The sequence below is a fragment of the Ceratotherium simum genome, chromosome 9 (assembly GCF_057802395.1).
Source record: "Ceratotherium simum simum isolate JZ-2026a chromosome 9, ASM5780239v1, whole genome shotgun sequence".
NCBI classification, from domain to species: domain Eukaryota; kingdom Metazoa; phylum Chordata; class Mammalia; order Perissodactyla; family Rhinocerotidae; genus Ceratotherium; species Ceratotherium simum.
In genome coordinates, this window is record NC_141908.1 from 59,394,351 (window position 1) to 59,538,529 (window position 144,179).

At 37.0% G+C, this 144,179-nt stretch overlaps 1 protein-coding gene across 5 annotated transcripts; it reads left to right on the forward strand.

Annotated features, from left to right (window-relative positions):
• Positions 1-25,535: 25,535 nt before the first annotated feature.
• On the forward strand, positions 25,536-120,806 carry UBE2E3 (ubiquitin conjugating enzyme E2 E3). Of its 5 annotated transcripts, none has more exons than XM_087435457.1 (7): positions 25,536-25,679; positions 26,704-26,922; positions 28,723-28,773; positions 102,339-102,471; positions 105,109-105,159; positions 105,716-105,863; positions 107,569-108,201. In XM_087435457.1, exons 2-7 carry the CDS (start codon positions 26,729-26,731, stop codon positions 107,664-107,666), a joined length of 675 nt encoding a protein of 224 aa, XP_087291583.1. In that variant the 5' UTR covers positions 25,536-25,679; positions 26,704-26,728; the 3' UTR covers positions 107,667-108,201. The 5 variants fall into 5 exon arrangements, with proteins under 5 accessions (XP_087291583.1, XP_087291585.1, XP_087291584.1 ...); XM_087435459.1 differs by lacking the exons at positions 25,536-25,679; positions 107,569-108,201 and adding exons at positions 25,875-26,272; positions 120,787-120,806; XM_087435458.1 differs by lacking the exon at positions 25,536-25,679 and adding an exon at positions 25,876-26,083.
• The last annotated feature ends 23,373 nt before the right edge of the window (positions 120,807-144,179 follow it).

Sequence of the window (144,179 nt, forward strand, 5' to 3'; positions counted from 1 at the left end):
TCTAGTTGATCTCCAGGTAGCAGCAACCATGATGCTAACTTGACTCTGGGTCAGGTGCGCAAATCCTCACTCTCACTATTCACCTTCAGCATTCCTCTCTGACCATTACAGCACCCCTTTCCCAAGGGTCTCAGGGCTTTGGAGAACTAAAAATAGACCTCCATCAAAAAGGAATAGAAAATTTAGGCCTGGGATGTACATACATTAAGGTGTGTTCAATTTAGAAACCCATAATTTAAGAAAGGATACAACGAATAACGGATGTGTGCTTTTCCTTTTATAGGTCTAGTTCTACTATTAAATATGAATGAAGAAAATGGGAGTAATAACATAAAATTGCTTTTAAACAGAATTGGAAACTTCTGCTATGATTCAGACATGGTAAATTTATTTCTTTGCTGATTTTTCAGGCCATATGAAATTCAAAATCTTGGATTCATAACTAAATTAATATTTATTTGTTAAAACACATCAGAAATAGAAGGTTAATACTTCCTGGTAGTATTAGCTTAACTGCTAATTTATTTTAAGAAATCATACTGAACCACCTAGAGACATGTTAGTGTGTAAGTAGAATAGAGTTAACCCAGTAATTAAAAGAACATTATTTCCCCTTCAGTTAAGAAGAAAAGTCAAATGACGTTAATGGTAATAGTTAAATAGAGTATACAATATCTATAGCAAATGATTGTTTTCATTTGTTATATTTTGATGGTAAGGAAGCTGAATTACGTTTAGAACTAAGTTTAACTAGAACTATGTTTAAAACTAACCTGACTCTGATTCCAAAATTAGACACAAACCATAACAACTTTAATGACCATTAGAAGAATTATGCCCACAATATATTGTCTCAAAAGCCACCTCTACCTAACGTGAATTCATTTTACACATTGAGTTTAGGAAGACAAATACTGTCTCACTTCTATATGGAATCTAAAAAAACCAAACTTATGGAAACGGAGATCAGATTTCTGGTTGCCAGAGGTGGAGGCAGGGAAATTGGGTGAAGGGGGTCAAAAGGTACAAACTTCTACTTGTAAGATAAATAAGTTCTGGGGATATAATGTACAACGTGATGACTATAATTTACAATATAGTATTGTATATTTGAAAGTTGCTAAGAGAATAGATCTTAAAATCTCTCATCACACGGGAAAAAAATGTAACTATGTGGGGTGGTGGTTGTTTAATCTTATTGTGGTGATCATTTTGCAGTATATACATATATCAAATCATTAGGTTGTACACCTTAAACTAATACAATGTTATATATCAATTATATCTCAAGAAAACTGAAAAAAAATGAGTTTAACTATTATTTTAAGGGTTTTCATTTGTTGTTTTCTTCATCATCTAAATTTCTGTGCAATTTAACCTGTGACACGCTACTATTTTGTTCTGTTTAAAATTCATCTGAAATATAGAGAATACATTTTTGACTGGCACCCTGTAATATGGCCCCCAATGATCCTCACCTCCTCGTAGTCATACCCTGTGTATCACCTCCCCTTGAGTGGGCACTGGACTTAGTGACTCAATTTTAACAAACACAATATGGCAGAAGTAATGTTATACCTCTTTTGATATTAGGTTACAAAAAGACTGTGCGTTCTATTTTGGATACTCTTGCTCACTCTCTCATTCTGTCTTGAATCTTGCTCTCTCTTGAACCACCTTGGAGAAGCTAGTTGCCATAATGTAAGGCAGTCCTGTAAAAAGATTCATGTGAGTGATTTTATAAGCGGATCTTCTGATGCCTGCCAAGAGCCACACGAGTGAGCTCAGAAGTGGAACTCCTTCAGATGAGACTATTGCCCTGGCTAGCAGCTGGACTGTAACCTTAGGAGTGACCTTGAGCCAGAACCGTACAGCTAAGCCACTCCCAGATTCCTGATCCATAGAAACTGTGTGAGGTGATAAGTGTTTGTTCTTTCCAGCCACTGTGTTTTGGGGTAATTTGTTACACAGCAATAAATAAATAATACAATGTAACATTGTGTGCTATGTACACATCAGTTTTCTTTCTGTCTTGAAATTTGCCCATTCATATTTTGGGTATTGGGACTGGGGCTGCCAGCTGTATTAAATTTGATCTACAGAGAAACACATCATTATATAGTCTGAATTTTCAGTGGAGATTTCTACAATCAAGCTTAGTAGAATACAATGCCCCATTGTATTCTGTGTAATGTGCATAAATTTATTTCAAAGATCTTGGTGAAATTCCTGATAATGCAAAAAAATAAACAAGAAAAAAATTAAAACTTTAGTATTTACAAAGTATAATACCCTTGCCATTATGCTAGATGCATATGTATTAAAATGTCAAGAACATCCATATGTTTATAATATATATGGTTTGTTCACGCCTTCATTCATTCACTTTCTCATTAATTCAGTTAGCAAGCATCTATTGAGCCCCTATCATGACCAGGGATTATGCTAGGCAATGGGGATACCAAGTGGAATATTACCAACTCTGCCCTCCAGGAACTTAAGGTCTAATAGGACAGACAAACCAATAACAATGATAATAGACGGTGATAATGGACAGAAACAGCAGTTGGTCCTGGGTGCTGTTAGCACAGAGGGGGGGCATTAGGAGGATGAGAGAAGGCTTCCTTTAGGAAGTCATGACTGATTTTGAAGGATAAACAAAATTTAGTCAATTAAAGGAAAGTGTTTTAAGCAGAAGAAGGATGTATGTCAAAGCACAGAGTAGAAACAGAGTTTATAGCTTTAGAGGTACTTCAAGTTGTTTATTATTAGTAAGGAAAAGGATGTGTGGTGATGGTGAGACAGTGAGAACAGAAGCTAGAGGGGTTGGCAGAGGCAGATCTTAAATGCATTTGTGAACCAGTTTAAGAATTCAGATATACCAATTTGCTCCCAGCAGACTGGCTACCTTAGAATCACCTGGAATACTTATTAAAATTATAAATTCCCATGCCCCTACCAGAGACCCATTTAATCAGATTCTGAGGACTGGGAATTAGATATTTTAATAAGCTCTCCTAGTCAGTGTTTCTAAAATTAGCATGACATATGGACCATTTTAATAGGAAAAACAAATTGTGATTGACCACCAGTATTTCCAAATATAATATAAACAAAAAAATTGTGAAAGCAATGAAATTTAAATCTAATAATATCAATTGTTATTCAATTGTGGGATGATGTTGTTTGCTGAACTAAGTTGCTGCTTCTACAGTGGCTATGACTCTGCCTGTTGCTGTAGTGCTAGATCTTTAAGGTTTAGCATGTCAATATGATTGTGTGCCATGTGATGACTCAGTTCATTCCCCACTGTTTTCTATTTGAACTACTGTGAATTCTAATTTATACAGCCCACTTTGATGTCATTTGACCTCTGCTTAAGAATTTTTTGAGTATTGAGTCTGTGTACTCATTAGGATTAAGTTTGTTTATAAGAGATTGAAAACACAAATAACTAATTTAAACAGGATAGACATTTATTACCCTCTTGTATAAGTCTGGGAAGGTGATATAAGCTTGGAATAGTTTTCACAGTGTCAGAGAATCAGGCTTCTTGTGTACTATCCTGTTGCTCTGCTCTAAATGGCCCTAAATGAGCCCAAATATCTCATCAACTAAGAAGGCTACTCCAGCTCCAGGCATGAGGCTACATTCCACACAGCAGAATGGAGAAAAGGGAAGGAAAAAGCCATGCTTTCTCACATTAAGGACACTTCCCGGAGGTTGCACATAGCACCTTCAATTACACCTCGAGGCCACATCTACCTGCAAGGGATGCTGGGAAATATAGTCTTTATTTGAGGCAACCATGTGGTTCTACGACTGAGGAAAAGAGGACAACAGATTATTGACAGGTTATTGGGAGACAGCTTGCAATCTCTGTCACATTTTTTTTCTTTTATTATTCACCCACAACATAAAAAGTTACACTATTTTTCATGCACGTTATCATACACATAAAAATAGACAAGGACACTAAACAAGGCCGTCATTGAAATCATCCTGAATACAATTGCTTAAATTGTCTTAGACCATCATGAAAGTGAAAATACAAATGTAAAATATATTTTTATTTAGTCACGCAATCCACAAGAAAAGGGGGCCTCAGCGTGAGCAAAACCCCCACGGTTACGCTGAAGCACAACCAGATCTGAAAACCACTGCGAGACATTGTAGAGCCATTAAAGAATTATAAGCAAGTTTATGTTAAGAACAATATTAGTTCTTGAAATGGGAGGGGCTATGGAGAACCATGCCCAAATCTTGGGGGATTCATTTTTTAAAAGCCAATCTATGTCTTGTTTTTATGATATAAACAGCAGAAAGTAAATTTGATAAGATCCTTGTGGAACTGCACGGAAGGTACAGGGAGAAAACATTCTAGAAGGCATGGGTTTGACAAATACTGCTTTAGAAAGACCACTCTGGCAGGAGTGTGAAAGATTGTTTGAAGATGAAACCAGTAGTGAGGAGCCCAGTAAGGAGGCTATTGCAGTTATACAAGGAGAAAATAAAGGGCCCGAGCTGTCACTGGCGTGGAAATGAAGAGGAGCAAGTCTGGGTTGACTTTACATTTTCAGGCTGTGACCAGGTGAATGTGGGTGGGCTTGCTAGTTATCAAGTCACTGAATACAGGAGGAGATACAGGTATCATTTACTCTTTCATTCATTCACTTATCAAATGCATTTTTTTTTAAGTTTCAACTATAAATCACACACTGTTCTACATACCGAGAATATTGTACGAACAAAATAAACTTGACACTTGCCCGCTTGGAACAAACACTCTAGTGATAGAGAAAAACGCATGAGCAAATAAATATTAAATTACAAATTGTGGTAAAAGGAATAAAGGGAAAAACCAGAGCGCTAAGAGACAGAAGGGGGTTTATATATATATAGTGTTGTTGGGGGAAATGATTATTATTTTAGGCATTTATTTTTTAGATGATTATGGGGTATCATCCTCTTGGAAAAGCCCCAGTGCAGTTTTATACAGTGACTAGAACTTGGAGCAGGAGCTGGCTTTGGGGTTAAAGATGTGGGGTTCATCAGTGTGCCGGCATTAGTTAAAACCATGGATCTCACTTATGACACCACCAAGAGAAGTGTGTACGATCATCAAACTCTCAATTATTTCAAGAAGAGTGTTTTTTGAGGTAGATTTTCAAAGTATCTACACTGATTAATTTCATTCTGAGATTGTTACTTTTTTATATCAGTACAGGGGTTAAAAATAATTTCAAATAATTTTCATTAAATTATAATATCAGCAAACACAAAAATTGTTATTAATGGGGTGCAACGTGCCTCCAAGAAGTTCCCTTTGGTAAGTTTGTAAGACTGAAAGGCAGCTAAGCTTAACGCTTAAGAAGCACAGAATGTTGTGAGGGCTGCCTGGTCTCAAGTGTAGGCTTCAGCACTGACTATGTGATCATAGCTTAGTTGCTTAAAATCTTTCATCTCAGTTTGCTTATCTGTGAAATGGTGCTAAGCTTTGTATATCTATAGTGAGAAAAAAATGAGAAAATGCAGGCAAAGTCTGTGGCACACTGTAAGTGCTCAACTAAAAAGTGGTAGCAATTCCAAGTATTAATCTTGTTCTTAATACCGCAAGCATCAGTAGTTGTGGCAGTAGGAGTAGTTAGTAACAGTAGTAGGAAATGCTTGTGCTGTGAGAACTTTCTGAAAATCTGTGCGATATTTTGGGCTATAGAGTTATCAATATTCTCATATTTTCCGGTTAATGTTGGGGTTTCTCATATGACCACAAAAGAGAGATGTGTTTCTTTTCTGTGTGTGAGGTAGGGACATGGGAAAAAGAAAGACGAATGTCGAAACACTAAGAAGTAACGTCAGGCAGCCAAAGGCGTGCCTTCTGCTTGGGAACTCAAAATCTTAGGATTTTTCAAGATTCCCATTTGCTCCTGGGAACTCAGGTGCTTGGTATTGCTTAGAAATGTGATCATTTCCCATTTGGAATAAATGTGGAGATTATTACTCTTTATTGTGCTATTACATTATTTTAGATATGAAAATCTTATTAAATTTTCTTACTTATTGGGAATGATTGTGAGAGAGATGACGATGTGGCAGACAACTTTAATTTATCTTTACCCCTCTATTCTGTTTAGACATTTTTACTCTGAACATGTACTTTTATAATTTAAAAAATAGTTAATTAAAAATGTTTTAAGTTACACGAGAAAGCTGTGAAACAAACAAAAGGATATAGATCATACTATGACAACACATGACTCTTGTAAAATTCTAAAAATACTACCTGATAAAGAATATTGGTAGTTTTCTCCCCTCTCCACACTTTTTTAATAGGAGTAAAATGCTAAGGATCTCTTTCTCTAGAACTTCCTGCCAGCCATGAGTCCAGGAACTTCTTAATTTACTACAAGATATACTCCTTTAAGACTGGAGCCAAGCATGAGTTTTACTTCTGTTATGATGTAGATTGTGGTAAGTGATTTGTATAGCACTTTTCGTTCTTTAAAACGTTTTCACATCTATTACCTCTTTCTTTGGAATCACCGTGTAAAACAGGCAAAATAGGCTACCTGCACCTCTAAGACCATTTCCTGTGTAAGTGTCTTTTTATACATTTTATTAGTTATACAAGCATAAGCTTCAGAGTTAATAGTTCCATTTCCCAGCTGTGTAACATTGGGCATGATTATCAGTGAGGCTGCAGATTTTTCACTTATTAGTCAGTTGTGTTTCCTCCTTTGGGAATTGCCTGCTCAGCATTTTTGTCTATTTTTCTATTGAGTCATTTTCTTATTGATTGTACTGAGTTCTAGATGGTATGGATATTAATCATCTGTTAATTATAGGTGTTGCAAATATTTTCTAAATAGTTGTGGGTTATCTGTTCAATTTTTGTGGTGTCTTTTGATAAAAGACGTTTTTCATTTTAACTCTGAGTTTATAAATATTCAAAAATTTTCAGGCCGGCCCCGTGGCTTAGCGGTTAAGTGCGCGTGCTCCGCTGCTGGCGGCCCAGGTTTGGATCCCGGGTGCGCACCGAGGCACGGCTTCTCCGGCCATGCTGAGGCCGAGTCCCACATACAGCAACTAGAAGGATGTGCAGCTATGACATACAACTATCTACCGGGGCTTTGGGGGTAAAAAAATATATAAATAAAATCTTTAAAAAAAAAAAAAAATTTTAAAGTTTTGCTTTTCATACTTAGGTCTGTAATCCCCCCCAGAACTTAATTTTGTGCATAAGATGAGAAGAAATCCAATTTTTCCAATATGAAATACCAAAGTTGGGAACTGCTACTATGCAAATCAGGAGTCTGTTTGGCTGTTGTCCTTAGGGCCTAAGCCTGTTTATTGAATGGGATCTAGATCTATTTATTGAAATCTGTCTTCTTCCCACTGATGTGAACTGCTAGCTTGTTCTTGCTTTGCTCTATTTATGTCCAATTGGCCTATTTGTCTATCCCTATACTGACACCACATTGTCCTAATGTAGCTTTTAGTCTTCATATTTGCTAGAGCACATCTTTTCAACTTGTTCGTCTTCAAAATTGTCTTGGCTACTTCCAGCCCTCTGCTTTTTCATACATATTTTATTTGATTCATCTTTATTAAGGTATAATTGACAAATAGAAATTGTATACATTTAAAGCATACAACTATATATTTTTATATACTTACACATTATGAAATAATCACCACAATCAAGCTAATTAACATATCCATCATCTCACGTAATTACCATTTCCTTCCTCCCTCCCTCCCTTCCTTTCTTCCTTTCTTTCTTTTGTGATGAGAACGCTTAAGATTAAGATTTGCTCTTAGCAAATTTCAAGTATACAATACAGTATTTTGACATGGTCACCATGCTGTACATTAGATCTTCAAAACTTATTCATCTTTTATAACTGATACTTTATACCCTTTAACCAAGATCTCCCCATTTCCTTCTCCTCCTTCTTCCTAGTACCCACCATTCTAATCTCTCCTTCTATGAGTCTGACTATTTTAGATTCCACATATAAGTGATATGATACAATATTTGCCTTTCTGTGTCTGGCTTATTTCACTTAGCATAATGTCTTACAGGTTCATCCATGTTGTCACAAGTGGCGGAATTTTCTTATTTTTTTAAGGCTGGATAATATCCCATTTGTATTTGTGTATATATATATATATATATATATATATATATATAAGCACATTTTCTTTATCCATTTATCCATCAATGGACATTTAGGTTGTTTACATATCTTGGCTATTGTGAATAATGCTGCAATGAAAATGGGAGTGCAAATGTCTCTTTAAGATACAGATTTCATTTCCTTTGGATATATACCCAGAACTGGGATTGCTGGATCATATGGTAGTCCTATTTTTAATATTTTGAGGAAATTTTATACTGTTTTCCATAATGGCTGTATCAATTTACATTCCCAACAACAGTGTACAAAGCTTCTCTTTTGTCCACAACCTCACCAGCACTTTTGTCTTTTTGATAATAGCCATCCTAACAGGTGTGAGGTGATATCTCAAGTGGTTTTGATTTGCATTTCCCTGATGATTAGTGATGTTAAACACATTTTCATGTACCTGCTGGCCATTCATATGTCTTCTTTTGAGACACGTCTATTCAGATCCTTTGCCCAATTTTTAATTGGGTTACTTTCATACATATTTTATAATTCATATGTTGAAATCCTGACCCCCAATGTAATGGTGCTAGGAGACAGGGCCTTTGGGAAGTGATTAGGTCATGAGAGTGGAGCCCTCATGAATGAGATTAGTGCCACTATAAAAGAGACGCCAGAGAACTCCCTTGCCCTTCCACCGTGTGAGGACACAGCAGGAAGATGGCCATCTAAGAACCAGAAAGATGTCTCTCATCAGACACTCAGTCTGCTGGTGCCTTGGTCTTGGATGTCCCAAGCTCCAGAACCATAAGATAAATTTCTGTTGTTTATAAGCCACCTGGACTGTGGTATTTTCGTTATAACAGCCAGAATGGACTAAGACAACGTTCCTTTAGAATTGCTTTTTACTTTTAAAAAAGTAGTTGAATTATTCTTGGAAACAAAAACTCACACAGAATCCCAATAAGTAAAACAGATAAAAATGAGATTGCTCTGGATAAACCTAGGGGAAATAAGCCAGAGCTAGGTCTGTTCTGTCTACTCCATCTACCCTGGCAGCCCCTTTGAGGTACCTGCGAAATCCTGAATCTAAAACCACTAATTTAGAGTCTCTCTCCTTTTCCAGGCATATAAGATGTCTGTTTGTTTATTTATTAGGAACTGACACTTATGGAGACAAATCCTCCCTATACCCAAGTTCTTCTTTGGTGGTTAGTTGGGCATTGAGTGGGTTGGAGTCACTCAGATACTGTTTACTGAACCTCAGCAGCAATGGTTGGAACAGGACTGCTGGTGTCAGGCCCAGGATTGGGTTTGCCAGCTTGTTTGTTGTGTTATTTTTCCCGACAGTACAACTGATCCACCAGTTGTCTGATAGGGATTCAGTAGAAGATAAGAAGCAGCCCTCAGAGCTCTCTTAAATTACATTTTTATTTGCCTTAGCACCAGCCAATCTCAGGAATGCGCTGCTGAAAAGGCGGGTGCCTGAGCGTCTGTTGAGAGATGCTCAGTAGACTGTTCTGCACTAGCAGTCTGAGTGTCATTTTTGCACCAGGAGTTTCAGATAATGTTCCAAAATTAATGTGGAATATTCACAAGTAGTTTATACTTTTCTACCTAGGAGAGGGCTTTCTATAGAGGACATTGTATACAAGGAATAGGTTATTATATTAATCAAAACTGCTTAATTGTGTTATGATCCTCTTTGATAGTCATATAGGCATGGCTTTCTAGGATCTAGATATCCTAGAATATGTCACAACTTTAATGGGTAACAATAGAGTCTTACAAAGAAAATTTTCCTACTTAATTAAAATAAATACAACAGCTATGCAATATGTATATAAACTAAGCATATGTGTAGGCTGAATAGTGGTCCCCAAATGTATCGAAGTTCTCATCCCTGGAACTTGTGAATGTTACTTACATGGCAGAAGAGACTCTGGAGGTGTGATTAAATTAAGGATGTTGAGATGGGAGGATTATCCTGGATATCTGAGTGGGTGCTAAATGTAATCACAAATATCCTTATAAGAGGGAGGCAGAGAGAGATTTGACACAGAAGAGGGAAGGCCATGTGACCACCTCAGCAGAGAAAAAGATTTGGAGATGCACTACTGTTGGATTTGAAGAAGGACGAAGGAGGGAGCATGGCCCTGCCAACACCTTGAATTCAGCCCAGTGAAACTGACTTCAGACTTCTGACGTTCAGAACTGTAAGAGAATAAACGTTCATTGTTTTGAGACACCAAGTTTGTGGTAATTTGTTACAACAGTCATAGATAACTAATACAACATGTTCTGGGTATATGGCGAGAAAAGAGGGGGAGGCAATCAAAAAAAAATCACAGCAAACGTAATATAAGATGTCCTAACTCCAAACCTTGAGAATTCTGAACTAAGAATTTATAATCTAAGGATTTTTGTTGTTGTTGTTATGCCAATCTCCCCCTTCTTAGGGAACTCACACACCAAAAACAACAAAATGCAGCTAATACAGAGGTTTCCAAATGCTTGATCATAGAATAGCACTGGTATGGGATATTTTTATTGGTCCTTGGATGAAGTGAGGAAAATAAAGGCAATGTCATGAATTTTTTATAAATTAAATTTATTTAAATATTTGCACTTATATGTTTATATTATTATTTCTTTGTAAAACTATGTTATCATATGCTGTTGTTATGTTATAATTTTAAGCATTAGGATTAGAATAAGGCAGCAAAATTAAAAGCTAGCAATAGGCCCTAACATTTTTTTTTTTTTTTGGAACTTTTACTGGTGTATTAAATTCACAAGTCTAGTAACTATTTACCTAATGCAGACAATCAATCATAAAAATGTTTCTACCTCATCAACTGCATTAGTTACTTATTGCTGATATAACAAATTACCACAATCTTAGTGGCTTACAACAAAAGTGTATTATCTTTCTGTTCTGTAAGTTAGAAATCCGACCTGGGTCTCACTGGGCTAAACTCCAAGTATTGGGAGGGCTGCATTCCCTTCTGGAGGCTCCAGGGGTGAAAGCCTCTCCTTGCCTTTTCCTTTGCCTTGCTTCTAGAAGCCTCCTGCATTCCTTGGTTTGTAGCTCTTTCCTCCATCTCAAAGTCACCAACAGCTGATTGAGTCCTTCTCACACCTCATCATATTACTCCGACATCTTGCTTCATTACATCTCCTTCTCTGACTCCTTTCTTCTGCCTTGCTCTTTCACTTTTAATGATCTTTGTGATTAAATTGGATCCACCTGGATAATCAGGATCATCTCCCTATTGTAAGATTAGCTGATTATCTACCTTAAGTCATCTGCAACCTTGATTTCTCTTTGCCATATAACTTTACATATTCGTAGATTCCAGAGATTAGGATATGGACATCTATTTTTGGGGCGGCGCGTTATTCCTGCCTACCACAATAACAAATTTAACCTAAACAGCAACTAAGACAGAAGTATTAATGTAGTTTAATGTTGATTATTTCCTTAGGATGAATTATAACCATGGAAATTTGCACATTGGTTATATGCACAATTGTAAAGGTTTTTGAAGCATATTGTCAAATTGCTTTGCAAAAAACATAGCAAACTATTACACAAACTAGGATTTCAAATTAAAGATTAGATTCTGAGATGCATTATTATTTTATGTGCCATTAAGGAAGAAAAATCACTGCCAATTAAACTATGACACTATTTTTTATCGCTTAGAATTTTTATTTTATAGTTATTTAAAGAATTTTCCTTAACTTGGCCTCAGGTTTTATCATGTGTCACGACAATATGAAGAGCTATGGCCAAGTTCACGCAGTCACTGGCAATGCCAACTACATCAGAAGTGCTGCCCGGCTAGGAATGATTTAAGACATTATCGATGGGATGGTACATTTTGATTTCAGAGATGTTAAAATGTGCATGTTAGAATCAATGAAATGCAATGTATATAGCATCGGGAGACCCTTAGAATATGATGATTTAACGTTCTTGATTCCCACTCTTCAGTAGTAACCGAGATGGTGGTGATTTCAGTTTTGCTGAGACACATATTGCACGTTTCCCATCTGGTCACAGAACAGGGTACCTCAGTTAGTGAATGAGCGTGATGGGTTATGCACTCAACTTACATGGCCATGAATGCACCCGTGCAGCTATTCACACTCTCCTTGCTACGCTATGCCTAAATTTAAGAATACGCAAAGACATCCTGTAACCCTTATGTATGTCAAGTCTGTGGTGGGCAGTTATAAAAACAGTATATATTACCCAAGGGAAAAAGTACACTTTCAAAAAACCTGCTTGAATAATTAAAAAATAACTATCATTTATTCAGGGCTTACTATGTGCCAGGCACCATGCTAGGGCTTTGTCAACATTTCCCCATTTAATCTCCCACAACTCATAACCTTGCACAGAAGATATAAATATGCCCCTTTTATAGATGGAAAAAGAGAGTCCTGGACTAGGTAAATGATATGTTCCAGGAAGCATGGCCAGGAGGGGCAGAGCTAGGTTTTAAACTCTGGTTTATTTGAATCTAATCACTGTACTATACTGCCTTTATATTAATTATATTGCTTATATCTAAGCAAATAAATCACTGCTTCCAACTTACTGAAATTACGTTAAAGTTAGGGGGAATTTTTTTGCCTCTACTGTGATTCATCGTTCTTACTGGATAATGCTTATAAGATACCTCAGGAAAACATACTTTATGAAAATGAACAAACTTTAAGGAGTAACAGCACAAAACCTGAAGTTATCATTTTTTCCGTAAACTGAGAATGGCCAAAATCCATTTCTCAAGGAACTCCCTGCTACCTCCAACTACTATTTGAAAATTATTCATCCTGCATCATGACTATGCAATAATATGTATATTATATAGTTTTTGGATTAATAAAATATTTTTTGCTGAGTATCTATTCAAAGCCACTTCTAAGAACTCCACAAATTAAAAATAATTATTATGTATTGAAATATAGGGACAACTTAAATAACTGGTGTATTTCAATCTTAATATAGGTAAACACTTCTACAATCTGGAAATTTACCATCTCATATAATAGGCGGAACTGAAGTTATGATTTTTGAAGAAATCAGAAAAAAAATAGCCTAATAATCTCTTGCTGCATATCATTGGTCCACGGCAATTTGAACAATCACTGAGATTTACTCTCTAATTTAGTAAATAGACATTCTTTTCTTATAGTTTCTTCACCTCGCTGATTCTCAGCATCCCCACCACTAAGTAGTTCTCGACCTTGACCATATATTGGAATCACCTGAGGGACCTTTAAAAAACTACTAATGTCCGGGTCTTACCCCCTGATTATGATTTAATCAGGAGTGTGGCCTGTGCATCAGGATTTTTAACAGCTCCCCACTCATCACCAGATGATTCTAATGTGCAGCCCAAGTTGAGAACCATTAATATAAAGGGTTAGATAATAGAAAACACATCTGTGTGTTTGAGAAAGCAGGCTGATTCTAATGGCTTAGCAGTGATACTTTCGAATTAGCTACAGATTTCCATGTATATGTTATATCTCTTCCTAACACCATAGATAATGGAGACTTAGTTCTGTTGCTAAATACTCTAGGCATTTCCTGGACCAAGATATATAACCAGATCATTATCTCATTGTAACTCTGCTCCTAAAATTATCTTATTTGTTTCTGGTATTCTGTAACAAATTTGTGTTTGGATCATAGCACCAGAAAATTCAATGGTACTACTGTCTTGGGGGAGGGGAGTGGGAGTGTATAGTAATAAGATTTAAAATTTATAACTTACCATCTTGGGCAGTAACCCTGGCCAAGTTTTTCAAAAGACAATTTGACACACTAATAAAACTTCTGCCAAAATAATCTTTTGCAGAGCCAAAGTAACTTTAGGTATGATAAACTGGCCTCAATGCATGAATTTATGAAACAAACAATTATAACAGGCTATCTGTACTTCTGATACTGCTGTTTTCTCTAAAAACACACATAGAAGAAAGCGAGATTCTGTACAGCAGGTGGTAGAGATGCAGGTAGGCCCCAAATAATAATAATTTCTATTCATACAGAACTTAATAATTGTTTTAAACTGTCTTCACAATCAAGTTCTTTATTTGGTTTCTATGGTGATTTAAAGTCACCTCACTTCTTGGTAATGTTCTTCCTTAAATAAATGTTTTTACAGCTCAAGCAGTGTACTAATAAGGTAATTTAAAAGAAAATTCATGATTGGTTGATGAGAAGCTATCATGACACTGTCAAGAAGGATAAGGTAAGTCACTATGATGTTTGTATCAGGCATTATTGCTGTTTCTAATTAGCATATTTACCTCTGGTTCAGAGTCTACATCATTATACATCAATACTCCACTTTACATAGCTCCTTAGTGTTATGTCTCCTAAACAGACAATTGGCAACCACAATAGCAAACACTCCTAAGAGGAAAATATGACCTCTTAAGAGGAAAGTGTCATCTACTGGAACTTGATGTCAGCAAATGAATATTCATTCAAATAAACATCTGTTACTTCCACAAGCCACTGCAGTAAATCAGTTTTAAGAAGCTAGGCAGAGATGACTATCACATCACCTTCCCTCACCCCAAATCAATCTCTTTAAAATGGGATTCTTTTTGTTTGGATTTTACATCATGCATACCACACTAGAATACATTGTAACCACTTAGCTTAGGCAAAATAGAACCTATCTATATGTTCCTGATGTCGGTTTTTACTTATTCCATATTTACAACACCTAAGCTATGTAGTTTACCAAGCTATGTGGTTGTGAATGCTGCAATGTTGGTCCTTATTTTCAGTTTTTAACAAATGCTTATTGTTGTATTAAATTGACTACATGTGCACGCACACACACATATGTATGTATATATATTTGTACCGTTATACTAATTACACTAAGAATACTCAGGTTAAGTCATTGATCCACACACTATTTGTACCAGACTAGGCACAAATTGCCTGGTGCCGCTGAGAATTATCTGTAGACGATTCCTGTAAATGACTTGCTATTATATTTATATACTTACATAGTTAAATGCACAAATATAACTTATCAGTGTTTTAGTGTTCTTTTCAGAAACCCAGAACTTTCAGCATTCTATAAACTATCCCTTAGCCAATATTAGGCACAAATTAACTCTTCTTCCTCTTACAAGGTGAAGAGTCTAATCAATGTTAAAATGTTCTTAAATCTAAATTTGGAGATATTTTTAAAATTTAAAAGAAAGTGCTAAATTTCAACATGAAATGGTTTGCATTTAAGATCTGGCCATCTCTTCTAATGTTGAAGTGATAGAATACCAAGATTTATTTTCATAATCTCTTACTTTTTAGGAGTTAGTCCACTTTGGGAGACTTTTCTTCTATTAAGAGTCATTGACCTACATGTACCACACCCATAAGGAAAAATTTTGAAATAACTTCAGTTGTTTTCTTTCAATGGAAGAGCAGAGAGAGACTGGGATGATATATACATTTGATTTAATAAGTATAATAATTTAGAATTTAGGTCAACATTATAGCAGGCTAAAAGGGATAGTAGAGAAAAGGGACAAAGGAAGAGAATGCCATAAAGAGGAGAATGAACTAGAGAGAGATTGGCAGAAGAAAAACTGCCCAGAAGGACCACAAATCATTTCTGGTTTTGTGTGTTTCTTTCTCATTGGATAGCCTCTGTCAATCCTACCATCCAAAGATTGTCCAAAAGCAACCCTCTTGGGATGCCTGAAACCAAAGCACTTCCCCATTCTTCACTGGTTATCAACATCTCCAGCCTGTCCCAGAGGTCCCAATTCTTTCCCTTCTGATTACAGGGCCAATGATGGTACTAGTTCCTTCTCCTCCCTCCCATCCCCTCACTTGGAATGCCACTTATTTATTTAGAAGTGGCATAGCATAGCAGTCAAGAGCATGGGTTTCCCGGCCAGAGTCCATCATTTACTAGTCATCTGACCTTGGGCAAGTTGCTTTACCTCTCTGTGCCTCAGTTTCCTCATCTGTAACATTAATATATAATAACAATACCTGCCTCATTGGGACTATTGAGAATATTAAATGAATCAATGTATATAAAATACAGCATAAAAGACAATAAGTATTACAGAAGTGTTGTTATTTTTCATCAAATATTTACTGAGCTCCAACAAGGTGTTAGGCACTGGGGATACAGTTGTGATGGCAGGAAGTGGGTGAAGGAGCCCAATATCTGAAGAATCCTTGCTGGAAGGTTGAACTCTGAACTCTACTCTCCTAAAAAAATAAAATAAAATAACTTGCTACAATGCAAAAAATAATTCAACTGCTGCTTTTTTAACCATATAATTATCCTAAGATAGAACTTGTTTTCCATCTACTCAACCAGTGCCTATTTCTTCAGAGCCTGCTCCATGTGTGTGTTTTGAAGGACATGCCATTTACAATCAAAAATACAGTTTTCTCATTTGTTGAATAGGTTTTCAATGTTTGTTTGTTGAATAAGCATATAACTCCCTCTCTTACAGCTTCTGGCTTCTGCTCTAACGTATTTGAAGGCAGTAAAAGCACAATTCCAAGGGGCTGCTTATTACGTGAAGAGTGGGTGAATGAAATTCTGCCTTTTGTTTTTTAGGCAGGAAACTCCTGTTCTTGGACCTTGAAGCCCTCTCTCTTAAATCATCCTGCTATTATAAACCGTTTAGAGCAGAGATGGTATCATATCTTGTTTGGTACATATCTTCTAGCACTGTGCTTTGTCCTTTAAAAGGCATTTGTTACGTTTGTTAAAGGAGTAAAGTCTCAGATATGCACATAATTGTATTTCATAAGTTCAGTTTTGTGGGGTTTTTTGTGTGTATGGCAAAAATGGCCATAGGTAAGTTGTGGGCTTTTTTTAAAAGAAATTTTTCTAGGGACAAAAAAAAGTTTAGAATTCATCTGACCAGGAAGTGAAAATCTCACCTGATGTAAACAACCTTATTAAAAATGACATTGGTTGTTTTCTTGACAAAATTCCCAACAACTAGAATTACTGATATATTTTTTCCCATTTAATTGACAGAGGGTTTGAATGCATATATATTTATAGAGCCAAAATAACTGGGGGTAGGGTGGGGTGGGATAGGGGTGGAGTGGAGTAGCTGGGTATGGTAGCCTTTATATAAGAAAGACATTTAAATTTTTAAAAGCCAAATTGAATTGTAACAGTTAATCAACTTGTGTGGATACATATGGCCTTAAATCATTGCTGGCATAAGTCTCGCCATTAAGCAATGTTAGTGTTTAAAAAAGCACTACCAGCCATGTTAGTTAATTCAGTTTGTTCAACAGCACGTACTTATACAATAGCGTAAATCATATAGAGATTCCAGAATCAGAAAGAACCTCCAGACTCATTTTGCTGATGAGAAAACTGGCATCCAGAAGGTTGAAGCAATGTAATTAGAACTAGAATTCAAGATGCCAGGTTTCCGGGTTAATAACCACGATGTTCTGATTAAGAGCTAGAGAAATTTGGACCAAATATGTAACAGTTTTATTTTTGCATCAGTCCTTTTAAATATGTCTGCCAGTGAGTCTGAGATTGATTGAGGTTGACTGATTTTAATCTTAATTGCTACCATGTAGCTTTATAGAACACATAACTTGATTTCTTCTATGTAGACATTTTATAAAGCAGGTTAGAAACATTTTGCTGCCCTACTGTATATTTAGAAAAGAATATAAGCCAATATTCATTCTCTGACCATGGATCTATAAGAAGTTTGGTGAGAAAATGTGGTCATTGTTCTCCTTACATGTATTTCAGAGGTTAGGGTCACATACCAAACACCCTTAATTTATTTGAATGTATGAACCTATTGTCCTTTAATTTATCTAGATACTTTTGGACTCCTGTATGCTTGGCCTCTGCTACTTTTCATGAAAATCAGGTCCATAAATACATTAGGCAATGATGTAGATGATTAGGCAGTGTAAAAAGATTATGTTTTGTTGTTGTTGTTATTGTTGTTGTTGTTATTCTATAACATTCCCTTCAATTGACTTTGAATGTGAAGGTAATTTGGCCATCCATCCATCCATTCATTCATTCATTCAGGAATTATTTACTAAATATTATATGCCAGTGACAGTATTAGGCACAAAATACAGATATGGTCCCTGCCCTCATTCTAGTAGAGGGAGAAAAATATTAAAGAAATAATCACACAAATAAATATTTACTTACAAACTCTGATAAATATTATATAATATATAGAGGGTGTAATGAATGATTATAACAGGATTGCCAAATTTATATAAACATGTCAGAGAAGATCTTTCTTATGCTTACAAACAAGGGTGAGAAAAGACTGTTACACTTATAAGAACTTTCTGATGACATCCTTTTGACATCTCTATAGGAGCTGACGACTTGGGAACCGGACTATATGCCCTGGTGGATATAACAGTATAGTGGTGGTGTGGAGGGGGACAGAATTCCCAAGTTCTGTCTCTAGTTCTGTCAAGAGCTACCTTTAAGACTTCAGAGAAGTCATTTAGTGTCTCTGAGACTCAGTTTACTTGGTCAAAAAGTCTAGTACTTCAATATCCTTTTCTTGGATTAAACCCACTGGTACTAAGTGGTCATTACTTTATGAGTCCAAATTGGATAAGCTACTTACTCCCACCACACACTGAGTATATATTCTTATTGAAAATTATTTATCGCTTTTTTATCTCACATCCCTCTGTGATGTTTACTTTATCTGAGTTATTTTGGGATATTAAAATCCATGGAAGTTAAAGTCATATGCACTCTGACATTTTACTAAGCATACCTTTGAGGTCTTTTATAAATTATGACAAAACTCTACAATTTGGACCTGAAAAAAACTAAAGTATAACTCTCAACCTATTTAATTAATATCTCCATTTTAAAAATTATTGTTTTACTTCTTTCGTTATAAAGACATTCAACTAAAATGTAAACTTATCATGTCAAATTTATCTACTTTTTTTGCAGCTCCAAATTAAAGCTTATTGTTTCTAATTGAATCTCTTCCAGTTAGATAACCACTTGTGCAACACAGAAAAGGTGGCCAGACTCACAAGGAAAAAGGCCCTTAAACCAAAATGATTGTTTGCATAATTTTTCCAAATCTCTTTTATACATTTTCCAGACAATCATATTGTGCATACAATTTTGTTTTCTGAAGCAGAAAGCATACACTTAACCTGATTTTATGTATGAGATACTCTAAAGCATCTCAGAAAAACTTAAGTGACATAATGTTAAGTAAAAATATCAGTTAAAAAGATGATGCACAACATCTTTTGTTAGTCTTATTAACTAAGCAAGACATGAGCTGATCTCATAGAAAAGGATGTATCATGAGGAGGAATTGATGGTAAAAATGATAGTTGTAATACTCACCATTTTATATTCATGTATACTCCCTTGAGTGAATGGACCATAATTTACTAAAGCATAGCCTTTATGTTGGACAGTTTGAGTGGTTTCCATTTTTATATAGTATAAATTACACTGGGATAAACATTGTCAGGCATATGGCATTTTTTAATATTTTGGATTATTTCCCTAGGATAGATTCCCAGAAGTAGAATTACTAGGTTAAAGGGTATGAACATTTTTATGACTCTTGAAACACATTGCCAAATTGCTTTCCAAAAAATGGTTGTATCAATTTACAATGCCATCAGCAATATAGGAAAGTGCCCTTCTCATACTATCTTCACAGGTATTTGGCGTCACACAGTTTTTAGATTTGCTAATTTTGTGGACAAGAATGTGGTACTTCATTTTAATATACATTTCTTAGATTTTTTTTTAAGGCAACATACAGTTTAATAAGCTCAAATTTTTAACACGTCCTTTGTGCATGATGATTTGATGTTTTTAGAAGTCTGTACAGAATTGTGATATATCTTAATCCTTTTTCATAGTACAAACTTTTTTGTCTATTTTGTTGTTTCAACTTGATGCATGTATGTTTACGTGTGTTGGGAAGCATAATGAGGATTCAGCTTTTATACCTGGTTAAGTACATGTTTTCTTCTGTGATTTTTTTTTTCCTGTTGGTTTTTAGCATAGCATATCATAACTCCTCTCTATCTACGTTAAGTACTCAAATTATCCCAACTTTTCTAAGGAGTGACTTTTTAAAAACTTAATTTTTGAACTCATCTGTAATTTATGTTGATGTATGATATAAGGCGTGGTTCTAAGTGATCTTTTTCCATATTGGAACTAGTTACCTCAATATCATTAATTGAATAATCTTTCATTTTTTCTGTGTTTTAGGTGGTCTCATTTGTTGTATATTAAATCATCTAATTCTTAGGTACTTCTTCTGTTTCAGTGATCCATCTATCCTTGAGCCAGAGCTTACTGTTTTATTTAATGTAAAGTCCCCTCACATGGCTTTTTAAGGATTTTAAAAAGTAGTCTTGCCTACTTTTTCTTATTTCAACCTTAAAATTTTGACAAATTCTAAATCAGTCTGCTTGATTGCCCTCATTTCTTTTAATTTATAAAATAATTTAAAAAACTGTTAAAACAGTATTTATTTTCACCAAATGTACACCTCTGCATTTATGCACATCTTTTTTCTCATTATGAAAGGGGAATTACTCTATTAAAAAAAATTAGAAAAATACTAACTATAGAAAGAATGAAAAAGGTTATTCATAGTTACTGTAAAACATAAACATAGTTAACCTTTTAGAGTATGTTCCTTTTGGATACTTTTGTCTTGCTAGTTGTAAAGATATGGTGCATATTCATGATAGATATTTCTGGAGCACTTATTTTGTGTCAGAAACCTTGCTAGGCATTGAGTCAGGCTCTCACTTCACAAAATAGACAAATCCTGCCCTCATTAACACTTTATCATAATCTGTTTTTATATTTTTGCATACTCCTCATATGTATTATTTTAATAACTGCAAATTTCATTGTGTGGGTGAAATAGTTTGTAATCATTTTCCTATAGTTGGACATTTCCAATTTTTCAATGATATTTTTCTTATATTTAGAATGTTTCCTTAAGCTACATTTCTCCAAATGGAGAAATTTGGTTAAAGAGTATGAACACATTTAAGGCTCTTCACACAAACTTCCAAATTGCTTTTCAAAAGGCTAGTACCCACTTTCAAAGCCACTGGAAATGCACAAAGGGAAATTTTTTTACCAATTTGCCAGCTATGATTATAATCACTAAAAATTGTTTTTGTTCTTTTATTAGGTATCTCGTTTTAATTTTCCTTTTTTGATGACTAGCAAGGTTGAGTTTTTTTTGATGAGGTTAAATAAGTGTATTTATTTAAAATTCTTTCTGTTCATGCCTTTTGCCCTATTAATGTGTTTATGTTTTCACTTCATGTGTACGAGTTCTTCATGGAATAAAAACACGAGCCCTTTTTGGTATTTACCCTCCCTCAGAGTTATCTCAAAGGAGAAAAGCAGGAAATGATCTCTGAGTTTCGTGCCCTGAAGTCCTTGAAGTCCAGTGGAGACTTACGCACCTTTCCATTCCTAGGGCCCCGCCCAGCGTCTGGCACGTGCAGGTTTTCCACACATGACACAATGGCAGAACTCATAGATGCCAAGCAGGGCTTTGGACTCTGGGAGTCCAGAGACACTGAGGCTAACAACGGCAAACACAGCTTCTCAAACTAAGCCTAGGCCAAGACATGACTTCCTAGGAAACCAATCCCATTTTTATGGGTAGAAAGAGAAAATTTTATAGCCAAAAGACAAGAGAATACAAGTAACTGGGTACCTTCTGAAACTGCTTGAAAAAAGAAAGGGGGAAAATGAAGGGGTATTGAGAAAAGCTATCGACTATAAGGAAACAAATGAAAGCATTCCGAAATCAACAAAACTAATAAGTATTTACTCTACATCCGTTATGTGTGAGGTGTGTTGCCGGCCATGGTGGGTGATTAAAAAAAGATCTGTAGCCTCATAGCAGCTTGTACAATCACTCAATTCAAAAACTTCTTAGGCAACTCAAATGATATATTCTTGTAGAAGTCTTGGTTATACACACATATACTTAAGTACATATATATATATAACACTGAGACCCATTGAAAGGCTCAGGAAAAAGCATCTCCCAAACTAGGACGTTTAAAGGATTCTGGGGCCTGCCTTGTCTGCCCTTATAATGACAGGTTCCTTTTGGTCACAACTTTTGTGGGAAAAGGGGAGAGGAGGAATGTGGCAATATCTGTTGCAACTTGATTTAGTACCTTTCCTCTTCTGCCTCTCTCAGTGTTGTGAGTGAGAAGCTGGCAGGACCCCATACCAACAAGAGAAAAATAGGAGCCCACGAGGGAACAATCTTTTTGTGGTAGTTGGTGTCTGCTTTGTCTTTGCTGGTGTTTATTTTGAGGGGTGATATGGAAAAAATTTTTATTACATACTTTATGGAATACTTTGCATGAGGTCAATTTTGTATGCCCTTAGGAGTGCCTATACAACATGACTCCTAATTTCAAGGGCAGACATGGCAAAAATAAAGACAGACATAAAATAATTACAAAACAGGTTGTCCTGTGAGGAAGAACTTCATGTCAGCAACAGTTCGTAGCTTACAAGTTGCTTCTGGTCAAGATGGTGATGTCATGTTACCTCGGAGGAGGGCTGTGAGCTGGGAAAGAATCACCTGAATGACCCCTTTAGTCAAGCGAATAAAGGTAGCTTGCACCTAATATTGCGGGGGCAGCCACTACTCTCCCTAACCTTAGGGAGCCACACACTCTCTATTGTGACTATAACAACATGGTAAGTGCTATTTATTGAACATCTGTTATGTCCCAGGTACTTTGCCAAGAGCATTATCCGTATTATCATCTATTAATACCTCCAGGCCCAGTTCCTTGTTACTTCTTTTGACCTACACTCCATGACCCATAACTCCAAGCTGAATTAATAATTCCATTGCTAATTATTGATAATTAATAATGCTCTACTCATTCTGTTCACCCCTTTAATGAACCACTTCTCTTACTGTAACTTACATTTCTGGCTGTCCCACTGCCCATTGAGCTCAGTAAGAGCAGCACTTATATATTTCACTCCAATTTCCCAGCATTTGCTAGTTCCTAAGTATTCTGTTGAGTAATGTTGAGTGGAACTCCATGACTTCAAACTCATTGAAGAATCACAGAATTTCTGAGCAAGAGAGAACTTTAGAACCTTTACAATCTTTTTACATATGAGAAAAATTAAGTTGGAACAAGTAACTCGCCTGAGGTCACATAAATTTAGTAAATTGAGCTTAGAATCCAGTTCCCTTGCTTTTCAGCCCAATATTGTTGCCTCTATAGAAAAGGCTACCAAAACCCAACTAAATATCTTTATCTTGTAATCTCCCGGCCCCACGCAAATCCTATCAGCAATTGGCCTTTAGGCCTTCAGGCTATTTCTGTGATATTAAATTTTGTCAAAGAACCCACTTTTATATATAGCTTTCCTTTCACAGCTTCCTATTCCAAACAAAGCAAAGTCCAAACTCCAAACGGGGTGGCTTCTACTGTAGTATCACAGGGTAAAAGGTGGGGGGACCTTCTGTCTATATTTTCACTAACAAGCTCTTTCCACAAGCACCTCTGATTCAGCCAAATTAAAATGCTTGTCAACAACACACACCATGCTCTTTCTTCACCGTTTCTTGAGACACACTGTTCATTCTGACAGGAGTATCCTTCCTCCTTATCAACTGGTGAACTTCAATGATCTGTTTCCCTTCTAGACTGAGATCTGCTAGCACAGAACAGAGAGACCTGGCTTTAGTCACACAGTAACTGAATGAGTGAATTCTGTGTGTCCAGCACCTAGTACCATAGCCCTCAGAAAAGTTCACTTAATGACTGTGTCTTCGGAAAATTACAGAAATGTAACTTACTCTGCAGAGTTGTAAGCAACCCTTTACCAAAACTTTTCTACTTGGAGGAAAAATAAGTAAATATGTTGGCTCTCTGTCCTGTCTCCTTTTTCCCTTTAACTCTGGTTCAGAGTCTGTTATGACTCTGCCATTCTCTCTCCCTCTGTGCACTCCACTTTCTCCCAGCACCCCTGCCCCTGGACACTTGTGGGAGAGGAATCCACAAATTCCTTTGGGGCTCCATCCCGGGAGCAAGTTCTCTGTAGCTGGAAGTCTGAGCTGCAACCAGGAAGTTTCTGTACTTCTGGCTACTTTGTGCCTGAGGCAAAAACTGCAGAGTCCACCTGGAGACGGCAAGAGAGAATGAATAGAACAAAACTAACCTTCACTATCCCCATCTGAAGCTTTTCTGGGTGGACCTTCTGACCCTGTATCACTCAAGGCTTCTCTTTCCAGAACTGCCGTCTAGTATGCACGTCAGAATAGCCCCGCAGGAAAGTGTCAGGTCTGAACCCCTCTACCTCCCTTCCTTCACTTTAAAAGAATCTTGAGCGGGACATTTAAAAAATTGTTTTGGATTTTTAAGTTTTCAAGGCATGCGAAGGACCCCTCTGGCAGGCTGAGGTCCAAAGAAAAGCAGAGGCTGGTCCCCTATCTCGAGATCCTTATACCTTCCTTAATGCCCCAACCCCATCTTGCCCCTTTAGCTCACAGGAGGGGCAAGAGGCAGCCTCCCTCCGCCTGCGTGCCTGGCCTCGTCAACGACACCCAACGGTCTCCAGTCTTCCAGGGCAGCAGGGGACTCCCGACCACGCGCCCAGGGCCCTCGCCCAGGCGTGGGGGCCCCGGGGTTGCCGGCCCCCGCGCAGACAGAGGGGATGCGCCCAGTCCCGGGGATGACCCCCGCCCGGCCGCCCCGAAGGCACCCCGGCCCCAGCCTGCAGGGCGGGTAGCCCAATGGGCAGCCTTGCTCGGAGGCGGGCTCAGGCCGGAAGCCACCCCGCGGCACAGCGGCCCCGCGAGACGGCGCCCGCGCCCTCGTCCTCTCCGGCACCGGCTCCGCGGCCAAGGCCGGCCGGGGCCAGCCCGCCGGGTCCCCACCGCGCTCTTTGTCCCGGCCGCGCGCGGGCGGACGCGTGCGCCCCCCGGGTGAAGGGAGGCGCGGAGAGAGCGCGCGGGAGCGCGCGGGAACCGCTCGCGCCCGCCGGCCGCCGGCGGCGCGCGCCCCTCCGCCAGGCAAGCAGCGAGCACGCGCGCCGCCGCCGCGCCGGCCCCTCCCCCCGCGCTCGCCTCGGAACTTGCTGACTGCGCGGCCGGGAGGAGCCGAGCCGGGCGGCGGCGGCGGGAGGCCACAGCGCGCGGGGGTCTCCCGCGTCCCCTCCGCCTCGCCGGGAGCTCGCGCCCTTGCCCCGCCGAGCTCCCACCCCCCCCTTTTTTCCGAAGGCGCTGGGCGGCGCCACCCTCCGGCCGGAGCCCGGCACTGCACAACCCCCTCCGACTTTCAATGTTCCACACTCCCCGGCCAGAGCCTCCTCGGCTTCTTTTTTTCCCTCCCCCCCCTTTCCCCCCCCCAGCTGCCTCCATTTCCTTAAGGAAGGGGTTTTTTCTCTCTCCCTCCCCCACACCGTAGCGGCGCGCGAGCGGGCCGGGCGGGCGGCCGAGGTAAGGCGGCGGGGCCGGGGGGCCGCGTGGGGGGCGGCCGGGGCGGCGGCGGTGGGGGAGGGGGCGGGGGCGGGCAGCTTTGTTCGCGCCGGGCGCCCGCGCCGCCGGGGTCCGCGAGCCGCGGCGGGGCCGGCCGGGCGGCTCGCATCACTTGGCGCCCGGCGCGGCGAGCGCTGCCCGCGGCCCCCGCGCGGCCCTCCCCACAAAGGGCCGCGGAGCTGCGTGGCCGCCGCCGCCGGCCGCGGCTCGCCTCCGCGGGCGCGGAAATTTGTTGCACTTCTTGGGGCTTTGTTTGTTTGTTTGTTTTCCCTCTGCTTTTCTTTTTCGTTATTCTGGACAAAATGTCGGTCCGTGATGTAAAAATTGAGCGAGGACCCTTGATGGCATTGGGAGCTTTGCAGAAGGTGCAGTTTGGATTCGCCTTTTCCCAGGGTGGCAGCTCGGTCTTGGCCGGATGAATCTTCGCTGCTGGCGGTGGCAAGGGCTAGAGCAGCTCGTTAGTCGATTTTTAAATTCCTAAGTGTTGTATTTAAAGGCTTACATGCACAGAGGAGGGATCGCCGCCTTAAATAAGCATATGGGCGATTAACAGGGTATGTTTTCCTCTCGGAAAAGGAATTTGGTAGCTTTGACCAATGTCAGTGTGTAAATATTTAGACGTTATTAGTGACTTTTTAACATTTTTCAGCTAGATCTGTTATTTACAGTGTGTCATATGTTATTAATGCTCGTTGCCTAAGTTCCCTGGCAAATCTGTTTCATGCCTTCTGAGAAAGTAGACAATTGATAGATTGTCCAAGGGATGGAAAAAAATGTGAGTGGGTTTTCTAACTTGAGTTCGGTAAATTCCTGCAAGCTGGCGTTGTGAGACCCATCACCTCCCCTGTAACCTTGTTGTACGGTGAAATAAGTGGGAACACTTCTGAAACGTTTTCATTAAAATAAGATTTTAGGTAAATAAAATGCTCTTGGTTTATTTCTTAGGTTTAACGTTGCCTTTCTTTCCCCCTTTTCTCTCTCAAAGTTTTTCAAGAAATAACTTCACCAAGATGTCCAGTGATAGGCAGAGGTCCGATGATGAGAGCCCCAGCACCAGCAGTGGTAGTTCAGATGCGGACCAGCGAGACCCAGCCGCTCCAGAGCCTGAAGAACAAGAAGAAAGAAAACCTTCTGCCACCCAGCAGAAGAAAAACACCAAACTCTCTAGCAAAACCACTGCTAAGTTATCCACTAGTGCTAAAAGGTAACGTGTCAAACAAGGATTAAGCACGTTGTCAGGTTGTTTTCCAAGTGATTGGACTCTTTGGTTGGCTTTGCATCATTAGTAATGGTTCAAAAATATTTACTTCACGATCAATTTTATTTGTACTTGAGTGAGCTGTCATTCTTTAGGTGGTATACAAGCCACCTGCCTAGAATTATACTTTTAAGCAAACTTACTCTGTACTTTGGTAACTTTGGTAAAAGTGTCCTTGAGTAGAGACCAGACTACACATTCTGACAGATTGTTTAAGGAGTTGGCAAGGAAAATTTGGTGAATCCACGTTAGCTGGTACTTTGAGGATGTTTCCTTTTTATGAGTCATACTCTTCTGCATTGAAATTGACACTTCTCGAGATCAGCGGTGCCTCTCTTCTTGTAAGGATCATGTTGGCTAGAAAATTTGTAAATTCAAGGCCTTGGCTGTATTTGAAAGCAGATTTAAAGATTGTGCTCTAAATCGGCTTTCAGTTTTAGAAACAGGACTTTAGGTCATGCATCCTAGGTATTACTTTTTGTAGTTAAATTATGGTTACACCTGCGTTCTTGTGAGGGCAAATAAAACTGAGACGTAGCCATTTACAATTTTAGGTAGTACTTGGCCGTTGAAAACTTTTGTTGTCCTTGTGCCTCTTCACGCTAAAACTTGTGGATATGCTTGACACATTAATACTCAGCAGCAGGAGAAACATATTTTCTTGAGTATAAGTGAAAGATCATTTGTTTCCTGTTGATTTATATTTTCTGTGATGGTGAAAAAAAGATTCTGTCAATGGGATGCCATCAGTGGTAGTAATAGTGGAATATCCATGAATTCTAGTAATTATACATCAGGTGTATCTACAGCATTAGCCAATGTTGACATTTTGTTGATTTTTATTGATCACAACCAAAGGGAAAAAAAAACATAAAAACTGATTAAATATTGGTGTTCTGTAGTGATTCAGAAATACTCCTATTTTTTAAATAGATTTTTGCCTTTATTGTATCAGTAATCAAGTATTAATAACTTGAGAATATTTTATTAGATAACAGCAATCTTTGAAATAATTTAAAATCCTTCTTAGTTGTAATCTTGTTGAGGAACATACTAAACACATCTGAAGTTTTGAAAGCATTTTAAATTTGAATAAAATCATAGAACTGCTTTTTTTCCCCTTTAACTCAAGGCTATATATCTTATTGTCTCCTTTCCCATCAAATTTATTAATTTTAAGTGCTGTCCTTAAGATCAAGGAAAACAGATATGGTTAAATAAGAATGCCAGAGTTCTTTGAAAGTTTTTCACTGGTAAGGATATTTGTAAATTTTAAACTTTTTCTGGACAGATGAAATATTGTCAAAACTATTAACGTGCTTTTGCAGTAGCTTGTTAATTCTTACCTCTGTAAAAGTGACTTGAAGTCATTGTCAAATATTCTAGTGCTTTCCCTCCTCCCTTCTTGTCTCATTTGCATATAAGCTTGAAAAGAGAATTTCTTTGGTAAAAAGTGTTTTAAAATGGATTTTCTATCCTTTCCTGAATGCTAGTGGAGGACTAGTTTTCAGATCAGGTGTAAGTGTCTTGCTTATTTCCAATAGCAAGTGAGAAAAAAAGCTGCAAAGTTTCTGTGAAGGGGTTTGGGTTATGCCTCTGAGAACAAAGAGGAAGCAGCCATGTTAGCAGTACTGAAGGCAGAGCCAGCCTTGCATTTAACTGCATGGTGGTAGAGGGCAGTGTAATTCCCCGGTTATTCTCTAGACTATCTCAAATCCTTTTTGTCTGTTCTCATTTCACTAACAGAATTCAGAAGGAGCTAGCTGAAATAACGCTTGATCCTCCTCCTAACTGCAGGTAAGAAACAAATTTTGTTGTTTTAATTTCACATTGTGGAGAAATATCAAGAGGTTAAGGTATCATCTGTGGATGTGTGTTCTGCAGAAGAGGCTACATTTGCTTCTTTTTAGCTTTGCAACTGCAGTAAAAATTGTCTAAGGTGAATTAAATAAATTTAGGAGAAAAAATGCTTTTTAGCATATATCATACATTTTGGACTTAAGAATTAGACTGATTTTGTGCTTCTTATTGAGGTAGTATGAATGGTGCTGATTTTTGTTCTGTTGTAATATTTCTGTAGAGGTGTTTATTCAGAAGTATTTTCAGAAACTTCTAAAATTTTGCTAAGCTTTAAAGTTACTGCTTGTGTGCAATCTGAACTGACCTTCCAAATTTAGAAATTGCTGAATGTGTTGTTACAAAATTTAAATGCAGTAAACAGGAGTATAGTTTGATTTATTCAGTAATTTGCCTTAAGGACAAATTTTATGTGCTAAGCTAATGGTTTTAGTTGTTTTCTAGAGAATGCATTGTTGGAATTATTTACATTTTAATCAAATGTCCTAATTACTTGGAAAAAGTCTCAGTAATTTTGGTACTTGAAATCTGTATATGAAAAGCAGTAAAGGAATTGAAATTTGTTGGAAGAATTCATTTCAGTGGAGCTCATGTAGAATAATTTAAGATTGTTGGTTGGTGTAAGGTGCATTAAAAGTAACTGGTTGATAATTTTTTCCCTGAAATAATTTTTCTCAATTCATCTTACTTAATGCTCTGTCGACAGTGACTACATGGCTTCCAAAATTCATCAAACTTAAAAAGAGTCTTGTAGATAATTTGTGTAGAGATATGTGCTCAGGAACAAGAGTGGCTGCTACAAATAAGTCAGTGTTATGGTTTGATATGAAAATGTTTTCTTGTTTTAACCTGTGTTTTTGCTACAAGTTTTGTTCAGTTGTGATGATCAGACCTATCTCTGAAGTCTGCTTGAGATATAATAGGGTATAATCCAATTGCTTCTTATTGTGTGTGTTAACCGGAGCCTCAGATAAGGTGATCTGATACTAATTTATCCAGTCAAATAGCAGTTTTGCTCATTTGTAATCAGCCATTTCAATTCAAAAAGGAAACATGAATGTAAACTAATTTTAAGCAGATAGTGGTATGTCAGGTCTCAAAGTGTTACTTAAGAGCTGTTCTGTGCAGTCATGTAGCCACTAGCCACTTGTGGCTCCTGACCATTTCAGTTGTAATACAAAATGAGATGTGCTCTAGGTGTAACATACACGTCGGATTTCGAAAACTTAGTACAAGAAAAGAATGTAAAATATCTTATTGATTTAAAAAAAATTTTTATTACATGTTGAAGTGAGAATATTTTGGCTATATTGAGTTTTATAAAATATGTTTTAAGATTGATTTCACTTTTATTTTTTACCATTCAAATTGTGGTTATTAGAAAATTTAAAATTACATATGTGGCTTGTGTTATATCTCTGTTGAACGGCACTGCTTTGGAGAATAAGTAAATCAGAGTATTTCCTTCCAGGCTTCTAAACGGTGTGTCAAATCTGTAGCCATTTAGGGAGGTCAAGTTAAATTTGTTCTCTGGAAGAATTACTTAACTTGCAGAGTGTATTTTGATATTTCCCGTTATATAAGATGTAAAGATCTATCAATTGAAAACTCCTAAATGTTTTAAAATTTCGTAAGGTCAAACATTTTTAAAGGTTTCTGTTGATTTTCTGCAAATGGCACAAACTAGTGTATGTGCATAAATCTAGAGAGCCCAGTGGATATGTGCTGAATGCCTTAGAGCAACAGCTTATTGCCGCAGTTGCTGAAGAAATATGCTTTACACGTTTAACTTGGGAATGGTTCCACAAGGTCACTGAGGATTGTTTTAGAGGAAGTAAATAGGAGATAGAAAGTTTAACTTGTTTTAATTTCTCTCTTTATATACCAGGTTTCGTTTCAGTCCGTGAAATAATGCTTCATGTTTAGTGATTAGACTAGTGAAATGGTGAAGCCTTGGGCTTGCTTGTGAACAATAACATGGGATAATGCATCATCTGCACTCTCCCTTGTCACACCTTGTGATGACTGTCAACTACTGCAAATGACATCTTTCACTTCTCTAGTTCTTTTAATATATCTATGAGTTTCTTTGTGACCGTGTAAGTGATTAATGAAAAAACAGACAGTAAATCTGAGTCTTAGTAGGGGCCTGGGAGAAGTTGCTTCTTACTAGTTTGAGGACAGTCGTCTTATGTATGCCTGACATGTAAACTATCCAGGTACTTTTGTGTGTTTTATTATAAGTGTCTAGATGCTTTTGAGTGGAAGAAGATTCAGTCTTTGTCCTTGAGCAGGAGTTAGGAATATTGAGTAGGTTAGTGGAGGCATTTTAGGATTTTGACAGCCAAGTCCGAATTTGTGTTGTATTTTTACCTTCATGTCAAATATGTGACAGACTGTGGTGTTCTTGTAATTCACAGGTGCATCGGTGAGAATTTTAGCTTTATGATGATTGTATAGTTTAAACTTAATTTGTTATAATTAAAAATGGGGTTCTATATTAATAAATTCTAGAATATTTGAATTCATATTGCCTGAAATCTCAGAAACCTAATTCTTTTGACTTTCGTGTGTAGTTAATTAATCAGAATTCCATTATAGTTTTGAATATGATGTTTATGAGCTTGTCAAAGTGTGTGATAGATGTAATTCTTCCTCAGGGAAGAAATGTAAAGTATATCTGTGTACATTCAGGAAAGTTGAATGAAATACAAGAAAACTCAGCAAAACCAAAATTACTCAGACTAGATTAAGATTTCTCTTAAATCCCTTCCTGTGTTTAATTAATAAAATATTCTTTAGTTATCATATACCTATGTGTCATATGTATACACCCAGGGTGATCTTAGGATAGACCTAATTGTTAGAATTAAGTGTATGGCTTTAGACATATTTGAATATATTTTGATAGTATTGATATTTCTTTTCCTGAAAGTATAAACGTTTGATGAAATGTTGTTTCCAATGATTTCATGGCATTTCAGTTTTTAGATATTGGAATGCCTTAGGCCAAACCATCCTAAACATGGAGATGTAATATTTAGTGGCTTCAGTTTATACTCTTTGCATAACTGTATTCTAGATTAGGGTATCGTTGAGACACCAATGAGAATGAAGGGAAATTGTGTTATGGGTATTTCTTTACCTGTTTTTAGAGAAAATTGTTGAGTGATGTCCCATTAAGACACTTATGTTCCATCAGTTTCCCAAAGGGTGTCGTTGTCCTCTCACAGTTACCACTTGTACAGGCGGCAAAGATTTAGAAAGGTGCTGGATTTTTAACTCAACCTATAGTGTTTTCCATGTACAAGAAAGTACAAATACACTCTTAAAATATTCTTTAATACGTTCAGATTGAATCTAGCTTGAGGTAGATATTCAGGGCCATTTATAAATAGTTTTTGATGTGGGAAAGGCCTTATTGGAGGGAGGCGTTACAGTATCAAGTTTTAGTATTGCAAAACCTGAAAGCAGGTACTGTAGTACTTGGAAATTTTAACTTCCTTCTTTAAAAAACAATTAATAAAAGAATCAGTTAAGTTCTAAACCAGAAATTGGCAACCCCTTCTTTGCTCATGAGCCTAATTGTCTAACTGTGGATGAACTCTGCCTCCTTTTGAGGGTTACCACCACTTTCCACCATTTACTAGAGTAGACTAGAACTTTGCTGCTCAAAGGGTGAACTTCAGACCAGCAGCATCTGCATCGCAGGTGAGATTGTAGAAATGCAGAATCTGGTCTCCCTTACTGCAGAAGTACTGAATCAGAATCTGAATTCCAACAAGATTCCCAGGTGAATTGTGTGTATATTAAAGTTTTAAAAGCGAGGGAACTGGAGCTGGACAGACTGTCTGGGTTCAAATCCGTGCTCTGGCACTTACTAGCTAAGTTAGGTTAGATAAGTTGTGGGGTATTTCTGTCTTTCAGTTTCCTTAGCTGTAAAATGGAGATTAAAATGATACCCCCCGCCCTCTTTATAGGTTAATTGTGAGAATTAGATGGGTTAATATGTTTTAAAGTTTTGTAACAGTGTAAATTGGGTCAGTAAAGTGGCCACAGCATAATTACAGTAGGAGAGGCAGTTCAGCAGCATGCTCTCACTCTTGCTGGCATTTTCGCCAGTGCATCAGCATCCTACTATAGGAGTAATTTCATTTTAATCAATTCAGCACCTATTTATTGAGAACATATCAAGCAGTTGTTTTTTTGATGTTAGTAAAAGCAGTTCCTTGGAACTTGAGTAAAAAAGAAAATAAACCTAAGAACATTGGGCAAAGATGAACAAATATTATATCCCCTTTAAAGGAATATGCATAAGGTTAGTGATACTTAATTCAATAGAGAATGGTCTGACTATCCAGTAAATAATAGTGAAAAATTTTTAAATAAAGGTGATGGTTATGTTTTCTCTTTTAAATATCCCATTATAAGAATTTGCATTTTCCTGAGAATGAGAATATATCAATATTTGTAAAATTTAGAATCTGAATTGATATAGTTTACCTGTTACCAAAACATAATATTCTTTCGTTGTCTGTGGTCTAAGGAGAGATTTTGGAAGCTTTTTCTAGTTGGTGTATGAAGGCAGGTCATGATCAAAATAACATGTGATGTCTACATAGCTTTGTTGGTTGCTTATACAGTAGTGATTTTAAATCCTCCCACACACATACATAGATTGCTTTTTCTTACTTATACATTTGATTGTTGTTACTGTTTCTATTAAACAGTGTGTGCTGCCTGAAGGTACCCTATTTTATAAAACAAAATTGTATCTCATTAATCATCTAGTCCTTTTATTTTCAACTCTTCCAAAAAAATCCTGGAACTCCCTTTTTATAAAAATTAAATCTTAATTGGAAGCTCGATTTGTAAAACAGGTAAATACAGAACTACTCTGATTGAAGGTGCTTTTCATCCCACCCTGTTGTGGTCATCTACCAATCGATAGTTCTTATTATTTTTTTATTAATTTATTAAATTTGTTATCAGCGTTAGTACTCAAAAATCATGAGACTTTTTCTTGGGACTTGGTCGTTACTGATAATTTTAAATGTTTTATTTTTCAATAAGCTAATATTGCTTCACCACAGCTATAATACATAATACAGTATGTTAACGCTGTATACTATAATTATTTACTTGCTTGTCTACTTTCTGTAAGAGTTAGTGTTCCTTTGAAAGGAGATTTGTCTCATACATTTTTGTATCCCTTGCTTTACACAGTGCTTTGCATGTGAAGATTTGTTAAATTAATAAATAAATTGAAGTCTGTCAGATTGGCAGGAATAGAAATTCCAGACAGAACAGTGACTTTGGATTGGAGAAAATCTATTAAATATCCCATATATTCTTTACTTTTTTTCATAATTGTAATTTTTAATATGATTATTCAAAGGCATTTTGCTATTGGTTTTATTATAAAAGGAAATTTATTTCCCTCATACATGCCACTGTAGCTGAAGGACTCAGTACTCTTGTGGCTAAAAACTTTTTCCAAAAGAATGATGTGATTGAAAACAATATTCTTCCCCCCAAAGAGGTTACATTCTTATTAGGGATCTATGAAGTTCAATGCAGATAATGTAGTTAAAAAGTGCATGAAAACAGTGTGTGCATCTAAAAAAGTTATATTGGTTACTTTGCAGCCACATGCAAGACTCCCAAATTGTTTTGTTACTTTCTGTAGGTAACCAGTTGGTACCTTATTCGCTCCTTGAATGAGTTGCTGTAACAAGTGAATATGTTTAGTTATAAGGAAATCAACAGATCATTCTTGCTTAGAGTGCAAGGGCATTCAGAATGAGGATGGAGAACTTGATCTACCATTCTCATCTTCCCTACAAAATTGAGATTAAAAGCATATAATAAAACCACTTGTGGATCTAGAGAAATAGAAAATGATTTTTTCTCTTCCCATACTGCTTTTGACAGGGAAGTATATTTGCATTTTATTAGAATCTAGAAGAAACATCTTTAAATTTTTAATGTTTCCTTTGCTTCTCTATCAGTGGTTCTCAACTGGGGGCAATTTTTGCCTCTCTACTTGTGCCTCCCGCCAGGCCTAGGAGACAATTGGCAATGTCTGGAGACTTTTTTCTTTTCACAACCAGGGCAAGAAGGGGCTGCTACTGACATTTAGTGAGTAGAGTAGGGGTCAGGGATGCTGCTAAATACCCTATAATGCCTAGGACAATCCCCCACAACAAAGAATTATCTGGACTAAAATGTCAGTAGTGCTGAGGTTGAGAAATTCTGCGGCAGATATTCCAGTACCTTGCTTCTGGAGTTTTTGCATACTTTGCGTTTCACCATTTTCCTCTTATTGGTGACGCTTGCTTAATATATTCTCCTAGACCTTCCTCAGAGCTGATGTCCCCACCTCCCACTACTCTTATGCTGTAATTTATATTTATCTTATATTATCTTATATACATGTGTGTTACTTTTTATGTGAACCCACAGGAATGGCTATCTTGAATATCTGCTAAACTGTGATCTATTGAGGCCAGCAATGCCTACAGGAGTATTTTTATCTCTTTTGTGTCTTCTACTAGTTAATTATCCCCCCCCCCCCCCCCCCCCCGCGTGATCTAGCCTTAGGCTGGTTGTGTCTATGTTCTACTAGGAATATTGAAGTACCATCAAGGAGAAATACCATTGGAAAATCATCAGCATTCCATTTTACATTCATTGAATTACAAACAGGTTAGAAAGTCCTGCTCTTCATTTGGTTTTTATTTTCATCAAGACAATACAGAGATTATCTGCTTGTCTTATTGTTAGAAGTCTGCAATCCTTTGCTTCAAACCCTTGGGGCCAGATGAGTTTCAGAATGCAGAAATTTTCAGATTTTAGAAAGGGAGTATGATGTTTTCATTATATTTTATATAACACCCTCAGCGGGATCTAGGGCAGCACTCCATAATCAAACACATTTTGTATTTCTACACCAAAAATATATGAATATTCATACTAAGTGGGATAAATAAGGATTTGAAGTAGTTTCAGGTAAGTTCATGTTTAGTGTTGCTGCCAAATCATTTGCTCCAAACTTATTAAAAAAAGTCTGATTTTCCGAGCTTTTGGCATTCCAGAATTGTGGATAAACAATTGTGGCCCTATACTACTTCCGTTACAATGACTAATGACTACAGCTATTTTACTCTTGGTGAAAGGGTGTTTTAAAGGTCTTGCTTTGCTTTCCTTTCTTTTACCTGTTTCCTAATAGCTGTTTTCAGTTTCTCAGTCGTTATTTTTGGATCATTGCTTTTTTTGTTGTATAACTTGTATGCTTAACTAGAAAAAAATTTAGACTCTTGATTTTAGATTTCTTTCCTCTTAAGGTGAAACTATATCAGTTTCTTTTTAAGTTGTTTGTGTATATTGGATTACTCTTCCACTTTGCTATCAAATTTTATCTTTTAATCATTCTCTTTGTTCTAGATATACAAAATTACACAGAAAGGAAGATATCCTTTAATACAGAAACATGAGACTTGCCATTTTTTTGTATGCTTTTTGTCTTGCAGCATTTGAGTGCAATTAGGCTATAAAAGGATACATTAAATTTTGCTAAGCTGTGTGTTGCATTAACAAACGAACCTAGAAGGCTTATAAGGTATGAACGTGCAAAGGTTTATTTCTCTCGCTCATGTGCAGTCCACTGTAGGTCCAGGGACTCTCCTGAGTAGCACTTCCACGTGTTGATGCAGATCTGTGCTGCTTGCCTCTTGTAGCTTTGCCATTTGGAACATTTGTCCAGGCAAGAGAGCTGGAGGGTCATATGCCAGTTTTTAAATGCTGTGGTCTGGAAGTAAGATACGAATTAATCATGTGGCCTCAACTAACTGCAAGGTGGCTGGAAAATGTGAGGGAGCATATGGGTATTCGGTGAGAAATCAATTTCTCTGCCACACACTGTATATACTTCCATGAATAGGTGACTTTTACTCTCACTTCAAAAGAGGAAAGAGGAGATAAGTGAACCCCCAGCCTGACACTGTGCTGGATTCCATAGTATAGTACCAGTTAATACACTACCTTGTTCAATTCCTAAAACAACCCTATGAAGTAAGTATCATTCTTGTGAAGATTTCAAAACTGAATCTGAGAGTTGTTGAGAAAATTGCCAAATGTCACATACGTAGTGCGTATACATAACAGATCCAGGACACAAATCTAGGCTTACTTGTGATATGAAAGTAAGCACTTGTGCATTTGTACAGTACTGCTTGAGGAATCTGGTAAAAGGGTTCAGAGTTGGTTATGGATCTGTAGATATAAGAGCTTAGTGTAAGTATATCCTATTCGTTTGCTCATAGTCTCCTGAAGAAGCCAGAATACTGTTCCTGTAGGGTTTTAGAACCTGGCAAGTAAGGTCCAGATGATGAGTTGGAGAAAGAAGAGAATTTCCTTTGGTTTGGGGTTACTAGGCTCTTCTTACTTTTTTTTTTTTTTTAATCATTTAGAGGCATTTTCTTTTCAGGGAGCAGTCCTCAAGTTACCACTTTCTTGCCCTGTTCTCTCTCCTTGTAAGGAAGAAGGTCAGGGATTGAATATGATCATAATGGAAAAGGCAAATCTTTGTTCTTTGCCTTGTAGCTCTTTGTGTATGGCTTTCCTGTGGGCAGAGGAATAACGTGAAATCTACCTCTGCTTCTTTCTCTGGGGTATTGTGAAGCAGTCCATGTTTATGAATTGCTTTCAAGTTGGAAAAAATCTCTCTGCAGATAAGAATTTCTAGCTTTATGGAGAAAAGCCCCAATTATGTAGGATTTTAGGAGAGTTTTAATGCTGATTTCTCAGCAATATGTGCTCTTATTATTTTTTAATACTGGTACCGGATCTGACTTTTTACAGAAATTTGACTTTATATTAGAGCCCTCTTAACTTCATCTTTTTAAATATAGTTTCATAGTTTATTTAAGCATTTTTCCCTAAACATGTGAATTTATATAAAATTATTCCCAGATATTAGTATGAGGATTTTTTTTTTTTTTTCTTATGAGTCTCTTTGGAAGAGGAGCTGATCCACTTAGCAAAACAGACCTAATGCTGTCAGGGTGACCTGCTCGGTTTATAAAGTTCATTTAAAATTGATAAAACTAATGAGTTTTACGAAACAAATCTGTGCCTTGTATCTTGTCTAAATGCAATATTCTAAAGCTTTGAGACTTTTCTCTCTGTTGACACTTCATTGCTTTTATAAGGGTGTATAGATAAACAGCATAAGCTTGTTCTTGGCACCTATTTTGGATGTGATGCTCAGTAGGAGGTGATTAACCTTACGAGTAGTAGCAGTAGGGTCAAATTTCTAGGGTCCCAATCCACTCTATTTGGTCCTTGGTGTATGTAATAATTGTTTTAATTTTATGATTGTTCGCAACAAACAAAACTTTGAAAGGAATTGGAATATTGCTGTGTTCATTCATTGTCCAAGGTTTAGTCTGCCTATTTTGGAGGGATTTGGACCAGTTATGCCATTCCAAGGTTTTTTTTGCCGCTTCACTGTCCCAGAACAAATATACTTTGTCATTCTGTTTAACTGCTAGCTTGTCTGGGGAAAAATAAAGACGTCTCTAGTCTTAAATTGCTTTTGGGAGTATAGCTCCACATGTTTTGGTCTGAATGAAAGGCCTAGGGAAACATGAATTTTGTTACCTTTTTATTTTATTTTCCTTTACTTATAAATCATCATGATGATCTTCCATCTATGCGTCTCACTTTTCATAAACACCATTCATTCCCTTTCTGAGGGTAGTTATTTGTAGTTTGTTTTGCCATTTGCAGTCTTATAGGTCCTTCACAAATGGATCATTTTTTCACATTAAATTTTAGTAGGTCAAGCATCCATTTATTCAGGGTCCCCAAGAGAATCGCTCTCAGAAGATTGTGGCTACATGTTTTTTATGGCTTCCTATTGCTTTTTCTGTAGCCTTCCCAATTTAAACAGTAGCAACAACGAAATATAGAGGGCACCATAAGGCCTGGGCTTTATGGTTTTATTTTTGTTTCATACTTGTTTCTAAGGGTATTGTTAATATTTGTTAGATTTGTGATATATATGCTTGTAGTAAATTTACCTGCTATCACAGTGAGGAAAAATCTGGCATTTGAAAGGTTTGAACACAGACTTAGATGCATATGATCTCTGTGGAATTCCATGACAGTTTTAACTAGTGTACCTTTAGATTTTCTTTATTTAATTTACACCAGTGTCTTTTTAAAATTTTAAAAGACATTTCTGTTATATCCTCCCAGATGCTTAGTATCCCCATATCCATTAGAGGACTATTCCAGGTATTCATTTTGTTCTTTTTTAAACCCTGAAGTAAACATATTGCAAATGATCACTTTTCCCTCCTGCTGAGGTTTCTTAATTTTTTTTAATTAACTTTTTATTATGGAGAACTTGAAACATATATGAAAGTAAAGTATGATGAATCCCATGCAGCCTTCACCCAGTTTCAGTAGTCATCAACCCACTGACCAATCTCATTTCATCTATAGCCCTACCTATTTCACCATCTCATGTTAATTGAAGCAAATCTCAGACATCATTTCATCCGCATTTTTAAAGAATAGATTTCAGTGTGCATTTTCAAAAGATAAGGGACTCCTTTTTACTTAACCACCATGACGTAAATATATCTAAAAATTTTATTGAAGTTCCTTAATCACTCATTGTTCAAATTTACAAGTCTCACGGATGTCCTAGACCCTCTCCTCCCCCCTGCATCTTATTTGAATCACTGTCCAAATAAAGTAGGTACATTGGGTTTGGTTGATATGTCTTTTATATCTCTTCTAATCTGTAAATTCCCTCTCTTTTTTTTTTTTCATTGTTGAAATTTGTTTAATGATGAAACGGGACTGAGTCTCGGAGTCTGTATTTTACTTGACTGCATTCCTATGGCATGGTTTAATATCTTTCTTTGTGTTCAGTGTTTCCTGTAAATTTGGGAGTTAGGTAAAAAGGCTTGATCAAATTCAGGTTTGATTTTCTTTCTTGCTTGCTTGTTTTTTTTGTTGTTTTGTTTTTTTTACAAAACTACTTCATAGGTGGTAGTGTGCTTTTCTGTCAGGAGACACATAAGATCTGGTTGTCTTTTTGTGATGCTGGCAGCCACTGGAATACTTCTCAAAGAGAAACTTACCCACATCTTCTATTTGGTTACCCAATCAGGTAAGTTACATAGTGAAGGCAGAATAAGTGCTTAATTCTTTCCCTTGTTTACCAGTTTTATTTTTTCTTCTTTTTCAAAGTAATGAGTTGGTTTCCTAGTATCCTTTTCAGAATCATTGTGAACTTTTATTTGTTGTGTTTCAATCCATGGCAGTACTTCGCTATATTGCCATTATAATCCTTATAGACCTTCTTAGTTTTAAGTAAATGTCAATTTAAATTGCTTTGCCTTAGGAAACTTTCAATGTATAAAAATTGCATGGATATATTTCATGGTAAAATAATGCAGATGCGTGCATTCAGCTTAACCATTGCCCTAGGTATTATTTTGAAAACTGAATACTTATTGAAGCTATTGTTTTAAACATGACATTCTCCTAGCCACTTCTTCATTATTTGTCAAAGGATAATTAATGTCTCAGCATTAGAATAACTGAAATATCTTTCTTGGAACTATAGGCCTGTTTTTAAGTTCTGAATTAAAACAGATCAAGGTGGAATGCAAAAACCTTTATCAGAATCAAATTAATTTATCACAAGAATTAAATTTTAAAAATGAATCTCATTGTTATCTAAATATACAAGACAAGAAACCTTAGTTGTCTGCTTACTTGGTGTTTCTCATCAGGGCGCCACTCTGGCATTTGGGCTGGGTTGTGCTTTACCTTGGAAGACACTGGGCATCCTTGGACTCTGCTGACTAAATGCTAGTGGGGTCCCTCCCAGTATTGTGGCCACCAGAAACAACCACCTCCTCCCATTTCCTAATGTGTTGGGGAGAGGGAAGGTTATCACTTCCAGTTGCAAATTACTGGTCTAGATTCCACAAGATAATGATAGTAAATCATAATGCTTTAATAAAAAAACTGTTTTTACATAGTGTTGCTTCAAGTAACGCACAATAATTTGTAATAGATTTCTTACGTAAAACCTATCATAACCAAGTGTGTGTGATTTTACTACGTATGCTGTTATCTTCTATGCAAAAAATAGATGTTTACTTCCTCTAGCATTTTACTTTTAGACCCTCCCCAAACTCTGAAATCTCATACTAAATTTTAACTTTGTGCACGAGCTTATTAACATGTACATATACCCAGTCTCTTGCAAATGTGTATTGTTGTATAGTCCTTTGATCTTTTTATTATTAGTGAATTTTATTTTATTTATAGGAAAACCTGTATTCTTAACAGGATTTTTCTGCTAGCCTGTTGTCTCAAACTAAACTTTTCCTTTTCTTTTATCTCCATTCTCTTTCTAATTATTAACCTCTTCCTGTTTCTGAGAGTATTTTAAAAGCTCATTTAATTCTGTCATCTTTTTTCTCCTTATCCACTATCTGGCGTCTTTAGCTTATTGAGCCATTTGTAGCCACTTCTCTACTTTTCTGTCTGGTATTTCTTTCATCTTTTTGTAATCTGGCTTTTCTTCCATTTTATTTCTAAAATGTCATTTGGCAATCTAGCTGTCAGTGTTTTCTTCATATGACTTTTTCTTAACTTCTTTTTTGTTTTAAGCGCACACCTTCCTATGTCTGTTTACTTTCAACTTCTTTTCTGACTTTCCTGAAATGTCTCTTCTTTCTCCTAGTTACTCTTCTTTAGTTACTTACTATTTCCTCCTACATGTGATGTCTGTTCTTTTTTCCACCTTTGTGTCTTTTATTCCGTCTCACCTCCTCTGGTACTCACGCCGCATCGTGTCACAGCTGCTTTTTGATTGTGGAATTGTCTCAGAAATCTCAGTGGTTGTCCATCAAAATTTTCTGCATCTCCTAACTTATCTTTGTTTTTGTCTTCCGTTATGTATAAAAGCTCTCTGCTCTAGCAAAAGTGATCTGTTTCCCACTCCCTGGGCAGAACCTGGGTTTTCTAAGCTGTGCGTCTTTGTTTACCTTCTCTCATTGCCTAGAATGGCTTTTATCCTCCCAACAGTAGTGATCCTTTAAGACCCATTTCAAATCCTACATCTTCTTGTGAAGCTTTTCCTGCACATCTCTCTTTTGAAAGACTTACGTATTATTTATTTTCTGCTTCTTACCACCTCTTGTCTTGTGCCCTTTCTTCCCAACTGGACTGGGCGCCAGGACTAGATATGGATCTTATGTTTCTTTATATTTTCAGCTCTTAGTATAATGCTCTTGCTCTACATTGTAGAATAATTTTAACGGATTAGTTGAAAGTAGTTCTGAAACTAGCCAAATTCTCAGTGTGGAGTACCACAGGAACCCTTCTTGACCATACATCCTGGTTTATATCTATTGTCTTGGTGTAATTATTAATAGCATTTTCTTTCACTTTCAGAAATGCCCCACTTAGTATGATAAATTGTAGGGTTACTTTACTCTGTTGCTATACGTGGGCGGTGTTCTGGTTGGGCTTAATGAATCAAGAGATTCTTGTAATCAATAATTATTCAAAGCAGAGATTCTGATTTAGTGGTACAACAGTGGCCTGTGAATGTGCATTTAAAGAACCGTGTCTTAAGATTCAGGTACTAATGGCCCTCTAATCATTTTTTGAGAAATAGTACTTCGAGGCTCAAGGTCTTAGATGGCATGGGGAGAGTGGGGAAGAGGCAGGAGAGATAATGCAATACAATTTATTCTCTGTAAAGCTAGAGAACAGTTAAAATCATGTTTCTTACTTGAGTTTAATGGCTGGCTATTTCTTAACTTAAGCACCCCTGTACTTTGATTGCCTGTGTCATAATGCAAAAGTATTGGTAGAAGTGTGTGTGGGAGGAGTCTGCTAAACATTAAGGCTGTGTGTGTGTGCGCGTGTGTGTATGTATGTATGTGTAGCTAATGACTTAATGAAGGCATGAAATTTTAGTGCAAACAGCTGAAAATAGAAATCAGAACTTAATAAGATGCAACTTTGGAGGAAGATGACGTGAGCTAAAAGCACCAGAGACTTCCCTAAATCTCACTAATATGTATTTTTATTTAAAAAACAAGAAATAAAAAAAACTTCAACAGCGGTCTCTTCAGATAATCAACAGAGGATGATTCATTTGAAGACATGAATTAGATTATTTGTAAAATAACTTTAAAAAATTTATATTTTTGTTAAATACCTTTCTCTACAGATTTATGGATAAGATGTTTTAAACTTCTAAGTGATAGAAATTTCCCATGTTATTCTTTTATTGTAGAGCATAGGAAGAGGTGGAAAACTACTTAAACATGTTTTGAGGCAAATATGATCTATATTCCCAAGCACGATACCAGTACTACCAAAATGACAACTATTGAATCTCTTCGATGAACAGGAATATTAAAATAGTAAAAACAAGTAGAATTCATTTATTAGAAGAGAATAAAACCATTCAAACAAAGCAGGTTTTTTACAATACTGTGAAGAATGACAGTTCCTAGTCTCTGACATACTACAACAACAGGCTAAAGAAGAAAAATTATTGAGCATTTCAAGAAATACACAATACAAACTAAAAGCATTGGGTATATTTTATCCATTCATCAGTTATGGACATTTGGGTTGTTTCCACCTTTTGGCTGTCACGAGTAGTGCTGCTGTGAACGTTTGTGTACACGCATTTGTTTGAATACCTGTTTTCAGTTCTTTGGGGTATATCCCTAGCAGTGGAACTGCTAATGTTACCTGATAATACTCAGTTTAACTTTTGGAGAAACTGCCAAACTGCTTTTCACAAAGGCTGTACCATTTTACTTTCTTATCAACAATGTATGAGGGTTCCACTTGCTCCACATCCTTGCCACACCTATTTTCTGTTTGATTATAGCCATCCTAGTGGTTGTGAAGTGGCATCTTATTGTGGTTTGGATTTGCGTTTCCTTAATCACTTGTAATGTTAAGCATCATTTGGTATATTTTAACTGACTCCCAATTTAAACATTGAAGTAGAAGAGAATTCTTCCTTAAAATAATAACATATGCTTCCTTTTAACAAAAAGCCAGTATTCTTTTTATTGAAAATAATTATGAACAGTTTTTTTAAACTTTGGGGGGACAAAAGCCAGGGGTGCCCTCATTATAGTTATGTAATAACTGTGACTATGATATGCAGTTTGAAAAAGAAAAGGTATAAATATTGGGAAGGCAAAGACAGTTTGAAACCCTCCCCTGCCCCCCAAAACACCAAAAATTGTCTTTTTTGTACATCCAGGAAATCCAACTGACTCAGATAAAGGGCTTTGGAGTTAGGCAAATAGAAATTCAAGTCCCAACTCCACAAAGTAACTGTGAGATTTCGAGCAAGTTAACTCCTCCTAGAAATGCGGATAATAGTGCTATTTCATGTTTTTTGGTATATTAGTTATTACATACTTGGTATGTGTTACACATAATGGTAAATAGCAGTTGTTAAATGGAAAAACAAACAGGCATGTTTATGAAAGAGCATTTTGAAAAATGAGGTATTAGAACCAATTATGATACAAAGACTTTAAGATAATAGTTCTAGTCCACAAATAGCAATGATGAGTGGAACAGAATAGAAAAATATTATACGGTATGGAAATTGATTTATTTCTCTAGTGAGACTAAGACTTTTGCATTCAGCAGCCATCTTTTACATTTTTCATTATTACCGTTTAGCCCAGTTTCTAGCACATAGAAGATACATATATTTTTTTAAAAGTTTTATTGAATAGAGGTTCAGATTGAGACTTGGTATATTAAACAAACACCTTTAAAAAAATAATCTGTTAAAATAACTTTCTAAAACATGGAGTTAAGATAACTTATTAAGTGAAATTGGGATAAATGAATAGTGATTTAAAAAATTGTTAATCACAACTTTTACAGTATAACCTCCAGATGGATGAAAATCTTAAATATATTGTTAAAAAGTCAAACTGTTGGAAAACTTTGGAAAATGGGCATATGTATTATGGCTTGATCCAGAACATCCACCTTGTACAACTCCGGGGGGTGCCATACGCACTGTACTTTGTTCAACACAGCAGAGCACGGAGTACAGTGTAAGTGCACCCCCTGGAGTTGTGCAGTGTGGTGGCCATGATTAGACCCTGAAGATTAACTTTAATTTTGAATCCATAAGCAAAATCCTAAAGGAGATGATTGAAATTCCAACACGTAAAGTAAGAACTTGCCTGCTGTGGAAAGGAATACAACTTGAAACGCACAGGAAAAATGTTTGCGTCTACATTACAAAGAATATGTTATTTATAAAGAGTTAGCTCCTTTCGGTAATAAAGGTTTCAAGATTCATGCTGATTGGATGGAGGGTGAGAATTTGCACAAACTCTTAAAGAGGCAAAAAGTAGAAACAACATTAGAGAGTTGCAGTCCTTGGACTGCTTCAAAAACTGTTGAAAGCTGTGAACTAGCTCTTCAGAAAAATACTTAAGTATAGCATTTCAGGTAGGTTAGGGAACCAGAAAGTTCCTTCTAAGCTCTAGAGTTTTATAAATCAATTATTATATTTAATGTAAATCAGTGTGAAGAAACAAGGTAAAATATGTCACTTATTTAGGAACGATAGGCGGGAGAGAAATAACTGTATAGCCTCCAGAAAGTTGAGAGCTTGCATGTTGAAAGTAGAATTTAAAGCTTCTTAAATAGCTGGGGAAAAGGAAAATAAAATTGTGTTTTGCCTTAAGTCCTGGGAGTCCTCCCCACTATGAGTGTATAGGGGAACAAGAAGTGGAAATATAACAAAAGAGATATTTGGAGAAGAGGTGAGTTGATAGAGCATTAGATAAATAGATTTGCTCAAGCACAATGGAAGGAATAGGCAGAAAAGTAGATGAAAAAATAGAGATTAGGCCTGAAGTGGCCTAATGAGACCTCTCCAAACTGAAGGTGAGGATCCTGACCTGGAGGGCAGGAGGAAATCCCTGCAGGGTATTTGAAAAGAGGAGTTAGGATTTAAGTTAGGATTTAGATGTAACAGATTAGCCTGTAACTTGAGTTGTGGTTAGAGGCTTGGGTAACTAATTGACAAATGGATGGTTCTGGGGGAAAATGATCTGGATGCAATTCACCTTTCAAATCTGTTAGTATACTATTTTCAAATAGGGATGAGGAGATTTTACAGTTTTATTTTTTTCATCTTGTAGTAAGATGAAAAAGCTATCCTCACTCTTAGATATTTGATGACTAAAAAAAGTGATATTTGTCCATGTGTTTTAATAATGGCATTTCTAAGGAAGTGGTACTTTTCTAGCTGTTGCACATGGAGATTGAAGGGCTTGAATATCACAAGCAACAGGCAGTGCCATGTCATAGAAGCCCAGTTGGCATTAGCTGGAAGTACATGTTCCTTCCACACTTAGCTGGCAAATGAAATTCTAGGAATTAGGTTGATACCTGTGATTGGCCTATTAACCACCTCTTGGAATGAATGGATTTGTTTTAATGAAAATGTATATCAGTTGTTGGCTGCATAATAAAAGCACTAATACATTAGTAACAACATAACGTTGTCTTCTGATCTATTTTCAAGTCTAATCCATATTAATATTAATATGTTTATTTTGTATTATTCACTCCTGTTAGCAAAGCATCCTAAAAAGTTGCATGAAATGTGTCGAAGGGTGACAGGAAATGTAGATTGTGTAAACTGGCGGATACGTTATGTCTTTTTTTGTCATTAAAGACAAATTTAGGACTGATTACAAATGAAGAATAGATTTAGATGCCGTGATTTAGAACAGTGCTGGCCCAAAAACATATAATGCAAGCCACATATGTAATTTTCAGTTTTCTAGTAGCCACATTAAAAATTAAAAAGAAATATGTGAAATTATTTAATATATTTGTATTTAATAAATTTGTATATCTAAAATTATTATTTCAACATGTAAACAATATAAAATTATTAATGAGCTATTTTATTTTATTTTTCTGGTATAATATCTTTGAAACCTGGTGTATGTTTTCCACTTACAACAGATTTCATCCTGACCAGCCGCTTTGTAAGTGCTTAATAGCCACAGGCAGCTAGTGGCTACTACCTTGGGCAGCCTGGATTTAGAATGTTTGCCCTGTATCCTTCCACCTATCATGGATTAATTTGTCTTTTACTCCCTCTTACCTCTTTTTATTGTGCATAGATTTCAAGAACTGGGGCACACCCCAGTTAGTAAAAGGAAGATTAACAGCCCTTCTTGGCTAGAGGTAATTAGATGTGAAAGGTCTGAAAGAAAGCTCAACAGCCGGTACAGAAATGCAGGCTGTTTTCCAGAGGATTTTGTTTTGAAACACCTCTCTCTCTGCCCATGATTCTTTGTTATTGATATGTTATGGTGTTATATGCATACTTGTTGGTTAAGAGGGAGTCTCTACTCTTTTTAATAGTGGAGAGTGTCTTAAACATCACTTTTGTGACAGAAAGTATATGCGGCTTAAGATTCCTAGATGGAGTTTATTTAGTAAGACGCTTATATAGGATTTAAATATATTTTCATTGGTTTTCTAAGCTGAAATGCCATTTGTTATGAGTTTAGTTTTTTGTAATAACACCTTTTAAGCAAACATGAGCTAATGTATTTGTAATTTTTATCTTGTTATAAATAATCTTGCCATAAGCAGTACTCACGTTTCAGACAACCTCTAATGATCAGATATGGTATTCTTACTCTGGACATTTATAAAAGTACTTTTTAAATAACTTTAATTTAGATTATTTATGTCTTACTTTCTAAGAACTTACTTCCAGGAGAAATAATATTGTCTCAATATGTAAAGTTGACTTAATTTCATTACAGTTGGATTTTATTTGATGTAAACTTTAAGAAAGAAATGGTTAGTTCACTGTTTTTTGGGTTTTGATTTTTATACTACCCTAAGGCCATAAGTCAGCTTGCTGTTTTTGAACACTGAATTTGGATATTAAAAAACTTCATAAAATGAAATTTGTTTGCACATAGTACATGATAGAACCAGACTATTTTCCAAGACTTCTAGCCTTGTACGTTTTCATCGCTATTTACTTTTTTCTTATGTGTTGAATTATGACATGTCACTTAATTGCAGCTGTGCATGCCCATTTGAAACAGCAGCTATTACTTATTGACTGTGGTAGGTATGTTGCTAGGTAATTTACATGTATTATCTTATTTCTCAATTCTCTCAGGGAGGTATTATCATCTTTTTAGAAATGAGAAGAATAAATCTGAGAGATTATGTAACTAGTCTGAAGACATGTTAATTAATGACAGAAGCAAGATTCAAACTCAAGTCTGTTTGATCCCAAGGTCATGCTGTTCATCAATCACACTTCCTTAGATTTTCTGATGGCATCAGGTGTGAATGTGTGTGTGTGTGAACGTGTGTGTGGAGTCGGGATGGAGAGATAAGGATAATCAGTTTAGCACAGTACTCTGTCACAAGGAATACTTGTAAATTTATGTTTCTGTTGTATGCACATGCTTAGGGCTTTTTTTTTTTAAAAGAGGCCAAGGCGTTCTAGTCTGCTGTGTTGTGAAAAAAGTAATATATATTATGTAGTAAGTGACAGCCAAGGCCAGTGTTGCTTCTTGGCCTTTTGCCAAATGTAGTTTTGAAGGCTAGTGTTTGTGTTTTAATTGTTAAGGTAGACTATACCTTACCTTAGAAAAGAAAATGCTTTGAAAGAATTTTAAATAAAACCCAAGAGTTTATATTTGCATATACTTGCATACTGGCAGCCTGTAAGCCAAACTTAGCAATGTGTGTTTGTGTGTGAGTTATTTTTAAAAATTGACTTTCAATGCCTGTATCAGGACTTATTTGGTTGCAGTGGTAGAAAACTCAAACCAAACTGGCTTAAGAAAAGCTGAATTTGTTGGCTTAACTGAATATAGCACAACTGAATAAGTTGTTTCACGTAACGAAAAAGTTCAGAGTAGAGTTGGCCTTAGGCATGCCATCGGCATCTGACTTACCTCTTCTCCCTCTGCCAGCTCTGCTTCTGCTTAGTTGACTCCTTTATTAGACAGGCTTTCCTGTTGTGCTCATAAGATATCTCTTAGTACCTCCTCCCTGCATTCTTCAGGTTCAGATGCAGTGTGAAATAGAGTGAGATCCCTGGCCCCAGTATTTTCATCAGAAGTGGAATCGAGTCTTATTAACTGTAACTGGGTTCATCATTGAATCAATTACATTGGGGTGAGTGTGGGAGGGGGGTAAAATGTTATGTACATATAATGGCTCATGCCTAGGCGATTGCACTGTCCCTGAGACTGAGATGGCATTAACTCCACTGGAGGTGTATAGGTTATGAGAAGGGCTGCAAATGTGAAATGGGCTATCACAAGTCAAGTGCCTGGAGCTGAGTAGCAAGATCAATATTCATCTCTTTTGACCAGTCCCCATGCTTCCCAGTATGCTGGCTTACTTAACTAATTTGTGTTACCTGCTTGGCATTTGGTTTTGATTTCTCTGATTCATAGTTTCTTGTTATCAGAACTATTGAAGAATTTGTTGTGGTTTTATAAATGTATATTTTTCTTTACTCCATTAAACATCTATTTTTATAGCGTTAATCTTTTGGATACCTGTGTCTTAAATAGTTTTATGAATATGGAATTACATTTGTTTGAGTTGTGGAACGACAAAGATGTTTACAAAGGGTTGGGTTATTAATTTTTTCGAATGACTTTACAAAAACAAATTTACTTGTTGGTTAAACCTTAGCTAGATGTCTTGAACTGCTTCTGGCAGTTTTTTAGAAGAGCCTATAGCCAAGATTTTGGTTGTATTTATAGTACAACTGAAAGTAGTTCTTTTTCTGGTTACAACTAAACCACGAGCTACTGATCTAAACACCAGTGGATGGGCTGAGGGTTAGGTGGCTGCCATAGCTGGAAGGTAGAGGGTCCAAGCCTTCTGTAGGAACAGAATCAGGAGGCATTTCCAGAGTCCCTTTCTTTGAGAGCAAGCCAGAACTAGAGGGGGTAGAAAGGCACAAGTTGGTGGCACTCTTTGAGATTTGTGTCACTGGGGTAAAATTAAGAGTAGAAGCTAGAATTGAGCACAACTAATTTGGGAAAAATTCCTCTGACAAGATTCTCTTGCAGTGGCATTAGATTCACAGGCTTGCGCTTTGCTCTCATAGGTGTGTCTTTGCTTGTTTTAAGGGCACGCCTCTCTGTCCAGTGTCTATATTTACTCTGTCCATATTGATTGTGATTTCGGATTTTGTCGACTTCCACTCTTTGTCTTTCCAGATTCCATGAAAGCTAATACTTTCGGGTCGAGGGTGGCCAGATAAAATACAGAATACCTAATTAAATCTGAATTTCAGATAAACAACAAATAACTTATTAGTATAAGTATATCGCAGATATACATGGGATATACTTAAACAGTCATACCCTGCGTAACGACGTTTTGGTCGACAGCGAACCACATATACTACGGTGGTCCCATAAGATTAGTACCATATAGCCTAGGTGTGTAGTAGGCTGTACCATCTAGATTTGTGTAAGTACGCTCTATGATGTTTGCACAAAGTCTCCTAACAATGCATTTCTCAGAACTTATCCCCGTCATTAAGTGATGTATGACTGTACTAAATATCCCTTGTTTACCTGAAATTTAACTGGATGTCTTATATTTTTCTTTAATTAAGCTTTTTATTTTGAGATAATTGTAGATTCATATGCAGTTGTAAGAAATAATTCAGAGAGATCATCCTGTATTTTTATTTGCTAAATCTGGCAACCGTCTCTAGAGGTCTTTTCATTGGGCAACGCAACCCCGAGACGTTTGTGTTTTGCAAATAATAAATATTATTTAGAAACCCTTTGTAGGCCCTCTAATACTTCAGAACAGATTGATTTTTGAAAGAATAATCTTGAAAGGAAGATACTACTCAAAAGACTACACCATTTTCAAAATTTCAGAATAAAATTACTTTAAAAGTCATGCAGAATTTAGAGTATTTAATTTTAATCTCCTTTCTATCAAGATTCTGCATTGGAAATGTTATGAAACAAACAGTGATTTAGCTTGAGGCATCTCTGAGCAGGTAGTATTTTGAACCAAGTAGTCTCAGGTCTCCTTCATTGCCTGGTCGTTCCAAGTTGTTCTGGCTCCCTTGACCCAGATTTGGCAAAGGGGTTATAATCCTATCCTTTCTAGGAGTTTGTGGTGATTTCATAACTGTGGAATTGTAATTTGGATAAATCACATCTTATATGCCCACCACTCCTTTTAAATAAGATGAGAAAAAGAAAAGAAGTGCCCTTCAGGTTTTCAGAGTTCTTTAGTGAAATTGGAACAGGTTGCTTCCTTATCCCTTTCCCTCATCTGGACAGTAGGTGGTGTGGCATGGGGAGAAACATGGCCAGCTTGTTTCCCACACAACTACTTAGTCCCAACTGTTACTCTCCATAGGTAAAGAAACCTCGTTAATACTTTTATTGTTTTATAAAGAGAATAGACTGAACTGGGGGTAAGGAGAGAAAGTGGAACAAGTAAAACTGGGAACTAAGTAAAAATTGATCATCTCTTTTTTTCTTTTCTGCTTGGCAATACCTCGGCAAATAGCTTTAGAACATTGTTCTCTAATGAGGAGGTGGAACTGGAGCTGGAATTAGTCCATTGGACCTTCCGTTGGGTGAGCTTTGGTCTTCAGCTTTCTCTCTGGAGGAGCACTGCGTCACCGTGTTCTTTCTGCCACCCTCACTGGAAGGCGAGACAGTGATGGAGGCCAGTAGAGCAGATGGTGCTGCTGCACGGTTCTGCCTATACCAGTGTGTCCACAAGAACTTTCTACGAAGGTGGAAATGTTTGATGTCTGCCACATGTGGGAACTGAGTGCTTCAGGTGTGGCTGGTATGAATGAGGAACTGAATTTGTAATTTAATTTTACTTATTTTAAGTTTTAATAGCCACATGTGGCTAGTGGTTCCTGTATTGAATGGAGTCTTGAACCTTTATCCAAGCTTCTACAGGAACGGAAAAGTCAATTTGTGCTTGTTCCCCAAGTATACACTGAAAATAAAACCAAACAAATACGATATTTTGTATTCCAAATAGTCTATAGTCTGGCTTTTTAAAGTAAGACTTGACAAGTGTCAAGATTTAATCAGTTTAAACTTTGGCCTTAGTGATAAAATTACCAGTTGTGACATCATGGGGTCTCTACAGTGTAGACAAATATGATTGCTATTCCAGTCAGGCAGTTATTTTGCATAAGGATTTTGTTTTTCTGCATGAGGTTTGGCTGGACACTTTGCGAATAATTCTGCTAATACTTATTCAACAATTATTATGTGTCAGGCATTATTCCAAATCTAGCAGCCTTATGAATGTTACTCTCACTTTGAGATGAGAAAACCGAGGCACAGAGAGATAAAGTAATTGCCTAGGATCACAGAGTTGGTAAAAGGTGGAACCAAGATTTGAACTCAGGTGTACTGGCTCCAGAGTTCATGCTCCTAACTGCTATACTGTGCTGGTTTTGTAAGTTGTTCAAGTGGCCATAGACATTTTGTTTGTATGCACAGAAGTTGTCTGCCAGGGGAAAATTCGTTCTTAGTTCCACCTGAGGTCTGGGGATACATACTGCAGCCCTAATTGTGTAAGGAAAGATTTCCTAGTTCCAGCCCATGGAGGGCAGTGCTGTGGGCAGCGCCAGGTTCTAAGTGAGCGAGAGCTTGGGCCTAGCTATGGCAGAGTTTCTAGTGTTGTGGAGGATAGTGGAGGGGGAAGGGAATTAATTCCTCAGTGGCTTTGGTTTGGGCAATGGGCACACTTAAAGAGGGTCAGAGAGCACTGGGCATGCTTAAGGCAAGTCAGCTTCTCACAAGCAAACATTAAACAGTTACTGAGAGGTGATGGTTTAATCTCTTGAGAGCTAAATTTGAAATAATTTGATAGATTATGATCGTGATTCTCCCTTGTAGTCTTTGACAAAGTTATTCAGTCTCACATTACTCTTTCCTTATCAGACTAGGCTATAATTTGTTTTATTTTCCAATGAGAATGTAATATTAGTTGAATGGAATAATATTGCATCTTTGTTGCATTAAATACTATAGCAATACTAAATATGGTTATTCTAAAATAGCATATTTTATACTATTTGTATAAAACAGTTAAAAGGTAAAGGAAGTAGTTATTTCTTTTAGCCAACTCTTTGACATTTTGTCACCTGCCTGCTCCTTTTGAAAGAATGTCCTGTCTAACCCTATTTTCCTAAGTAATTGTTAATTTAATGCTAGTGTGATGTTTTTCCTAGGCATGTAATATTTTTGATGTTGAGAGATTGGGCACATTACAAAATGAGTAACTGAAAAGTAAATGATCTTTTTCACTATTTATCTATAAAGCCACCTATGAATTATTAAGTTGTCATATTGCTTTTGTTTATTGTAGTGTATACACCTGCTTGAAGTCAATGCGCAAATATAATTTTCTTCCTTTCAGTATTTGTCTTCTACTCAAGTGTTGATTGTGAAAATTTCTTCTGTCTCCTGTACTCTAAAGTACATGCTAATACTAATTCCTCTAGGAAGTGTAAGAAGCACCATTTTAAGGATTTGTTGATATCCAGATTGCAAGGTGGTGTTAATAAAAGCACATTGGCACTTAGGTACTTTGTAAATGCATTTTTATCATAAAAGTAAAGTCTGTTATTATTTTTCTTGATAAGCTAACTTTTCAAGTTTCTTTAATACATTTCTTAGTCTTCATTAATTGTCCTCTAATGTGTTTGTAGTTTGATATTGTAAACACTATTTCTATTTTCTGTTCTGTTCTAGCCAGATTTGTGGTTGTAATAAGATTCCAGTCACGTTCAAATTTTTTACCTTTTCTGGATCATGGTAGTATTCTACCAACTAGAAACAGAGTAGGATGAAAGTCTACCAAAGTATTACTTCTGGTATAGTACTTGTATAATAATTAGAAGGTACATATTTGTCATTGACTGCTGGTTACTAAAATGTTATTGTACTATTATTTCTTGTCTTAACCCTTCAGTATTATAAAGGATATTTTTTGAGGTGGTTGCTTTTAGGTGATTTCTTTTTAAAATAAGAGCAGTGGTTGATATTCTTAGCTGTAGAGGAAGTCAAAGAGATATTCATGTATTTCTAGGTTTGCCTGTCAGCTCTGATCTTTTGTGTGCTCTCTGGTAAGTGTAAGGGAGATTATCTGCAAAAACTATGTAGGTTTTTAATACTTCTATCAGATTGGAAATTCTCCTCACTGTGGTGTAAAAATTCTAACAGGATTGGCACAGTTTTAGTTAGATTTTGGTCATTGTTTTGTGGCTGCCGAAAATGGATTCAGAAGTTGCTTGTGAACTTGGTTTCACAGTTGGATGTAAAAGGAAAACAGTAGCTAGTAGAATTTTCTCAATATCATATTATATTTTCCTTTTTCTGTGTTTGGATAAACATTATTTTCTAGTGGGACTTCCGAATAACTAAAACAGTCTTTGACTGGTAAAACTAATTTAGGAACAAAAATCCTTTTTGATAAAAAGAAGTATGATGTTATAGAGTGTTGAATATAGATACCTCCTGCTTGTAGTTTTTGTTAAATCCTCTTCCTTTTTTTGCATTTCACTCTTACATGGATGTGCTTATTGGCAATATTCAAATTTGTCTCAGACTTTTATGTGTGCTTTGAGTATCTTTGCAGAAATAACCTACTGATTTCTTTATTAGAGTACCTTAAGTCAAAACTTCCTACTGAAGACTTACTAGCCTCAGCCACACATCATAAAACAGGCAGGGCCTTTATGGACTTAACCTACTATAAGCCCCTCACTTTGTTAGTAAAATCAAGAAGCGATTTAGAGACTTGGCCACAAGGTCTTGACTCATTTTTGATCAGAGCCAGAACAACAGTCCAAGTCTCTAGGCTCCAATTCTATGTTCTTTCTAATGCTCCTCAAACAAAATTGTCTTTGAGAAAGATAAACCAGTGGCTGCAAAGGAACTGTGATGCAGAAGTCATTTGTAAGCATGTTAGTTGCCAGGTACGTTCCCCTGCTCTTCAGCTTTCATCTTAGTGCCACCATTGTGTGAGCTGTGACAGCTTAACCGCTCAGATCCTCTGGCGAGTGGTGTTAGAAAATTGGATCACACCGTTATTTATTGTTTTTATTTAGCTTTTGAAATGAGTGAACCATATGTCCTCCTTTAACTGCTTTTGGGAAGAACAAATGGTAAAGACTAACATTTTTTTCCAATTATTTAATTTCACATTATGGACAATGATTTTTATTTGTTTTTAAGTTCCCTGAGTGAAGTTTATTAGGCAAAGTGGGCTCCATAAAATACATCGTTTTCCTGTCACTTTAGTGTTTTCAGAATTAAACTATAATTTTATGTGGAAGGGTAGCTCTATTTTGCTCCACTACAAGGTAGAGGTGATCAGTTACTAGGTGGGAGGGGGAAAATTAATTGTCTTATTTTGAGAGAAAGCACTCATTGGTCACTATCTACAGATTTGTTTTGCCCCTTGCCAAGAATGACATTTTTGAATAGTATGTGTAGTTCTTTCTTGTGCAGCAATGCTGATTAGATTAGCAACGCTGATTAGATTGGTTTAAACAAATCTATTGCATATAATAGTGTATACTGTAAATTTTCAAATGTTACTCAGATATTTTATTTTGTCTTGTTTGGTTCATAGAGTCAAGATGTTTGTCATTTACAGTTGTCATTTGAATCAGTATTGTCTTATGATTTACATTATTTCTTAGGTAGTTTGCTGTATATTTTAGGTACTTTACTAGCTCTTAAAAAGCAAACGAACATGGTAAAGGGGAGTGTGTGTGTATATGTATGTATGTGTTTGTATACACACACGCACGTATACATATGCTCTCATGGATTCATATTTGTGTGTATAATTGATTTTAAGTCATTTATCCGACAACCGTATGTTGTCAGATAGGCACAGAGATGTTTTAACATTTAATGGTACAAAGTAACCTCTTTGTTATGTCTGAAGCCAGTTTTTAAGATCTGACTAGTAAGATGAGTGCAGTATATTCAGTGTATATTAATAGTTTGATGCACACAGACACACACACAGCCCTGTATCTGTCATTTTTTATATATATATTTATATGTAATTAACATCTATGTTTTGAATTAAGGTATTAAGTCATTTGATGGCATCACACATTAAAGTTTTATCATTACATATCTGGGAAGCGTAAAAAAACGAGGTATGCCTGTATCCATCTGCTGACGAAAATGTAATCAGAGGCTTGAAGGAACCTAACCCTGTGTTTCCCCCAGGAGCAATGGTTCGGTATTCACTAATTCAGTGTTTTTGGCAACATTATGAAACATAACTACTGCAAATAATGAGAATCAACTGAATTTCTTTTTCCAACCATCTAATGAATCTTCCTGAAATGGATGGAGCTAACAAAATTAATCTTATTTTCAAGACAGTATTACTGAGGTTAAATTTCTTAACTATCAGGTAACTATTAAACATTCATTAAAAAATAGATGGTTCATGATTCCTAGACTTACAGTGTATTTACCATAAACGTTAATCAGAGGAGAGGCATCGATACACATTCCCACTTCAGTTCTAACGTTATTATTACTGATATCTTATTCCATCTGTACTGCATTTTACAGTTTCCAAAATGATACACACGTTGTTATTTTATCTTCATAAAAGTTGTGATAAAAGGGCAGCTTTTATTCTTGTTAGTAAAACAACAGATCAAAAGAAAAAAATTGGTAGTTTCACATACAAGGAAGACTCAGGTCATGGATTCTTAGGGCTGTTACTCTTGAACCTGCAGGCGCACTTAGAAATCATTCAAGAAAACAAAATCCCAAAATATTTTTTAACCTACATATGGTTCTTGAGAAAGATGAAGTATAAACTAATAGATAGTCTACAAGAATATTAAGAAATCCATCTATTCAAACACCACTAAATTGCATTATTTGGTTTCATGACTGCGGATATTAATGGATATAGCACATCAAAAGAAAAATTGTAACTGGAGGGTTATAATTATTATAATTATTTGAATAATTTTTAATTATTTTGAATAATTTTTAAAACTTAGATAAGGACAGAAAAATTTAATTTAAATGAATACATAATTTCAAGAGGGAAAACACCACTCCATTGGGGTTAATATTTTGTTTGCCAGTAAAAACACCACAATCCTGAGTAATCTCATGTCTTTTAACTGCCAACTCTGTTATTATATATGCACAAAGACTGGTATATTGTCGTAGAATTATCTACTCCATATTTCTGTACCAGTTAAACCACTTTTCCTGAAATAATTACTGCTTTTTATGCACAGTAGTCTATAAAGTTGTTGACAAAATGTGCAACAACCCTTTCATTAGCTTCAAATGCATATATATTAAAATACTGAAACATTTCCTAATAAAATATTATGAAACAGGAGGGATAAAATTCCCTCTTTCTTTCCCATCTTCTATCATTCTCTAAATCTAAAGATTTAATAAAAACTTTAATCTACCTGGTCAGCTAAAACCATATCAATCTAGATTTTACACTCGCGTCAAGGAATTCCTGGATATGTTAAGGTGAGTTGAAAGTTTTCTACTTCCTGTGACTACTTATTTCTTATGCATTGCACATGAAACCCACTTTCAGCTGTTCACATTCTTTCTCTTAGCTTCATATGAAAACTAGTTTGAACATTTCGTCTGAATCTACACAAAAGCTTTTATTGGATCTTAGATACCAGAAACAAAGGAGAATTCAGTAACATTTGCTTGGCAGATGGAAAGGTGATAGAGGCAGTGTTGAAAGAATTATGAAATAAGGAGTAAGAGGACAATAATCTGGTTTTAGTACATTATTATTTACGATCATAATCTTCTTGTCAACTCCTTATGGGTTGAATTGTGCCCCTCCCAAAGATATGTTGAAGTTCTAATGAATAGTATCTCAAAATGTGACCCGAAGTAATTAGTTAAGATGAGGTCACACTGGAGAAGGTGAGCCCTTAATCCAGTATGGCTTCTATCTTTTTAAGAAGAGAAGAGACATAGAGACACTCAGGGAGAAGATGACAGTGTGACAATGGAGGCAGAGACTGGAATGATGCATCTACAAGCCAAGGAATGCCAAGGATTACCTTCAAACACTAGAAGCTAGAAGAGGCAAGGAAAGATTCTCCCCTACAGGTTTCAGAGGGAGCATGGCCCTGCCCACACCTTGCTTTTGAGAACTTTTAGCCTCCAGAATTGAGAGACAATAAATTTATGTTTAAAACCATCCAGTTTGTGGTACTTTGTTGCAGCAACCCCAGCCTTCCAAAAAAAACCTAACTGTAAATAGACAAAAATAAAGAATTAAAAACTCACTGGTACATTATGCCCTCCAATGAAAATAAATTTTGATATAGTTACAAATGAAGCTCCCAACTCTTAAGAGTTCTGTAGTTGCTATTATTCCTTCAAAATGAAAATAAAATCCATGCTGTGCTTTCTAAAGTAACAACCTGAAACAAGTTAAAAATGCCATTGCACCGTGTAGTTTGAAAGTTTGAAAGGGTATATTGTAGGAGGGAAAAGAGATGAATGTAAAGTTAATATGCTTCTGAGTGACATTTATGGGCAGCACATTTTGAGCGCTGGCTGAACATGCTCCAATGATTTAATGTCTGTCAACTAAGAATTCTCATAAATTTTAGAGCTGCAAGGGAACTTCAGAGTTTTAGTATTTCCAACTTTCTCATTTTACAATGAAAAATCTGAGACCAGAGAACCTAGATCTCTCCTGCTGCTAGCCCAGATAATTGCTTATCAGGAAAAGAATTCTCCCCTATAAAAGGTATGAGCTTTTCTAGATCCTCCAGATACTGGAAAAAAACTATTATGTGTGTTGTACTACTCCACTATGGCCATTTATTGAGATATTACCATTGTATCAAATCAAAGATGAAGAATCCTGGCAGAATGGAAAACCAGAATGAAAAAGCCCTAACTCCTGGAATTAAAATGACTTCCTTCTTCGAGCTCTTCAGAACCTGCTTATTAAAAGGTCTAGTAAAAGAACAAACATCAGAAATTAAAACAAAATGCAGAGGTGTCAGCAAATAAGAAAGGCAGACAGTTTTAACTACCTAGGCTCTGCTGGGTCCTTTGGCACAAAAGCTAATAATGAATGGATCATCTGCACTGAAGTGTGTGTTTATGTATATGCATATGCATACACAACACCCCTGTAGATATTTAGTACACTCACTGTGTCTTCCTGTAGGTCAAGTGTATATGTGTATAGTTGAAAATATTAACCACGTGTAAACGTGGTTGCTTGTGTGTGTGTGTGTTTGTGTATTTATGTATGCATATATATCACCAGAATGCATTCCTTTTGGAGGGACCAAATCTTTAAAAATAATGTTTTTTAGATTTTACTGGCTTAAAGTGCTACTGTAATATAAACTTTTTATTAGTCATTCAGGAATATTCATTTTAGAAGAGATGGCCAACAAAGTACCAAGAGCAAAGCAAATGAAAGTCTAACAGCGTGAATGAAGCCAAAGCCCGTGGCAGTCTCATTATGGAAAGCTAGGGAAAAATTAGAACAGCAGCAGCATAGTTAACTGGGGTGATCTTCTAGATAGAAAGAGAAAAGCAGAAAGTAAAGATACTGTTGAAAAGAAATGGAGAAAAAAAGTAAACCGAGCTCAGAAGGAGTTGGAAGGTGATGTTTGACACTATGAGGGATGGGATGGATTCCTGTTACCAAGGAAATCTGCAGCAGTTTCTCAGGTCAGTTGCTCTCTTTAGAAAGGTAGCCTAAGTGCCCCATTCCCTGGCTATCAGAGCCCCTTTTTAGTTGGGAGCTGAAAGACAAGGCAAGCTAAAGGAGTATTCTGGATCTAAGTATATTGAGATAAAAACTTTTAAAAAGCCTTTATTTAACACCATTTTTAAATAAGCAACATAGGACACAAGAGAGTAAGTACTTCACAAAATAGACCAAGGGAGAACCTAGAGCTGGAAGGGACAGATGAATCAAATCTGAAAGCAGCCACATTTACATGTGGTGTGCATATATTTACATGTGGTGTGCATACTACTGCACGTACAAGAGATGGTTTTAGATGGTGTACATACAAGCTGTCTTCCCTGGGAGAAAATTGCCCGGAACTGTAGCACTCATGGTCCAGTCTTAGGAGAAAAACTATTGGCTTCACACGAGAGAGAATCATACTTGGTTCCCCTCCTGTGCCCCCAGCTCAGCCTCTAGGGTCCCAACCTCAGATGTACCCACCTCTAAGCCTTCATTTCTGAGCTCCCCTCACTGGCGCTGCCCTTACTTGTCCCAGTGACCCCTCTTGGGCCTCAGCCTTCACCTGCACACTCCTTCCATTTCTATGAGTTCTGGCCACTGTCCTGCTTTAATCTGAGTTCCCAGACTTCCCAATTCCTCTGTCTCTCCTTCAGGCTCTACCCTTCTCCCCTCTCCCAGGGAGTGTTCCATCAGTTCCAGAGCCTCCTCTAATCCACGTTCCGTTCTCGTCCAACTCTGTGTCCCACGCCTAGCTCTCTCTTAAATCGGAACCAGGTGCTCCTCACTCTGTCCCCATCTTGTCTGTGACACAGTTCTCAGATGGGATCCAGAGTCTCGGTCCCAAACCCACTTCTCTGAACTGTTCTGGCATTTCCAGGCTCTGGCCTCTAACCTAGAGATTTCTTTCTTTCTGGGCCCTTGTTCCTATCTTTCGTATATCTCTTTTCTTTGTTTTTTCAAGGAGGAAGGGAGACTTTCTTGTCTTTTCAGTCTTTCATACCAGTTTGTTTAATTTTGTTTTTAATTATCAAGCGGTTTCCTTTTGAAATAAAGTAAAATATGTGAATATAGATTGAAAGAAAAATATTAAGTAAATAACAGTAGTAGTGACACATTGATAGGGCAACAGTTATTAAAATGCTATAAAAATGAATGAAGTTTAGGGCACGTTGATGCTGTATAAAAAGCATCAGTTTTGGGGTCAGCAGGCTTGAGTTGAGTCACTTACTGACCAGGTAATCTTGTCAAGTTACCTAGCCTCATCTGTAAAATGGGGCTAACATGGGCAGCCTCGTAGGGTGGTTGCAAGGATTAAATGAGAAAGTATTAAGAAAATGACACTCTGTCACATAGTTTGCTCAGTAAATGTAAGTTTTCTCATAGCTCTGACTCCAACTCTACCATTTTATTGAGAAAGACAAAAGTATAAGGAAGGTAAAGGTTATATGTCTTGCCCAGGTTTGTGTAGCTAAATTGGTGGCAGATTTAGGATTTAAACTCGGTTCCCCTAACACTGAACCCAATTACATTGTTCACTACCGTTTATTTCCAGGTCTGCCATGTGAACGCCAGAGGTGACATGCATGTGGATATTTTACCTTCCTAATAATTTCTATAACTTTATAAAACTAGTTTAATTGGACAAATTTTAATCTTCATTGACAGTTACTCTGGTTTCCTTCTCATGGTTCTAATGTGCTCCATGGTATTATAGAACATTCTCAACAGGGCGAGACGAGGACCCAGTTTCTAGTTTGGGCTTTTCCGGTGCAGTTAGCTGTGAATTACTAAGCTAGTAACTTAACCTCTGTCAGTCTCATCTCTAGTGTATGGGACAAGGACCAAGTGATCCTTTAGTGATTAATCCTGTTCCAGACCTCTTTGTTTTCTTTTAAGTACATCCCAATTTTTTGTTACCATTCAGTTTTGATGGAATTTGTAGCATCTTTTTTTTAAATGTCTGTTATTTCTTGGGGACTTCCTAAGCCACTTGGCTTGGTTTTAACCTGTGCATATCTGTTGAAATGATAAATTCAAAGTAAAAAATAGTCTTGTCTTTATCATTTAATGGAAATTGTTTATTTTTCCAAGAATTCTGACTTTATCTTTTAACACTGCCGCTAGTTTGTTTCCTCAAGATTATACTTTATCATTTATTTCACCACTTGTTTTTTTTTTTAAGTAAAATCCTTTACTTTTGTTCGTTTTTATTGCTAAAATTCATCAAGTACTATCTGTCTGTCCTTTGTCTCAATAAACACTGCCGTTACTGACAAATGTTCTAGATTTATTGAAATTAAGAACATTCGAGTCACCAATTTAGTGTGGGAATGAAGTAAAGCTAGGTAAATATCTGCATTTTTTAAATGGCCTAATGTGGCTCTATGTAAGAGGGGCTTAATATATTGGGCCATAAATGCCTTATTTCAGTATTTAAATATCCTTTTGCATGCCCTGACTTTTAAACTAAATTGACAACATATATAGAGTTCATCCTTATTTTTCTCTCTCTTGATCCTTAAATAAACATTTAAATGTGTCAAGTCCCTTCCATTTTAAAAAGGGAGAAACTTTTAATTAAAAAAGTTTCTTTACTTCATTTTCTGCTGCAGCTGCTGGCCTCGGTCCCTCTCCTCCCCTCCTTGACCAAACTTCTTAAAAGAGTTGCCTCACCAGGTATCTCCATTCTCTCCCTTCCCACACAACTCCCAACTTGTCTTCACCTCCACTCCTCTTCAAAAACAATTTGGTAAAGTCACCTCCAAGAGGCCAAATCCACTAAACATTATTCAATCCTCAACTTACTTGACTTTGATACACCCTTGAAACACTATCTTCCTAGGTTTCCTTGATATATATCCTTCTTGTTTTCTTCCTACCTCTCAGGCTGGGCCTTCTCAAACTTATTTTCTGACATAACCTCCTCTAATCAACCATTAAAAGATGACATTCCTCAGGGCTGTTTTTTTACTTTTTATCTTCTCAGTCTACACTCACCTATCTGAACTTTATCCATACCTATTGCTGTCTATATACCTAAAATTCTCAAATAATTATTTCCGGCTCAGACTGCTTCTTAGAATAGACTAGCAATATTCCATTTCTGTTGACTATCCCTCATATAACTCAAACCCAATTCATTCAGAAATGAACTTAGAATCTTCCCCCTAACTCAGCCCACCACAACCACAACAGTTGAAAACAAAAACAAAAATAAAACTTCCATCCCTACTTTGGTCTTTATTCAGGATTTCCTATCCCAGTGTATGGCACCGCATCAACTTGATTGCTGGTGTCAGACACATGGGAGTCATCCCTAACGTCCCATCTTCACCATCCATATCTTTTAAGTCACTGGATTCTGTCCATCTTCTGGCATATCTTACTTTCTTCTGGCATATCCATTTCTTTGCATCCCCACAGCCACCATCATCATCTTCCTGGACTACTAGAGCATGTTAACTGATCTGCCAGCATCGCCTCTTGCTCTCCCTTCTGCAGCAGATTATATTTTCCAAAAATGACCACATCAATATTTGTGGTCCAAATGCTTTTCCAGAACCTTCCCATTCCCCAGTAAGAGGCATGGTCTGTTTCTCCTCTCTTGAATTTGGGTGGGACTTTGGGACTACCCTGATGAACAGAATGCAGCAGAAGTGATGCTGTGTGACTTCCAAGGCGAGGTGAGAAAAGGCAGTGCAGCCTCCATCTAGTTCTCTCTTTCTCTCTCTCTCTCCGAGAATGTTTTCCCTTGAAACTCAGCCATGATATTTTAAGGAAGCCCAGGCCACATGGAGAAGCCGTGCTCTCCCCTATCCACCTCACCCCATCGCTTACTGGAGGCAGTTAACTCTATGTTATCAGGGCATTTAAGCAGACCATGGAGAGGCCTATGAGGCCAGGAACTAAGGCTTCCTGCCAGTAAACAGTGAGGAACTGAGACCTCCTGCCAACAGCTGTGTGAGTGAGCCATCTTGAAAATGGATTCTCTAATCAAATCAAGTGTGCAGATAACTACAGCCTGCTGATACTCTTGACTGTAACTTCATGGAAGGTCTTGAACCATGCAGCTAATCCTCTCCCAAATTCTTTACTCATAGAAAGTATGAGATGATAATATTTTCTATCTTAGCTACTAAATTGTGGGGTAATTTATTAACTAGCTATAGATAAGTAGCACAGCCCCTATGGTACACTGTTATAACACTTAGTATTTTTCCTTTGTTACACTTAACATATTTGCAATTTTAAAAAAATTAATGTATATGTCTTCTGACTAAAAAGGAAGGAGTATATGGGCAGAGACAAAATCTGAATTGTTTATTGTTAGATTTTTGACACCAAGTAATGTTTATCACATAGTAGGGACTGCAGAAATATTCAGTATGAGAAATGTCAGTATTTATCAGTACCTCTAAATTCATGAATACAAACATAACGTTGTTTATGTTTCCATTTAAAGACACCTTATTTAATATGTGGTGTTAATTGATGAAGATGGAACGCATGGCCAATAGCACCATGCCTGAAGCACCTTCCTTCATGCCTGAAGGAAGCTTGTCTAACACATGTATTTTCTCATGAGGCACATCAGAGCCTGTTTGCACTTGGGGAGACTAGATAACACTTCAGCACTATGCTTGGGGGCCATTTCAAACAGTAATTCACCAAGAAAAAGCACAAAGATGCCAAAAACATGGTACTAAATAGACCGCGAAAAGAGCACTTGTTAACAGCATGCGAGTTGAAACAAGAAGGCAGAGTTGCCTTGTTCTGCCTCAGCTAGGACTCGGATTGTTTGCCACTCTGCACATGCTTCACATGACTGCAAAAGCACCACTAGTATTGATTCGGGGTTTATACATATGTTTTGGGGAGTAGATGAATTCACAAATGGAAAAAATCCATGAATAAATGAGCATCAGGTATAGACTGAACAGTGAAAGAATGAGTTGGGTTAAGGTGTTAAATTGTTAAAGTTAGATTCAGATACTTTTTTCTTAATTTTTAAAATTTATGTTTACAGTAATAGTACATCCTCTGTCTTTGCTGATTTCTCAAACAATACAGCCACAAAATCTCCAATATCAATGATATATGTAACAAATAATTAAAAATTAATTTAACGCCTTGCCCTTTCATTTGGTGATAAGGTATCTGCTACTACAGGAATCATGAATTGCCGTGTGGTATCAGAAAGAAGAGAGGAGCTTGGCCAGTGCGGCTGGTGCGCGGCTTCCGTTACACTACCTGGCTCAGCAGTAGCCATGCTCTTTAACTAACTACTCTGACAGCCTCCGGGTATTTCTGGGCATAAAGATCAGGAACATCCAGTACAACAAAGGGGTTAAGAGCATGCACTCTATCTTGGTCTCATCACTTACTAGATGTGTGACTTTAGGTCTGTTAAATTCTTTGTGCCTCAATTTCTTTTAGACAGTGAGGATAATAATAGTATCTACCTCATGATTTTGGTGTGAGAATTAAATTAACTGATGCACAGAACGTACTTAAAATTGTGCCCACCACTTAAAGTTAGTGCTCAGTAAATGTTAGCTGTCATCATTATTACTACTATTACTATCATCCTTTTAAGTAGATCTTTTTTATTCCTCCCTACTCCTTACTGTCATGGGAGATAAAGCAATTGAAAAAAACCTGTGTTATATATTTCTCATATTCGTAACCTCTCCCAGCACTTGTGTTTATCATCAAGATTAGTTGTTCCGCGCCCCCACCCCCACCCGCCTTTTACTGTCATTGTAAGAGATCTTGAAGGGGAAGAGATAAATATGTATGTTCAGTCCTCCATTATGAGCCAGAAGTTGATATAGGGACTTCAGTAATGAATCACCAAAGGATTATTTTTAAAAAATATTCTTTAATATCTTCATTTATCTTCTTCGAAGATTAGTCTTTTGATGGACTTGTTCTCAGAAAATGTTTGACAGTATATATAAGATTGACTCTTAAAGTAAGTTATGGGTTATGCTAAGACTTGATTGGGAAAAAGTGAGGCTCCATCCTTCCATCCTATCATCCGTTCACCTCCTGTGAAAAATAATTCAGAAAAGTTTCAAAAAGGAAGGAACGTTTAATAAAATATTTTGGAAACTTCAATCATCATGGAATGAACAAGCAGTAATTAGATTAGAGGAAGCTCCAATAAAATAGAATTGTAGAACTCTAAATTGTACTTTGAATTTTTTCTCAATTTATTTTCAGACTTCACATTTTACACATATAGTGATATTATAAAGATGTAATTGTGACGTGCTACTATGTAGATATGAGTCAGTGATACAGTAATCTATTTTTCTCTCAACATTTTGTTATGAAAATGTTTAAACACACAGCAAAGCAAAAATTTTACAGTGACTACCTGTATGCCCACCACCTAGATTCTATTACTGAGTAATTTATTTTTAGGAAGGTAATTTGATGTAGCAGTCTTATAAGTGAAAAACTATACACTCTAAAAAACAAGTATGTGGTCCCCACAGTCTTTTAATAGAAGTGAAATAAGGGTGTCTATTTTCTGTACTTAGGTAATTTCCTTGAATTATACTAATTCAAATGTAATTTCAAAAGTAGGTTTTTGATGCATATTATGATACTCTTTCACATCAGCTCCATTAATAAAAACAAAACAATAGCAAAGTAATTCTCATGATGCCATTGACAGGACAAACAATTAAAAAAATTGTTAATAGAGATTTTTAGAATCCAGCATAACCATTTCTTATGGCTTTAGTCAGTCACACTTGGGTGGGTTCTGAGACCAAAGTTGGAAGTATTCTCAGAGACTTAAAAACATCAAATAATTTTTGAGGACAACAGTGTTTTGAGGTACAGTTTAAGATTTAGGGTGGGTCTGGGCATTTGTCCGGAGCCTGGACCACTTTGTCCGATATATTTGAATTCCTAAATGTATTCACTAGCCTAGACACTCTCCTAAATAGACCAGAAACCCTGCTGTTAATAACATATAAGACAGTGAAGTGAGTTTGCTTTCTGAAAATGTATTTATTTTTATCACCAGTATTGTATTTACAAATAAACATAATTTTCCTTGTGTCATAATGTTGATTTTGTCATTGAAAGTGTTACCTATTTTTTTTCCACGAAAGTTGATGTTAAAGTATGTTTAGCCCAGGGCTGGCCCAGTGGCGTAGCGGTTAAGTGTGCACACTCTGCTTCGGTGGCCTGGGCTTCACAGGTTCGGATCCCGGGCACGGACCAACACACCGCTTGTCAAGCCATGCTGTGGCAGCGTGCCATATAAAGTAGAGGAAGATGGGCATGGATGTTAGCCCAGGGCCAGTCTTCCTCAGCAAAAAGAGGAGGATTGGCAACAGATGTTAGAGCTTAGGGCTAATCTTCCTCACAAAAAAAAAAAAGTGTTCAGCTCTGTTAGGCAAGATATTTGATATTTTCCTTCAGTATTTATTATGAAAACAGGTATAATTGCCTGGAATATATGCAATTAAGGGTCTTCTTTTAGAACAGTTATCTCAGATGTACCTTTAATCATAGCTGTTCAATACCATATGTTTCTTTTTTTTCCCCTAGATTTAAGTGACTACCATGCTGTGTTATTGAACTTGTCTCAGAAGTGATGGAAATTTGGGATCATTATATTAAATTAATTCTGGATTTGAATCCTGTTATTGACCATTAATAATCTTCCAGAGTCACATCTGCATATATTAGCAGTAAAGACTCGTTTTAGTGACAATCTGTTAGACTTAATAAAAGAGAAAAAGAAAAATTTGAGTTTACACCTCATCTTCTGTAAGAACAAATGTAATGTCAATGCACAGCCCTTTCTTTCTTGTTTTTAAAACTCTCTAAGATAGTTCAACTTTATATGGAAACAGTTTTCAAAAGAGCAGGAAATGGATTTATTTGTATGTAAACTTGTACTCACATTATATCTAGAATGTGTAAAAATTTTTAATGTTCAAAAAATTTTAAAATTAGAATAATACCAAGGAGCAATTTTATTTCTCTTAGAGGGTCGACAGAGTAATTAATAAAATAATGATAGAACTAAAGAGATAGAACTTGCTCTAGGATCAATTGTGTTGGGATAATGAATACTTAAATAATTTTAGTTAAAGCAGCAGGAAAACCTGAAAAAGCAAACTCAAACCTTTCAGAAGATTTAGTCAGAAATTTTGAAAATAATGGTTTGAGGTTAATATTTTAGATGTTTTCATAGAAACAAAAACAAGTTTTTGAGTATAGCAGATTAGATTGCATATTCTATAGATTATTTTGGCATTTTCTTGTAATCTGAATTTTTTTTTTAATTTAGGAAGCTATTGAATAAACCTTAGGTAGCTCCTTCAGTTAAATTCCCTGAAAAGACAACTGCAGTCTCTCATAGGGCATTTTGATTTCTGCTGATTTCTGTAGCTTGATTCTTTGAAGGTAGGGAAGAGACACCTCTGTGTGTGTGTATTTTCTGTCAGCCAGTTATTAGATTTGAACCACTTTTTGATAATCCTAGGGAAATGCCCTCCAAAGTTTGAGAAAAAAGAAACAGGGGGAAAAGCTGCATATAATGGGGATTAGATGGGCTTAATTCATGTTCTTCAAGTTGCAGTAATGCCGTTAATCTAAACATTTGACTCTGGGCCTTTTGTATATGAGATCACTTCAAGTAGAATACATGACCTTGACTGGACTGCCTGTGTACATCGTTTGTGTCAGTCAATATGTTTATGTTTAATTAAACCTGTGGCAATGGCAATATTGGATCTATTGTGGGTATATTGTCAGTAAACTTATGTTAGTTTGATATTGATTGAAATTCATGTCCAACGTGAGTCTATTGACCATATGACCTTTTGTATAATTTCTATGGTTATTGTAGTGATAAGGCTGATAACCAGTTACCCAGGCAATTTATATTTTAAATGTTTTGATTTGGATTTTACTAATCAATAAGAAGTATCTCTCTCCATGAAGCTAATTACTTGTTAGTAAAAAGATTTGTGAATGAGAGTTGTGCAGAATATCCAAACTTTTAATTTTACCTATTCTTACTAATTCACAGTACACTTAGGAATGTTCTTAGTATTTTTATTAAAAATTTATTCAGAATTTTCTCAGGTAATCTGTAAAATGTATAGTCCTTTAAAATGTTATCTGCAACTTTTTGTTTGTTTATTTTTTCTGAGGAAGATTAGCCCTGAGCTAACATCCATTGCCAATCCTCCTCTTTTTTTGCTTGAGGAAGATTAGCCCTGAGCTAACATCTGTGCCAGTTTTCCTCTATTTTGTGTGTGGGATGCCACCACAGCATGGCTTGATCAGTGGTGTAGGTCTGGGCCCGTGACCCAAACCTGCGAACCCAGGCTGCCAAAGTGGAGTGCATGGAACTTTAACTACTACTTGGGCTCAGGGCCAGCGCCTGCAACTTTTTAAATTAAAGCTCATATATTTTATAACTTACATGAATTTCAAATTTATAAGAAATATATATGTATGTATATTTATGTGTGTGCATGTGTGTATAAATTAAATCTTAGAATAAAGATGGACTGTAACAAAAAGTGTGGGCAAGTTTTATAGTCACAGTATCCTGCTTTTTGCTTTTCTGGATAGGATGTTAGTAACTGCACCATGGCCAGCCAAACCTCTTATTTAAAATAAGAGGCATGGTTAACCATAATTTAAAATGTCAAATAAATTTGAAAGTAGAACTATTTGACCCATTAAGTGAAAAGATCTTACCAGGAATTCCTAGAGGTAAAGTCTTGTAATTCTGAGATTTAACCTTAAAAAAAAATATAAGAATTCATTTACAGGAAGACAAAAAATTTTTTATTTGGAAGTCTTAAAAAAACCCCAATATACAATTATGAGAGACAAGAGTACTGGAGCATATAATATCTGTTAAAGGTCTTTGAGAGTGACAGAAAAGCCTAAATTGTCTCCTAGTGTCATTTTTAAAAATAAATTATTGAAGGTGAATGTAGTTCAGCTAGGTTTTATTTGCTGTCTCCCACTCTAACATTGCTATAGCTCTACTTTTCTAGTCAATTTGAATCTACAGAAAAAGTATACTATTTTATTTTGTGTATAAGTATACTTTTATAATTAAGTATCCTTGCACCACATAACGCATAGAAAAGAGTAGGTGTAACATACTATGAGACATAATGATAAACGCTAATGACCCCTCACCTACCTTGAGAGCTAGAATACATCATTGAATCTGTCTGTATTGTGTATCACTGTCCAGTCCTGTATTTCCCCTCACCCAGATGAGACTTTTTTTGTGTGTGTGTGTGTAAGGAAGATTAGCCCTGAGCTAACATCCGTTGCCAATCCTCCTCTTTTTGCTGAGGAAGATGGGCCCTGGGCTAACATCCGTGCCCATCTTCCTCTACTTTATATGGGACGCCACCACAGCATGGCTTGACAAGCGATGTGTTGGTCCGTGCCTGGGATTGAACCTGCAAACCCCGGGCCTCTGAAGTGGAGCGCACAGACTTAACCGCTACGCCACTGAGCTGGCCCCCCAGATGAGATTTTTAGAAATTATTCCCTTACTACTTTGAGAATATAAGTTCTGTGTATATTCCTAAATAGTATAGCTTTTTCTTATTTTTGAGCATTATATACTTGGTATCATAATGTAATTATGATACCTACAGTCTTCTTTTTCTCTTTTTTGGTGGTTTTTTTTGGAAAAAAATTTTTAATGAGATATAATTGACCTGTGACATTATATTAGTTTCAGGTATATAACATAGTGATTTGATATATGTATATATTGTGAAATGATCACCACAGTAAGTCTAGTTAACATCCGTAACCACAGATAGTTCAAACTTTCTTTTTCTTCTGATGAGAGATTTTAAGATTTACTCTCTTAGCAACTTTCAAATATAAAATACTGTATTGTTAGCTGTAGTAACCATGCTGTATGTTACATCCCCAGGACTTATTTATCTTATAACTGGAAGTTTGTATGTATTGACCATCTTCACTCATTTAGCCCATTCCCTGTCTCTGTGCCTCTAGCAACCACCCATCTGTTCTCTGTATCCATGAGTTTGTTTTTTATTCTGTTTTTTTTTTTTTTTTAAGATTCCATATATAAGTGAGATCATATAGTATTTGTCTTTCTGTGTCTGACTTATTTCACTTAGCATCATGCCCTCAGGGTCCATCTATGTTGTCGTAACTGGCAAGATTTCATTCTTTTTTATGGCTGAATAATATTCCATTATATATATATACACATACATACATACATACATACATACACGCACATACACACGCACATACACACGCACACACACACACCACATTTTCCTTATCCATTCATTCATCAGTAGACGTTTAGTTTGCTTTCATGTCTTGGCTATAGTAAATAATGTTGCAGTGAATGTGGGGGTGCATATATATTTTTGAGTTAGTTTTCATTTCCTTCAGATAAATACCCAGAAGTGGAACTGCTGGATCATATGGTAGTTCTGTTTTTAATCTTTTGAAGCACCTCCATGCTGTTTTCCATAGTGACTCCAACAATTTACATTCCCACCAACAGTGCACAAAGGTTCCCTTTTCTCCATATCCTCGCCAACACTTATTTCTTGTCTTTTTGATAATAGCCATTCTAACAGATGTGAGATATCTCGTGTTTTTGATTTGCATTTCCCTGATGATTAGTGATGTTGAACACCTTTTCATGTACCTGTTGGCCGTGTGTGTGTCTTATTTGGAAAAATGTCTATTTAGATTATCTGCCCATTTTTTAATCAGATTTTTTTTTTGCTGTTGAGTTGTATGAGTTCATTATATATTTTGGATATTAACCTCTTTCAGATACACAATTCACAAATATTTTCTCCCATTTGATAAGTTTTCTTTTCATTTTGTTGTTTCCTTTGCTGTGCAGAAACTTTTTAGTTTGATGTAGTCCCACTTGTTTATTTTTGCTTTTGTTGCCTTTGCTTTTTGCGACCGATGTCAAGGAGCTTACTGCCTATGTTTTCTTGAAGGAGTTTTATGGTTTCAGGTCTTACATTCAAGTCTTTAATCCATTTTGAGTTGATTTTGGTATATGATAGTGGTCCAGTTTCATTCTTTTGCATGTGACTGTCCAGTTTTCCCAACACAGTTTATTGAAGAGACCTTGTATATTCTTGTCTCCTTTGTTGCAAACTAATTGAACATATGTGCGTAGGTTTATTTCTGGGCTCTCTATTCTGTTCCATTGATCTATCTGTCTGTTTTTTATGCCAGTTTCATACTGTTTTGATTACCATGGCTTTGTACTAAAGTTTAAAATCAGGAAGTGTGAGCTTTGTTCTTTCTCAAGATTGCTTTGGCTTTGTGGGGTCTTTAGTGGTTCCATACAAATTTTAGGATTGTTTGTTCTATCTCTGTGAAAAATATCGGTGGAATTTTGATAGGGATTGCATTGAATCTGTAGATTGCTTTGGGTCATGTGGACATTTTAACTGTGTTAATTCGTCTGATCTGTGAGCACGGAATATCTTTCCGTTTATTTGTGTCATCTTCAATTTATTTCATCAATGTCTTATAGTTTTCAGTGTACAAGTCTTGCGCCTCCTTAGTTAAATTTATTCCTAAGTATTTTCTAGGTATTTTAGTCTTTTTGGTGCACTTGTAAATGGAATTGTTTTCTTAATTTCTCTTTCTCATTGTTTGTTATTAGTGTATAGAAACTCACCTGATTTTTGTATATTGATTTTGTATCCTGCAAGTGAATTTATTCTAACAGCTTTTGCTAGAGTCTTTAGGGTAGTCTGTATATAATATCACGTCATCTGCAAATAGAGAGTTTTACTTCTTCCTTTCTGATTTGGATGCCTTTTATTTATTTATCTTGCCTAATTGCTCTGGCTAGGACTTCCAATACTATGTTGAATAAAAGTGGCAAGAGAGGGCATCATTGTCTTGTTCTTGATCTTAGATGAAAAGCTCTCAGCTTTTCTCCATTGATTATGTTGTTACCTGTGGGCTTGTCATATATGGGCCTTATTATGTTGAGGTACATTCCCTCTATACCCACTTTGTTGCGAATTTTTATCATAAATGGATGTTGAATTTTATCATTCTTTTTCTGCATCTCTTGAGATGGTCATATGATTTTTATCCTTCATTTTGTTTAGGTGGTGTATCACATTGATTGATTTGCGTGTATTGAACCATCCTTGCATCCTTGGAGTAAATCCCACCTGATCATGGTGTTATGATCCTTTTAATCTATTGCAGAATTCTGCTAATTTGTGTGTGTGTATGTGAGGAAGATGGTAATATCTGTTGCCAATCCTTCTCTTTTTTTGCTGAGGAAGATTTGCTCTGGGCTAACATCTGTGCCCATCTTCCTCTACTTTGTATGTGGGACGCCTGCCACAGAATGGCTTGATAAGCGATGCATAGGTCTGCGTCTGGGATCCAAACCTGCGAACCCCGGGCCGCCAAAGTGGAGTGTACAAACTCAACCACTATGCCACTGGGCTGGCCCTTGTTTGCTAATATTTTGTTGAGGATTTTTACATGTATGTTTATCAGAGACACTGGTCTGTAATTTTCTTTTGTTGTAGTGTCCTGGTCTGGTTTTAGTATCAGAATAACGCTGGCCTCGTAAAATGAGTTTGAAAGTGTTCCCTTCTCTTTTATTTTTTGGAAGAGTTTGAGAAGGATTGGCATTAATTCTTTAAATGTTTGGTACAATTCACCTATGAAGCCATCTGGTCCTAGACTTGTGTTGGGAGGTTTTTGATTACTGATTCAATCTCCTTACTAATAATTGGTCTGTTCATATTTTCTATTTCTTCATGATTCAGTCTAGATTGTATGTTTGTAGAAATTTATCCATATCTCCTAGTTTGTATAATTTGTTGGTGTATAATTGTTCATAGTAGTCTGTTACGATCCGTTTTCTTTTGTTTTTATTTTTGCTCAGGAAGATTAGCCCTGAGTGAACATCTGTTGCCAATCCTCCTCTTTTTTTGCTTGCGGAAGATTAGCCCTGAGCTGAGATCTGTGCCAATCTTCTTCTATTTTTTTGTATGTGGGCCACCATCATAGCATGGCTGGTGAGCGGAGTAGGTCTGTGGTTGAGATCCGAACCTGCAAACCTGGGCTGGCCAAAGCAGAGCATGTGGAGCTTTAACCACTTAGCCATGGGGCCAAGCCCTGTTGTGATCTTTTTTTGTATTTCTGTTATATCAGTTGTTATGTCTCTTCTTTTATTTCTGTTTTTACTTATTTGAGTCCGCTCCCTTTTTTTCCTTGTATGTCTAGCTAAAGGTTTGTTTGTTTTGTTTATCTTTTTTAAAAAACTAGCTATTAGTTTCCTTGATCTTCTTTGTTTTTTTAGCCTTTGTGTCAATTATTTCTGCTCTTAGCTTTATTTTCTTCCTCAACTAACTTTCGGCTTAGGTTGTTCTTCCTTTTCTAGTTACTTGACATGTAAAGTTTGGTTTTTTACTTAAGACCTGTCTTCTTTCTTTCTTTTTTTCTTTTGTGAGGAAGATTAGCCCTGAGCTAACATCTGATGCCAAACCTCCTCTTTTTGCTAAGGAAGATTGGCCACTCGGTGACATCTGTGCCCATCTTCCTTCACTTTATATGGGAGGCTGCCACAGCATGGCTTGATGAGCAGTGCGTCGGTGTGCGCCTGGGATCTGAACCTGCGAACCCTGGGCCGCCGAAGCAGAGCACGCATGCTTATGCCACCGGGCCGGCCCCCCATCTTAATGTAGCCATTTAATTGCTGTGAACGTCCCTCTTAGAACTGGTTTTGCTGCATCCCACAAGTTTTGGCATGTTGTATTTCCATTTTCAATTGTCTCAGGGTATTTTTTTATTTCTTTTTTGACTTATTCTTTGACCCACTGGTTGTGCAGTAACGTTATTTAATCTTCAAATATTTGTGAATTGTCTGGTTTTCTTCTTGTAATTGATTTCTTGTTTCATACCATTGTGGTTGGAAAAGATGCTTGATATGATTTCAGTTTTCTTAAATTTATTGAGACTTGTTTTGTGGCCTAACATATGATATATCCTGGAGATGTTCCATATGTGTATGAGAAGAATATGTATTCTTTTGCTTGGGATGGAATGTTCTGTATATGTCTGTTAAGTTCATCTGGTCTAATGTGTCGTTTAAGGCCACTGTTTCCTTGTTGACTTTCTGTCTGGATGATCTATCCATTGTAGTTTTATGGGAGTCCCCTTGTATGTTACAAGTTGTTTTTCTCTTGCTGCTTTTAAGATTCTCTCCTTGTCTTTTACTTTTGACAGTTCGATTATAATGTGTTTTGGTGTGGATCTCTTTGGGGTCATTTTATTTGGAAGTCTCTGGGCTTCCTGGATCTGGATGTCTGTTTTCTTCCCCACTTTAGGGGAGTTTTCGGCCATTATTTCTCCAGACAAGTTTTCTGCCCCTGTCTGTCTCTCTTCTCCTCTGGGACCTCTATAATGTGAATATTGTCCATTTGATGTTCTCCCATAAGTCCCTTAAGCTGTTTTTACTCTTTTTCATTCCTTTTTCCTTTTGCTGCTCTGATTGGATGAGTTCCACCACCTTGTCTTTGAGTTCACTGATTCTTTCTTCTGCTTTGTGTAGTCTGTTGTTGAGCCCCACTATTGTATTTTCAGTTCAGTTATTGTATTCTTCAGCTCTGTGCTTTCTGTTTGCTACTTTCTTATATTTTCCGTCTTTGTTGAAATTCTCGCTTTGTTTAATCATTGTTCTCCTGACCTTGGTGAGCATCTTTATGACAGCTATTTTGAACTCTTTATCAGGTAAATCACTTTTATCTGTTTCATTAAGCTCTTTTTCTAAGGTTTTATTTTGTTCTTTCGTTTGGAGCATATTCCTTTGTTTTTTCATGTTCCTTGATTCTCTGTGTTGGTTTCTATGCTTTAGATAAAGCAGCCACCTCTCCCAGACTTAAAGGAGTGGCCTAGTATAGGAGATGAACCTTACTGTTCAACCCTGCCATAGTGCTTAGTTGTGACTGTCCAAGCAATCTACTTTTTTCTTAGTAGCTCCCGGTAGTTGAGGATATGCCAATACGTGTGAGTGTCTGAAAGAGGAGGATCTCAGTCAGCACCTAGATTCAGGCTGATTGGAAGCTGAACTTGCAGGTAGTGTCTTTTAAAGTATGCATATCTGTCTCTTTCAGGGAAGACTGGGAGATGGGTGTTTCTGTCTCTTCTCTTAGCATTCATCTGTGGGGTGATAGCCAATTAAGAACTGTTTCTTCCTTTGCTACTATTTGTTGAACCTGCGAACACCAGCCCTGCAGGCCATCAGAGCCAGGCTGTTGGGGGGGGCGCCCAGATGTGTACACAAGCTCTTTTTCAGGAGGCACTGGCAACCTGGAATGAGGGTAGAGGGAGAGAACAAAGATGGCACCTGCTGACCTTCATGTTCTTTGGAGAGTATTTCAGTCGATCCCTAGATGTGTGTTAAATTAGATGCCTGCCCCTCAGGAGAAGCTTTCAAGGTAAGCACTTGGCTTCTTTCGAGGAAAGACTGGGTATTCCAATCAGCTGCTTCTGCACAGGGCCCTGTGGTATAGCCTCAGTGAGTCTGCATGAGCCCTTTAAGAACTGTTTCCGAGTTTGCTATGGCCTTGTGGGTCTCATGGACACATGCCCCATTGGCTTTCAAAGCTGGTGTTTTATGGGCCCATCTCTTGGGTGCAGATCTTAAATGCTGCGGTGGCAGAAGTGGAGTTCAAACCCGTTGCTCTTCAGGGAGAAGCTTGGAGTTGTGTTTTCTCCTGATTGTGTGTCACCGCACTTGTGGTGGGGTTTATGGCGAGATTGTGTTTTAGCGTCTCCTACCCAGTCGCTTGATGTATAGGAATTGCTCAGCTGGGTTTGGGGGGTTTTTTAGGGGGAATTGTTCCGTGGGTAGCTGTAGATTCAGTATGTTCATGGGAGGAGGTGAGTTCAGGTTCCTCCTATGTCATCATCTTGAAGTGAAGCTCCTTTTTTCCTTAAATCATGTTTCAAAATTTATTTGAGTCATGGCATGTAGCTATAGTTCATTAAATTTCACAGCTGTATACTATTTCATGATGGGAAAGAATATACCTTGATATATTCTACTGTAGCAGGGAATATTGTGTGTTCAATGTTTTATTTTGTCATGAGCGATTTTAATGTGAAGATTATTTAACGTGTTCTGGCATATGGGTAAATTTTTTATGTGTATGTCTAGGAATGGAATAAGTAGGGTCATAGGGATATGTGCCTGTTCATCCATGCACGATAATGCTAAATTGGTCATGCACCATTGTATGGTCCTGTGAGCAGAGTGCAGTAATTCCCTTTGTTCTATATGCTTATCAACATTGATAGTTTTCAGGCTTCTTGGTGTTTTTCCTAATTCGTGTGTGTAAAAATGGTATCTGTCCTGGTTTAATTTTGCATTCTCCTGACCAATAATAAGGTGCACATCTTTTTATGTTTATCTTCTAGTCCAACTTCCATTTCTGTGAAATGCCTTTTTGTTATATCAGTCTTTTGTATAATTAACACCTTTTTTATGTCATGCTTAAGAACTGTTTTTCTGCTCCAAGGTCTTGAAGATAATATCAATATTTCATTTTTATAGGTTTGCCCTTCATATTTATTTTAAGTCTTCTTGGAATTGATTCTTTGGACAGTGTAAGTTAGTGGTCCAATTGCATTTTTCCCCATATGGATAACTCTTTATTCTAGTACCATTTATTGGATAGTCCTTCCAATGACAGAGTGTCACCTCTGTCATTTCATGATTCTATATTTGCCTGGTTCTATGCTAGGCTCTTCTGTTTTATTGATCAAGTTGTCTATCCCTGCACAAATATTACATGATACGGTTTTAATTGCTATAATTCTAATGAGTCTCTTGATATCTGGTAGGGCAAGAATCCACAGCTCCTTCATCAGGAGCTGCTTGTCTCGTACATGTAATTTGAGAAGCAGCTTATCAAATTCCTTGAAAAAAAATTTTTGTGGTTTTGGAATTTTATTGAATTTGTTTATCAAATTAGGGAAAAGTGAAATATTTAAAGATGTTGAATCTTTCTGTCCATGAACAGTATATCACCCCATTAATTTACTTCTTTGATTACAGTTATGTTTTATAATTTGTTCTATGTAAGTATTGCATATCTTTTGTTAGATTTATTCCTAGGTATTTAACAGTTTTGATAGTATTGTAAATTGCATCATCTAAAAATTTGTTCCTGTTCTGCTGTATAGAAAGTAAGTTGATTTTTTTCCCATTGTCTTTGTATCTAGCAACCTTACCTAAACTCTTTATCAAATCTAATAATTGCTTATACATTTTTTGAGCTACGTAGATAATCATATTATCTCTGAATGACAGTTTTCTTTTTCTTTTTGAATCTTTTTTCCTTTTAGTTCTTTTTCTTAGTGTAATGTCCAGGTCCACCAGGTCATAAGTGGGCTTCCCGTCTTGTCCCAGATTTTAAACAGAGTGGTACAAGTTTTTGTCTTTAAAAATGTTATTTGGTGTGGGTGTTTGAAAGATTACTCTTTATCAGTTAATGAACTCCCTTTTTCGAATTTTTTAAGTTTTTTTGGTTGTTTTTGTTGGTGGTATTCTTATGTCAAGTCTTCGTTGGGTATTAAATTTTACCAAATACTTATGTTCTCTTGAAAGAAATAATCAGATAGTTTTCCTTCAATCTTTTAACATGAGAAATTGAATTTGTGTATTTTTCTAATGTCAAACTAACTTTGAATTCCCATTAGCTTTTTAGCTCTTTTTTTTTTTTTTTTTTGTGAGGAAGATCAGCCCTGTGCTAACATCTGCCAATCCTCTTTTTTTCTTTTTGCTGAGGAAGACTGGCCCTGGGCTAATGTCCGTGCCCATCTTCCTCCACTTTATATGGGATGCTGCCACAGCATGGCCCGACAAGCAGTGTGTTGGTGCACACCCGGGATCCAAACCGGTGAACCCTGGGCCGCCACAGCGGAGCGCGCGCACTTAACCGCTTGTGCCACCGGGCCGGCCCCAGCTCTTTTTTTTTAATTGTACTTTATTAGCCTGTTTTTAATATCAAAGTTATATTGGCCTCAGAGAAGAAATTTTTGGGTTCTCTAAGGAATTTTAAGATTGGAATGATCTTTTGCTTAAAATTTGATAGAACTCTGCTGTAAAACGGTGTTTGGACCTGGTAGTTTTTGTATGTGAGGTAGTTTGGGGGCAGTGAGGTGGGTAAACGTAGAGATTAACTACCAGTTCATTTCTTTATTGATTATAGCAATATTGTCATAGTTTGTTTCTTTTGGTAAGTTATGTTTTTCTAGGAATAGGACCATTTGTCTAAGATTTTTTCCAGTTTATCATTTGTGCCTTCTCTCAGTCTTGTCAGAAGTTTGTTTGTTTTATTAGTCTTGGCCAAAACAAAAACAAAACTTTTAATCTTTGTTGATTCTCTATATTGTATTTGTGTTCTGTTTCACTAGTTTATACTCTTACCTTTGTTAACTTCCTTTTTTATTTATTTTAGCTTCTACTGTTGTTCTTTTTGTAGTTTTTTAGGTTGAGTGTTGTAGCTCACTAATCTTCAGCTTTTCTTCTTTAATGTAAGCTTCTAAACTGTCAGTTTATCTCTAAGTACTGCTTTTGTGGTTCCTCTGATGCTGTGATTTTAATTTGTTGAAACTTGCTTTTTTGAGCCTAATACATTTTTAGGTTTTGTAAGTATTTCCAATATGTTTGAGAAAAATTTGTCTTCTCTAGTTGTCAGGTGTAAGGCTCTATATGTTTCCATTATATAAAGCTCAATAATTGTGTGGCTCAAATATTTTATATTTTCATTTTTTTCCTGTTTGACTTCTCAAAAAAAAATCAAGAAGTGTGGAAATGTGTGCATTTGCCTAATCTTTCTTGTAGCAGTGTATCTTGAGGCTATTTTATTAGGCAAAGCAGGTTTAAAATAATAAGTCTCAGAAACATTTATCTTTATTGCTTTGGTTTTTTTGTCTTTTAAAAGTACCGTATTACTCTGTATGTGTGTTAATTCAGTTGGACAATCTCTGAAAAGTGATCCATTTATATTTATTGTGATTGGGGCTTGTTTCCGCCGTTTAACATAGTACTTCCTGTTTTCCTATCTTTTTGTGTCTCTGTCTGACTACTTCCCTTTTTCTTGTACTTTTTCTTTCTCCCGGTTTAAATTTATTGAAGGCTTTTTACTTATTTATTAGTTTTTATTTTATTTTATTTTTTCTCTACATCCCTTTTTGGAATGATGTACACTATTTCTGTTTTCTTCTGGTTTCCTTGAAATTTTACCATGCCTACTTAAAGACGTCCTAAGTTAATATCTCAACACCCTCTCAAATAACACAAGGATATGGAACAGTTTAACTTTATTCAGTTTCTTTTCTGATTTAAATACTTCCAGACTAATGACTTTTTAAATGCCATTGTTTCTGTCTAACTCAAAGTTTGCCAGGCTCACAAATGCCATTTTGGAAATGCCATGTAAGCTGTTCTTATCATCTAAGAGTTATTTTATGCAATAGGAAACCCGCGTCAGAGAGGTACTCCGTTAGCAAAACCTGGAAACCAAAAACTACTGATGATCACTCTTCTGAGGTTTTTATTCTCTCAAGAAGCAGAAGCTTCTAGGGCTACTTTGATTCTATGCCCAGCCTTCCTTGGGAGATGTCTCTGACAAAATGAACTTTTATGTTGAAATAATATCTTATGAAAGCTAAAGTGAACGTCATTATTTCCAAGGAAAAGAAAGAACATGGCCTTACTTATTCATCTGGTAGCAGATGTATAAAGTAGCACATATTTAACGTTAATTTTTAATTGGTGACATTTATTTCTGTGGAAAGTCAGCTTCTGCTATCTGATAAAAAATATATATTATTCTTTCATTTATATATTTATATATACAATTCATATATATATTTATATATAAATACAACAGAAAAATCATTTGGCTAACTTATTCAGATGGCGCCTTTCTAAAGGAACCTCTGTGGTGTGGATAAGATAATGAAGTTTCAAAAAATGTTAGAGTGAATCATTCAGTGTTTTTGAATATGTTGTTTGCATCTTAGCATTTTCTCGTTTGTATGCATTTCTTTATTAACTCTCTAAATCTTTTTAACCTGGTATTTCTTATCTTTCTAAATAATAAAAATATACACTCTGAAAAAATAAAAGAGTGTATCACGATGATTTGGACATATAAAGAAAATGAAATGGAAAAAATATAATTTTTAATTGTGTTTTCTTATTCCCAACTATGATCAGAATGACTACGTTTAAGGGCAAGTGTTTTATGTAATTTTAGGATTATCAAACATTATCTGAAATTTCCTGGAGCTAGCATGTCACAATATTATTTTATGCCCCACTCAAATTGCACTATGTACATTGAATTGTATTTCATTTCTGTTTACATTGAAGTTTCAAAAGAGGTATTGAGAAGGACAAAATGTGGCTTTCAACAGGTGAAGTGGTTTAAGTAAAATAAAAAACCAGAATTTGAACTTAAACACAACTTTGTCATTGTCATGGAAATTTTTCTAAAGTTAACATATTTGAAGAATATATAATAACAGCTTCACGGAAGAATTGGTTTGAGACTTGTAATTTATGCAGGGTAGAGAAAGGGGTACAGTACTTTAGATAATTCCAGGTAGATAAATTCTGCCATTTTACATAAATGGCAAAATCCCTTGTGGAAAAGCTACATAATATATGTAATATACAAATCATTCATAAATTTGTATAAACTTCATAAATTATTGAAATCACTTAAGTATTTTAGGGTTAGTATTGATAATTTTTAATTTGTGTATATTATAGCAAAAGAACTGTTTTGTTTCAATATTTGTATTCATTCTCTTAATTTAAGGGACAACACTATTTTCAATAGTGAAAAGTGAAACCTACAAGTGAAAATTTCTAAGGTATCGTTGTCCTGTGATTTTTATAATGCAAGGATATTTATGGAGATATATATATGTGGAGATAGATACAGATATGTAAGGGTATATAAGGATAGATATATAGTGATATATAAAACATCCTTATATATAATAATATATATTTATATGTATACATGATATATATGTATAAAATATCCCTTTTTCTGAGGTATTCTTTTGGTTGTTGCAATAGGTCTTACAATTACTAATTTTTCTTTTTTATAATTTTTCTTTTTTTTTTAAAATGTGTTCCTAAAGAGTATGAATGAATTTTTAAATAATTATTATTGCTAATACAATTCTTACTGTATATGCTTCCAGGAGTCTTGCAATGGGGACAGAGGGGCAGGAGGAGAGTCACATACAGGCAATATAAGCTTAAAATGAATTATTTAGATCCTTTAGTAATTGGCTGTCTTAGGGTTCAAGATTTATTTTATGTGATATTGAACTCGATAGGTATATTAAAGTAAGCCTGCAGTGTGGTAGGTGAGAGCAATATAGTACATTCTTTTTTTTTTTTTTTTTTTTTGGTGAGGAAGATCAGCCCTGAGCTAACATCCATGCCTATCTTCCTCCACTTTATGTGGGACGCTGCCACAGCATGGCCTGACAAGTGGTGCGTCGCTGCACGCCTGGGATCCGAACCCGGGTCCCCAGCAGCGGAGCATGTGCACTTAACCGCTACGCCACGGGGCCGGCCCCTAGTACATTCTTTAAACAGCAAAGACAGTGTCCTCATTTTCTTGAGTTGTATCTTTGAAATAACAAATTTTTAATGGAAATGTACAAGATGGAGGGAGTAGATAATAGCTGGCACTATCTTGGACATTCTAATTTTTGAAAATGAAGAAGAAAGTTGGAGGACACACTACCTGATTCTAAGATGTACTGTATAAAGCTACAGTAATCAAAATAGTATGGTATTGGCATAAGAATAGACATATAGATCAGTGGAATAAAATAGAGAACCCAAAATAGAGCCACACATAAATTGTCAATTGATTTTGACAAATGTGCCAAGGTAATCAGTAGAGAAAGGATTTCAACATATGGTTCTAGAATAACTGAATATCCATATGCAAAATAATGAGACTCGACCTTTACCTCACTTCATTTGTAAATATTAACTCAAAAAGGGTCATAGATCTAAATGTAGAAGGTAAAGCAATAAAAGTTCAAGAATTAAACATTTGAGGAAGTTTTCATAACCTTGGATTAAGCAAAGATTTCTTAGGTCACAAAAAGCATGAAATAAAAGAAAAAGAGGGGTATGTTCTGAGAAATGCGTCATTAGGTGATTTCATTGTTGTGCAAACGTAGAGTGTACTAACAGAAACTTAGATGGTATAATCTACTACACACCTAGGCTATATAGTACTAATCTTATGGGACCACTGTCATATATGTGGTCCATTGTTGACCAAAGCGTCATTATGCAGTGCCTGACTGTACTTAGGAGAAATGAGAGCATGTTTTCACAAGGATGTTCTCTTTGTGAAATATTCAAAAGATTGAATATTTATAGCAGCTGTAGTCCTAATAGCCAAAAACTGAAAACAATCCAGTGTTTACCAACTGTGTGAATGAATAAACAAATGGTGATGTATCTGTATAATATAATGAATGAGTGATACACACCACAACATGGGTGAGTCCAAAGGGGCTATGCTAAATGAATGAACCCAGTCACAAAATTCTACATATGTGTGCTTCTACTGATATGACATTCTGGAAAAGGCACAACTGTTGTGACAGAAAGCAGATCAGTCCTTCCCAGGGGCAAGGGGTGGGGTGGGAGGATGAGACTAACTGCCGAGGAACATGAGGGAACTCTTTTGGGGTAGTGAAAATGTTCTGTATCACGATTGTGGAAATGTTACAGGACTGTATACATTTGTCAAAAATTTCCAAATTGTTCACTTCAGAACAGTGAATTTTAGTATAAATGAATTATACCTCAATGAAGCTAATTAAAATATTTAATTTTATATTAAAAAGAATATAGTAAATCATTACATTGAGTATATAATGAATATACTTTTAGGTTGAATGAAAAAACATTTGTCTTTAGATTGTACAAATGATACTTTTGGCTATGATAAAATTTCTAGTAACTGTGTCAATTGCAGAATCAAAAGTGCTGCATCTCAGGGGCCTGGCCCGGTGGCCTAGTGGTTAAGTTCGGCACGCTCCGCTTCTGTGGCCCTGGTTTGGTTCCCAGGCGCGGACCTACACCACTTGTCACTGGCCATACTGTGGCGATGACCCACATACAAAATAGAGGAACATTGGCACAGATGTTAGCTCAGGGCTGATCTTGCTCAGCCAAAAAAAAAAAAAGTGCTGCATCTCAGTAACTTAGAAGTGAGGAGAATGTACTCTAGAAAAGGATTCTAGTGAGGATAAAAACACTGATGTCAAGGAGTTGAATAAAATTTTAATGAAACATGAGAGTGGGGAAAGCTTTATTTGCAAGTCAACTTCTTATTTTATTGTGTGATTTTAAATATCTGTAGCTAAACTAGTAAATATTTTAAAGATTTTATTTATTTATTTTTCCCCCCAAAGCCCCAGTAGATAGTTGTGTGTCACAGCTGCACATCCTTCTAGTTGCTGTGTGTGGGACGCGGCCTCAGCATGGCCGGAGAAGCAGCGCGTCGGTGGGAGCCCGGGATCCGAACCCGGGTCGCCAGCAGTGGAGCGCGCTCACTCAACCACTAAGCCACGGGGCCGGCCCATAAACTAGTAAATATTTTAAATGGGCATTTGACTGTTTTCTTGACATTCCTAAAAATTCATATACTTAAATTAGGGGGAAAGCTTTTTTCTCTTTTTACTGGGATAATGGAGCATTGCCTTATATTCAGGCATGTATGGAACTTTCTGTTATACCCAGTTAAGCAGAGTTGGTACATCCTGCTTCATTCTTCCATGGGACATTGAACTATTTCTAGTTCTGCACACAGGACGCTGTATTGCATTTAACCATTTTCATATCTGTAAATTCACTTAAGTGGCATCTTATTTATCCCTTTTATTCCTACCACAGTCTACAGTGCCTGGCTTCTGATGTATGTAAAATAAAAAACTGGTGGATAGGACAAAACGTTTTTTTATAAAGAATCAGTCTTTTGCCATGATGCCTTTTATCATGCTTGACATTTATTCAGCAAGTGTTTATTGAGTAAGTGTTATGTGGAAAGCATTACACTAGCTGCTTTGGGACATATAGAAATGCTATAACATCTAAACTTTTAAGGTTAAAATAAAATGGAATCTCTATTTAGTGTAAGGTATAATATAAAGGATGAGAGTGGGTAATCACTAGAGCTTCCAGGTGGATCATAGGTTAAAAATACTGGAAAAACTGTTTAGTCTGATGACAAAGGAAATCACTTTTCAGCAGCTGCAATATTCAAAATAATCATAGTTTAAATGTCATTTAACAAAACAGTTCCTGGGATTTTTATAAAATCATTCTCTCTACTGTCATGTTGTTAGGTTGATCAAGTGAGTTGGACTGTGCAGTAAATTAAATACTCTTTATCTTAGAGGAGTGGAAGACTTGCACTTTCATAAGTAGGTTCTTGGAGGTTCCTTCTGATGCTTCAGCACATTTCGTTTTCTCTAAAGAAATACAATGAAGAGTAACGCTTCAAAAATTCACTGGCATTTTTTTTTCTTTTGTAAAGTTGATTTTAGTCTGTGTATAGTGGGTCAAATAGCACTTCAGACACAGGCCTTTAGCTCTCCTCATAGGGAACAGTAATAGAAACTTCGTATGAAATATCTTTTATATAGATGAACAGTATAGCTCAATACTGATCGTTAAAATGGGTGTCAGAGTTTTCTGTGAGTGCTGTGAAACATAAGGATTCTTAGTACTGCAGATTGTGATAAGGTTTTGTTGTATAGAATTATATTCATGGCTGATGCTTTCACTTGGTGAATTGAATGACAACCAAGCCTTGGACATGTGGCCATGTGGTCTAGAAGAGCATTGGAGTGTGAGGCTGAAGACCTCGTCTTCACCATCACAAAGTAGAGGGTCATCTGGGCAGACCTTAGTACTGTTGACTTAGTACTGTAGTGGTGCTTGTCCCTTATGCAATAGGAAGCAATTGTAAATGAGAAAATATTTGTGAAGTTGTCTGCTACATTTGTCAAAACTAAGAAATTAATATTGGTAAACTACTATTAACTAAACTCTAGACTTTATCAGTTTTTCCAGTAATATCCTTTTTTTTTGGTTCTAGGATCCATTCCAGGATACCATATTGCATTCAGTTGTCATATCTCTTTGGCCTAATATGTCAATTTTCAAGCATATTTTAAGTTTTCCAGATGTTTGAAAATGAATACCTGTCTTAGGAAACGGAGACTATGTACTGCACATCACTCAGTCTTGTTAACTCAAGGCTGTTATTGTGAAACATGTTACTATTCTGTGCCTTCAGGGTTTTCTACATGTTTCATGTTTTCTGCGTTGACCTCAAGCTGCTGTGCTCTTCTTCTGGTTGGCCCTCCATCAGCGTGACCTAACCAAAAAGCCAGACGGCAGTGTGTACCATATAAGCTCAAAAAGAGGGAGAGGTTGCCTTTATCATTAGGGAGGACCTTCTCTTTATTAGTGATTTCAGAAGAAGAATATTGAAAGGGGCAGGAGTGATCAGGGAGGTAGGAGAAGTGGCATGAGCAAAGACCTGAGGAGTTTTTCCAAGGATTTCCAAGCTTTTCCAATATAGTTAGTTTGCTACTTCCTTCTTGTGTTATAAGAAAGATTGATTAAAAGGGCTTGCTGAATGATTGGATATGGGTGAGGAAGGAGGCTTAAAACTCAAGTTTTATGTCTACACAAATAAATGATAGTGCCCTTTTAAAAAATAACATTTAGGGGCCGGCCCTGTGGCACAGCAGTTAAGTGCCCGCGCTCCGCTGCTGGCGGCCCGGGTTCAGATCCCAGGCGTACACCACACCGCTGGTCATGACAGGCCGTGGTGGCGTCCCATATAAAGTAGAGGAAGATGGGCATGGATGTTAGCCCAGGGCCAGTCTTCCTCAGCAAAAAGAGGAGGATTGGCATGGATGTTAGCTCAGGGACAATCTTCCTCTCAAAAAAAAATAAATAAAATAAATAAATAAAAAATAACATTTATTTTCTGATTATAAAAGTATAATTATAGAATATTTTGTAAGACAAATGCAAAAAAATACATAATAAAAATCAACTATAATTTCACAGTAGATATAACCACTGTTAATATTCCCATCCATCCTCTTTAAAATACAATGCATATACCTATTTTTTTACACATTCTGATTACTGTTGTATACAGTTTTATGACCTTTTTCACCTTATTCTATCATGAGCGTTTCCCCATGTCATTAAATAATCTTCAAAATCTTGATTTTTAGAGGCTGGCCTGGTGGCGTGGTGGTTAAGTTTGGAACTCACTCCACTTTAGCAGCCCGGGGTTCGTGTATTCAGATCCCGGGCGTGGAACTATGCACTGCTTATCAAGCCATGCTGTGGCATGCGTCCCACATATAAAGTGGAGGAAGATGGGCATGGATGTTAGCGCAGAGCCAATCTTTCTCAGTAAAAAGAGGAGGGTTGGCAACAGATGTTAGCTCAGGGCTAATCTTCCTCTCAAAAAGAGTAAAAAAATAAAATAAATGAATTTTAGTGGCTACAGCATAGTTCCCTGAAAACCATAAGGGATTTAACTATTACCATCTTGTTGGGTGTTTAGGTTGAGTCTCGTTGCTATTTTGCTTTGAGCCTGCTTGTACACAGGTCTTTATCCACGTCTCTGTTTATTCTCTTAGGACAGCTACTTGAAAGTGAGATTACCTGTTCAAATGGCTCTTGATGCATGTGGCTAAGGAACTTTTAGAGTTGTCCTCCTTTCTTCTCCCACCAGTAGTGTAGAAGCATGACTGTCCCTCCCACACTTTTGCCATCAAGTACTACAATTTTTGGTCTTTAGAAGGGCCAGATTTTGTTTTGAAGATTATTTTGACTGTTGAGTTTGAGGTGACAATTGGACAGACAAGTTCAGCAAGTAGTACAGTCATGCAGCGCATAATGACGTTTTGGTCAACAATGGACCAAATATACGACAATGGTCCCATAAGATTAGTACCATATAGCCTAGGTGTGTGGTAGGCTATACCATCTAGGTTTGTGTAAGTACACTCAGTGGTGAAATTGCCTAACAACGCGTTTCTCAGAATGTATCCTTGTCGTTAAGTGTTGCATGACTGTACTTGAAGAAGCATAGTGATAAATGCAAAATATGTAATGCTACAACTAAAGATTTAGAAACCCTCTATATGCAGTTTATATGAGACAGGATATCTCTAAGCCATAAAAATATAGGGTGGATAATGATATCTATGGCATTATATATAGCAAAAAGTAGGGTGCTAAAGACTGAACTTCAGGGCAAACCCAGATAATAAGGGATGGAAGTGGAAGAAAAGAATCTTGCGAGGTGATCGAGAATGCTGGAGGTGGTAGAGGATGCGGGTTTTACATTAATAGGAGCTTGTGTTTTCTGAAAGGCCTTATCCTAAGTTTTCAGTTTTAGCCTATTGTGTAGCAACTGCTTTTGTAATTTCAAATTTCTGACCTAATTTCCAATGTTATGCTGATAGAACTGTTTTATGTCACATAAATTAATGTAGTCTTCATCTTCTTAGTGAACCTTTTGTTGTTTTATATTCTTTTAGATGATATTACTGAAGTCCCTGAATGATAGTTCAGGTCTCAAACTGTTCACTTCTGTTTTAAAAGTATTTTATAGTACAATGTCATATAATATCTAGTGATGTTGCTGGTTAATGTTCTAGACTTGATAATTGTGTAGTATATATAACTATTAATATATTATGTTTTCCCATTATGGAGAGTTTTCTAAATGTTAGAATATAAAGTAAGAGAACTTACTAAATGTTTAGATAGGGTTTTAAAATAAGATTTTACCTGTCTCTAATAGCTCTACGTTGTGTTTATGCCTTTAAGTCTGCTCCTGCTTATATAGGCACAAAGACAGGGAGGAAGATGGTAAGAAAGCATAGAACGGGAGGAGCAAGGATCTTAGACTGTCCCAACAACGTTTTACTTTTTAAAGACAAATGTATGGGCAAAATTACGTGTGCATTACATGAGTAAGAATATTTTTGCGACGTTTTCTCAGTTGACCAGTTTATTTTTTAAGTAGCTATATTCTACTGGTTGTCATTGCAGCATGTTGAGGGGGTGGTAGGGAAGTTGTCCAGGGAGGCTGGTGTGCCCCTGGCTGAGCTCAGCAGAGCAGCATTACCTTACTAAATTCACTCTAATCCAAAAATGAGAGTGAGCTTTGGCAAAAGGTTATCATAGCCTGAGAATCTGAATCTCTTCTAGGGGGGATTGCCACCCATGGTTTCAGATGTAGTAATACCATCAGTGAATTTAGTAGTTCTTAAGGGGGTTGCTTATTAAAATCACCAGGGAGATTTTCTCTACACTGTTCCTTCCCTCTTCCCCTTATTACTTGAGTGAATCAGTGTTAACCGATGGGAGTAGAGCCCATGCCTTAGATGTGTTAGGACAAAAAAACAAAGGATCAGTTTAAGTACTGTTTTTCCTGTTCTCGTTTTGGGAGATATCCTGCTTGTACAAGTGACTTTGCATTTACCTAGTATTATTTTATGTTAATAATTTTGTGTTGTTTGCTCTATATTTGTATAGTCTCTATGAGGGCAGAGATTGTGTCCATTCTGTTCCTCACTCTATTTTCAATGTTTAAGAGTGCCCAGCATATAGTGAGTACTCAGTAAATGTTACAAGAATGAATTATTAACACTGAGTTTTGGGAATACTTCATTGTTTTATAACTGTGTGTACTACCTTTATTATGAAGTTTTATAATTACATTATCCATTGAGGAAAAAGATCTTCCATAAAGCAGAACATAAGCAGGAAATAGATCTATTGAATTTTGAAAGTCTTTTGCAGGTCAGGGATACTGTGTGGATATTATTAAGTTTTGAACAAAAATGCAGCATACAACACAAACAGTTCCTGGGAGAAGCTACATTTCCATACTTGACTGTCATATCAAACTTCAAAATAAAACATATACAAAAACTGGTGGACAAACAGGTACTTTTAAGAGTCTGTGCTTAGTTTAAGCTTCATGATAAACTAGACTAGAGCTTGGCGTGTTTATCAACTTGTTAGTTGTATTTCACACGATCAAAATCTGTCTTAAAGTAGAAGGTTGAAAATAAAAATGAGATGATCCTGTCAAATATGGTTGACCTGTGATACAGATTTACAATATATTGGCAAGATGGCTTAAATTTTGGTTGAGCCCTTAACTTTCCAGTGTGCAAAGTATGGTGGAAAGGAAGTTACCTAGGAGAAAGGGTAAGTAGTTCTAGCCAAGATATCTAAAAGCTCTTATTAAATCTGTGTTATTTCAGAGTTAGGGAATCTGTTGCCAGAGTTCTTCAGTTTTAGGATTGAGGATAACAAAGCATAGCATACATATTCACTCTGCCTATTTAAAATCCTTTATGGTTTGGATTTTCTCCTGTGGTCTTAGTGCTTCAGTCATGTAAAACTCACTGGTGTTTTTTTTCCCATATTTTTTTAAATTAAAAAAAAACAAAACCCTAAAGCAAAACAACCTTTTTGTACATAAGAAACGATTCAGAATAGAAAAGAGTGCAGCATTGAAAAGTAGGTTTCCTTTCTATTCTGGAGCACCAGATCCTTCTTAGAAGAAACCACTGTTAGCATTTTCTTGTGTATCTTTCCAGAAGGTCAGTTCATAGTGGCAGCGTACACATGCAGATAGATAGCTTTTGTAGTTTATACCTATGATAGAAGCATTCATATCTACTGCTCTGTACCTTCTTTTTTTTTCCCATTTAACATATGTCTTAGAGATCTTTCCAAATTACTTTTTTATTTTGCTCACTGTGAGCTGGTATGAGCCCCATGTCCTTACCAGATATGAAGTCTTCCTTAGTCTCTACCCTCCTTTTCAGACCCAGCTTCTTTCTGTATCTATTCATGTAATTCGTCTCTCCTCTGCTTTGCTCCCATTTACTTTTTGTGTCCCTCTATTATACACCTGTCACAGATGTGCCATCTATTATCATGACTTACATGTGGTTCTCTCTTCCCAGGTGTCATCTCCTTGTCTCTCCACACTCTTTTCATAATCTAACCCGTCTCACCTGCGGGACTTTAATTACCACCTGTGTACCAAGGTCTCACAAATTTATATCTACAGCCCAGGCCCCAACTCTGAGGGGGGGTGTGTGTGTGTATGTGTGTGTACATCTTTGACATATCTATTTCTTGTATATCTCAAAGACATCTTAATCCCAGTATGTCCAAAATCAGCTCGCTTAGTAAATGGCATCTATATTCATCTCAGTTTTATAGTCCAGAAAACTATGAGCTATTCTTGGTATCCCCGTCTCCCTCATCGCTCATATTCCAAAAACGTAAGTTTAGTTGATTTTTACCTCCTAAATATCTCTCAAATCCATCCTCTTCTTTTTATCTCTAATACCACCTTAGTCCAGAGTACCGTCATCTTCACTTGGATTACTGTATTAGTCCACCCACAGCCCCTCTGGTCCTCTTCCAGACCATTCTCCACACAGCCCTCTGAGGAAGCTTTTTAAAATGTAAATATTAGTATGATCCCCTCCCCTGCTTAAAATATTTTGATAGCTTCCTGTTGCTTTTGGGATAAAGATGCGTATCTTTAATATAGCCTGACAAGGTCTTGCATGGACATTTGTTACTCCTTCCCTCTGCAGTTAATCTGTTATTGCACTCCAGCCTGTTCTTTTTGCTTCTCTCAGGTTGACCTTATTTCCAGGCCCTGCCACTCACCTTGCTCCTTACTGCCTCAGGGCATTTGCGTATGCTGTTCAGTCTTCCCCAGCTCTTTGCTTTTACCTTCCCCTAGTTAACTCCCATTCGGTGTTTCAATATCTTAAGCTTTGCTTCCTCTGTGAATCTTCCCTGATCTTCCAAACTAGGTCACATCCCCCTGGCACTCAGCAAGATATACCTCTCGTTTGTAGTACATTTTCGGGTTTACATTTTTTGGGGGTGTTTATTTGATTAATATCTATATCCCCAGCTAGTCGATAATCTCCCTGAAGGCAGTGGCCATTGTATCGTTGGTTTCCAGCACAGGTGCCCAGCACAAAGTAGTAGTCACTCAAATCTTAATGAATGAGTGAATTTATTTCTATTTTCTCCATTGAATCTACTGTGGAAAGTATGCAAAGTACTTTGCATATTGTAAAAGCTCACATACATTTTTCAGTTTCAGTGTGAATTCATATGCTCAGCAAGGCGCAGTATAGATTAATAAGCAATACCATTCTTCACCAGACTTCACAAGGTATTAAATTTACCAGAAAGAGATCATTCTGGGGGAGGGGAATAGGAAACTAAGATAATTGTGAACTGCTAGCTGTTAGCTATATCTGTCTTCTTAGTTAGTAGAATTATTTCCCTGTATTGTTTTCTAAGCCATCACTCCTATGCCATTGTCTTATATCTCTCCGTAATAAATTGTGAACTCCTAATTACTCTCTACCTAGAGAAATATGACTTTTCCCAAAGCTCTCAGGAATACACCTGTTCACTTATGAAACAATTGTTTGAAATTTGAAAAGAAGTATAGAGATTTGGTTAAGATAGTATTCTCTGTAGATAGACTCACTGTGTCTACCTGTGTACTAGCCATGAGACTTTAGGGGAAGCTACTTAACTTGTGTGAGACTTGGTTTTCTCATCTGTGAAGCTGGGATAGGTATACAGTGTCTACTCATAGTATTACTGTGAGGATTAAATGAGATACACAGTATGTAATATAGTGACTTCTGGCAACATACAAGTGCTCAGTCAACGCAGATGGTTACTGTTGTTGCTGTAGCTGCTATTCTTGTTTTGACACATTTTCCCGATACAAAGGTTGCTTAGATTTCCAGTCTAGTTCACACATGTCCATTTAGCATTTGATGTACTTAATGTAATTAAATTTATTCTACATGCCAGGGGTGTTCAAAGCCCCAACCACCATTGATAACTTTTACCTTTTCTCCCCTTTCTGTGTTCCAGGGAAGGTAGAACTGTAGGCTTCATTTGAGAGTGAGCTGAAGGGATTAGGAGGAGAAAGGGTGATGGATGTTTGAATCAGTGATTTGGAGTGGAAAAATAGGTATTCTTGATGTCTCCGTTAGTAAGAGAAAAGTCAGGGATCTACCAATACACAGGACTTCATTTAAAGTTATGGGTGAAATGGCTTAAATTAACTTTTGTGAGCCAGCATTGAAACCACTATTTATATTACTGTGGTTAAAATGTGTTCTAAGTTCCAAGGTACCCGATTTTAAAACAAATTTTGGGAAGACATCTCTTTGTAAGTTGGAAACTGTTTTTATAAACCAACACTTAAAGAAACATTTACTACTTCTTGCTTAAATATAGAAACATTTATCTCTTCTGGTCTTTGTTATTGTTTTTTTTAATTAATAAATTTTATTTTTTAGAGCAGTTTTAGGTTCACAGCAAAATTGGGCACAAAGTACAGAGAGTTGCCATGTACCTGCTACATGCACAACCTCCCCACTACCAACATCCCACACCGCAGTGGGACATTTGTTACAATTGATAAACATATGTTTGACACATCATTATCACTCAAAGTCTGTAGTTGACATTGAGGTTCACTCTTGGTGTTGTACATTCTGTGGGTTTTGACAAATGTATAATGACATGTATCCACAGTTGTCGTATCATACAGAATAGTTACGCTGTCCTGAAGATCCTCTTGCCCTGCCTATTCATCTTTCCCTCCCCGCTAAACCCTAGCAACCATTGATCTTTTTACTGTCTCCATAGTTTTGCCTTTTCCAGAATGACATATAGTTGGAATCATACAATATGTAGCCTTTTCAGACTGGCTTCTTCCACTTAGTAATGTGTATTTAAGTTTCCTCTGTGTCTTTTCATGGCCTGATAGCTCATTTCTTTTGAGTGCTGCATAATGTTTCGTCATCTGGATGGACCACAGTTTATCCATTCACCTATTGAAGAACTTCTTGGTTGCTTCCAAGTTTTGGCAATTATGAATAAAGCTGCAGTAAACATCTGTGTGCAAGTTTTTATATGGACATAAGTTTTCAGTTCATTAAATACCAAGGTGCACAGTTGCTGGATTGTGTGGTAAGAGTATGTTTAGTTTGTAAGAAACTGTCAACTGTCTTTCAAGGTGGCTGTACTATTTTGCATTCCCACCAGCAGTGAATGAGAGTTCCTGTTGCTCTACATCCTCGTCAACATTTGTTGTTGTCAGTGTTTGGGATTTTGGCCATTCTAGTAGGCCAATAGGTTGTTGTTTTAATTTACAGTTCCCTAATGACATGTCTTAGTCCATTTGGACTGCTCTAACAGAATACCATAGACAGGGTAGCTTATAAACAACAAAAATTTATTTCTCACCGTTTTGGAGGCTGGAAAATCCAAGATTTGGTGTCTGGTGAGGACAGACAGATAGATGGCTATCTTCTTGATGTGTCTTTCTGTAGCAGAAGGGGCAAGGGAGCTTGGTTCTCTTCTATAAGAGCACTAATTACATTCATGAGGGATACATCCTTATCACTTAATCACCTTCCATAGGCCCCCCTTCTAATACCATCACATTGGGAGTTAGGATTTCAACATGAATTTTAGGGGACACAAACATTCAGTCCATAACAACATATGATATTGAACATTTTTTCGTATGTTTATTTGCCATCTATATATCTTCTTTGGTGAGGTAACTATTTAGGTCTTTTGCTCACTTTTTAATTGTTCATTTTCTTATTGTTAAATTTTGAGAGTTCTTTTGTATATCTTGGATAATAGTTCTTTATCTGTTGTGTCTTTTGCAAATATTTTCTCCCAGTCTGTGACTTGTCTTCTCATTCTCTTGACAGTGTCTTTTGCAGAGGAGAAGAATCTAATGTTAATGAAGTCCAGCTTATCAATTGTGCCTTTGGTGTTGCATCTAAAAACTTATCACATACCCAAGGTCATCTGCGTTTTCTCCTATGTTATATTCTAGGAGTTTTATAGTTTTCCATTTTATATTAGGTCTGTGATCCATTTTGAGTTAATGTTCATGAAGGATGTAAGGTCTGTGTCTAAATTTCATTTTTTTGCATGTAGGATGTCTAGTTGTTCCAGCACCATTTTTTGAAAAGACTATCTTTGCTCCATTTTATTGTGTTTGCTTCTTTGTCAAAGGTCACTTGACTTTATCTGTGTGGGTCTATTTCTGAGCTCTCTGTTCTGTTCCATTTATCAATTGTTTATTCTTTTGTCAATACCACACTGTCTTGATTACTGTGGCTTTATAATAAGTCTTGAAGTTGCTTAGTGTCAGTCCTCTGACTTTGTTCTCCTTCAATGTTGAGTTGGCTATTCTGGGTCTTTTGCCTCTCCATATAGACTTTATAATCAATTTGTTGATATTCACAAGATAACTTGCTGGGATTTTGATTGGGATTGCATGTCATCTATAGATCAGGTTGAGAAGAATTGACATCTTGACAATATTGAGTCTTCTTACTTCTGAACGTAGAATCTCTCTCCATTTATTTAGCTCTTCTTTGATTTTGTTTGTTTTTTTTGTTGTTGTTGGGTAAGATTCGCCCTGAGCTAACATCTGTTGCCAATCTTTCTCTTTGTACATAGTTGTATATTCTAGTTGTAAGTCCTTCTAGTTTTTCTATGTGAGCGAACACCACAGCATGGCTACTGACAGACGAGTGGTGTGGTCTCACGACCAGGAGCTGAACCTGGGCCACTGAACTGCAGAGCGCCGAACCTTAACCACTAGGCCATTAGGGCTGGATCTATTTGTATTTTTTTTTTCTTTTTTATTTACTTACTTATCATTTATTTTTATTTTTTTGGTGAGGAACATTCACTCTGAGCTAACATCTGTTGCTAATCTTCCTCTTCTTTTGCTTGAGGAAGATCAGCCTTGAGCTAACATCTGTGCCAGTCTTCCTCTATTTTGCATGTGGGTTTCTGCCACAGCATGGCTTGACAAGCGGTGTAGGTCCGTGCCCAGGATCTGAATGTGCAAACCCAGGCCGCCAAAGTGGAGCATGCCAGACCCAACCAATATGCCATGGGGTTGGCCCCTCTATTTGTATTTTTAATAGAGTTTATATTACTATATAGTGCTTTAAAATTTAGTCAAGGTGGATAAGGCTTATTGAAGTTATACCAGTATGGCATCTTAGTTTAAGCTCTTTCATTTTTGTAGCCATAAAATTAAACTCATGCTTAAATTAGGATTTTGTATTAGTAAGATTTTTTTCATATCAAATGCATAATACACACATAGGAATATTCATTTTAACAATTTAATAATTTAAAATGGGATGCTCACCGTTATACCACAGTTTTCACGGTTATGTGAGGTCTTGATGTAAGTCATTGTTATATTCTTTTCTCCTTGAATTTAGTTCAGCTCATTTTAAAATAAGATAAGATTTTTTGCCATAGGGATAAAAAGCATATAGAATTTAGTATAAATCTTTGCATTTGGCTTAGTATGGGATTAAAAAGTTGTTGTATGTTGTAAAAGCATTGTGTTAAAAAAAGTATGTTTGTGAAATGAATGTGTTATTAAGCATTTGAAAGTTCTTATAGGGAATACTCCAGTCCTGGAAATGGATGGTCTTTATGACCCTTGCAGTAACAATAATTGCTGAATTAATGTTAAAGTGATGAGAAATGGATTTTGCTATAAGATACCAGTCCTCATGCTGCTAATGTTTAGAATAATGTCACTTGTTAATAATAAGAGCAGCTAGTAACAGAAGATCCCCAGTTGCAAGTTTGTCCCTCTAAACGTGCTACCTGCTTTTTACTTTTATTGCTGTTTTGTGTAGAAGATATAATAGCTTATGGGAAACATGGTATTTAAAAGGAGGAAATGAGTGTTTGCAGGGGGAAAACAGCAGAATGAAGATACTTCTCATTTTCTTAATGATATTTAAACAAAAAATTGAGTCCTCAATTATGTTTGATCTTCTTTTTGACTTTAGCACATATTGAGGTTTCGGTAAACAAAGCCCCTGTTAATTTTGTCTGGGCTTTTTCATAATTTGACTTAGAACTGGAATTAATTTTACTTTTTCTGTATCAGTGAAGTAAATTACTATATCAATGAACCTTTCCTTATGAAGGTAATATAAGAAAATGTTCCCTTTCTGCTTTCCTCTTTTCTTTCCTTTCTTTTTTCCCTTTCTCTTTGCCTGTCACCTGGCATTTAACCCTCTCTATGAGATCTCCTTTTCTTCTCCCCTTGGGCAGATCCCACAACTCTTCAGTCACTTTAAGTTATTAAAAGACATCTAACTTTCAGGGCATAAAAAGCCCAGTCCAGGGGCTGGCCCCACTGGTGCAGTGGTTAAATTCTGTGCGTTCCACCTTGGCTTCACGGCTTCGAGTCCCAGGCGCAGTCCTACACCACTTGTCTGGCACGCTGTGGCAGTGACCCACATATAAAGTAGAGGAAGACTGGCACAGATGTTAGCTCAGAGCTAATCTTCCTCTTAGCAAAAAAACAGATTAAAAAAAAGCCCAGTCCACTCTAAGTTAAAGAGCCCAGTCCACATCTTGTAACTGTATGGAGCTTACGTTCTAGTGGGAGACAGACAATAAGTAAGATAAATAGATAAAATACATACTACGTTAGGGAGTGATAAATACCATGGGGAAAAAATCGAAAGGAGGACATGAAATGTGTGGAGATCATATGTGAGATTTAGATAGAATGGCTAGGAAAGGCCTCACTGAGAAGATGACTTTTGGGTCAAGACCCGCAGAAGGGGATGGAGCAAACCATGGGGGTGTCTTCTGGAAGAGCATTCCAGGCAGACACACAACTGGTGCAGAAGCCCTGAGGTTGGAAGTAGACACGTGTTGGAGAAACAGCTTGCTACAACCAATTGAACAAGGAAGAGAGGAACAGATAAGAAGGATAGTGGTGGTGATGGTGGCATCAAATTATACAATGCTTTGTAAGTCATAAGACTTTGACTTAACAAAGAATGAGAAGGTAAGGCTTTGGAGGATTTTGAGCAGAGTTACATGGTGTGATTTGCTTTTTAACTATCGCTCTGCCTGGTTGTCATATTGAGAATAGACTACGGGGGGCGGGGGGTCAAAAGTGGAAGCAGGGAGGCTATTGTAATTATCCAGGCAAAGGGTGCTGGTCTTTTGAATCAAGGTTGGGCTGACAGGGGTAGGGAGAAGTAGTAGAATTTCAGGTACGTTTTAAAGATAAAACCAATAGAATTTGATGATATAGTGGATGTAGGGTAGAAAAAGTGTTGTTAAGGATGAGGTCTAGGCTTTTGCCTTGAGGAACTAGAAGAATGGAGTTGGCATTAGCCGACATAGGGAAGATTATACGAGGAATTGGAATATCAGGAACAACTCACTTTAGGATAGGTTAAATTTGAGGAATTTTCAAAATTATTAGATTCAAAATATTAGATTTCAAAATAAAGACTGTTTAGTAAGCACTTAGATGTGTAGCTCTGGAATTCAGGATAGAAATCTAGGCTGGAGATACAGACAGATTTGGGAGTTGAGAGCTTATTGGCGCTATTGGAAGCCATAAAACTGCATGAGATCACCAAAACAGTGGATGTAGGTAGAAAAGAGAGGAGGTCTAAAGACTGAGTTCTGGAGGACTGTCAGTTTTTATAGGTTGGAAGATAAGGAATAGGAACAGTGGTTGAGAAGGAGGGGCCAGGAAAGTTAGGAGGAAAACAAGTAAGTATGTTATTTTAGCAATGAAACAAAGCTAGTATATCGAGGAGGACGAAGAAGTGATCAACTATGCCAAATGTTGCTGGACCAGTCAAAATAAGATGAGGATTGAGAAATGAGCATTGGGTCTAGTGATGAGGTCATTGGTGACCTTGGGTAAAAGCTATTTCAATGGAGTGATGGGGAGTAAAAGCCTGTAAGAGGTAATTGAGATGGGAGCTGGAAGGGGTAGAGGAATAGAGGTTTGTTTTTAAATAAAGATTGGAAAAGTGGCATTGTGGTATTCCTGTGGGCATGATTCACCAGAGAGGGAGAAGTAGATGATCCAGGAAGGAGGGTAGAATTGCTAGAGTGTTGCCCTGGTGGAAAAGAGAGAGAGAATGAGAACCAGTGAAAAGGTGTGTATAGCACCTGTCTTGAGATTGTCGGCATTTATCACCCATTTTCTACTCAGCTGGGAAGCCTCAGTGGCAGGTCAGCTGCTAACCTGTAAAATGCTTTGTTTGAATTAGGGTAGAATCAATCCTGCATCCAACACCCCGACACACACACCCTTTCCCTACCTTCTCCCCACCTTGACTAGCAGAGGGCACCTTTGTGAAAAGGAAAATGGGCCCCTTATTCCAGACAAGGCAGCCAGTACAAGGGCTAGATTTTAGCCCTCTCTCACTCACTTCACCCTCACTTAGGCTAGGTGTCCTTGGAACAGAAAGGAGTCACACTACTAGAAGCTGCAGCCCTACTCAGTCTACTCCAAGACAACAGGGAAGGTCACATTTAATATCCTGCTGTAATAAACATATTCTTTGTCCTGTGGCAAAATAGCATGATAAGTGAGAAGAATGCAAATTCAAGAACCAAGAGTTTGGTGTGGGAATCTCAGCTCTTTACCACCTGGCAGAGGGAATTTAAGATGAATCACTTACTTTCTGTGTCTTGGTTTCTTAAAGTGTGAAGGGAGAGTTTGGGCCTCAACTAGATCCTTTCCAGTCTGAAATTCTGTGATTCATTAAAATATAATAATCCCCAACTTACCTCCTATTCAGCCATGTGAAGCATAACATGGTTTTGCTGAGAATAAAAAAATATTGCTGAGGAAATTTGGTTTCTTTGGAGAACAGCTCCCCTTGGGTTCTTCACAAACAAGTATTTGCAAAATTTGGAGATTAGATTAGATGTAGCAGCACTGGAATTATAAGAGGAAATATAGCAAAATCATTAAGGACAATACAGACTAGTTCACAGACTTTGTCCAAATTCTGTCTGAGTCATTTTATAGTTGTGGGACATGCAGAAAGTTATTTAACTCTGAACCTTCATTTCCTCATCTAAAAATAGGAATATAATAATAGTACCTACTTCATAGATTTGTAAGGAGAATTAAATGTTATGCACTATGATGCTGTGAACAATGCCTGGCTTATAATAAGGATGTAGTAAACCTTAGCTAACATTATTATTATTGTTACTACTACTACTAGTGTGACATATATAGTTTAGAAACATTTTACTATAAAAGTCTCTGATGCTATAATTTAATTTTATAATAATTACCTTGAGTCACCAAAGGAAAAATAAACTTTGAAAAGGAAATGCCATTGAATCAGGTTAAACTTTTTTTTTCTTCAAAATTGATACCCAATTTTATATATTTTTAGTTACAGTGAAAATTCACTTAGGGAATATTCCTGATTCTCAAATGATGACAGAACAATCAGCCATTATTGTAATTAGCTCCAGTTGCTGTGTATACTTAAAACTTATAAAATAATATTTATTTTAAAAAATATATTTTCCAAAAATAGGCCAAAATATATAAATTTTATTGTTCATATATATCTTCCTTAAAGATAGATTTTTGACGGATCCTATAAACATTTTGATTATACCATCAAGTTTTTTACACTCTTTATGTATAAACTATTTTTCAGAGCACACATTTAATTATTCTGTATATGAAGGTCATTTACCTGTTTACCGTTCACAGTTTGTTTTACAGAATTAATAAGATATAGTTAAATCATTTTAACTATATCTGTCTTACTGTAATTAATATGGTTGACTTGTGCTGATTTGCACTTTTTTAAATCAAATATGCAGATCATTTCTAAACTGATGGTCACTTTAAAAGAAGAAAAGCTTTATATGTACATTAGTTCCAAAAGTGAAGATAATTTATGATGTAAAGGTTAGAGAAAAATGGAAGTCTATAAGGTAAGTTTGAAGAGAGTTTAAGGAGTATTGGGTGTGCCTTTCAATAGATAATGGTGAGTTTAGATTTTATTTGAATTGTCTCATTTGTGTTATAAATGAAATGATAGTGGTGAGCACAATGCAGTGTACCTGGGACTTAGTAGCACCTAGCACTCAGACCTTGGTTTCTAATGACATTCCCACTAAAAGGAGCCAGGGATCCTTGAAAAAATGGCTGATTCCAAGGCTGGGATCTGGAACATCTATGCCGGAAAGTAAGAAGTGCACAAAAAAATGATGGTGGCCTGTCACAAGGATATAGGGGCCATTTTGAAGGGGCTCCCACTGGCCAAATCTGCGGTTCTTTGAGCATCAAAATAATTAAAGGCAGTAATGAATTACAAATCATTAGGAAAAAAATAGGGATCCATGAGCCCTCACCAGTAATACACATATTCACACCAACGGGGAAAGAGAAGGCTCAAGAGGGCCAGCAGGTAAGTATGGAGGAAATACTGGAGCTGGAAAATCATGATTTTATCACCATCATAGTAAAGTTTAGTTCAACCAAGAATCACAAATGGATGTTCAATCTGGGGGAGAAATCTTGAGGCAGAGTAGGATAGTTGCATTGTCTTATAGTGTTTGTCCAAAGGTTGCTTATTGGTTGCAGAGAAAAGATATTAAGTAAGCAGTAGGAAAGTTGGACAGCACTGGATCTGGGTAATGAAAATTAACATCACCAGTTAGGAACAGGTGAATACTATCTGCCTCCAGATGTGATACCCTGAGAAGAACACAGCATCACTTAGGTACTATTCTGGCCAAGAATGCACTGCCTGCATCTAATCATGAGGAAACATCAGACCAGTTCAAGATGATGAGCATTCTATTAAAAAAAGAAGAACTATTTTCTTCAAAAATGTTAGTTATAAAAGTCAAAGAAAGGCTGAAAGGCTTCATATTAAAGGAGACTGAAGACATGGGACATAAATGATCCCAAGACTGGATCCTGTATCTGGAGGAAAATTAAGTTTTTTTTTTTAAATATTATTGGGTCAGTTGACAACATTATTTTGCAGATTGTAGGTTAAAGTATTGTATTGATATTACATTTACTGAAATTGTAGCTGTATTGTGATTGTATTGGAGATTATTTTAGGAAATGTACACTGAAGTATTTATGGGGAAAGATTCATGATGTATCCAACTTATTCTCAAATGGCTCAGAAAAAAGCACTTTGTGTGAGGGTGTGTTTATATATACAGAGAGGGAGAGGGAGAGGTGGTCAAGCAAATGGGGCAAAATGTTAACAGAAGGAGAGTCTGGGAAAAGTTATACAAGTGTTCTTTGTTCTTGCAATTTTTCTATAAGTTTGAAATATTTTCAAATAAGTCTGTACACGCATGCACACATTGGGGCTTCTGTTATACTTATCTCTTAGTGCTCTAGGTTCCTAATTTACTTTTAATACTTAATTAGTTTAAGATGTTAACATTCATTGCTTCCAGATATACACATTGATTTTTAATTTCTTTTAAATAGTGCTGGGCCTAAAGGAGATAACATTTATGAATGGAGATCAACTATACTTGGTCCACCAGGTTCTGTATATGAAGGTGGTGTGTTTTTTCTGGATATCACATTTTCATCCGATTATCCATTTAAGCCACCAAAGGTAAGAACCCAGAAGTGCGTTCTTTAATATTTATCCTTCTCCTCCAAAATCAGTTTATTCTAGAGGTTGTGTGCATTGATGTAATCATTTTTATTTCATTGTTTTTCATGGATTGATACAGAAACTCTTGTGTAACCAAGAATTTTAAAACTGTGAAAGTAATTAATTTCTGCCTTTTACAGATAACTTTATCATCAGCAGAAAGAGGGTTTAGTTGTAAATAAAAGTATGCCATTTTGCACATCAATAAAGCAGATAAATTTTAGATTTATGCTATGAGGGAAAATATCCTGTCACTATTCCTTAAGAAACATACTGGGATAAAAAGTAAACCTGTTTGACAGCTTCCAGAAATAAGAGTTAAATAATTTGAATTTTGTGCTAAATACGTTATCTTTATAGATGAGCAAAAGCTAGAAAGCCATACATAGCAAAGAAGGGGGAAACTAATACTACTTAATAAACTTACTTTGTGTACTCTGTAGGTGTGATGTGATAATGGGAATGAGGGTAGCTTGGGTGACTTAGGCCTCTTTGTTGTCTCTGGATATGAAATTAGATGGATAACAGAGGGAAGGGTTGAGTTCTGCCTTGTATTGACTGGCAAATATTTTTCAAGTCTTAAACATAATAATTACTTGAATAGCTTCCTCCTCTGAATTCTCCTTATAAATTGGTCAAGCCAACAGGTAAAAACCACCAATATTAAGCCTGAGCGTAATTATGCTCTAGCTACAAACTTCCGACATGTCAGGGAAAAGTGTATTATAAAGCCCTTAAATGATGAAATGTTTTTCTTTTCAACATAGTTGCTTATGTTCCCTATACTCTCTAAAATATATGTATCTATTTAATGCCTGTGCTCACATCCATGCGCGCGTCTGTTAAAATAAAGGGTTTATTTAAAAAAAAAAAAAAAAGACTCCACTATTATCTAATAAGGCCACAACAGTTCCACCTAGTGGTATTTACCTCAAATTGCAGATACTAAGGTTCCCTAACACCTAGAGGTATTTGCTCTCACCTACAGCTATCAGTTTTTTGAGTCCTTTACTCTGGGTCCCATCAGAATTGAAGATCTTTAAATGATTGTCTTATTTAACGCTCCCAGCTATGTAGAGTATGTCTTGCTAGATCACTCAAACAAAGGGACAGAACCCTCATGTTAATACCACAAATTGTATTCACATTCACAAGGACACACGTTAAATACCAGTATATCACTAACTGCTCAATTTGCATTCAGTGATTAAGTTTTCCATATTATAGAAAACAAAACCTTAGCAAAATAATTCATGATTGTATTTATAAATAGTGATACTTATTTCTCCGTGCTTTGTTTTTCATATTGGAAATTGTAAATTTAATTGGATTCAATTTCAGTTCAATTCAAATTGAAATCATAAGCAAAATGAGCAGAAAAAAGTTGGCAGGATTTTTTACAAAATTATTTTTGTACGTGAGGGAAAATTTGTTGAAGAAAAAGACATATTTTTAGAGTCTTTTAATGGGAAATAGAAATTGACTAACATAAAGGTTTCAAACTAGTTCTGTATATGATTTACCATAATCGTTTTGGTTAATGTTTATTAATTTAGTATGTTAATATTTTGCTGAAGTCTCAACATTTTAATTTTCTAACCCTTTAGTGTTGATTCGTTCTTCTTGCCTAAGATATACAGTATTATGAAGCATTATTCAGATCTATAGTTGGACAAATAAAAAAGAAGTAAGACTTCTGCTATTATCTTGGTGTTCAGTACAATTATTTCTCTACAGTACTGCTTATTTTTGATAAAATGTTGAACTTATTGAAGAATAATAAAAATTTAATTCTCTTCTATTCATTGATTGTTAATAGCTGAAAAGATTCAAAATATTAATTGTATTGTGTTTGTAGACCATACATATCTATTGAGTAGTCAGCTGTCAATGATCTGAATATATTATTCTTATATTCTAGAGAACTGTCTAATAGAAATATAGTGTAAGCTACATGTGTAATTTTAAATTTTCTAATAGCTACATTAAAAAGGGTAGAAAGAAACAGTGAAATTAATTTTAATAATATATTTTATTTAACCCAATATATCCAAAATATTGTCATTTCAACTTGTAATCAATTTAAAAGTATTATTAATGTGATATTTTACATTCTCTTTTTGATACTGAGTCTTTGAGCCTACTTTTAGCCCGTCTCAATTCGACTAGACATGTTTTAAGAGCTCTGCATAACAAGTATGTACTGTGTTAGAGCTGCTCTAGAGGTGGATAGTCTCCTTCTGCCTCGCTGACCAGTAGTTTCTTTCTTGTTTTTAATTATGCATCCTTATCATAAATACCCTTTTGAGGGCTTGTAATATTTTCTTCCCAGGCTTCACTTGGGAGATCACTGTACACCGCTAGTTCTAAGAGATCAGGAACTTCTTTGTTTTCTCTGCAACTCCAGATTAAGATTGACCTCCCAGTTAGTGTTTGTGATTGTTCTGAAACTACCCAATTAGTGTTTGTGATTGTTCTGAAACTTGCCAATGTTTGTTCCTATGATTTATCCTCTTTTTTCACACATCTCAGGGATATATTAGTTTGCTTTATGCAGTAGCTTAAGACCTTGCTTGTTTTACTTTACTGTCTTAGTCTTACAAGACAGTGACCAGTTGTGGAAATGAAAGGCTGAGAAATAGAAAGGTTAGTGATTTCACCAACCTTCCTCTAAATTCTTCCCCAATATTTTCTGATACATGGCAAAAAGTCAGCTGAGTTGATACTGATTTTTTCTACTAAGAAACTAGTGTAAGTTTTGTCTTACGTTAAAAAAAATTCTTCACCAGTTTTGCTTACCTTTGGCACCAAAACATTTCTGTTCTCCCTCACTTTCTATCTTTAAACAGGGGGATGTGTGTGCACATGCATGCACATGTATATGGGGTATGTGTGTGTACACTCGCACACACATACATACATTGAATAATCTATCATTTAGATTAAACTAATCAAATCAACTACTCACTTCGGTTTAAAATCAATATAGTTCCTACTATACTGGATAAAAACAAAATTTCTCTCAACTGAATAAAACCATTTAATTTTGTTACTACTTAAACCTAGTAGTCGATTAGCTCTTCAGTTACATTATTTGCTATTTAGTATCATCTGTGATGTATATCCCTTCATGTTTGCTGGTGAGAGGTAGTTGGTAATGAAACATTCATTTTCTTTACGTATTTAATGTGACTGCCCTTAGGTTACTTTCCGCACCAGGATCTATCACTGCAACATCAACAGTCAGGGAGTCATCTGTCTGGACATCCTTAAAGACAACTGGAGTCCTGCTTTGACTATTTCAAAGGTTTTGCTGTCGATTTGTTCTCTTTTGACAGACTGCAATCCTGGTAAGCAAATCTTCAAGCAAATCTTCATTAACACATACAGTGAGCTGCAAAAACTAATGCATTTTCTTGGTTAGCTTAAATGTGGATTTGAGAAGTAAGTGCTATAGGTAGAAAGATCAGCATAAAAAACATTGGCTAGGAAATTATCAATGCCACTTTAATTAGAATAGAACAAAAAAGTTTCACAATAAGTTCTTTTAGTTTGTTAATGGCATGCTACCCTATAATTATTTTCTCCCTGCCATTGATGGATTTTCTAAATTATGAGACTGTGCAAGCCACTTTTGACTAGAGTAAAGCAATGTACCTGACTCTGACACCAGTGCCTCCTTTTCTTGCTCCTTCCCTGTTACCGTGTACTTTAAATTAATCTCTTAGTAATGAAGGGCTTCTTGTTCTCCCTTCCTTTGTGGATTATGGTTAGTTGTTTTAGATGTAGTAGATGTAGTATTAGTGGATATTAAAGTGATAGCTGATGAGAGCGTTGGACTAGATTATGATTATATAAACTTAGAAATAAAGTCATTAGTGCCTAATTCATAACATTTTTAAGAAATCCATAATTCCACGCATTATCTTTAACATGGGTAGCTGACTTGAAAAAGTGATGTTTAGGCCTGGGATTTTGCGTATGTTATCTTACTAAGTGGTCTTTTTTTAAAGAAGTTGACTTACTTTTTCTAAATATTTGATTAATCACCAAAGGCTATTACTATTACCTTAGGCTCAGCAGTTATATATATGCCAAAGATAGATAGCTAGATAGATAGCTAGATAGCTAAATAGATAGATAGATATAGCAATATATAGAAGAAGATTCACTGTGGCATCATTTATTAAAGCAAAAGATTAGAGACAACCTGAGTGTCCATTAATAGAGGATGTAGCTATTAAAAAAAATGAGGCAGCTCTATAGGAATTCATAGGGAAAGCTTTGTGAGATATGTTAAGTAAAGAAGTAAGGCACTGAAAAAGAATACGTATGCATAACAATAAGATTCTAAGTGCTTGTAAATGTGTATAATATCTCTGGGTAGCAGTCCTGTGAACAGGTAACAATGGTTTGCCAGGGAAACTTCTGAGTAATTGGAGTCAGGAAGGAAGAGAGCTTTACTTTCTACTGGTGTCGTTCGGTACACTTCAAATATTGTGCCATGTGCACGTATTTTACCTTTTTGAAAAAAAAATTCAAAATAAAAGTTTATATCTCAGATTCAATTTCTAGTTTAGAATTCTATTTAAAACAAAATGGCAAGTGAGTTTTCAAATGGAAATAAGGATAATGATTTGAGTCATATTACTGCACAGGATGAAGGAAACATTTCATTCTAAATAGCATTGCATTGTAAGGTCTGAGTTTTTATTTAAAAATTACATTTTTTAATATCCATAAGAAAGCAGAAATATAATCACTCAGCACACTTTCATTGTTGAATAAAATGCCGAGAGTAAAAACAGTTTTTATATATTGAAGGCATGCATCTTTTATAAAAATCAAATTTTTTAACTTAACATTCATTTTTAAAGTACCTTTCCTAATTTTAATATTAAACTACACAGATTATGTTACTTGAAACATTTTTCTTTTGAAAATTTAGTCATTCAAGATGCTGCTGAAAAATCGGCATTCCAATCTAATAACATATTAAAACTATACCTTTAAGACACCATGTAATACCTGTTGATGTTCTTTTCACTTTTCCAGCGGATCCTCTGGTTGGAAGCATAGCCACTCAGTATTTGACCAACAGAGCAGAACATGACAGGATAGCCAGACAGTGGACCAAGAGATACGCAACATAATTCACATAATTTGTATGCAGTGTGAAGGAGCTGAAGGCATCTTCTCACTGTGCTGCAAATCTTTATAGCCTTTACAATACGGACTTCTGTGTATATGTTATACTGATTCTACTCTCTGCTTTTATCCTTTGGAGACTGGGAGACTCCCCAAAAAGGTAAATGCTATCAAGAGTAGAAGTTTGTAGCTGTAGATTAGTTATGTTTAAAACGCCTACTTGCAAGTCTTGCTTCTTTGGGATATCAAAATGTATTTTGTGATGTACTAAGGATACTGGTCCTGAAGTCTACCAAATATTATAGTGCATTTTAGCCTAATTCATTATCTGTATGAAGTTATAAAAGTAGCCGTAGATGACTAGGAATTATGTCATTTGTATTAAACCCAGATCTATTTCTGAGTATGTGGTTCATGCTGTTGTGAAAAATGTTTTACCTTTTACCTTTGTCAGTTTGTAATGAGAGGATTTCCTTTTACCCTTTGTAGCTCAGAGAGCACCTGATGTATCATCTCAAACACAATAAACATGCTCCTGAAGGCATAGTTTCCTGTCGTAATATTTCAAGTCAGTCTTGTTAGAAGGTGTGTCTGAGATGATTGTTGATGAAATAAAAATGCGGATATGAAGATTGACTACTAAGGACTAGTACAAATAAATGAATTATTAAATGGAAAACATTTGAAATCTCATTAAGTGTGTAGAGTTTTTTTCCTTTAAGTCCTAATGAGAGAATATAATGAGCTTAAACATGCAAAACTGAATTTTAAACCATTGGTCTCAAAAACACGTAAAGCTCTACTTTGATAATATATTTGAGCTAAAAATAGTATGAAGTCCTAGCTCACGGAAGAATCTGGGGTTGTCTTATGGAATGTTTCGTTTCCAAATTGGTGATTTCTATCCACCATTGGGCAGTGTTGTCAAATAACTTTAATCTGGTAGCTCTTCTGTGTCTTGGGTGCATTTTTTACTTCTAATCCTGGTCTTGAATTTTCATGGTGTATGGTGTGCATTACCATTCTTATGATGGCACTTGACCAGGAGACACAGCCAGAGGCAGAGGTGAACACAGAAACCCTTGTCTGCCCTGTAGGTAGAACGAACTCTGGATTAGTGTGCAGATGTGGCATTATTTCTCAATTGAAAAAATACCAAATTTTAAAGGTTTTACAGGTTATATAAATTCCTTCTTTCTAGTTATAGTTATTAAATATTAGATTTTTTATAGGAGTTAGAATTACTTTGCAATATTCATATTTGGTAAACAGAGTATAAATGTGGTAATTTTTTTTTTTTTTCTATGACTGGGGTGATTGTTGAGGTAATTCTCTGGTCGTGTAACCAAGGTTGTGAAATATGGGCAAATGTCTTCTCCATTCCTTATGGAAATAGAGTACCATTTTAAAGTTTATAGAGTGGAATTATTTGCATAGAAATACATTGCTTCAGGATAATAAAGTAAAACATTTATAGTTGCATATACCCTTGCTAAGAAAAGTGGACTCCTACTTGGGTATTTATCAATAGAAGTCTTAAATCAGGCTAAAAATAAAATTACATTTATGTATATTTTTCACTTAAACTCCACCCCAAAAAATCTCTCCATATTAGAAAGGAACAACAAACAAAAAAGTATTATTTTGAAGAATTCAGGCTTAGGCCTATGAAAACCTCTGAGCCTTAACTGTTGTAAGGGGTAACTAATATGTAATGGAGTTCAAGTTAATGTGATGAGAGCGGGGACCTTTTATGTAAGCTGTAGGGATCTCCACGTAGGTGAGCAATAGAAAGTAGTTTTTCCCCACTTGCAATATTGTACATTCTACATCCTAGAGTATAAACTTCTCTCTTGGTGCTGGAAAAGCTTTCCTCCTACTGAACGTTAGGATGTTTGGGGATGCTGTCGTTGGACTTCCTTCATTTGTTATCAACCTAATTACTACCACCAACCTGTTGTGCTTACTTCTAGGCTGTGTCGCATACTCACCTGGGACAGACTGGAGGGAATTGGTTACTTAAAAATATTTGTGGCTCTGCCACAAACTGCCTTTGTGGCCTTGAAAGAGACACTTTAATTTCTTTGAGTTTCAGTTTATTCATACATGAAACAAAAGAGTTGAATTTAATTATCTCCCTCTTCTCTGTTAGCCCTCATTCAGTAAATCTAATCTTATAAAATTTATTATGCTTGTTCTGCTTTCTCTTTTGGGGAACAGGCTACAGTTTCAAATGGACTGAAAGATACCAATCATCATTTGGTTTCCTTCTATTAGATTCCCTTAAAATTCTGAAAATTTTTTTTAATCTTGTTCTCGATTTCTGAAAAACTGTAGATCCACTTCCCGGTTACATAGGTGTTCATTTAGGTATACTATAAATAGGGGAGTTTTTTGCATGTAACCTTTGCTCTAGATGTAAATTGTGATATATCAAAACCCAGACCTTTTCTCATCCATTAAGAGCAAATTTTATGAGTTACAAGTCCAAATGTAACTTTATAAGTGTTCAAGAATGGTCATGGCACCATGCATCCCGTGAGCCTGGAGTGTTCTCCTCAGAGGAGCCATGCAGTGCACCACTGTGTGCCAGGCACCATTGAGTCATGATGTGCCTTCTCTCATTTAATATCCCCTAAAGAGCTTCTGGGGAGGAGACACTCTGATAATCCTCAGTTGACGGAGTGAAACTGATACGTAGACAGGTTAAATAACTTGCCCCAGATGACATAGCCAATATGATATGGAGGTACAGCCCCCATTATTTACCACTAGGCTAACTAAGAGCTTTTGTTTATAACATCATAGTTTGTATTGAATATATATGTATATATGTAAAAGCAGGTATACATAGATAACTTCTGAAAATTTATGAGGTAAAGTACAATTTTGCATTTTAGTAAATTCTTATTTTGATATTCTATTTTAAAGTCTCAAATGGAACCTTACAGAATAAGGCTTTATTGTTTCCAATGAATATGAGGTATGTTTGTTTATCTTATGCTTTAAAAATTTTGTCATAGGAATACTTTTAACATCACTGATTTCCCTTTTTTTAATTTGGAACATGAGATAAATGATGTTATTTTAAGATTATTTAACCAAACATCATATAACCACATCAGGAAATTTATATTGATAAATATATCAGGCACTTAATGACTACATTTTTCAAAACAACAAGACGTATTAGTTATCTAGACATTGCTTTTTTTTTTTTTTAACTAAGAAATCTTAAGTAATCACAGGGATAAAGTTCTGTAGACGTTTGCAGTTTGAATTGACACATGTATATGCTACTCTTTTAATAAGAACTTTGAGGTGTTAGTTACAGTCAGCCCACTAACTTGCCCAAGTGTATTCTTGTTAACTATACAAGAATGACTGTATTATAAAATTTAAGTCAATTTCAGCCCTGTGACTTCAGATATCAACCTGTGTTGTAGTCATATTAATGCAGTACATTAACACATTTTCAGTTGACATTTATATTGTGGTCTTTGGACAGAATTATGGCATGATATTAAACATTAATTATCTTTATAAAACCACTGCAAATTATTTTAAGAGGTTGAGATAATGATTCTATAATAATTACATTATCCGTTTATATTTCAGTTAGTGTTCCTTATTTTAGATAAATACAATATATAAATTCATTTGATTTGTGTCTAAATAAATTGCTAAGTTTTTTCAAGTAATACCCAAATAATAAAAAATAATTACATTTTGGTAGATAGGTATTATTTGAAACATCAACTTTTTGTAACTAGTTTTTCAACTTTTTTTGGGTAAAGCTCTTCAGTGATTTAAATGTGTACCTCTCCAGTGTGTAGTGAGATGTTTCTACACAGTGGACTGATAATCCTTTCAAAATGGTTATAAAATGATTTTCTGGGACTGGTTTATAAAGTGCATTGCCAACAGTGATGGGTAGTGTTAATGTCTTGTTGAACAGAATCAACCTTGTCAATTAGAAATGAAGAGTGATCCTCTAAGGTAGATGCGTGTTACCACACCTAATCTCACTTCCTCTTTTTCTCCCTGACTCTCCCCATTCAACTCATAAGCACTTCTCTGAAGGGGGTATGCTGGATTGCCAACAGTGTCTCTTGTTTCAGTTTGCCACCTACTGTGCCCTCAACTTCTTGTGGTTACAGTAACTCATGTTAACTAGAAGCCCAAGGTGATTTTTAAATGATAATATCCTATATATTAATAAGACCAAACATTAAGAAGCTAAGTTTGAAAAACTAAAAAAAAAAATTAGGTAACAAGGACGGTGGAAACCTCCTTTAGTGGTATTTCTCATTAATTTAGTTAGATATAAGAAAGAGTGATTTGACTGTGATTAGGCAACAGAGCTCTGAGTCCCAGCCCTGGGTGTGTTCAGAAATAAACAACTATGGCACAGCAAGGGAATTGTTAAACAAATCTAGATATTACCGATGAGTGTATTTAGAGAAATTTAAATTCACTTTAAGTCTTCCATTTCTACAGGTTACCTTGTTGAAATCCAGTGAGGCTAAAGCCAATTATGCAAGTCTACCCAACACAGAACATTAAAAGCAATTTTTTTTTCCAAATCCTTCAATCCCTAAAGTTTACTTCAAGTCCAACTCCTTCGATGAAACCTTTCTATTTTACTATCATGTACCTTTAGTCTGTCAGTCTGTATGTTTCTCTGAGACACCATCTGCACAAACACCAGAAATAATAAAAAGAATTCAAGCATGTGCGTTATTTCCAAGTGCCAGTAATAAGCCACGTGCCCTTCTCAGCAAGAATCCTTTTTTCTTTTTCTTTTTTTTCTTTTGGAGGGGGTGGGTGGAGTGCGGGTATGCTATATAACTCCTTAACTGACCTCCATTGTGAGTTTATTCTACGAGTTTTAAATGCTTGCTAATTGTCAGGTCCTTGCTAAAGGACCTGAAGGTCCTTTCAGGCACTGTGATGCATACAGTACAGACATGAGTACATTGAGGCATCCTTAAATAGTTTATCATTTTCCTGTCCAGATAGATTTTTCCCTCTTAGCAGAGGAGAACACATCTTTGCTAATATGTATCCATTTCCGTTAAATGAGAAATTGAACAGATGTCCCTGCTGATTTAGCTCTGAAAATATTAGTATAATAATTTGGTAAGTTTTATCCAATGTATATGATATTAAACAATACTATCTGATGCTTTTAGAATAATTACTCTCTGTCTTTCAAACTACTCTTATGTCTCCATAACTACTTGGAAACTATTCCAATGTCTCTAGCATGCATTTTGGCATTTTATTATATTCAGTTAACATCTTATACATATTTCTGGATAGTGAGCTTTTGGAGGATAATATCTATACTCCTTGTCTGTGTATCTCAGCCCAATATCTAACATGATGTATGTTTGCTGAATGAATGAACATTGTATCATGGGCATAGGTCTTCTCCATAAGTTTAAGCAGAGACCATGTGAAGCATATCAGTCCTGTCTTCTTTAATTTTTCATCATACTGATTCAGTGCTTTATACATGGTAGGTGCTGGATATATTCCTGTTAACTTGAAATATGAGAACTAACAATGGGTTATTCCCATAACCTACTTAACGTCTACTTCTTTAAAATGGAAGATGAATTAATCTTGTAATTTTAAAAGCCCTTAATATACTAAAATGATTTCTGTCCTACAAAATTTACATAATTTCCCATTATCATTACTATCTTCTTAATTGATATATTTCTCCTCTTTGTTTTTACTGATAGAAATAAGACACAAAGGAATACATTATCTGCTTACAGTATTGTTTTAGGGAAATCTAATAGGAACAATGAAAAGTGATAGTCTTTGAAAAAAATTTCTTTTGAGAAATATTTTAGGGAAAAGAGACTAGTATACTATATAGTAGTATGGAAGGGGGCAAGTCCTTAAATGTTGAAAGTTGGTTATTGAAATGCAATTCGAGTCTCTCTGTTTTTTTCTTCCCTGCTGAGAAGGAAAGTAGAAGAGGATAAAGACTCTAACGGGTCCCTTTTTTTCTTCATTGCCCCATGTTAATCCTGTACCAATAAGTATCATTGAAAGGTGACTGGGTAAAAGCTCCCTAATCAACCACTTTTCAGTCATTGTAGTGTGAGTATCCTGTAAGTCAGTTGAGCAAACTCAGGTGTGCTGGCTGCTCACCTCAGAGCGAGAAGGGAGAAAGCTAAACCTGTGACGCAATGGTATACTGAGAGGTGTTGGGCACTGTGAGAAGTCCTGACAATTATGTAAGTGTGTAAGGAAAATTAAAGATTCTCTAGTGACTGCGATTGGAGTGCTTAACGAGGAGTCTTTATGTGAGCATTTCATGTGTTCATTTACAAAGTGATGGAGAGTAGCTTTGAGGAACACAAGGGGGTGAGGGAATAAAGCCATATGTAGGGTATCACTGGCACTCCTAACCTGATTCCTTTATCTTTTTTTTTTTTTTTTTTTGTGAGGAGATCAGCCCTGTGCTAACATCTGCCAATCCTCCTCTTTTTTTGCTGAGGAAGACTGGCCCGGGCTAACATCCGTGCCCACCTTCCTCCACTTTATATGGGACGCTGCCACAGCATAGCTTGCCAAGCAGTGCGTTGGTGCGTGCCCGGGATCCAAACCGGCGAACCCCGGGCCACTGCAGTGGAGCATGCGCACTTAACCGCTTGCGCCACTGGGCCAGCCCGCCCCCCTTTATCATTCTTTTTTAGGAGCGCCTTAGCCCTCTGCTAAACTCTCCCTGGCCACACAACTCCCAAATGGTAAAGGTCATTTTAAATGTACATGGGAGACAATGCTTTTTCTTCTTTTTTTTTTTTTTTTTATAATTTTATTTATTTATTTTTCCCCCAAAGCCCCAGTAGACAGTTGTATGTCATAGCTGCACATCCTTCTAGTTGCTGTTTGTGGGACTCGGCCTCAGCCTGGCCGGACAAGCGGTGCGTCGGTGTGCGCCCAGATCCGAACCGGGCCACCAGTAGCGGAGCACGCGCACGTAACCGCTAAGCCATGGGGCTGGCCCCTTCTTTGTTTTTTTTTAAAGACACATATTTGTGTTTGTATGTCGTCTCCCTTACTTGATCATGAGCCGCTGGAACAGGGATCCAATTCATTTCACTTGGTCCGTAAGTTATTGGTTGTATACTCTGGCACGTTTTAGGTACTTAGAATTAGCAGTGAACAAAGCACACAAAAATTTTTAAAGAGTAAGAAAAATATGTCATTAGATGGTGAGTGCTATGGAGAAAACTAAAGCAGGGAAGGGAAATAGTGTGTGCTGGGAGGGAGGAAGGGGAGGTTGCAGTGCAGTTATAAAAAAGGTAATCAGAGAAGACCTCACCAAAAAGTTGTCAAGAATTGAAGATGGTGAGGGATAAGCCGGGGGGGAAGAGTATTCCAGGCAAAGGGAAGAGCACACGTGATGCGTGCAAAACCAGCACGGACTGGGGAACGTGGAGCAGGGCGAGCGACTGGGAGAAGAGCAGGAGGCAAAGTCAAGGAGACGACAGTGGGACGGATCACACAGGGGCTTGTAGGCCATTGTCAGGAGCTTGGGTAGTATTCTAAATAAGGTGGGAAGCCATTGGAGGGTTTTTTAGCCGGAATAGTGGGATATGAGGTTTTATCAGGATCTCTGATTGCTGTTAGGGAAAAGACTTGGTGGAGGAAGTGGGAGGGGGACTTTGGCCTAGGTGGCGTTGGTTTAGGTAGTAAGAAATGACCAGGTTCTGGTTGAAGGCAGAGCTAACAAGAATTGCTGATGGATTTGACTATGTGGTGTGAAAAAGGAATCAAAGTTTGGCACCTGAGCAAACTAGAAGGCTGGAGTTGCAGTGAACTAAGATGAGGAACCTGGGAGTGGAGCAGGATTGGAGAAAATGAAGAGCTTAGTTTTTGACAGGTTAAGTTTGAAATGCTTATTAAACATCCAAATGGAGGTGTCAGAGTAGTGGACATACAAATCTGGAATTCGGGAGTTAACTCTGGGCCAGGCATGTACATTTGGGACTCATAAGTGGATAGGGATATTTACAGCTGTGAGACTGTGTGAGATCATCAAGGAAATGGGTGCTGGTAGAGAAGAAAGAAGTCTGGGCACTCTGACATTAGCAAGTCGAGAAGATGAGCAATCAGCAAAAGAACCCAGCAAGAAGCAATCAGAAGTGTAAGGAAAACCCTAGGAGAATGTGGGGACCTGGAAAGGAAGTGAAGAGTGTCATGGAGGTGGGAACAGTCTACTGCTTCAGATGCTACTGATGAGTCAAATAGGATAAGGACTAAAATGTCCGTTTTATTTAGCAACTGATGGGTGGTGGTCATTGGTGACTATACAAGCACAGTTTTGTTGGAGTGGTGAGATCAAAGCTTGATTGAGTAGGTGCCAAAGATAACGGAAGGAGAGAAATCGGAGACTCCGGAAAATTTTGCAGTTAAGTAGAGAAATGGAGAGTAGTGGGAATTTTGTGGGTTTTTTAAGATGGGAAAAATTCCAGTGTGTTTGTATGTTGATGGGAAAGATTAAATGGGGAGAAATGGATGAGCAGGGCAGAGAGGCAGTGTCCTGGAGAAAATCACCTGCTACACTGTTGAGTGAAGGTGTTTCCAGAGCTCTCTGCACTTTCCTTGAACATTTTTCTTTCTTCCTAACTAGACCAGGAACTCTGGGGGACATAGTATCCCCCCTTAAAGCAGTATTGGCCTTCACCAAATTCTTGAATTCTCCTAGGTAGGCAGGAGGGGATACAATCTAGCACACAAGTGAGGTGGATGTGCTTTGCTGGGAGCTCAAACATCTCACGCCATCCATAGTTAACAGGAGAACAGGCAGAGGACAAATGGATAGGTCCAGGCTGGAGTGTAGATGTGTTAGTGGAAAGCTCTCTTGTTGTTTCTACTCCCCCATGAAATAGGAAGTGGTTATTGGCTGGAAGTGAGGATGGAGGGGCCAGAGCTCCTGTGTCCGTGTGACTCCTCTGGGCCCAGGAGAGTAGGCATTTATTGTTGAGAGAATAAATGAATGATTAAGTGAATCGTCTATCTAGATAGGCCTTTCACTTCATAGCTACATGTTAATAATAGACAAGTAATTAAAATTCCCATAACATCTGGAATGGCTCTTCTTTTTCATCAAGGATCGTTAGCAGTTCTTAGTTGGTTTGAATCTTAAACACTTTAATATTTCCTTCAAGTGATTTCCTTATGTCATTGAAGAATCTACATTGACACCAAATTTAACCAGAGAAATTTAAGTCTTTATTGAAAGCTAATACTGCTTTAAATGCTGGAAACAGAAGAAACTTTTGTTTTCCCAAAGAGGTCATCGTAGTCTCGTCAGGAAAAGAGACATCCTAGGTAGGGACAGAGAGCTTTGGAAACACCTCAGTAGGTGATGTAGCAGATGAGTGACTTCTCTCAATTGGCTAGAGGAAAATGGCTTATCAAAAATCCTTTCTTGGGGCCGTCCGGTGGCATAGTGGTTAAGTGCACGTGCTCCGCTGTGGCAGCCCGGGGTTTGCCAGTTCGGATCCCGGGCGCACACCGATGCACCGCTTGGCAAGCCATGCTGTGGCGGCGTCCCATATAAAGTGGAGGAAGATGGGCACGGATGTTAGCCCAGGGCCAGTCTTCCTCAGCAAAAAGAGGAGGATTGGCAGATGTTAGCTCAGGGCCGATCTTCCTCACACACACAAAAAATCCTTTCTTGCTCATTCAGGTGATTGTAGACAAGTGAGCCTTCTTTACCTCAGGTCTACTTGGTGGATGTGGTGGTCAGAGAAGGACATAGTGACACCAACTTCTGTTACCCTGACTCCTACCCCTAGTCCCAGTGTTAGACGCTCCATCCCAGGCTTCATCCCTTTGGGCCCCACCTTGCTCAGGAAATAGGGAATCTGAAGAGCAGGTTTCATTTCCAGAGAACCCATGGGGCAGTGAGCTTATGACCAGGGCTCATGCCTTCTATGTGCTTCCCTTTCCCTGCCACCGTCCTGACTTCCTGCTTCCCAAGGTTCACACATAAGAAATGGGGCATACCTTAGCTTATTTTCTCTGAAAACCTGGTCAGAGACAGAGGCCCAAATCATAATTGGCTCAACCACTTAATTTTGCTTAGAGAATCAAGAGTTAACAAATAGAAGCTAACCTCTTTTCCTGATGAAGTCTTGCCGAACAGTACCTTTGCTGTGATTATTGCACGTTTAAACCCAGCTATGCTTATTATTTAAACTTAAAGGAATAGGGTACAACTCTTCTTTCTTAAGTTAAATTAGTCATAACAATATTCTTTAGAATACCTCACATATTATACACAGGCTGATAATTGCTGGGGTTTTTTTCCTTATTTCTGAAGGACATCATGTTTCCATTCTGGTCTCGCCTCTCCAGGACTAGTCTTATTCAGGCTCTCGGTTATCTCTTATCTACAGGAGCCTTTTAAGTTATTCTCTTGTCCATACAAAAGACTCCCATCTATTCTTCACACCACTATCACATTAATCTTCCCAGAGTATGCTCTTTATCAGGACACTCCTTGCTCATAAGACTTGAGTGGTTGCCCATTGTTTACAGAATAAAGTCCAAACTCCTTAGAAGCCTGGCTTCTGTCATGACATCAGTGTGTCCCCGTGATGAAGTAGGCTCTATTTCAGTAGCAGCTTCAGATGCCCTTGTTCTGTAGTGAAATAACCAGAGTCCTTCTTGCCAATGGCAGCAGTTCCATCTATCACTTAAAAATATTTTCTCAGAGAAATAGCAATAGTGACTCACTGAAAACGCTTCCTTAATCCTCTGACTCTTCTTCAAGGCTTTCTGCTCATAGAACTACAACTCTTTGATGCTCTGACATTTTTATAATTTCTTTTACTACTAGCAGCTCAAAGTTTGATGCGTGTAACCTTGTTGCTGGCCATGTTAAGTTCCAAGCATCAGAAAATGGATTGCTGAAGATACTTTGCTAGGGACACCAGTATTTTAAATCTGAATTGATATACTTGGTGCTTCAAGACAGATGGTGCATTGCTTCTGTGCCTAAGAGCATTTGGCAGTGCTGAAATTGAGCCTTCTGTTCAGTCCAGAATAATTCAGTGATGAGTGGGCAACTTTGTACATTTTTTTTTTTGCTGGGTTTGAATATTTGGAAGTGTTTTAGCTTCCATATTAACTATATGTAAGCGCCTTCGTAAGATGACATTACAGGCGTCGGCAAGTAGATCATCAGTGGATAAGCACTGGTATCAGTTTGGCATATGGCACCACTTGTTTTTATTTTCATTGTAGTGATATGTTTCTAGTAAGATTAGCAAGTATTCGACCACATTTAAACATGGGCACAAAACTTTCCAGGTTTCAAGTTAACTGTTAGCTAGGCTAATGTTAGTTAAGATCAAAATGGAGGCTTTCCAAATGTTATTGTAGTGAGTTTAAAGGAGCAGAGGTTTTTGTCACATGTTGGTCATCTCTCGTGTTTCATTTTATTCCCCTGGTTAACACCTTCTCAGACACCTTGCTAAGACAGCTTTTCCTTCTTTAAGGCCTGGCTGGAAGACTGCAGTGAATAGCATCTCTAAAGCCCTGTATTTTGTCACTTAAAATGAGAAATGGTTTTGTATTCCTTTTGACTTGAAGCTTGTTAGAGCCTTCTTAGTGATTAGCTAGAAGTGTATTTCTTCTCTTCATGCATTTTCAAAGTAGGTTATGTAACTCTGGTTATCATTTGGGGAACACTGGGTGATAAATATCGTAGGATGCCAAAAGCCCACAAGATGAGAACACTCCAGTGGGGACCTCTGAAGAGAAACAGCAAAAGCACCCGCATTCTGTGGGAGGTTGTGAGTTATTACATTAATGGAGGATGTTGATTTAGGAGAGGATACTATAATGTAGAGAAAACATCCAGTCTGTTTAAACTTTGGGGAAAGGTTTACTCCTTTGAGTTTGGGTTAAAAATATTGTATTGCTGCTCTCCTAATGCTGGAAGGATAAAGAGATCAATAAAAAGTTTCCTCAGATTCTTAAGTCCGACTTGTCTCTATTTTCTTTACATTTCCAGGAAAGCCAAGATCACAAAGCTGGTGGATTCTGGTGGTGGGAATATTGGTATTGGTTCTGTGCTGTTACTGTAAACTCTTTTCTGACATCAAATATATTGTGCACAGGTGCTCTGATCACGTCTCTAGATTCATTCATATAACACACCCATGCACTGGGTCTCTTAGTAGTCGCCTCTTCTTTAGCATCTGCAACTTGCATGTCTGGAAGACTCAGTTCCTGTCTGCTACATAGTGGCATGCCCTGGGAGGTTGGAACTAGAAGTGTGAATTAGGAGGACACACACACACAGAGGCATGAAATGGCTGATTGCTTTTCTGAAAATCACTGGAATCTGCCTATTTAACACAGTAAGGATAGTAATCTTAGCTTCAAAGTCAGGATCCTGCCCAGGAATCTTTAAAATCACCCTTTCCAAAATAAAACATATCATCGGATAAAATAGATATTGCACATATATGAAAACTAATTACCAAGGGCTGCAGCCTGACGTATTTTTGACACTTTCTCTTGAAAGAAATGAATATGGAGATGACGACTTTTAAATTTGGGTTGTGTTATCACTTGACTAATTAGAGGTCATTGGTTTATCACAGTAGTTTCTTTGTGAGTAAAGCACTCCAATAATATTTCACTTCTGACTTCTGGGTCTTTAGGATACTGAACTCTAGAGCCAAAATAGTTTAATTAATTTAACCACCAGCCTGTAATAGAGTACCTAAACTTGCCAATTTTTTATTTACTGTCTTGCTCTGTAAGTAGGATTTTTTTTTTTTTTTTACTTCTCTGGGCCTCAATTTTCTCAATTATGTAATTGAACAATGAACGACACTGCAGAAATGTTGTAGTGACAGGAAAAAATTTATGTAATGGTAAAACTGGGCTGTATAAAGTATCTGGAAAGAATTTTTTTTTTAAGCAGTAAAACAACAGTTGCAAATTGTTTGGATAATTACATGTTTGCAGCATGAAGCTTCAGTATTAGAATGTTGTTTTGCTTGTGCTAATAGGTTGTGTCGCATCTTTTTTTGTTGTTTTTTGTTTGTTTGTTTTTGTCTCTGGGCTCTGAAGATTGAAGTTTACTATTAATTGCCAAGAAGGACATAAGTGAGTATATTTCTTTTTTTACATTTAACGGCACCAATAATGGATACATATTTATTTAAGGATGTGTGGTTATAATTAAGCGATGGAGCTGCCATAAGATTCTTCTAGGATTTTACATTTCAGAGCTGCTTTGGTTTAATCATTTCTAGATGATTCTTCTGATTCCCAGACACAAATGAAAGAGTGAAGGAGTTAAAGGATTTAGAGGTATTCCGGGTGTGTGGGAATAAATTCACACACAATAAATTCACGCACATTCTTCTCAAGCAAAATCGCACATTTCCTTATCCTTGAGGTTTCTTTTAATTCCATGTTTCCTCCAGGCCAACAGTAAGATGTTTTCACTTTTTCTTTTTTCCTTCCTTCCTTTTTTTTTTTTTTTTTCCAGAAGAGGTGTGGTGGAAGGGTCTGCCAGAACCAGAGGCTAAGCACACAGCAGTATAAAAAAATTCTTTATTCCAGCTTCCAGAATTCATCCTCTTCAGCCTTTCCTGTTCACTGGAATAATGAAGCCATTAAACAGTGGTGTAAAGAAGTCCCGTCGTGGTTGAAGCTCGGTAGAACAAGGAGGTAACTGGTGTAGATCAAGCAGACCATCTGCACTGGGTCCTTCCCACTTCCACCAAAGCAGGGGAGGGGGCACAATTTAAATTTAATTTGTACTGTAGCAGATATAATGTGATTGTGGCAATCTTCCAATGAATATTTCTTAATCTTAATTTCAATAATCACATTAAAGTAAGCAGGTATCAAATTGACTTTCTCCCGAGGACGCTCAACGTTTGTGTCTTGTAGCCTTTGGAAGGGACAGAGGAGACACAGAGCCACACTTTACTGATGGTGCTAGGTATTTGTGAAAGCTCAGGGTAATAGAAACATTTTATTTTATATTTTTATTCCAAAATAAATGCAATGTATTAAATGAGCAGGTTCAGATAAATGCTTAGTGATATGCTAAAAAGCTTACATGTATATTTGCTTAAAGGAAATTTCCCTCTGGATCTAATAAAATTCTAACCATGAAGTGGTACAGAAATTAATTCAAGGGATGTAATGAAAAAACCTAGAAAGCTTACTTCCCCCACATTTCACCTCCCTTAACTGTCCCCCCAATCCCTCCCCTTGTCCCCGTCCTCCGCCACCCTTGCGGCATTCACTGTAGAAAGAGCAGGTGAGCACATAGTTATCTACTTGCTCCTTTAAACTCTGAATCACAGGGAGGTTTTTGGAGATCTCCCACAGTTACAACACTCAACAGCTCTTTGCCGCCCCAACCTGCATCATCCCATAACTTGATTAAATGTCTTGAGAATTGGCCGGTGTTCTTAACTGAACAAGCAAAAACTAAACCTACTGGAAGTGGACCTTTCTTTTTTCATTTGTCTCTCTGCACCCACCAGAACTGTGGCGTTGTTGTTGGGTGAACCATATCCCATAGCACACCATAAATCACCACTAGATGTCAGTGTGTCACTGAACGAAACCGGTTCAGCACGCTCTCTAGACCTGTTCTAGAAACATTGGAAAGGTGAACTCATTTATAATTTTTAAGCAGAATGATACAGAGAAGTTTTAGTATACAAGTTAGTAATAAGTTATATTTGTCCTTATGAACATCAGTAAAAAATTAAATCTTTATTATTTAAGAAAACCCAGTACCTTTCATCTGACGATTTCAAAATGCTTTCCTTGTTTTCTGGTTTTTGCCATAGTATCCCTAAAGACATAGAATACAAATATTCACTTTACATTTTACAGTAGAGTAACCTGAAGTTCAAGGGGACAAAATGATGGGCCCAAGATCACACAGTCGACGTCTGGTGGACCCAGGCTGGTATTTCTGCCGTCACAGAACCTACTCTACTTAGATAGTGCTGCTTTCTTTCTCTTTTGGTATGGGTAGTGTATTTAGATGCAGATTCCCTTCGTCTGGCATTTGTATTAGCTATCTTGCCTGTAAAACAAGCTCAAGAAGAGTAGAATAATAATTAAGAATGATTGAGATTATCAGTTGTTAGTATGGGGATGTTTAAGGTGTAATTTTAAGATTTTTATAAAGATTGCACAAAGACATTGTGCTAAACAACCAAGACGAAAAAACTATATTTCACATATACTAATTTAGAGATGGTTAACTCAAGACTAATGTGAGCCTCATCTTAGTTCATGTACTCAAATGCAGAAGAAAAGAAAGGCAGTTGTAATTTGGTCTGGGAGCTCTGGAGTATTTGGGGGTTATGGTGCAAATTGCATATTGTAGGTGTTACACAGTATAATTTCCTTAAAGAGGAATCTACATATAATCCTGTATATTAGGATTTACATAGCGGGATTTTCCCCAAATTGTGTAAATACACAAGTTACAACTATGTAAAAATTATGTTTGTGGATAAAGATTAAAAGAATACACAGAAAAGGTGTTAGGGTGGTGGGAGTATGGGTAAATTTAATTTTCCCCTTTATGTGGTAATATTGTTTTATAATAAATAAAAAGAGAAAAAAACGGTTTCTCTTGTATTGTCGATCTTGTAAAAATTTGCCACAGTCTCAACTTTAGAAAGGCTTGTTTCAGATCGATGAGTTACATTGTAAACAATTGAAATTCAAGAAGATTTGGTTTATTTCAAATGTTTCAGTTAAATCATAGAAATCAAGGTTAAACTGGCAGAAGTACAGAGTCATATTTTCATACCTTACTGTGAATTTTAAGTGAAAATAAATGACTGCCCAAATCCTAGCAGGCTATTTGCTGTAGTATTTAGTATACTCTCGATGTTACGTAAATGTTGATGAAGTGTTTAATAAATGTAGCTCTCTTCAATTTGTGTTTTCATTTTAAATGGTGCAAGATTAAAAGAGTTGCCAGTAAAATTCAAGAGATTTTCAAAATTAAAAATTATAATAGCTATTGATTTTGCATGCTTGAACCTATGTTTTGATTCAGAACTTGTATATATCATACATAAATCAAACTGAGGTATAAAATAACATTTCACATATGAGAAAGAAAATTTATACTTTTATTATGTGTCTCATTTCAAGCAATAACAATGTAGGCATCATTGAATTATGTATAAAAACTTCATGGACAATAATAAAACTTACCCAATTGATCAGTGATTATCAGTTGGAGAAGTTGGGCATGTGTATCAGAACTGCCTAGAAAACTTCTTAAAAACCATATATGTTTCCTTGCCACCATCCCCATCCTATAATTATGATATTTGGGAACCTGGATTTCCAGATTTGGCAGTGGGGTGGGTGGATGGAGGAGGCAAGAGTGTGCAATTCCAGGACTTTTCAGGATGCTGCAAAGTACTGGTGCATATAGGACCTTCAAAATCACCCCCACCCCCAGATGTATACTCAGTTTAAGTTAATTCTTGGACTCCTGGAGCCACTAAAATGTTACTAGCCTAAAATGCCTTGAATATTGGGCTCACAATTGTCTGGAGTTATTAAATACTTGAAACAGATCTAGGTGATAGGTTAGTGGAGGTGATTCGACTCCCATTTGGAGGTGAATCCCGTGTTCAATCAATTCTTGTTAAATATAAAGGAAAGGAATCTAGGTGGAAGACCAAGCCCAGCTCAGCCTACCTACCTCATGTCTGATTTGTAGCGTAGCAAAAACTACAGCTCCCACAAAGCCTTTATTTTCTCTACCAGTTTCTCACTGTGCCTAGAATCCCACCATTAGAGATTACATTCTTTGGCTTAAGTATATGTCCAGAAATCTTTTATTTTTAGTACTGATATAACGGGAATCAGTAACACATTGACTTTTATCAATGACTATACGCTAAAGCTCATTAGCTCAGGGCTGGCCCCGTGGCTTAAGGCTTAGCAGTTAAGTGCGCGCGCTCTGCTGCTGGCGCCCGGGTTCCAACCCCGGGTGCGCACCGACGCACTGCTTGTCCGGCCATGCTGAGGCCGCGTCCCACATGCAGCAACTGGAAGGATGTGCAGCTATGACATACAACTATCTACTGGGGCTTTGGGGGAAAAAAAAAAAAATAAAGAGTAAAATCTCATTTAAAAGAAAAAAAAAGCTCATTAGCTCAAAAAAAAAATCACTCTCCACCCCCCCACTCCCGCCCACACCTGGCTGAAGCCAGATGTTGGGTGAATGGGGATTCTGATAGGCAAGAGAGTGAAAAAAAGCCCAGAGCGCTCTAGCCTGAGAGGACAGGCAGGAGGGGCAGGGGCTGATTGCCCAAGGGAGTGCCCTCCAGGAGAACAGAGGACATCAATTTCTAACTAAAATGCAGATTCTGATTCTGTAGGGCTGGGGCAGGAGAGTCTGCCTTTCTAACAAGCTCGCAGGTGATGTCTTTGCTGCTGGAATGGAGGAACGGAACTCCTCACCTGTTTGCCTATAGCAAGTCCTATAACCCAGCACGCAGGGGTCCTAGACCAGAAGTTCTTGCACTTGAGGGAGACCAAGGATCGTGTGCAGAGCTTGTTAAAACAGAGCCCCAGCTCAGAGATTCGGGTTCAGTAGGTGAGGGCCACGGATTTGCCTTTCTACCTGTGGATGCCTGGAACAGACTTGGAGCAGCAATGCTTTAGACAACTCATTCCCAAGCCATATCTGCCCCCCTGGCAGAGCGCCTGATAGCCCAGCATATGCTGAAGTGCTAAGTTGTGGGCGCTTCCTGACCTGCTGCAAAAGTGAGCCCAGCATCCTCATTTTTGCCAAAAAATATCAGCTAGGAGATCTCCCCATTCAAGCTCTCATGATTTGTTTTATCTTTGTAAGCTTAGCCACCCACAGGATGGCTTGCACACTAAGTTATCAGGAGGATAAAGAATAGAAATTCAGTAGGCACAGGCCTCAAAACCATTTAGATCACAGTTTCCTGGCCATGGTGGGTTGAATTGCTTGAAATCCACAGCTTGCTTAAGGATATTCAGCAGGAGTTAGGAAGGATACTGTTTTAAATGTTGCTGGTGTTTCTTGGCAAAATCTCTTCAAAACTTCGATAGAAATATTTTAAGAACTTGGAAATTCTTAATTGTTTTAAATTAAAAACATCAACACATTGAAAATGTATTGAAAAAACATCCGTAGGTGACTGGGAGAAACTTCTTAAAATTCTTATCTCCCTAGAACAATGCTTATTCTATTCTTGTTAAGTTAAAGATGGCGCTAAATATGAAATTATTTTAACTTAAAATAAGTTAACTTGACAGAAATTTCAGTCTTATTATTGCAACAGCTTAAAATACAAAAATATTACTCAAATTTTTGTTTCCAACTTACAGTTCCCTTCCATTTAATGGGTTCTCTTTTCTTCAGTATCTTTGATTATATTGTTATTATCATCATTATTGTTATGAGAAAATATGGTTACAGTTCCTTGACCTTCACATAACAGTATTTGATAATAATTACTTCAGTTTAAAGGTTATCAAAATGTAATTTGTCTCAAAGATTAAATATGCTAAATATTATGTTTAAAAATATATTTTAAAATGTTCATTGTGGAGGTTATATTTTTTTCATTTTTTAAATCAGTTTTACTCCTTTCATTAATACATAGCCATCCTATTTGAGCTATAGTGTGCTGTGATTTGTAAAATTTCTCTCAGTGGGCATGCATTTAAGAACATTAACTTTCCTTGCTGGGGATTTGTGAGAGAACCAATAAATAATTAAGTACCCTGTGCCACAGCTGGTTATTACAGTTGGAAATAGCTAAGTAACCTTGGTATCGTGGTATATGAAACGACAACAATAAGATTCGTCAAATATTGCCTGTTAGAGGCTGGTCTGCTTAGCAGTGCTAATCTGAACAAATCTATCCAAAGCGCTTTTCCTTTCCTTCCATACTGATAGAAACCTCTAGGTCATCTACTATAGTGGATGGATTTCTTAGATAACTTTCAGTGTTAATAGTTCGGTTACAGTGCGTACTGTTCTGTCACTATAAAAGATTTTCAAATGGGAAACCTTCTCCACCCCACTGCCCCACTTAGGCCGGTTTCCTTTGTTATGCTCTAATATCACCAGGCTGTTTCCTTAGTAGAAATCACTGCAGTCTGGAATTAGGGTATGTTCTCATACGTGTGTCTACTTGACTGTATGTCTTTTCCACCTGGGCTTCTGAGGCCCAAAGTGAGCACAAGGACCATGCCATCTTACTCTTCGTTGCAAGCCCAGGGCCCGGCATAGGGGTAGTAGCTCAAGGAATACTTTTTATTAGTGATTGTTTGCTATTCAAGATTTCTCTATACTCATGTGTAACAGAGATTATTTCCCTAGGTCATCAGCCTTGGAGGCCAGTCAGAATGTGTGTTAACAGTTATTTTGTGCTTTGGTCCCTCAAATTTTTCTCTAGTTCAAATAAAGGAGAGCGGAGTTCTTGGAAGTCTCCCAACTGCCATCTTCCTTCCGTTAAAATGTGGCTACTTGACTTTCTCTGATTGACTTCCCAGCATAGGCCTGAAAACCCACTGGCTGTGGCCGCTGCTGCTGCTGCCGCCCCACAGCTCCCAGCCCTGTGCCTAGGGTGCCATCACTTCACGCAAAGGCTGCATCCTCCAAGGAGATGGGAGCTGTCAAAGCTTGCAGAGCCAACTTTTTCCTCCCTATCCTGAAACCATAATTTTCTGCTTCCATTCCCGGTGAACTCAGGAGCCCCTCTGTAACTAGAGATTGTTGAAAATCTCGTCTCATCCTAGACTACAAGTAGGGTCCTTGGAAACTGAGTTGTCATTTTTCTATATTCAACGTCTAAGCTGATGACTGACACAATTTTGTGCCCTTAATAAATTCTTGTGGATGAAGCATATTCAAGGAGTATTTTTCCACTTCTGTGCTAAGAGCTTGAGGCTTTGGTTTTGTTCCTTTCCTGGTAAAATTGAATCCCCTAGAGCCCATCATCAAAGGGTCTAGTTAGCTAGACACACGTTTCTAATGCCTCTGAAGTTGTTTCTTACCATTGTCGACCCAATCCAGCCAGAGCATTCTCTCCTTCCTCTTCCAGGGAGGTGTGTGCTCATCAACCAGGCTGTGTCCTACCTACCTGTGTTCCAGACCCTCTACCCAGCGAGCCGCGTGGCCCCTACTCCCTGCAATAATTTCCTGTGGGAGAGGGGAAGGGGATTTTTGACTGAGAAAGTATTCGTATCTTAAAATACGACATTAAGGAAATGTTTTGCATCAAATTTATTTCTACATTTAGTATTGTTGCTATTTGGGGGAGGGGATAGCAGATATAAAATGTTTTAAGAGTTATATGTTTAAAATAAAAAGATACGTTAAGTAGGTCTTGCATTCATACTATCTTGGCCATCTGTACAGTTTCCATTTCTTTTTGGTTTTAATAGGACAACTTTGTTTTAGTCCTTAAGAACTTTGTTGGCTTTTTCCCACCCTGGTTTTCATCAAGATAGCACCTCCCTTCCTCCAATTCCTCTATTCTTATGGTATATTTTTTACAGTGTAATCCACTTATCTGGATTAATTAAATCTTTGGTTTTATGCTCAGTAGAGAGGAAGAATGATTTGATAGTTACCTTAAAGCTTTTAACAAGTTTTGTTTTGTTTTTCTAGTTTATGAGAAGCAGGCAAAATTTGATTAGTTGAAACTATCAGTATTACGTAGTAAGACTAGGCATATAGTGTGGCACTTAACAACACGGCCTCTCTACCCCGTGCTAGCTGTTTAACCTTGGGTATTTTACTCAACCTCTCTGTGTTTAAAATTTTTCATCTTCAAAATGTATATAGCAATAGTACTTATTTCATAAGTATCAAATGAGATGAAGGTTGTAAAGAGTGTAGCATAACTCTGCATTAGCCTGGCGCGTATTAGGTACCCCATCCGTGTCAGTTATGTTTTTTGAATGTACACAATATCAAACAGCTCCTTATAGTCTTTATTTTCAGGAAAGGAAGCCTATTTCCTAGATAGTCTGACTAGCCTAGTTCTCTTTCTAGCTCTAATCTCCTGATTAACTGCACTTACCGCACCCTCCATAGGGAGTTTATTTGGCATAAGCATTTCCAACCATAGATGAACTTTAATAAAATGCTACTGAAGATGGACTAATAAAGCAGGAGATAACTTGTGTCGTGGAAAGGCCTCCTGGTCATAACGTTGCGGAAGGATCGATGCCTCTGCCCAGAGCCTGAGCACATTCTCGTTGTAACGTTGGGAAGCTGGCTTGTATTTGGCAAATGCTCGAGTAAATCTCTTCATCATTGTTAGTCCTAAATGTGTTTAAGCCTGTGGAGGACAGATTTCCTGTACCATGTGGGATGGACCAGTCCCTGAGGCTCACACAGGCCGCTTTTCCTGCCAGTGCGGAGTTTGCCGCTGCTGGGTTTATCCTTGTGCTCTCAGTCGTTGACATGCAAGGCTTCAAAACTTGGTCCTAGGAATTAGCAGCAGCAAGAATATGGCAACAAAATTCTTGTTTTTTCGATCATTGCTTTATATTTTGCATAACGTTAACTCTTTAATATCTAGGTCCATCGTTTATAGCAGATATATTGATTTCTGAAAATCACTTATTTAACAAATGTTTATTGGTGTATTAACACGTAGTCCTTGTTGTTTAGCTTTCAAAAACTATGTGGAGGCACCAAGGTAAGGAGGTAGGGCAGCTGTGCTTCAAGATAAATCATTTGACGTATTTTTCATTCTTAAATACATAATTCAGATTTTCCTACTGTTTGTTAGAGAATTTTCTTCTCTGAAAACGTCTCTTGATTTCTTTTTTTCTAGGCCTCTACATTTCTAATTAGCATAGATACTCTTCGAATCTTGATTCCCTTTGTTAAAACACGCTCAGAAAACTCCTTTCAGTCAAATTGAAACAATGGTTTAACATATCTGTGAAAGAGGTCATTCATTTCCTAAGGGGTAAGCCCCCAGGGGTGAGCTGGCAGTGGGCATTGTTTTGCACAGGCGGCCTTAGGAGCCTCAAGAGAGGGCAGGGGCAGTTATTGATTATAATTTTTTTTTCCTGCAAGGAGTGTCCTTATTGCTTGTATCGTACAAATACGAGGAATGGGGAAAGGCCAAGGGGGAGGAGAGAGAGTTGTCAGATAAACAACAGACACGCATAAAAAGGAAAAAAGACCCCCCATCTCAAGCCAACCCCACCTCTCCCCAGGATGTCTCTTTCTGAACTACCTAGTACAGGAGGTGGGTTGGGGAGATCAAAACCAGACAACCATCTTCAGGACTCCGAGCATAGCTTTTGTTGAAAGGTTGCTCTGGCTCCTATACCAGGGATCCAGGTGAGGAAGAAACTCAACCACAGGGAGTAATCAAGGCAAACAGTGTCATGGCACTCAGCTGCCTTGTTACCCTCGGGAAGCCTGAGCAGCACTGAATGATCAAAGGCTTTGTGACACTCTGAGAGCCTGAGACATCACTCTCTCTCCTGTAGAGGAGTAGAGGGGGAAGGATATTCTAGATAAAGGAGGCAGCAAGTATAAAGGCCTGACAGAGCACATGGCAGTTGGTGAGGGTTTTAAGAGCAGAACTGATTGACCTGGTGACTAATTAGCTAAGAAACATGAAGAAGGGGGTGGATTTTTTAAAATGACCCTGAACCTTCTAGTTTGAATTACCTGCTACAGTCTCACACTGTCAATCAAGAAAGGAAATATTACTAAGGATGGGAGTAAGAGTAAGAGAGGGTGGGATCTCACTATTACTGTGCCTTGTCATCTCCAGATGGGATTTCTCTGGTTCCTTAAAAAACCTTTATACAGGGGCCAGCCCAGTGGTGCGGTTAAGTGCACACGCTCCGCTGCAGCGGTCCGGGGTTCGCAGGTTTGGATGCCGGGCGCAGACCGATGCACCGCTCATCAAGCCACGCTGTGGTGGCGTCCCATATAAGGTAGAGGAAGATGGGCATGGATGTGAGTCCAGGGCCAATCTTCCTCAGCAAAAAGAGGAGGATTGACAACGGATGTTAGCTCAGGGCTAGTCTTCCTCACAAAACAAAACAAAACAAAACAAAACAAAAAAAAACCTCAATAGAGGAGATTTTATTGAGACAAAGTAATTTGCCCAAGCTTGCAAAGCTGAAGTTGCAGAACCAGCACTCAAACTCAGGAGCCTGTGACTGCAAAGCCAGCAGCCTTTTCTTACACCACAAAAGGAACATAACGCCACACGATCTTAGCAAAGATGCTTCTTCTGCTGCTAGAACTGTGTTCTAATTCTAAAAATGATCCTATGTACTGAAATGCCAGAAAAACTCGTAATTATTGTAAGGACTCAATGTCTGCAACAAGTGCCCAGTCACACTTTCTCAATTTGCATCAAATGCTGACTATTTAAAGAGAAACTTATCCACACAATTGAATCACCAGAAATATAGCACTGAAGTGTTCTGCTGTTTTGATAATTATAAATTTGCACCAGCCTTGAAACCAAGTATCAAACGTTTCTACATGTACTGAACCAACTGCCAGTTACGACCTTGTTAAATCGAACTTTCCTTACTGGAACTTTTCGTATTAGAAGTCCTTCCCTACCTAGTGCAACATGCTGTCTCAGGCACGAGTAACTGCCTCAGAGCCCAGATTGGCTCAGGTCCCGAAGAGCACTGGGAGGGAGACCCATAGCCATTGTTTCCATTTCTCATTATAGAGAACGTAGGGCCTATGTTGTCCAAGATCAAAGCAGTATTTCTTAAAGTGTGGTCCCGCAACTCATCATCTGGGTTGATAGTTAATACATGAGCGCTTGGGCCCTGCTCCAAATGTGCTCTAACAGAAAGTGTTGGAAAGTGATCCAACAATCTGCATTTAAATAAACATGCAATATGATTTTTCATATACACTAACATTTTAAACAACTGATCAAGATGTATGTAGATGGGCCACTGTTGCAATACAATGTCCTCGACGGCAGAGGCATTCCTCTCAGGGTAACAGGTAAGAACAGGCCCTTAGAAATCTTTCTCTTACAACCGTCTATTGTTCAGTTTTCTTCTATACATTCTGAGATATATATGGGCACAAAAAGAAGAAAGTCGTCACTTTTATTTGCTTGTGATTATTGCTGCAGTCAGGATACCTATGTTACAGCAACGGCCTTCTAAAAAAATGCCTCTTGCTGGGTAAAAGTTTATGTGCTTTGGTGAGAGAGGTGTTTCATATGCTACAAAACACTGGTGTTCAATTTTCATGGCATTATTCTTTTTTTAATTTCGGGAGTTGTAATCTGCAGTGATTTTTGTTGGAGTAGCCAAGAATATTTTTCTCCCCAGTAATGTACCATTATAGTGCTGTGTGGTGCTACCTCAGTACAATGCTCAATCAACGAAACGGGAAGCAAAAATATGTCCCATAGGGAGCACAGCATGTGATCATCACTCTGATTTCTCGAACAGTATCATATGAAACAAAAAGTGACCAAGAAAAAGCAAAGCAAAGTGTTTCTGTGGGCAGCTCTGTGGCTCCAAAATTCCATTATTTTTACATTTATAAAGCAATCAATAAAATAACTTGATTGATGGACCTATCCATGTTGTTACAGATGTGAGATGTTGAGCAAAGACCCTCAGCCAAAAATATGTTGTGCCCAGAAAACTACACTTAATACTATCAGGGAGTCCTTTTCAAGAGAGACTTCACTGAGCATTTGATAAATAAGCACAGTAGATCTGCTCTGCTCACTGGTGGAGCCTGGTCCTACCTTCTCAAAAGTAAATGTTTTGTAGCTTGTGATTGTGATGAAGATTGATTCGGGAGTATTAGCCAAAGCATTGTGACACGGAATTAGTATAAAATCTTACAGCAACGAGGGGCTGGCCCTGTGGCTTAGTACTTAAGTGCGCGCGCTCCACTGCTGGCGGCCCAGGTTCGGATCCCGGGCTCGCACACCGACGCACTGCTTGTCCGGCCATGCTGAGGCCGCGTCCCACATACAGCAACTAGAAGGATGTGCAACTATGACATACAACTATAGGGGCGGCCCCAATGGCGTAGCGGTTAAGTGCACGTGCTCCGCTGCTGGCAGCCTGGGTTTGGATCCCAGGCGCACACTGACACACTGCTTGTCAGGGCATGCTGTGGCGGCGTCCCGTATAAAGTGGAGGAAGATCAGCAGGGATGTTAGCTCAGGGCCAGTCTTCCTCAGCAAAAAAAGAGGAGCATTGGCGTGAATGTTAGCTCAGGGCTGATCTTCCTCCCCGCAAAAAATCTTACAGAAATGAAAATTAACCAGATTTTATGTTATTATGAATCGTCCTGCTTAAAACATATAGCTGAAAAGTTGAAAAGCCCAGACAATTCCTTGTCATTTGTCTCTACAACATTAAACAATGACACTCTCTGATGCTTTACATTAGTTTCACTGAATTTACTTGACCCCCTCCCTGAAGTGGTCTAGAGACTAAGGTATATGCATAGGAAAAGATGAGAATTAATCATCAAATTAATGACACACATATATATCCTAAAGACATTGGGGTGGGGGGGGTGGAGGATGGCTCTGGGCTGGAGTCATCAGGATTTCGGGAAGAAGGGGCTATTGAGCTGAACTTTATATAGAAATTAAATAGAGAGCAGAAGACAGTGGTAATACCTTTGATGATAATGAAAAAGGGCATTTGGTAGATGATGTGCTGAGAAATAGTTGTAGGAGAATACTTGCATTGAGAAGGAGAAATAAGGTTGGGAAAGTGAATTTATTGAAAACCACTTGCATGAAGGGGCACATGCAACACCTTTTGCCCTGGGGTCTTCAAAATATATGCTCCTGAGAACAAAAGCTCCACTGTAGAGGTGAAAGCCACTCTTGGAATCCATGAGCTTAGTCCCCTCACACAGAAGTTCAGTGGGGAGACAGTGGAGACAGGGATTTGCATCACAGCAAAGCAAACACCTTGAAATAGCACAGCTGCCTCAAGCATTGCTTCTTTGGCCACTCACCGTTCACTGATTCCTCTCACCTCCTCCCAGGTTTTTTCCTATCCTGCTGGCTTCTCCTCCCTCCTTCTCTCTGACCTTTACTCATTTTTGCCCCCTTTGTCCAGAGGGGAACAAACACAAGAATCCCTCCCTTCATCTCATGCAGAGCAGCCTCCCCTTCCCCTGACTCCTGTTTCCTGCTAACACCCTGCTCTGCACCAAGGTGGGAAGGAGCCACAAGCATGACGTCTTCCTGATCAAAGACAGTTCTCTCCCTAAGAGAAATTCTAGTGCCATCTATTAAAGTCCTAATAAAAAATTAACCTCATTATACATACAATTACAAACAAGGAATATCACAAAAAATATTTTCTCCAGTTCCTCCTTGCTTGCCCCTGTATACAGCTCAAGCTCTCTGTTGCACTAACTTGGGCACTCCACTCACATTCTCTTTCTAAATGGCAATTGTTTTATTTCTGGGCGATCAATGCTCTCTCCCTCTCTCTCTGCCTCCCTCCCTCTCCCTCCCTTCCTCTTCCTCTCTCCCTCCCCCCCACCCCCCTGCGATGATGAGAGAGATGTGAAGCTTCCCCTACCAGGAAGAGTCACGTAAGATGGGGTGTCCTATAAACTGATCCCTGGAAGCAACTAATATTCATTACTCATTAAGGACTTCTTGCCCAATGTAATGTGGGTTTTACATTCACATACATCCTCTTATTTAATTATCTCCATGACCATGTAAGAGGTATAATTATCTCCATTTTTATAGACATGAGAACACAAGATTAAAGAAATGAAATAACCTGTCCAAGACAATATAGTGAATTTAAGACAGAATAAGGATTTGAAACCAACTCTGTCTTCAGGGATTTGAAAGTAAGTTAGTTTGATTCCTTACTGCTTTCTACTATTTCAGCTTCTCTCCCCAATTTTTCTTCAGTCTTTGGCTTGAGTGAAAGAAGAATTGCAGCTGTGTTAATGTGAACATACCCCCAGCATGTCATCTCCTAAAATACTATTAGAATTTAAATCCTTGAACAAACATACCTTATATTAATGATCCTTTTTATGCATTTCTCTGTGCTGCAATCGTGTAAAACACCAAACTAGTTTATCTTTGCTTTTCCATTTTCTGTTGAAAAGACTTCTTTAGAGCATATCCCATATTACTTAGTTCAGACTCATTCCTCTCAGCTCCCAAGTCCATTCTCAAAATATCCTTAAAACACTACTGTAGTAGGTTCTCCAGAGAAACAGAACCAATGGGATGTGTGTATGCACACACACACAGATCGATCCATTGATCAAAAGAGAGAGATTGATTTTAAGGAGTTGGCTCACATGATTATGGAGGCTGGCAAAGACAAAATTTGCAAGGTAGGCTGACAGGCTGGAGACCCAGGAAAATTGCAATTTGAGTTTGAAGATAGTCTAGAGGCAGAATTCCCTCTTCCTCTGGGGATTTCAGTCTGTTTTCTCTTAACATCTTCAACTGATTGGATGAGGCCCACCCACGTTATTGAGGGTTAGTTGTTTTGCTCAAAGTCCACTGGTTTAAACATTAATCACATCCAAAAAACTCCTTCACAGAAACATCTAGAATAGTGTTTAACCAAATATCTGGGTACTGTAGCCTAACCAAATTGACACATAAAATTAACCATAACAGCTACTTAGCCCTGAGCTGCTGCTTTTACTTAAATCTACATTTACATGTGCATAAAAAAATGTCTTGAAGTATACACACCAGATTCTTTACAACTAGAGAGGATATGTCACGTTGGGCAGCGGGGAAGGGGAAGAAACTCAGTTTTTTGGAAGTGCCATTCTGTATTGCTCAAATTTTTTGAGTGCGTTGTGATCACTGTTATGTTTTCAAATTAGTTTTTAATCAAAATGCAGTTAAAATAATACTACAAAGCTTATGAGGAATTTCACAGGTCTCTGTTCCATCCCTCCCCATCCCATGATTCCCATTTTCTACAGCCATTCACTTGTAACTCTTTCAACTATTTGTTTCTGGTTTTAATTTCTGTTTCCAATCACACATTTATTGTGCTATTTCTTGGCTTTCCAACTTGAGATGTTATCTATTGACATGACATTCTACAGTAGAAGATGGAGTTTTCCACTACTCCTCCCTCATACCATCTCCCAATTTCTCTCATTCCATTCCCCCCAAACCATGTCACATTTGGGTTAAATATATATTCAGTGTTACATTATTATGACAATATAAGGTCTTCCACAGCAAAGCAATATATTATTCTGTAATTAAATTTCCATTTTAATGCAACCTTTCCCCCTGAAAGTTGCCTAATTTTATTTATTTAGTTTTCTATGTTCTTATCGTTAACTCATTTCCAAACTCTCTACTAGATCTCTACAACTCTTCTTAATATAGTTCAACACATGACTAACCTATCAGTTTCGATTTTTTCCTCCAAGTCAGCACTCCTGGACCCTCTGTCTTCCATTCTAGTCTGAATCATATATTATTTATTATTTAATGATTTCTTTCTTGTTCATTTTATCTGAATTAGTTTTCTGGAACTCTAATGAGTGTTGGAACTTCTCATTTAATTCTATTATTTTCTTATTTTTTCTCTCCTATTTTCATGCTTTTTCTGTTTTTTGTTTTATTTTCTAAGAGACATCCTCAACATTACCTCCTAACCTGTTATTCAATCTTTTATTCCTATTATATTTTTAGTTTTCAAGAGCTCTTTCTTATTCTCTGAATGTTCCTTTTTCTGGTATCTTGCTCTTTCTTCATGAATGCAATATCTTCTCTCTTTTAGTTTTTCTTCAGCTTACTGCATTGTCCTTGATTCTTCCAAATTTTTATTTTTCTGCTTATTTGCTTTGGTTTCTCTCTTTCACATCAGAAGCTTTTCTTAAATGCCAGGTGATTCTTGATTGTTCATATTTAAGAGTCAATCACTAAAAAGCTGATTGGAAGTTCTATGTGCATGATTGTGCTTGTTGACTGTGTGGGTTTCATTACAGAATAAGGATTTTCAATGGCAAAAACACCTAAAGGCCCATATATGTAGGATTTTTCTTTTGGGTTTAGTTTAGTAACCAAAGGAATCTTCCAGTTTTCAGCCTGGGAGTATAATCTTGTTTGCCAGCACGCGTGTGTGGAGAGGAGCATGGTGGCGGGCGGTGCACTGGAATATTACTATTGGTATGTAGACTCTCTAATACCCTTGTTCTACATAGATGTCTCACTCTTTCTTTAGCTGTCTATTGTCCTGGAAGCACCTATAATCTGAGAATGGTGGAAGGTTGTACAGAGTGGGGGTGGGAGTCCAGGTGTTTAACTGCCAATAGATAAACTTAACTTTCAATCAGTGCTCCATGCTCATGTTACTGCCTTCGGAGGTACCAGATGCTTACAATTCTGAGGCCTTTCTATAGGCCAAAAAATATGTAAATAGAATTTACCTCTCCTCTTAAGTTTTCTAAATTATGTTTAATGATTGGTGCAAAAATTATAACACTATCTGATGTGGTTCTGAAGGTATGTAGAGGGAATATTTAAGACAATTATAAACAGGAAGATAAAAGGATGTAAAGGGAGGTAAGTTTTCTATACTTCACTCGAACTGGTAAAAGGTTGCCACCAGTAGACTGTAATAATTTATGTATATATAATATAATTCCTAAAGCAAACACTAAGATGATACACAAAGAGATACACTCAAAAACACCATAGATAAATCAAAATACAATTCTAAAAAAGTTCAAGTAACTCGTGGAAGGCAGGAAAAGAAAAACAGAAATGAAAAACAGAACAAAACAAATAAAATGTCAGACTTACACTGTAACATGTCAATAATTACACTAAATATAAAAGTTCTAAATAAATGCATCAATTAAAAGACAAAAATTGGCAGAGTAGATTAAAAAATATGACCCAGCTATCTACTGCCTATAAGAAACTCACTTAAAAGGTAATGTTATAGGTAGGTTGAAAGTAAAAAGATAAAAATAGTGTGCTAACGTTAATCAAAGGAAAGGGGCTCTATTAATATTGGATAAATAGACTTCAGAGCAAAGAAAATTCCTAGCCGCAGATATTATATAATGATAAAAGTGTCAATCCACCCAAAATATGTAGTAATCTTAAAAATCTATGCACCAAACAATAGAGATGCAAAACATGTGAAGCAAAAGCTGAAAGAACTGAAAGGAGAAATAGACAAATCCATAATTGTAGTTGGAGACTTCAACCCCCTTCTCTTACCAATTGATTGAGCTAGAAAGATCAGCAAGGGTATAGAAGAACTAACAACATCATCAACCAACAAGATCTAATTGACATTTATAGAACATTCTATCCAACAATAACAGAATACATATTCTTTTCAAGTGTCACAGAACATATACCAAGATAAACCAAATCCTGGACCATCAAACAAACTTTAACAAATTTTTTTATTATTATTAATATTTTTTTTTGAGGAAGATTGGCCCTGAGCTAACATCTGTTGCCAATCTTCTTCTTTTTCTTTTTTCCCCCCAAAACCCCAGTACATAGTTGTATATCCTTGTTGTAGGTTCTTCTAGTTCCTTCATATGGGACACCACCTCAGCATGGCTTGATGAGCAGTGAGTAGGTCTGAGCCCAGGATTCAAACCGGTGAACCCCAGGCCACTGAAGCGGAATGCACAAACTTAACCACTACACCACCAGGCTGGCCCTGACAAATTTTAAAGAATTGAAGTTATACAGCATGCATTTTCTGACCACAATAGCATCAAACTAGAAATCAGTAACTGAGAGATAGAAACATTTCCAAATACTCATAAACTAAGCAATACACTTCTAAATAATCCATGGGTCAAAAACAAAGTCTTAGGAGAAATAAAAAAAAAAATACATTAAACTGAGGGCCGGCCCTGTGGCTTGGTGGTTAAGTGCGCGCGCTGCAATGCTGGTGGCCCGGGTTCGGATCCCGGGTGCACATCGAGGCACCACTTCTCCGTCCATCCTGAGGCCGAGTCCCACATACAGCAACTAGAAGGATGTGCAGCTATGACATACAACTATCTCCTGGGGGCTTTGGGGGGGAAAAAAAAAAAAACTTATAAAAAAAAAAAAACATTAAACTGAGTGAAAATAAATATGCAACATAGGACTTCTGGGACACAGCTAAAGCAATGCTGAAAGGAAAGTTTATAGCACTAAATATTTATATTAGAATAAAGGTATCAAATCAATAATCTAAGCTCCCACCTCAAGAAACTAGAAAAAGAACAAAATAAACACAAAGCAAGCAGAAGAAAGGGAATAATAAAGATAAAAACAGAAATCAATAGCATTGAAAACAAAACAAGAGAGGAAAATCAATGAAAACAAAACAGCTGGTTCCTTGTTAAGTTCAATAACATTTACAAACCTCTAGCAAGAGTGACAAAAAAAAGAGAGTGAGAAGACGCAAATTACCAATATCAGAAATGGAACAAGAGATATCACTACACATCCTACAGACATCAAAAGGACAATAAGAGAAAACTGTCAACAATACTGCAGACATAAATTTGACAGGTTAAATTAAATAGACAAATTCCTCAAATTTGTCTATTTAAAAAATTTAAGCACAGACAACCACGACTTGCCCAATGAGGAATAGATAACCTGAATAGCTCTAAGACTATGAAGAAAATTTAACTTAAAATACTCCCCAAAATGAAATCTTCAGGCTTAGACATTTTCACAAGAAAATTCTACAAAATACTTAAAGAAGAATTCACACCAATTCTACACAATCTCTTCCAAAAAGAGGAGATGAGGGAACACTTCCAATTTATTTATATAAAGCTAGTAATAACCTGATACCAAAACCAAAGACAGAAAAAAAGAAAGCTATAGACTAGTATCCCTCATGAATTTTAGACATAAAAATACTTAACAAAAATATTAACAAATAGAATTCAGCAATATCTGAAAAGAATTCATCATGACCAAGTAGGTTTCATTCTGGGGATGCAAGGCTGCTTCAATATCTGAAAATCAATCAATGTAGTCCATTATATTGATAGACTAAAGAAGAAAAAAATCACATGTTCATATCAATTGATACAGAAAAAGCACTGGACAAAATTTAGCAACTGTTCATGATAAAAACTCTCAGAAAAATAGAAATAGAAAGGAACTTCCTTAGCTTGGTAAAGATAATCTGGAAAATCTAGAAAATACCTACTATATATAATGTATGAAAGTAAATTAACATACTTAATGGTGAAAGACTGAAGGCTTTCCCTCTAAGATAGAGAACAAAGCAAGGATGTCCACACTCACCTCCCTTATCAACAAAATGCTGGAAGTTCTAGCCTGCATATTAAGGCAAGAAAAGGAAATAAAAAGGAATACAGATTGGAAAGAAAGTAATAAAACTGTCCATATTTGCAGGTGACATGGTTGTTTATGTACAAAATTCCAAGGAATCTACAAAAAACCTCTAGAACTAATAAGCGAGTTTAGTAAGGTCACAACATATACGATAAACATAGAAAAATTAATAGTATTTCTATATACTAACAATGAGCACATGAACACTGAAATTAAAAATACAATACCATTTAAAATTCAAAAAAAAGAGAAATTTAAATGTAAATCTAACAAAACGTGTAGGACTTGTATGCTGAAAACTACACAACACTGTTGAAAGAGATCAAAGAAGATTTGTCTAACTACAGAGACATACCATATTAATGGATTGGCAAACTCAACATAGTAAAGGTCCATTCTCTTCAAATTAATACACTTGTTTAACTCAATTCCTATCAAAATACCAGCAAGATTATTTGTAGATATAGAAAGATTATTCTAAAATATATATGGAAAAGCAAAGGAACTAGAACAGCTAAAAACATTTTTAAAAAGAATCAAGTGGGAGGAATTTGTCTACCCAATTTCGAGACTTATCACAGTAATCAAGACTGTGTGGTAGTAGCAGAGGGATAGACAACTTAGAAATAGATTCACATAAATAGGCCCACCTGATTTTGGACAAAGGTGCAAAAGCAATTCAGTGGAGGAAATATAATCTTGAAAAACAAACGGTGCTGGAGCAATTGAACATCTATAGGCCAAAAAAAAAGAACTTTGAACTAAGTCTTTATACAAAGCACCTTATACAAAAATTAAATAAATTGGAGCATGGACTTAAATGTAAACCATAGAACTCTAAACTTTTTAGGAAAAAAACATGAGAAAATCTTCAGGATCTAGAGCTAGGCAAAGTGTTAAACTCGACAGCAAAATCACAATCCCTAAAAGGAATTAGATTTCCATCAAAATTCAAAAATAAAACTTTAGTTATGGGAAAGACCTTGTTGAGCAGATGAAAAGAAAAGCTACAGGGGCCAGCCCAGTGGCATAGTGGTTAAGTTTGCGCACTCTACTTTGGTGGCCTGGGGTTCATGGGTTGGGATCCGAGGTGCTACACACCGCTCATCAAGCCATGGTGTGGTGGCGTCCCACATACAAAATAGAGGAAGATAGACACAGATGTTAGCTCAGGGTCCATCTTCCTCACCAAAAAAAAAAAAAAAAAATGTTACAGACTGGGAGAAAGTGTTTGCAAACATATATGACAAAGAACTGATATTTAGAATATATAAAGAACTCTCAACAGACAACATTAAAAAAAAATCCTATATGAAAATGGACAGAAGGTATGGAGACACATATCACTGAAGAAGATATACTGATGGCAATTAAACACATGAAAAAATGTTCAACAGTCTAGCTGTTTGGAAAATGCAAATTAAGACTACAAAGAGGTGTCGCTACAGACCTAATAGAACAACTAAAATTTAAAAAGTGACAATATGAAATGATAGCAAGGATTCAGAGAAACTGAATCACTCATACCTTGCTGGTAGGAATGTGAAATAGTACAGCTACTCTGGAAAGCAGTTTGGCATTTTATTAAAACTAAGTATGAACTACTATATGACACAGCAATTGAACTCCTGGGCATTTAGCCCAGAGAAATGAAGAATTAGGTTTGTGCAAAAACTTGTACACAATCATAGCAACTTTACTGGTAACAGCCCCAAACTAGAAGCAACCTACATGTCTCACAACAAGTGAATATTTAAATAAGCTGTGGTACATCCATATGATGGAATATTCCTTAGCAGTAAAAAGAAAGGAACTATTGGTATAGGTAACAACTTGGATGAATCCCCAGAGAATTATGCTGAGTGAAAAGAGCCAATCTCCAAAAGTTACGTACTGTGTGATTCCATTTATAAATGTAACATTCTTGAAATGATAAAATTGTAGAAATGGAGAACAAATTGGTGGTTGCCAGAGTTTAAGGAGGGAGTGGGGTTTGGAGAGAATGGGTGTGACTCTAAAAGGGCAACATGAGTGATGCTTTTGATGATGAAAGTGTTCTGTATCTTGACTATATGTCAATATTCTGGTTCTAATTTTGCACTACAGTTTTTCAAGATGTTGTTTGTTAGGAGAAACTGGGTAAAGGGTACACAGAATCTCTGTATTATTTCTTACAACTGCATGTTAATATACAATTATCTCAAAATACAAAGCTTAATTTAAAGAAACTTAAAAATCATGTTGAAGATAGTATATAACTTTAATGCAGAAATAAATTTGTTATATTGTTTTCAAGGGCCAACACTTATGCTAGTAAGCATTGATACAATTTTGTTCAAAAGCTATGAGGCTGAACCAACTTCATCATGAGAATATCTCAGTTTGTTGTATTGCTTCTTGGCTATATCTTCTTTTCCATACCTTTGCCCAAAGAGAACCTAGTCACGTCTGATTACTGAATATTCTAAAATATTCAATAGTATTTTAAAATATTTCTAATGTTAGGTTCACAGCATATGTTAATCAAGGATATCGTTTACCCTCAACAGGGTATAGTATTGATTTCATGCCAAGTTTCCAACAACCATCTATTTATAGTTTAAAGTTAAGTATTTTACATATTTACACAAGAACTTTTTATAGAATTTAGCACTTGGAAAAATAACTGTATTAGAGTTCTCCAGAGAAAAAGAACTAATAGGACATGTGTGTGTATGTACATGTGTTTGTAGGTAGGTAGGTATTTATTTATCACAAGGAATTAGCTCACATGATTATGGGGGCTGAGAAGTCTAGAACTGGGTATAGTTCCAGTCTGAATTTGAAGGTCTGAGAACCAGGAGAACCAATGGTATAACTTCCGGTCTGAGTTCATTCTGAAGGCAGGAGAAGGCTGATGTCCCAGCTCAACAACAGGCAGAGAAAGAGAATTCTTTGTTCTCAGCCTTTTATTCTATCAGGTCTTCAAGTGATTGGATGAGGACCATCCATAATGGGCAGGGAAATCTGCTTTACTCAGTCTGCAGATTCAAATATTAATCTCATCCAGAAACACCCTCACAGACATACCCAGAATAACATTGAACCAAATATATGGGCACCTCCTGGCCCAGTCAAGTTCACACATAAAATTAACCATCACAGTGGTATAGCTTATATTGACCTTTGAAATACAGTGAATAACACGAATATCAACAAAAGAAGAAAAGAGGCATGTCAACGATAGAGAGTTTTTATCAGGTCATGAAACAAAAGTCAAGCATCCAATGCATTTCTCTTTTATTAGGGCGGGAGGCTGTAGGAGTACTTCCTTGTCTGTGCCTCTCCCACGCTGGGCTTCGTTCCTGTGTGTTCTCATATGCCCTCCTCCAGTCCTAGGACATAGTTTCCCCCCGGTCTCCTGATCCAAAACCTGTTGAGGTTTTTTCCTTTCTAAACCTATTTTCCAGCTTCCCCGGAGTACTCAGGGTTTTCTCTAGGACTTCTCAGAGATTTTCCTTTCATGAGGCTCCTACATTAATAAAAAAGAGGGCACTGCTAAGTCAGAGTACAGAAATAATGATTTGTGTTAAATGTTTGTACTTAACGAATGAACATTTTAACACAAAACTTTGCAACGGACATTATTCTTCTGCTGGTTGCGCCTACCTCTCCCTGTGGCTACGGGTGTAGTCTCATTTGGAAGAGAATGGCCAACATCTAAAAGCACAGTCCTTTGTGAAGGTGGAGCTGAGTCCAAATGGTTCTAGTCTCCTTCCTCCTCTGTTAAAGACTATACACCTTCTCTACTTCTTTTCACCTCCTAATAGTTCTCAACTTTTCTACCTTTAGACATCTGGTGGGCGACTAGTGCTTTTCTTACTGTGCAAACAGTTCAGCGTGGAGCATGGAGAGCCCAGAACATCCTGACTCTCCTGGCAAGAATATTCCTCAGCCCAGGTCTGCAGAGCTTGTCAAACTGTGAGAGTGAAAGGGTTTTAGTATTTCATTACTTTAATTTTATGCCTTTTACAAATAATTTCTCCCCTTTGGACTATTGTATTTCTTTTTCTTTTCTTTTTTTTTTTTTTTTGTGAGGAGATCAGCCCTGAGCTAACATCTGCC

Coding starts and splice junctions, on each gene's coding strand:
- UBE2E3 (XM_087435457.1), top strand. CDS start 26,729: ATGTCCAGTGATAGGCAGAGGTCCGATGATGAGAGCCCCAGCACCAGC. Junction 102,472..105,108: donor ATCCATTTAAGCCACCAAAG/GTAAGAACCCAG, acceptor TTACTGTCTTAG/TCTTACAAGACAGTGACCAG. Junction 105,160..105,715: donor AAAGGCTGAGAAATAGAAAG/GTTAGTGATTTC, acceptor GACTGCCCTTAG/GTTACTTTCCGCACCAGGAT.